The 144,179-nt window shown below is 37.6% G+C and overlaps 3 protein-coding genes across 6 annotated transcripts; 1 reads left to right on the top strand and 2 right to left on the bottom strand.

Annotated features, from left to right (window-relative positions):
- The first annotated feature begins 24,298 nt into the window (after positions 1–24,298).
- On the top strand, positions 24,299–32,768 carry LOC149775284 (uncharacterized). Its single transcript, XM_089943729.1, has 6 exons — positions 24,299–24,375; positions 25,964–26,018; positions 26,566–26,696; positions 27,255–27,419; positions 29,855–29,901; positions 32,670–32,768. Exons 2-6 carry the CDS (start codon positions 25,972–25,974, stop codon positions 32,697–32,699), a joined length of 420 nt encoding a protein of 139 aa, XP_089799855.1. The 5' UTR covers positions 24,299–24,375; positions 25,964–25,971; the 3' UTR covers positions 32,700–32,768.
- Positions 32,769–32,908: 140 nt separating this feature from the next.
- Positions 32,909–61,570, bottom strand: LOC149775283 (uncharacterized). Of its 3 annotated transcripts, none has more exons than XM_089943727.1 (2): positions 61,364–61,570; positions 32,909–34,369 (listed from the first exon to the last, which is right to left on the bottom strand). In XM_089943727.1, the coding sequence occupies exon 2, from the start codon at positions 34,353–34,355 to the stop codon at positions 33,057–33,059; it is 1,299 nt and encodes a 432-aa protein (XP_089799853.1). In that variant the 5' UTR covers positions 34,356–34,369; positions 61,364–61,570; the 3' UTR covers positions 32,909–33,056. The 3 variants fall into 3 exon arrangements, with proteins under 3 accessions (XP_089799853.1, XP_089799852.1, XP_089799851.1); XM_089943726.1 differs by lacking the exon at positions 61,364–61,570 and adding an exon at positions 52,771–53,017; XM_089943725.1 differs by lacking the exon at positions 61,364–61,570 and adding an exon at positions 44,972–45,388.
- Positions 61,571–65,961: 4,391 nt separating this feature from the next.
- LOC149775282 (uncharacterized) lies at positions 65,962–139,265 on the bottom strand. 2 transcript variants are annotated; one of them, XM_089943905.1, is made up of 10 exons: positions 138,980–139,265; positions 95,507–95,651; positions 94,098–94,231; positions 83,422–83,509; positions 80,950–81,074; positions 79,203–79,281; positions 75,436–75,767; positions 70,663–70,768; positions 69,522–69,742; positions 65,962–68,925 (listed from the first exon to the last, which is right to left on the bottom strand). In XM_089943905.1, the coding sequence occupies exons 1-10, from the start codon at positions 139,020–139,022 to the stop codon at positions 68,855–68,857; spliced, it is 1,344 nt and encodes a 447-aa protein (XP_089800031.1). In that variant the 5' UTR covers positions 139,023–139,265; the 3' UTR covers positions 65,962–68,854. The 2 variants fall into 2 exon arrangements, with proteins under 2 accessions (XP_089800031.1, XP_089800032.1); XM_089943906.1 differs by having other exon boundaries at positions 69,543–69,742.
- Positions 139,266–144,179: the final 4,914 nt, after the last annotated feature.

Here is a 144,179-nt window from a genome sequence, read left to right as displayed (position 1 = left end):
CAGGAGAGCTTCGATACGATGGATCTCTTGAGTGGTTAATGGTGGACAAGAATGTTCACGCAAGTCTTTATACCACTGGTGCAACACGTCTTTGTTTGAGATGAGACTCCAAGCTTCGTCCAGATACTCGTCCAATTTTTCTTCTTGACTCAACATCAGGCATTTATCGTGTTGAATTTGACTGGGATGATCGTTTTGACATCCATAGCAATTTTTCTTGATCAATTCTGTTATTTTGTCGACCAAGTGTTTGGCAAAACAGGAGACTAAATGGGCTTCTTGTTCTGGCCATCTCGACTTCATCATGATATCTTCTTCTCCTTCCACGGTCTCCTTACATTCCATCTCCAAAGTTTCTTCACTAGGTAAAGAGGGACAACAGTCTTCCATGGCTTTCTAGTAATCTAGGATGACTTCTCTCAAACTGTTGATTTCTATGGTATTATCGAATTCTGCATACAGGATGACGTTCACCGTTACATCAGGGTCTCGGTTTGCAAACTGAATTTCCACACGAATCTGGCCTGATTTTATAGGGTGGAAATGTCCCTCGTCGCTGCCTTGGTCTGGAGTGAAATCGAAAGCCCACAAAGCATAGCCTCCTACATAATCCTCGTACGTAATACCGTGACTGGTGTTGGTTCCTAACTGACCGGTGGCTTCGTACAGGGACAAGTACGATCTCAAGTAATTCTTCTTCTCAAAGTCAGGCTCAAAGGGTCGGGTACACAAGGTCTTGCCATCGCGACTGACTTCGATCTTGGACACGCCAAAGTGTTGAAAGTAGAAAGGATTTTTAGCCAAAGCTCCGTTGAAGGCTTCATTTTCGACGATACCAACGATCAAACGCTTGGGTAGCTGTCCTTGGAACAGATGATCTTCGATCATGGATCGTTGTCCCTTGGGAATGGTGAAGGTTTTCACTTCCACGCGTCGTATGGGATACTTGGCTGTCGTTCTGCTCAACGTTTGACTGATGTCGTTATCCACTTTAGGTAACACTTCCACACGACGTACGTAGAGCCTGGCTTCCTCGATGACAGTTTTGCAAACAGTATTACCTATCAAATGGAAAGCGGCACTGCTCCGATTCAGTCTCAGGCGGACATTGACCCCGTTTAGTAAATATTTCTCTTGCAACCACATGTCCAGATGTAAACGATCCATCAGTTCTAAACTCTGTCCATCTTTGATTCTCTTTCTTCGTTCTATAAATCCGTCATTGTTTTCTTTCTTTTCATCAGTTTCTAAATTTTCAAACTTTTCAGCTTCGTCAGCTTCCCATACCACACAGGCATTGAGATGAGTGTTCTTGGCGTCTATTCCGTACGTCAAGAGATTTTCCAGGTACGCTCGATAAGGGTAAGTATCCATGCTGCTGCTGACCAGTTTGTTGTTCAAGTACAAGTCCACTCCGCTAAACAAGGAATGCATGAAATTGTTGACGGGAGCTATTACCTCATCGCCATCTAGGGTCGAATTGTCCTCATCGACAAGTTTGACTTTCAAGTACAAGTAACTGCTATTCAGATCGATGTAATCTTCGGGCTGTCCTTTGATTTCGAACTCGATGGGAGCTGAGGCTGTCAATGAGGAGACGGGGTGAAATTCCACCCATTGGGATTCTTGCATGGTCATCATGGTGGGGGGCATGGCAAACAGATCCAGTTCCGTCTTGGAACAGGCGCAAGATTCTCGGTGCATCATTTTTTGTCTCTTTTCTCAATAATCGAAAACGTCTAAGTCTCGTACGGTTCTTCTTTTCTTGGCCTTTCTCGCTTGAAGTCTGGTGAAGGGGTGTTTTCTTCTTCGTCTCTTTCTGCCTTGTCCTTGCTGAATGCTTGACTCGGTATCGTGCAGGGCATTTATAGGTGTGTCTCGTCGGCCCAAAATGTCTTTACCCGTTTGCAGCAAGACATTTTTGCCTGCCCTCATGAAGGCTTCTTTAGGGTTTTGTTTGTCGATGATGACATTTTGGAGAAATTCTTTGCCTTGCGTCAGTGCCGCATCTTTCAAGGCGTGCAATCCGCGTGTCACCATCGGTTTCAACACCGGGGCCACCGAACGAAAGGCCGATTTTAACATGTCTCCTAAACCGTGTCCTCGCTGTCGAGCCACCCCTCGGTACACTGGATACATGACTTACTTACGAATCGTGAGAGAACCGTTTTCGAAAATGGAGTTTCACCGTGACTTTTCCTTTGGTGAATGGAATATTTTGTCCCAAATCTCCTTTTATAGTAATGTTGACCGTGTCCAAATACGACTTGCTGACCGGCAAATAGTGAGGATGGACAAATTCGCGGTGGACGTGGTAATTGTTTCCACCTTCCTCGTCAGCGTTTGCGGCAGAATCCACTTTGAAAGGAATGACACGCAGTAACGGTACGGAGGTGTGTCCCACCACGTTGTATTCCACCACATCGGAGTACACGAACATCAAATTCAGTCCTTGGTTCAGTTCTACCGGGGTACGAAAATACTTGGCAAAAGTATCGTTGTCAGAAATGACTAGTAATTCGCCTTTTTGTTGTTCTACTTTCTTCTTCATCTCCATGTCCCCGCCCAACATGTCAAACAATTCAGGACAAAATAAGAAAGACATGATTTTGGGCCCCTCAGGAAATTTTATCAGGAAGCGACGAGCTGTTTTGTGGTACTCCAGGGTGACACTTTTTTTGACACTTTCCAAAGCTTTCAGAAACACACCATTAAACCTGGTGGCTATGGTGCTGACCAAATGTTGACCACTAAAATAATAGCCTGGGGGAATGAACAAGTGATAGGTGGTCCACTTTGGATTTTGTGTGTTACGGGTTTTCTTGTCATATTTGCCATGGGTATCCAAGTACTGTTGCATTTGTTCGTCATGAACTTCCACATCAAATTTATTTTGATTGGGAAGGACATTGAGGACTTGGGTCGGGTGAATCATTTCTACTAAAGCCACTTCCCAATGGGCTTCGTGATCTAAGGGGATGGCTTGAGGTAATTTGGCCGTGTAACAGCACAACGTGTTGTTGGGAAACACCTCCATGGAACTGTCACTGGGTAAGGTTAAGTAAAATTGGTTTTGGTGACTCATAATTCCAGAGTTCTGTGGCTGTCCGAGGGAATATTAGTGGATGTCAGAGGTGTGTCTCCGCCCAAAATGGGGTTCTGATTGTGGTTGGAGTGGTGACTGGCACTGGCACTGGACACAACGTTCCCGTTCGAGGAGAATTTCAGGGAGGGATTGGGAAGTAGGTAACCGATGCAACTGCTCAATAAAATGGTCCACAATTGTTTGTCTCCTTGTTGCAAACTCAAATTGGCGATGGCTGCCCCGATGACACAATACACCACGAAGATTTGGCAGAAAAAGACGATTTGCGTTTTAGGCACACGTTCTCCACACCACACCCACAAGGGTTGTTTTTGTAAATCTTGCACAGAAGAACTAGGGGAAGAAGGACTGGTCGACGTAGCTGCGTCTGCTGCTGTGTGAAAGGGCATGATGGTCACTTCTTCTTTTTATAGTCGATGACTTGCGAAGCGTCGATCCAAGAATCGAAACTGGGTGGATATCCTTTCCAACGTACTTTGACTTCTTTGACACGTCGTTTGCCCACTTTACGGGTTCTGCGTTCCAGAATGCTTTCGATGTCGTACACGTCGTCTTCTTTTTTGGTGACACGTTGTAACTCGGGCAAATAAAACGTTCCTTTGAGTACTTCTCCGTTCATGTCTTCCAATTTATAGACGGCAGGATGACGGCCATGCACTCGTCCAGTGACGCGAAACAATTCGGTCGTCCAGTTAGGTAAGTAACCTTTGTCGAAAGTGCGTTTGGTTTTGCCAATGCGCACCCAATCTCCTACGGTCAACTCTCCACTTTTCTTGGGGACAGCCCTCGTCGGGGACGTACCAAACAGGCGCTCAAACACCAGCACTTCGTTCTCGGGAGTCACGTCTTGCGGGGCACGTCCGATGCTTCGATGGTAAGATTGGTTGTACGCTTGCACCAGGTGAGGTAAGATGTCGATGTACTTCAGAGTGTGGTGATGCGTAAAATATTTCCACATGCGTTCTTTCAAAGTGCGTTGAAAACGTTCCACGATGCTGGCTTTGGTTTCGGGATTCTCGGTGGTAAAAAAATGAATGTCACGTTTCTTTAATTCTTTTTGGAAAGCCTGGTTCAGAAATTCGGTGCCTTTGTCCGTTTGCCATCGAAGAGGGTGACGGCCGCTTTGTTTCAACACCCGTTGCAGGGCTCGCACTAACTCGCTGCTGGATTTGGAAGTCAAGGGCACGACCCAGGCAAATTTGGAAAAGACGTCGATGACACAAAACAAATATTTGTAGCCACGATTGTAGCTGGCTAAATGAGAGACATCGGCTAAATCGGCTTGCCATTGATGATCGATGCCTTCCACTCGGGTGCGACTTCTGGCAAACTTGCGTCGAATGGGTTTGTGTAAAGTGTAGGTAGCTTGTTCTTGTAACCATCGTTGCACTTGAGGTAAACGGAGACTTTTCAGTCGAGTTTTGGCAGCACGATACAATTTTTGAACTCCTGCGTAACCTGCAGGATGGGAGGGATCGTAGTAAATGCTGGCTAAGACTTTTTCCATTTTTTATTTTGTGTTGGTGTGTTAATAAGGCACCCACTCTTGGAAGAGGCTACTCTTTTTCTCTGGGGGTATTTTCTTGGATTGCAAGGCTTTGCGTGTGCGACCGGCAATAGGTGTCGAAGAGGAGAAGGATGTCTGAGCGGGGGATATAGGTTCTTGTTTCACTTCTGTCTTCACTTCTGTCTTCACTTTCTTTTTCTCTTGTGAGGAAGAAGGGGTGGCCATCATCTTTTTAATCCATCCAATTCTGGAGGTAGGTGGTGTTGTTAACTTGCGTACTTTTTCTGGTGGAGTTTGAAACCCTTCTTCTTCTTCTTCTTTTCCTTTTTCTGTCTTGGTCACGGGTACTGGTGGTACTGGTACTGGTACTGGTGATGGTGCTGGACTTTTCATCAAGGTCTTAAAATCTTTCAGAGTGGGTAAAGCTGTTTCGTCTAAAGCTTTCTGGTGAAAGAGTTGCAGTCGTTGCAAGAGTTGACCATACTTTTGCGATTTTTCTGTTTCGGACAAATCTTGGCGATCCATCAAGGATTGCAATTCGTGTTGTAACTGGGACATCTCGCTCAAATTGGGATTGGGAGGTAAATGCGGGGTGCGTTGTTCTTGCCACCGATGGTATTCCATCCATCGTTTGTAAGGCACTAAAGCTAGTTTTCGTCCTTCCATGGGGTTGTCAGGGGTGAATTCTGAGATCTTGGGACTTCCGATGGCCTTTTTATCTTGCTCCCATCAGTCCTCCCAACATGGTTCCCAAGACTCCTTTCAGTATGGGGCCTAACAAGAGAGGTAAAATACCTCCACGTTGCACTAACATCTTCTTTTTTTGACGAATGGGAATTTTCTTTCGAACCATTTGGCGAAGAACGTGACGATGTTTGCTCAAGCATTGTTTCTGGTGTTTGGACAAAGGGATCGTGCCTTTCAAGACGTTCAAACAACATTCGCACACGGTATCGATGACCTCTTTGGAGGCCGTTTGAATGAGTTTTTTTCGTAGGGGTGGAGAAGCTTTGGACAGGACAGATAACAGGTCCCCATGTTTGGCTAAACGTGGTGGCAGTCCTTTCCTTTTCTTTCCTTGGGGTTTTCTGGAGGGTGACATCTTTGAGTCTTTAGGAGCACCTAAAAAACACTGATACCCTACTCGGTCACAGGCCTTTTTTATACTGGAACGCGTCGCCACTGATTGTCTTTACGTTTTATCAGTTTGAGGACAGGCATGACACGTCGTGCAGGGGTACGTAACGGACTAAATCGAGCCAGTTCTTGCTTGGACAAATCCAGTAAACTTTGTAACATGCCCGATCTTTCTTGAACTTTGATTTTGGGAGAAGGTACTTTGTGAGCAGCAGCCACTGCCACTAAATTGGAAGGTCCTGCCACTGGGGAAGTTCTTTTGGGGGTCATCAACGGAGAAGTTCTTGGTGTGATCAACGTCTCCAAGTACTCTTCAGTTCCTGGTGACATCAACGGAGAAGTGGACAAACGTGAGGCTGCCGGAGACGTTGTGGCAGGTCGTGGCTTGCGAGTGTAAGGTTGCGTCCTGGCCGAAGTGCCTCTCTTGCGACTAGTTTTCTTCTGTGGACTTTTCTTTTTTTGAGGACTTTTTCTCTGTTTCTTTTTCTTGGGGCTTCTTTTCTTTTTCCGGGGTGATGGTGGTGGTGTCTGGTAAGAGGAGGGTCCTGCCACTGGAGAAGTTCTTCTTGGGGACTTGGTCTTTTTCTTTTTCTTCTTCTTGGGGCTTCGTTGGACTTTTGTCTTAGGGATAACTTTGGGGGCATTAGGATCCCATCTTAAGAGTGAGCGAATGATGACCCCTCCTAGAGTACCGCTCCCTCCAGGTTTCAAAATGATTTGTTTTTTGGTTTGAGTGTCGATGCGGGGATCGGCCAGTTGGACCAAAGCGACTTTGTTTCGATCGAAAAAGCGTTGGGTTTGATGAGGAATCTGAATGATTCCTTGGAGTAATTGACGTGCCGTCACCGTGAACCATCGTAAGACTTCTTTGAGACTAGCTTCTAAGACACGAGCTCGTGTTTGTGGATCTTTTTCTCGACTGATGCCATACAAGGCACGAATCAATTTGACGGGAAGATGTGACTGAAGGGACGTCATGTTCACACTGTGTGAGACAGACGAAAAAGGGTCTGAGGTTTTTATAGATTTTTTTATGGGGAGTGAAATGAAGTCGAGGACGGAGACGTGTACAGGACAGGCCCTCCGTCTTGGCACCAGTGGTGAAACAAGTGGGTACGAAATCGCAAATCCTCGGGAGTCGTAGGTTTCAAATCGACGAGTAAATAGGCGTGTGGCGTTTGAGTGGCATCGTCGTACGCCTGAGTCAGCCAAGGCGTTCCTAACTGTTTGGCTAAAACTTGCACTTGCGATTTATCTCGAGGGCTTTTAAACAAGACCACGTAATGCGCATTGAGACTGATGGTGCGATGGGCTTTACTTTGTTGAAACAAATTTTGGGTGATGTAAACGACACTGGCATTACGGTGATGCCCTTTGCGCGTGAACCACAGTTTAATTTCTTCTTCGTCTTCTCCTAACATGTCGTCGAAAATGACCAAATGGGTTAGACGGGAGTCAGAGACGATGCCATCGTCTTCTTTAGGAATGCCTTCCACAAACACGATGGAATCGCCTTGACTTTCTCGCAAGAGGTTGTACGCCGATTGCCACTCTTTGTAACACCACACGATCCGTTGAGGGGGCCGATCGATCAAATGATGTTTATGTTCGATCAAACGTTTGACGAATTCGGTTTTGCCTGAACCGCTAGGTCCAGCAATGAGCATGTTAAAGGGATGGCGAAGATACAAAGCCTCCCAACTGGCACGATCTAAGTGTTCGTCGATGACTTTGACAGTAGAGGAAGAGGGAGCAGAGACAGCAGAGGTAGCCATGGTATGAGAAATGTCACTTGTGACACTAAAAACAAACAAGACAAGAGTTTATATACTTTTTCAGAACACGTTTATTGAATGTTTCAAATATGAACACGAAAGACAAAAATACATACAACCCAAATAGTGATGTACAGGAATATAAAACACAGCAAAGCGATCAAAGTGGAATATAAACAAGTGTCTGTACAACATGTTTTGGTTAACCAAGATGTCCTAGGGACAGTGTGTAATGTTCTTACAGTCTCTACATGAGGTATTGTCACACAAGTGTCCTCCCGGAATGACCTTTCAGGCATGTCCATGACAGTCCTGTCCTGAAGCGAGTGGTTGTTCTCGGTGACGGGTTCTTCTGGCACCGTCACTAACACGGGTTGAAAAGTAACTTTTTTCCTTGAACAACTCTTGTGCATACTGGGCCACTTCTTGGGTCCAAGCCTCAAAACCCCCCTTTTTCCAATCACGAACATCTGTCCAATGAGGGTGTAAGTCACAAGCTACACACACATCGTCATACACGTCTTGGGTCGCTAAAAGTTGACGAATCTTTTTTTCCTGTTGAGGTCGAGAAGTATCCAGATGAAAACGCAAGGCTTTGAGCAAAAGGAGTTTTTCGTGACCATTTAAGGCCATGGAGGTGGTAAGTACTGATCGTAAAGAGTCCACAAAGAATCGGCTGGTAAACGAAATCCCAGAAAACAAGTCACTAAGACACACACCACTTGTCGTCCAAAATTGAATGGATACAGTTCTTGTAATAATTGATGGTAATGATCCACGGTTTGAATATGGTCATTGAGTTCCTTCCACGGAATCTGTTGGATGACATGTGACATAAACCGTGGCATGGCAGCCTCTTTTTATATTCTCTTTTTTTCGGATGCAATAGACGTACTTTCTAGCCAGAGATCTTCGTTCTCCAGTAGGGAATCTAAATCTTGCGTACTGTAACCGAAACGTCAGAGTTCGTTTAGGTGTTTCCTCTTCCTCTAAGTAGATTCCACGTAAAATATGTTGGTAATCCTTTAACTTGTCTTCCTCAATGCATTGCTGTAGGTGAATCTCGAAGTAACCATAATCATGAACATGTCGATCATTAGCGACCTCAAAGTGTTGAACAATGTCTGACCATTGAAAGAATTTCTGACGAATCAGTTCTCTTATACCATTCAGGTACCAGTGGTTAAAGATCTGGTGACGTATCGGATGCAATTGTTCTTTACGTTTCACTTGTATTTTGACCAGCTCTCGGTAAATGCGTTCTCTCAACTCCACAGGCAAAGCACGAATGTTCTCTTGTAAAGTATCCATGAATAGGTCATACTAAATCCTCTTTGGTCTGACACAAGAAATGTACTCTTTGCACAAACATGGTTTCACTTCAGTGTCGAATTTAAATCGTTGAGTCACTAATCTACACATGACAATTCGTTCAGAAGTTTCCTCTTTCACCAAGTTGACATTGTGTGTAAGATGTTGGTAATTTGTTAACTCTTCCTCTGGAATTCGATGCAATACGTTTACAATGTAGTAACTACAATCGTCCATACCAAACCATTCCTTTTTATAACCAGGAGGTCGTTGATCAATGTCTGTCCAATGGAACACTTTCAATTGAATCAGTCCTTGTATAGCCTTCAGGTACCAGTGGTTCAAACACCGGTGACGTATCGGATGCAATTGTTCTTTACGTTTCACTTGTATTTTGACCAGTTCTCGATAAATGCGTTCTCTCAACTCCACAGGCAAAGCACGAATGTTCTCTTGTAAAGTATCCATGAACAGATTATTATGGTAAGAAGTTACTTCAATGTCTCGGTCCCACTAAGGGTAAGTAATGACAATTCGGTGACCATCGAGCATGTTCAACGTAGGCCGAATCTTGCGGTTCCCAGTGGTGAAGTGACACACCGCAACTGAAGCACTTGACTTTATCTCCTTCGCCCAAGTAGAAAAATCCGGCTCTGGCTAATTCTTCGGGGGTCGGTCCTCCCAGATACTTTGGCCATTTTCCTTTGAACGATTGAAGACGATTTTCAAAGTCGCAGTATTCCGACAAACGCACAGGAAACGAATATTCGTCTTTCACAGGTTCGTTTCGATGAGGGTTGAGTGACATAGGTAGGAGTTTGCTCAGGGCTGGATGACATCCGTAAGGGGGTAGACGTGAAGGTGGACATTCCCCTTTAAAACGAAACCCAGTAAAATGTCCAAGAGGACGAGCAGCATCACTTTCGCATCCCACAGGTCTGACACGCACAGCATCACTTTCCATGATAGGGGTAGGGGTACTAAAGTTCCCATGATGCTTTACGGCATCGCTCAGGTCACAAGGTACAGCATCGGTCCCATCGCAAGGCTCACAATCGCACTCGTCTGCAAACTCCGTTACGCAATTACAATGGTAACCACATGGACAATCGCAGTTTCCTTCCGGACATTTTCCGTCGCAATGCATGGGTTTTATCCATCCAGTATTAGTCACACTAGAGGAAGATACAACTTTTTTACAATCCCCAAACTGAAACGATGTCTTTTTCAAAGTATTCATCTTGTTCGCTCGGTCTTGGTAGTCACAATGAACTATCGATCTTGACCATAGCCCCCTTTTTATACTAGTCTCAATGCAGTCTCCAACTTGTACATCTTTCCTTTTTCACGTTTTTTATGTCCTGTTCTGGAAGGTACCGTCTCTAAGGTACCGTCAACATTGTACCGTAGTGTAATGGGTGGAAAGGCCATAGAAAGGTAAGGGCAGTGCGGAGACCATCGAGTATGCTCCAGAATAGCTGAATCTTTATAGATACATAGATCCATTCGTAACTTCAGTCCGCAAGCGAAACACTGTACCTCGTATCCCAATCCTGACTCAGGTCCCAAGTAGACAAATCCTGTTCTAGCTAAAACATGCGAAGAAGGTAATCCTTCCCTATCCGTAGGCCATTTCTGAAACGTGTCCAATCGACGGGCACAATCACAATAGTCAGGTAAGAAGACTGGAAAATGGTAGGGTTTGAACTTGGAGTTCTCATCGGGTTTCTCACTCGATTCTTGCTGTGGCGAAGTCATCTTTCTGGTGGGGTAACTATCCTCTTACAACCAATGTTTTATACCAACGTGTCCATACGGTAAGGTAAAATGATTGGGAAGTCGAACTCGCTTCTGGTACACGATTTGATAGACTTTTTCCAAGGGCCGACTGACGATGTGGTGAGTGGGTAAACGTACAATCTTGTTCGGTTGGTGAGTGGTCACTTTAAAGTTTCCATCCTCTCCCGATTGCAAGGCTTCTTTCAATACCCCAAAGTTGACCACTCGACTGGTACGATAATTCAGAGTCAGTCCTTTCACTTTGCACGTCGTGTGCACTTCTCCTTGTTTGTCCCGGTATTCGTAGCCGTAATTTTTGGGACCACCACTGACGAAACTTAGAATCTTGTCGTCGGGATGCTCGTCTGTCCAGGCTCCTAAACGGTCTCCTTCGATGTTAGGGTGATGTTGAATCGGGTGATGGATGTAAATGCAACTGTCCGTGTCAAAGTACAGGACGCGTTCTTCTAACAGTTCTAAAGCTTCGTACAATTTTAAGCGAGCATGGGCTGTCACGTAAGCCGCAATGATGACATTTCCAAAAGGGTCGTCTTGTACAAAGTCCAGATCTTCTTCGTAATTGACCAAGATCAAATTCTCTCGAACGACGTCCACGTGTTTCATGTATTTGGTTTTGTCGTGAATCATCTGGAAGTAGCGGGAAGGTTCTGTCAAATATTCCGTCTTGGGTAAACACGGTCGTTGTGCCATTTTACCCCACAAGCAATTTAACATCACTTTGGCAAACGATCGCCTGCCTTCGTTTTTCTCGATGTGGTCTAAAGTGATGCCTTCTTGTTCGTAGTATTTCTCTTTGAATTGTATTTGGTCTTCGGGAGTGTGACACCAGGAAGGATAGCCGCTGGCTTCTTGCTTCAGTTTCAAAAAGGCATCCACGTAGTCTGCGAAAATGCCTTTCTGACTGGGATCACCCTTGCAATACTGTTGTGTCTTGGGAAAGTGGCAAATTTCGTACACTTCTAACAGTTGGTATCCCATGTCCAGAGCTTTGAACAATTCTACGCTGACCCAGGTTCCCGTCAAGGCCCGTTCTTCCTGGCTGTGATGGCAAGGTTGATCTTGGTTGCACGTTTCGGCACAAGTACGGCACAAGGGAAACATCAGTTTGCCTTGACAATGGTGAGGTAAGACGGGATGGTATAGGTTCGTGGGAGGTAAAACTTTACACTTAATCAAGCCTTCGTATTGTCGAATGTTTTTCAGGTCGATGTGTTCCGTCAGCAATTGCGGGTGCCCTACAGGAAAGCGACAATATTTGCACACGTAGGGATACAGCGAACACACGTCCAAGTATTTGATTTCTTCTCCTTTCTCTTCGTCGGCTTGGTAGAGCAAACAGGTGGCATTGGTCCTTCCTCCGTACAAACTATCCCTCGGGTTCAGGGGGTCCATGAACTGGTAACTTTCCACGAGACGTTTAAACTCGGGATCGGTTTTCATACGGTGATCGTACTCGTGTTCCCACATTTCCACCACTTGGTATCCTTCCTGTTCTAACTTTAGGCGTCGCTGACAAGTGTCCTGGTACAAGTCTTCCATGGTTCGTTGCAAAAACTGATTTTTAGTACCACGGTCAGGGTAACAGACGGGACATCCGTGAAATAAGCAACCGTTAAACTCGTACACGATCTTGGGGTTTTCTAAGTCCCAGCCATCGACCGAATATGTTCCGATGGTCTTTTCGCCCCCTCCGTTGCGGGCATGCTGAATCCACTTGTCTTCCTTGTCGCACAAGTAATGTAACCAACGTAGGGCTTTGACCGAGTATTGACGTTTGACAAAGTGGGTCGTTTGAGGACTGATGACAGCCACGGTGTTTTCAGGCATGAATCGTTGTCGATACACTAAGGAACACGCTTTGGCAATGGTGCAAGCTTCTTTCAAAGGATCGACCCCTCCGTGTTCCATGAACAGTTCTCGAAATTTTCCACAGCAACGCCGTAAAATGTCCACGTCGGAACGACAATACTTTAGCATTTCTTCCTGAAAGTCGAAAGGGTCCGAGGCGTGAGCCTGGTACCAAGCGTAGAAAGCTTCTCGTTGTTCGGTACGCATGTTGTCCGGGTCGTAATAGTGAGCCTCAGGTAAATGGGGTAGAACGGCGTGTTGATTGGCTTCCGTATTGAAAAAGTGTGGAAAGTACCCTTTAGCCATTTCTGTCATTCCAAACGTTTTAGGCATTCGACTCAAAGGCATGGCCAAATAGCTCATCGAATCTTTAAACTGTACTTGTCCCACTTGCATGAAAATGATTTTGGCTCCGTTCAAAGTCACTTTAGGACGCTCGGTGCCTTGTTCCGTATAGTACCTCAAAAGAAACTGTCCATCGTATCCGGAGAAATTGTGAGCCATCACCGTGGCATGACGATGACAATCTCCTTAACGTTCGATGTCCTCTTGGCTCCACGTCTTGTCGATGGGGTCTAAGACCCATTGTGCAAAATCGGCTAACGTGTTCGGTCCCCGAAAGATTTTTTCACGTCCTCCAGGAATCTTGCTGCAGTGAGGGCAATGACTGAAGATAGGTTCTTGAATGCACTTCTCGCACGCTCGATGAGCCACGCAAAAATTAGGAATGTGAATGCCGGTCTCTTGCATGCATTCGAAATCGAAAAAGATGAAATTGCCTTTCTTCTTGTGACCGTCCTCTTTCTCTGGTGGGGGTTGGTATTTTTGCACGTAGCATTGGTGTTCCAAGTCCACGATGTGGTGACAAATGTGACATTTTTTCTTTCCTCGACATACGTGTGCCTTGGCATTATTGGTAAGTATGCCTTGTCCACACGTAGGGCACAATCTCAGCAGTTGACAAGCGCATTTCTTCTGTGAACCTTGCGTTTTCAGATGTTGTTGGTAACAGGTAGGGCTGACAAACGTGCGCAGACAAGTGGAACAAGGCACTGGTCCTTCGCTCAGACAGGGTGGAGAGGCCAAACATCCTGAGCATTTCCATCCACAATGTTTGTGTTGCTCTCGATTATTATAACCATAGTCACATTTCTCACAATAATAAACATATCCCAGGAATCCAGTGATACTGGTAATGGCATCGAAATGGTCATCGTGATGATAAAGGTGAATGTATTTTCCGTCCTTAAAGTCTTGGCCTCGAAACAACAGAGGTCCGCGCACTTCTTGAGGGTGCACTTTCAAGGTGTATCGTGGAGCTAGGACATCTTGCAATTTTTGCATCTCGGGAATGCCACAGGGTGTGTCTTTGGGCAGTCCGGCTTGTTGTAACAGGAGTTCTGCTTCGTTTCGTTGTTTGGCTCGGTCGGAACGTTGAATAGTGTCCCAGGTTCTTTTCCATTCTACCGTGTCGTTCTTGTTGGCATAGGTTCGTCCCACCACGATGGCACGGGCTAAACACATCTGGTCATGAGGGTTGTTAATTCGGACGAGACTCGTTTTGGTGTTGCGAAGGTCGTCCACCAATAACATCTTTTTGCGTCCAGTCCCTTGAGGAGGAGAGACGTGGGTCATGTCCAGTGTGGCTTTACCATCGGTGATGTCAAACTGATCATTAGATTGTTGTACGTGTTGAATCTTGTCCATGACTTTGGAAACAGTTAATTCTGCAGGGGTGCTAAACTCGATCCAAACAGGGGATTTCAAACCGTCGTGTTGTATGGAAAGTCTCAAGCGATCGTCTTCTTTGGGTTGACATTGTCGCTTGAGTGCAGTGAGCAAAGAATCCCACACCTCAGTGATGAACCCTTCTGCTTTCTCTAACGGCACTTCAGCCTTGAAATCTTTAAACTTCACCGTGTATTTGTAAGCCGTGGTTCTAAATTTTCTAGAGGAGCGCTTTTCCGTCTCTCGAATGGAATAGTACTTTTCAGGGTTAACTAAGGGTGGTGAACTTGGTTTAGAGGTTTCAAATTCTGGTTCACTCATGTCCTCTTCAAAATCACTGGCATGAATTTGTGCCAAGATCTCAGCCCTGGTACGAGGCGATAGATCACGTTTCTGCCTCTTACTTTCTTCTTTCTTCTCGAATGAATGGGATCGTTTCATCTTGAAAGCAAAAAGTCAAATGACTCAAGTTCAAACACCATAAACTACTTTATAGTCATAGCAGACCAGCGTATATAAAAGGGTGTGTGTCTTGTCCTTTCACTATTCATTTCACTCTCGAGCCGAGCACAACGATGGAAGAGACTGACCAGATGGAACGTTTCGTCAGAGCTTTGCGAGGGGTCATTAGAAAATTCTCTTCAGACCAGCCTACGGACTACTCTCCTTCCTTTAGAGATAAAAGTCAAGATACTTGCTATATCTGTCAGAAGAAAGGGCATTGGTCTTCAGAGTGTCCAGACCGTCAAAAAAGAAAAAAAGGGGTTAGAAGAGACAAAAGTCAAGATACCTGTTATCATTGTCAAGAAAAAGGACATTGGTCTCCAGATTGCCCAAAAAAGAAACAAGAGGAGTCAGAAGAAAAGAGGAATTCTTCAGAAGAAGAGAGGGATTCTTCAGAGGAAGAGAGGGATTATTCTGAGGAAGAGAGGGATTCTTCTGAGGAAGAAAGAAGACAGGTGAAGAAAAAGAAACAGGAGAAAAAAAGAAGAAGGGAAGAAAGCGAGGAGGAAGAAGAGGAAAAGAGTGTGACGGTGAAGAAATTCAAAAAACGGAGAGACTAAACAAGGAGAAAAGAAGAAATTAATGAACTTTTAATTAAAGTGTTGTGTTATAAATTGTGAATTGGATTGTAAAAAAATGGAGAAAAGAATAAATGAATGATATAAGGTAAGTGTCTTTGAGTTGTGATTTTAAAATAAGAAGCTACACTCACGCACTCATACACAGACACGTATTAAAAGGGTAACATGGGTGAGTTTTTTTTTTTTGAGTTATTGGCAAATTGAAATTGTATTTCTTTTCGAGAAATGTGGGTGGCCCTGAAAAGGGCCTTTCTTCTTCATGGTGTAGGGGTGAGTTTAAGCAATCAATTTTAACTGCCTTAAGCCTTTGCCACGGCCAAGGCCTACTTCTGGACTGCGTAATGTTGATGATGATGATGATTGGGTTGAAATCACTAAGGGTGGTACGGTAGGCTTAGTCACAGGGTTGACATGTTTGGCTCGGGAAGGTCGTATTCTCTTCGGTCGTGATAAAGAAGTCTGATACATTTGTTTCAGACTTCTTAACTCCGCTAAAATGTCTAACAGTATCGTGACCGTTTGATTTTCACCCTCTTGTTTCTTTGCTGCTACTTCTTCTTGCTGTTGTTGCTGTTGTTTTTTTCTTACCTCTTCTTCTTGTTGCTGTTGCTGTAGGAGAAAAGTCTGTTCCGCTTCCTTTTGTCGTTGTATAAATTTCTCCAATTCTTCTTTCTGTCTCTGTCTAAAATTCTCCACTTGCGGTAATGAAGAAAGTAACGAAGGTTCCGGAACAAATTCTTGCGAGGAGAGAAAATCCACAAAATCCCAATTCACCTCTTCTGAAAGTAAGTCCGGGTTCCCTTGGGCAGTCTCCCCTGCTGGTGCACCCCACTGGATCGTTTTCTGAGTTTCCGTCATGTTGAATCACTGTCGCATAGATTGACTGCACACAAGCGCTAGCGAATCTATATTGACTACGTGACGTCACAGACTGCTCTCTTCGGATTGGATGCGAGCTGACTGAATTCTGTAACGCGTGTTCGGATTGGTAAATGAACTCAATCCGTTTCAATCCTTCCTCCGCCTATAAATAAGCGCCGTTCAATGCATTGATTCACCTGTTCTCGTCGCTTCAAGATGTGGACTACAGTTGAGTCATCCACCCTTGTGTCTTCCATGATGTTTCGGACAGACTTGCTCATGTATGTCCGATCGAAGTGGACCGTTGTCCACAGGACAAACACCAGCCTGTGGATACGTAGGATCTACGTCGAAAGACAAGGATGCCTGAAAAGAGTGCTGATGTACGGACCAACAGTAAGACGCAGCCTAAGGACAAGAAGAAGACCAATGCGGTGCCATTTATGTTAATGAATACATTAACATAAAACCCAAAGGCCCTTTTCAGGGCCAGCCATATTTCTCGAAAAGAGATAGCCTTTCCATTGCCTACCCCTTTTTTAAAAAAATTTTTTTTTTTAAAATTTAAAGAAAAAAAATCCCATGTTAAATTCCCCTTGTCCGTAGAGTGACCCACGATTTATTCCCATGTTAAATTCCCCTTGTCCGTAGATTGACCCACGATTTTTCGCCATGTTAAATTTCCATTGTCCGTAGAGTGACCCAGGGGTCCCTGTAATGCTAATTCCCATTGTCCGTAGGGTGCCCCACTTCACTACTGTGGATATCTGGGGACTCACGCCGCTATGTCTAATGGAACGGGCACAAGTGGCCAAAACGTACATGTACGTATATCTTAATTATATAATAAAGTCAACCAATATAAATAATATAATACTTAATAATATAGATAAAATTATAATTAACTACATATGGGATTTTAAACTACATTATGTAATAAAAGAAACTCTGTACAAAGCAAAAGAATTGGGGGGGGGGTGTATAGGGATACCAAGTCCCATAATTTTAAAAGTTACAAATATTTTAAATAGATTTAAACGACTGAATGACGACCCGAAATTACCTTGGGAAGGGATTTACATATATTGGTTTGGATTCGTTTTACGGAACAGGAAGGGTATATATAAAAACAATAAAGTCATGAAACTATTAGAAACCCCTAGGAAATTTAAAAGCATCAAAGAATTATTAATGAAATATAGGGATAAAAACGAATTTTGGGACATGGACGAAAAACTCTCGTATAAATGGATTCGGAATGACATTACCAAAAACATACAATGTAAAGTGGAAAAAGAAAACTTTATGTTAACTGGAAAAGGGCATGGGGGCATTGGTCGCAATTAGGTTCTTTGAAAATACAAAGCCTCGCCTTCAAATACATGCATGATGCGTGGTTGACAGGAGAGGCTGCAGCGAGACGGCATATGGTCAGAATACCGCCAAAATGTCCGTTGTGCAAAATAGGTATTTTTAATAAAAAAACATGTTATTTTAAATTGTAGTGAAACACAAAACGCTAGGAAAATTATAATAGATGAAATTAACAAAAGTAGTAATTTTAAGCCACAGTGTATTTTATACCTGGATGGTGATTTTAATAAACATACTTTATATAAAATTTCCAGCTTTATAGTTAATACTATTAAAATTTGTGGCCCAATTAAGTTTTAGCCTAGAATAGCTTTCCAGAGGGAAAGTACGGATAAGGATGACATGGGGCTATGTCACATGGAGCTACTCGAAGTGAACAGGCCCATGTAAGAGTCTGGAAAAAGAACCCTCTTGAAATAATATGAATTAAAATTTAAAATGAATATATATACTTTCATCCTTCTATACTAACAAAAAGAAAATTTATTTTTCAAAAATTAAAAAAAAATTTATGCAATCGGAACTTTGGATTACAAACTTAAATTAAATTGAAATTTTTTTTTTTTTTCCTCTATCAGTATCAACCACCACTATTGAGACGAACTTTTTGGAACAATTATAATTAAAAGATAGACCTGCTCCATGGGGGAGAAACATAAAAATTAAAGAAAATGCGAACCCCTCCTGGAGCTCAGTCTCATCTCATAAAGAAAGGTGAATTAAATGCATTCTTAAGAATCAATAAGATTCAAAATATTAAGGGGAAATCACCGATCTTTCAAATTCAAAATTAAACAATCTTCCGATGTATTTTAAACACGGAATATATAAGGAAAACTGATACACTACAAGAATTTGACGTAAAAGCTATCCCAACAATAACACAATATAGCATACATAACCTATAGCACAAACATATAACAAACACGGGATGTAGGAGACCCTAGCAAGGTCACAGAAAAAGCAAATTAGGGGAAGTAACCCGAGAGGATAATTGAAATCACTGTCGGAGATACACCCCTATAGATACACTAGGGACGGAAAAATACCCGAAATCCTAATTCAGGTTACAAAAACGATGAAATAACACAATACAACAAATATGGGGGAAAACAAAAAGACATAAAATAATTTATTAAATTAGGATGGGGGGGCATCTGTCTGGTGCCCCCCCAAAAAAAAATCACTCTCGACAATATATATTATAATATTCGAACTTTGGAGCAGAACGGTGCCTTTACAATTCAAGAGTGTGCAGATCTTATAACGTGTTCATTTGAAATCCTTGGAACACAAAACTATAATTCGTCCTATCATTCTAAGGAAAGATTCCTGTGCGATACATAAATTTATTTTCAATTTATGAAACAACTCAATAACTGATTGCTGAACTATCTGTCAGTAGTAATGTATAAAGTGGCTGCCATACTATCTTATGTGTCACTAACGTTTTGCGTGTACAGGAAATATTTTTAAAAGAATCTATTCGTTCCCCCAAAATATGACCGTAGCAGATTTGCCAAATGGGTGTTCAAAAGCTACGTGAATGCAAGGAATAAGCTTTATCAATCACTCTACACTTCAATAAAAGTCCAGTGTACATGTATAACCTAAGAACTGGTTTCTCACTCAATTGTTGTGCATAAACTGAAACCGTTGCCCACAATCATTCTGGTCTGGCATAGAAACCCATGTAGTGCCTTCAGCAATGATTTATTTGCAAACTAATTTTTTTTCTTCTCAAGACCATAATGGCATTTTAGAAACACTAAACCTTCACTTCACTGTTTGCTTATATGTCATATTTATAACATTTATTTACAGAAATTACGTGCTTGTCTTGAGCGTAAAAACCTCCCAGCTGATTTGCATTCTCGTCTGATCGTGAAAGGAAATATAATATTCGAGCAAAACTGGAAATTCTTTAAATTAGTTTAGTTTAGACTAAGTCCGTGACGATACCGTTGACTCACGATAAGATACCTATCACGACATTTTGCTGTACTACAAAGTAGAATTTTGACTATACGAAATATATTTTGCCCTAAAAATCCACCTGCTATTTATCTGAAATAAATTTATTTCCACGAATTTTACTCATGAAATGGAATTTTGTCTTTTATAAAACATATAGCCATTAAAGTAAAGAATATTGAGACTATGGCTATGCATTAATACAATTCTAAATGTGTTCACATTCGAGTGCATTCTAAGGCAATGGAAAGCTGTGTCCTTTTTCATTAACAGAATATAGCAGCAAACAAACCTGCTAAAATAGTCTCAACAAATATAATGAAAACATAACACTCTTTGAGATGTTTCCAATTTTCTTTAACTAACCAACCCTTTTCCATAATGGCACCTACGACTTATCAACAGTATGCGTCCGTTTTCTTATTAGCCCGATTTTGAGTACTTTAAATGTTATACAAATGAGTTATATTAAGTGGTGGTTTTATAAAAGAGGCCACCGTTTGTGTATGGGCAAGGTTATCACAAATATAAAAAATGTAAATTCTAGTTTAGTACATATAGTGCAAACAGACTTCATATTTATACTTAAGTTTGACGTGCATGCACCTGTTTGCAAGTGCAAGTGACAGAACTATTATTATAAAAATCAGCTGGCCATATCGAGTAGTCTGTATCGTTCAAGGTTTTCATGAGTCAGCCAGAGTAACACTACAGTCTATGCTCACCCTCATATACAAAAACGGATTTGTACTTAACGTCTGATCTCTTAGTCGTACGCATGCGCATTGGAAATCAGACAAGCTTGTTTGCATGATAACAAATCGGGCATATATGTACGTTAATCCACCGAATCCCGCCATAAACACACACACACACACACACACACACACACACACAAAAAAAAAACACACGCCGCTTTTGGCCTGAGTCTTGTGTAATTGTTATAATTAGAGCCCTTCTCGACCAAAATCAGTCTAGCCCTTTAGTAATCCCCTACCCGTCTAGAGTTACGGGGACGGATATATTATTTCTCGCGCCATGACGATATTTTCAGACGAGGTAAAAAGCTCAGCCTAAAGGGTCTTATGAACCAACCAAGCACAGAAACGTTCACATGTAATATTGTATGCCTTTGATTGTATCATTATTGCTGGAAGGAAATGATATTTCATCACTATTCCAAGTGGACCTGATGGGTGTGGTGCATACAGATGTCAAAGGACTCCGCTTCCAAATAATTTACGTCATTTAGTCTTTATGGGTATATGTTCTAAAGCATTAATAGTGTAAGAAGAACACAGGCTGACACACACACACACACACACACACACACACACACACACGCGTAATTGAAAGTCTTAAAGTAAAGGCGGATATGGTCCAACAGCAAGGTCTCGGAGCATGTGTCTATCAATTTTCTTGTGATCACATGCGCATACGGAGTGTTTCCATTGTACATAATATATAACATCACGATAGAACAGTAAATTATAATGATCAGTGAATAAGTTCATTTGTTGTGCACGGACTGAAAAGACCACAATTTGTTTTTTAAAAATTTAACTAGTGCCCCAGCATTGTCACACGTGACCTACATGTCAACAGCAGTACTTACACTAGGAATGATGCTACCCACGCCCAGAGACATTATAAACAAACTGAGTATATTTTTCATACAGTACCTAATTAGAAATGCAGCTTTCTGCATGCAGTCGGCATATTTAGAAATGTTTCAGAGATGTAAGGCACCGGAAAGATACCAGTCACAGAAACATATCAATAACCAACCACAGTTCATTAATGATGACAGAACTACTACTACTACTACTACTAATGATAATACTAATAATACTACTTCTTCTACTACTACTACTAATAATAATAATAATAATTATTATTATTATTATTAGTAGTAGTAGTAGTAGTAGTATTGTTGTTGTTGTTGTTATTATTATTATTATTATTATTATTAGTTGCAGTCGGATCAACAACAACTGTTGCTTTCATCAGTATTAAAAGCATTATATTTATTCTCTACTAATATTACCGTCCATCTACATCTAAAAGATATAATTCAGCTGTCACATTTTTTCCCCTCCGTTTTAACAAGTGTTAAGCTCCTGATGTGATTTGCAGAGTAACCAACTACCAGCTGGCAATACTTTTCATCCATGCAATATTTTTACCTGAAATTAAGAGAATACATTTATTTACACTTCTGTTTTGACTTTTTGCCTTAAATCGTGGTGAGTATTGTCGTAAAAACTGAAAAGAACAGTTGCTATTGATAATATGATTAGTCTTTTAACAAATTTGAGCATGTTGCCAAGTTAATGTTATGGGATTCAGATAGTTTGCAGCCAATCATAGGAGAAATATTTTTAAATATTGAGTTGGATTTTGTTTTGTTTCCATGGAGATTTCGTTTTTCAGGAAATAGCTTTGAAGGAGAACAATAATTTGGTTTAGTTGTTCAGGGAATGGGTTTGTAAGGGAAGAACAATTTGGTTATAAAATTGTCAGCGTTATTTATAATTACAAATTAGCTGAGGTGCTCAAAAATATCTCTAAATTTTGGTATTTCACCCTTTAATCAACGACTAATTTAGTTATTGGAAGCCTTAATGAAAATGATTGTTAAAAGAGGAGATATTTTCTCCAGATGCAGGACAAGCATGATATAACATTATTAATAAGTACTTATTCATCAAGAAATAAAGTTACTGGAGAAGGGAATGGGAGTTTTAAAGCAAAGTTTTCCTCTCACTCAGGCAGTAGCAGGGGAGTGGCCGTATTGTTCAAGAATACATTTAAATATGAAATATTGAAAGAAATAAAAGGTCCAAGGGTAAATTACATTATTTTAGATACTATTATAAATGATCAAAAATTACTGGCAGCAATTTATAGACCATATGAAGGCAATTCAGAATTTTTAAGCAACTCTTTGCACATAAAGAATTAATAATAAGAAGAACGAACACAAAAAGAAATCATAAATAATAATTGGAGGAGATTAGAGTCTACCACATGATAACGCTAGAGATACAATTAACTATGTAAATAATAAGAAGAAGAACGCACACAAAAAAGTTCATTCAATAATGAAATAATTTGACCTTGTAAACATCTGGAAAGAGAAGAACCCAACCCTCAGAAGATATAGCTGAGATGGCCTTTTAAAAACAGGCCAGGTTAGATTACTTGCTAGTATCATCAGACCTTCCAACACATCTGACACGCTGTAATATTGACATCTGCTACAAATCTGATCACTCTCCTGTCTCCATTACCTTTAAATTTAGTGGGGGGAAAAGAGGAGATGTATACAGAGGTTTAATAATAACCTTTTAAGTGACCTTGAATTTATAGATATCCTGAAATATTGTATATCTGCTACTGTTGATCAACATAAAAGAAATAATAGTCATAATAATCATGCATCAAGAAATTCCAACATAAATGATCGACTGTTTGGGAACCGTTGAAACTAATCATACGCGGAAAGCTATCTCTTTTCTTTTCTAAAAACAAGATACAAGAATCAGTGGGAGAGAGAGAGACATTGAGTCTAAATTAAAATGGTTGTATGATAATGACAATTCTGAAGATAATGTTAATGAGATTGGTATATTGGAAGCAAATTTGAAAATTCGCCGGGAAGAAATGTTAAAGACATGATCTTAAAAGCAAAAGTAAGATGGAAATATAAGGTGGAGAGAAGCTGTCTGTATCCTTGAGAAAAGGCAATAAACTGGAAAATTGGTACCGAAGCTTATCCTTAATGATGGAAGTGAATGGCAGTTTTACGAAAAAGAAATTCCTTTGCAAGAACATTCATTCTCCTAGAAATCCCCAAGTCAATAACTCTCATTTGAATACCGATTTTAAATCTACAAATCCCTTTATTATCATTATAACTGGAGATGAAAAATAAGGACTTGAAGGTCCTCTACTACTGTAAAAATGTGTGTATGCACTGAGAAAAAAATATAGAATAGCAAGTGACCTGGCGAAGATGGTTTTACTGCGTAGTTCTATACGTTTTTCTGGATTGACCCGAGGCCTTTTAGATTAGTGTCCTAAATTTTGTGTACGAAAACAATAGTCTATCAGTTATTTAAAAGCTAGGATTTATCACGTGTATTCCTAAAGAAGAAAAATCAACATTTTTCTACAAATGTTGTCTCTCTCTCTCTCCTCAATGTTAATCTAAAAATTCGATCATCGTCTAATGTTTACATAAAAAAGAGGCTTTATCACACATAATAGGCAATACACAAACTAGTTATTTTTAAGTGACTGTACACGCCTCGTATTTTATTTATTTGAGAAACAGAGGAAGATGGTATCCCAGCATTTTTTAGTTCATTTTTATTTCGAGAAAGCTTTTTATTCAGTAGAACGGTCTTTTGTAGTAAATTCTTTAGAATTTTGCTGTTTTGTCGTCTGTCCTGAAATGGTTTCCACCATTTTAGCGTGTTATATCAAGCTGCCTACTAAATAATGGATACCACTTAATTTTTCCCTATACATCATAGGGTCAGACGGGGTGACCCCCTTCTCCCATATATATATATATATATATATATATATATATATATATATATATATATATATATATATATATATATATATATATATATATATATATATTTACTCTCACGAAGATTTGGAATCCGTATTTTCCCTTCCCTTCTCTACTATTGAGGATAATGGACTTATATTTATTTATGCTACTGCCAAATTCGTATCTATTCAGTCACGTTTGATAGGGAACGTCACAGATAACCTTTTCGGGGTTATATATATGGTTGAAAAGTATCAAACCCTCGTAGGTACCTGATTTCTGGTTCTTGTTCAGCTCAGGTAATTATTTTTAACATATGTAACATTCTGACTCTTTCATTTTATTTTCACTCCTTTATAACATAGTCCTATCCTTAGCTCTTATATTAAATAACACGAAATAATTATTTTTTCTCCAATGTGTCGTGCGAGTAAAGCAAAAAAAATAAAAAAAAATAAAAAAAAATATTTACAATAAATCCCAGTTTAAACAGGAGGACACAACGTAAAATAGAATAATTATAAGCATACACCGCATGCTTAACTATTTTGATTTTGTTACACCCAATCATCAAATTTAATTTTTTGGCGGAAATTCTCGATTTAAGTTGTCTTTGAGTCTTTTAATGCACGAATGTATCTCGAAACATGTCTTTTTCACTTAACATCCCATATATATAGGAAATCAAAGTCACAATTCAATAATCTCCATGATATATTTTCCCCCAAACATGCTTATAATTTATAATCAGTAAGTAAAAACTGATATTTTCGCATCGAACTCAGAAGAAGAAAAACTCTGAGAAGTTCACTTTCTTGATGGAAATTTTATTAACCTATATAACATACAGTTTGAAGTTATGGACTATTTAGGAAAAGATGGCTGTGACATCACAAGTTTACATCCGGGTCTCCACCAAAGGTACAATCTGGTCAATCTCGCCAGAGAAGATGCACTTGTCAATTTCACTAAACACAATGGGCCATCAATGTTTTGCCATAGGAACATGTACAGACGAGCGAAGGGTGTTCATTTCTTAACATTAAGACGAAGAGTCAACTGTGCGTGGAAAAGGAAAATCTTATCTACGCGTGCAGATGTCATGTCAATGGACAATTTGCACGATGTCATCTGCAGCATTCATTACTAAAATGGGGATTACATAAATATGCCGACGATTACTAGGAAACTGGCAATGAAGTCGTGTGGCCACATCCTAGTTCCACTCGAAGATTTATCGTCCGATGGCAGCTGTATTGTAGGAATGAAAACGAATATCCTCCTGCCTCAACCCTTAACCCGTGAAGTCAGCCAACACATTTGAATTCGGCAGGTAGCTTAATACAACCCTTTCCAACTCACCAGCCAAATGAAGTTGAAAATAATGACGTATGCATATTGTTTCTATTATATATCCATATATTATTAACTTCCATAAAGGAATTCGTATACACTCAGTTTTGACTAAGTACTAAAAAACAAAATGTCCGGAAACGAAAGTGGTCGGTCCCTGTTATTACTAATATATTGCTTCATCAACATCATTTTCATGATGATAGTTAGGATGATGATAATAATGATGATGATGGCAAAATCAACCTGTAATTATCTTGTGCTGATTACTCGACTTGCCCTTCAATACTTTCGTAATGTTGTGGTCATTTTTACTCTCCACTATATTGATGTTGACTTGTACCACTGGGTTATTCAAGGATGTAACGCTATTACGTCATATATTTTACTAATGCGCCTTTAGTTCCAGAAACCCGACAATTACACCCATTCTGCACGAAGAGGTTTTAAACTTGTTCGACTTCTTCCAATGTTAAACTGGCAGTACCAAACAGAAGATATAATTTTGCAATGATTATGTTTCGTCTATTTCAGACGTCAAGATGATGACATACTTCCTGTTGGCTATTGTAATTGAGGCAGTTCTTGGGTAAAAGCGATTTATTTAAACTTTATAATATATTCTTTAAAACATACATACATACATACATACATACATACATACATACATACATACATACATACATAGTCAAGGCTCTGAGCGATCAGTGGGGAATATAAGGGAAATGTTAACATTTGTCGCTCGACATCCAACCTCCGAATTATTTAAAAATGTTATTGATTCACATAGAAGTTGATACGGCACAAAAGTGCTTAAATTCTTAGAAACATGTCCCAAATAAGCAAAAGATTTTCCAAAGTATAATTCCTTTCTGTTCGCACAAAATTTCAATTATATGAATACGTTTCCAGTGTGATATCCGATCTTTTGTCTTGCCCGCCCAAATTTCATTTTTATGCTCAAAACTGTTCGTAGCAATATGGACCAAACTCACATAATATGGTAGCAGATTTATATTTGAGAACATGAGTTTTAAGAGACGGATATATTTTGTTTTTAAATTTTGTATGGGAGGGTGCTAAGAAAGGGTAATTCGTGTCAGATTAGTTGACTGTACAAATGTAATCATCTTCAGAGCAAACGTTCAAGGGCTGACCGTCGACCAGGTCACGGCGCTAGTAGTGCTCGATATGGACGACAATCATGACGGACATGTCAGCGAGGGTGAACTCATGCTGGAGCTTGTTTTTAGATGGGACAAAAACTGTAAGCCATTAATTTTTCATTCTTGGTATGTTTAAAATATTCTAAATTTTTGACCACGTTTCCGTTGCTTTAACGCTTGCAGTTTTGTGAAGTCAGCCATATTCAAACAGATGAAATTGACGAACTGATTTATTACGTAATTTTGTGTTTTAAAAACATTCTATTTTTTATAAATATTTAAATAATAGTTATTGCTCATATGAGAATTACAGCTGTGAACGGTTGGCTGTTTTCAAACATTTGCCAAACATACTGGGAAAGACTTTGAACCATGGAGCTCAACATTTTCCCTTCTGGAAAACGTTTGCACAGGGCACATTAAAAATGTACAAATTTATTTCACAGAACTCCTGTGAAAGTGATTTACTTTGTATTTTCTCTGAAATTTGAAGAGGACTTAATAATCACAAAATACACTTCTCAGAAATAACTGATGATCATATTTGCATAATTCAGTTATCACAGGTAATCTCACACTAAGCGCAAGGCAAAAAGTGCAATCTCTTGAGCATTCTTTTTTACTGATATTTTCTAAGAGTAGAAATGTTATAATTGCAGTTGATCTGAAGGTGTCTCAAGATGAATTTGTCACCTTCTGGGCACAAACGTACCATGACGATCGCGCAACTACCGCCGCTTTCTTCTATAACTTGGACTTCAACCACGATAATTTCCTGACCACCGATGACATCTCCCACCATCTGGGAGTTCTGGATCCAAACGGTATGTACAACGGTGTCGCTGTAACCACCGAATCTCAGCTCTTGATACCGGGGTGGTTCCATGAATATCATGTAAGGGGAGAAGAAGGTGTAAACCAATGGACAAGGAGTCTGTTTAATGTAACCCCTGATTTCTGCATTTAAAGCGTTACCATGGCATAACTGTAACCATCTAAGTGTAGCAGGATTGCCCCTAGCCCCGATCTGCTCCTGGGATCAGAACGGTTAGTACCGTTGTAATCACCATCTAGTAGCTCAGTCAGAACGGTAAGTAAACATGTGTCGCTGTAATAATCATCTGGTAGCTCAATCAGAACGGTAAGTAAACTTGTGTCGTTGTAATCACCATCTGGTAGCTCAGTCGGAACGGTAAGTAAACTTGTGTCGTTGTAATCACCATCTGGTAGCTCAATCGGAACGGTAAGTAAACTTGTGTCGTTGTAATCGCCATCTGGTAGCTCAGTCAGAACGGTACGTAAACTTGTGTCGTTGTAATCACCATCTGGTAGCTCAGTCAGAACGGTACGTAAACTTGTGTCGTTGTAATCGCCATCTGGTAGCTCAATCGGAACGGTAAGTAAACTTGTTTCGTTGTAATCACCATCTAGTAGCTCAGTCAGAACGGTACGTAAATTTGTGTCGTTGTAATCACCATCTGGTAGCTCAGTCAGAACGGTACGTAAACTTGTGTCGTTGTAATCACCATCTGGTAGCTCAGTCAGAACGGCACGTTAACTTGTGTCGTTGTAATCAACATATGGTAGCTCAGTCAGAACGGTAAGTAAACTTGTATCGTTTTAACCATCATCTGGTAGCTCAGTCAGAACGGTAAGTAAACTTGTGTCGTTGTTATCACCATCTGGTAGCTCAGTCAGAACACTACGTAAACTACTGCTTTTGTGATTTGACCTTCTCTTCAAATAGCAAACATCATAGGACTGTACACCACATTGTGCATCACACAATGTATATCTTGATCCTTGGCGGCACATGTGTGGTTTTAGCTACTTGCATTCGGCTCTTTTGGATTCAGTTTCCTAACCTAGGATCGTTTTGGTAATTTGCCGAATAAATTAATCATAAGTTAAGTAGGAGTTTTGTTAGCATTGTCAATATCGTTATTAAATTCGTGTCTTGTCAATGGAGATATTTATTTCTTTGGGCAACCTTTTAGGGATATTCTAATTCATTTTAGCGGTGTGAAGATAATGATACGGTTTTATCATGTTCAGGTTTTCATCCAATAAAGAACAACTCAGAACAAATAAATTCGTGAATATATCTTTAACTTGTCCTCTTTTTGTCCAAGACTTTTAATTCGGGACTTGAGGCAACCACAAAAATGAACAAAATGTAACACCATGTTTAATATAGAATTAAATATAACATGTTTTCAGCTTTAATTTCAAGTATTGTTTTCTAGAAATATTATAGGAACTAATTCTGATATGGAGCCATATTTATTTGCAGAAAGGGAGTTTACTTCTAAATCAAGGTTTGAGCGACTATTATCGAACGATATCATTTACTAACGACATAAATCATTGTGTCAATTTTCGTTTCAAGTTGGTTGTTTGCACGGATGTATCTTCGAATAATTATTTTATGGCGAAATGTAGATGACAAATAGGCGTCAATTCAGTTATATAACCCTCTGAACCTGAAATGGTTTTGATAACGAATCCTATCCACACCAATGTTTGTTGTATGATGGACCTAGAAGCTGGTTATCCATCCGGGTTTCATCATCGTCGTCTTTAAATCCATAGAACAGTCGAGGTGAGTATACTTAATCGAATTTTTGCTGCACATGATTGAATCACAAACTGTTGCGATGCAAGTAGAGTTCTGGATAGCACTTCGATCTATTTTGTCCTCAAATCTTCTTTTAATACGAGTAGTGGTAAGAGAAAACACGTGGATAAAGCTAACAAACGTTAGTGTTTCTGAAACTTTTGGCTGTAAAGATTGCAGCGTATTATGCAGAAAACAAAATGTTATTAATTCATGACACCAGAAGGGAACTACTTATATATTCATGAGCACTATTTGTGTTCATTAAAAATATTAGGAAACAAATTGGTAAAATTAAGTTCCGTTACTTATTTGTTTTAGATTCGTTATAAGAATCGAATGTCCTATGTTAAATGATCCATAAAGTCACGAGGCTGGACCAAAGATTACACACAATGCATGAATAGCCTTCGATTCGCCATAGCTGTTTGTGATTGTTTAATGATTTGTAACTTTCATGACTAAATGGACCCTATAAAACGTGTAGTTCTTCTCTTGGGAAGCTTTTTTCTTTCTGTGTCACACGAGTTGATTTTATCCACTCAGTATGCTTTTCTTACCAAGGCTTTGTGAAAATTTTAATTATATAGCATCTATCAGTATAAATCCTTTTAACTGTAAACGAATTTCTTTCATACACAGGTGATAAGCTGGTGTCGAAGGCGGAGTTTGAAAATTTCATGCATGTCGTGAGTATAATCAATATAATACACTGAAGACGTTACCTTCTGTGTATAGTCCATATCATATATTTAAGACATTTCCTATGAATATTGGCAATATCGTACATTTGAAATACTACCTTGTGGGTAAAGACACTATCGTACATTTAAAATATTACCTTGTAGGTATAGTCAATATGATACATTTAAGACATTACCTTATGAATATAGTCAATATCGTACATTTAAACACTAACTTGGGGGTATAGTCATTATCGTTCATTTAAAACATTGTCTTGTACGTATGTCAATTTCGTACATTTAAGACATTACTTTATGAATATAGTCAATATCACACATTTAAGACATTACCAAGTGAGTATAGTCAGCATCGTACATAGACGATATTACTAAGCGAGTATAGTCAATATCGTTACATCTAATTCTAAGACATTACCTTGTGAATATAGTCAATATCGTACATTTAAGATATTACAAGGTGAATATAGTCAATATCGTACATTTAAGACATTACCAAGTGAGTATAGTCAATATCTCACATTGACGATATTATCAAGCGAGTATAGTCAATATCGTTACATCTAATTTTAAGACATTTTCAAGCTAGTATAGTCAATATCGTACATTTAAGACATTACCAAGTGAGTATAGTCAATATCGTACATTTAAGACATTACCTTGTGAATATAGTCAACATCGTACATTTAAGACATTACCAAGTGAGTATAGTCAATATCGTACATTTAAGACATTACCTTGTGAATATAGTCAACATCGTACATTTAAGACATTACCAAGTGAGTATAGTCAATATCGTACATTGAAGACAATATACTCTTTATTATGATTTACTCTAGTTTATCTGGCCAACGCTTTTAGCCACAAAATAAAAGTGTTTCATCAGTATGACGAGAATATCCATTAAGAATCAAAACAAAAAAAGCTTTATTGATATGAAAAATAAATTTATTTGCCAACAACCAATTTAACCAACAATTAACCTGTTTTAGGTGAAGATCCCCTAATAATCAATAAATAAATATATTCAGCATAAAATTTTGCATTTGAAAAGAACATATTCTTCCTACAGTAGTTTCCATAATTTGCCCATCTTATAACAGCGGATTTTGTCTTGTCGGAATTAATCAAAATCTGTATTCATTTAGTTGTTCGAAGCCCCATGCTAGTATGGAGTGGGTACGGGGTGGGCGTATACTAGGACCGATGCGGCATCCATGGGCAAAACAGTCGACTAATATATATATATATATATATATATATATATATATATATATATATATATATATATATATATATATATATATATATATATTTCTGAACTAGATTAAGGTGAGAACGCTTGGTATTTTAGAATAACTGCGTAATAGATTTGCCGTATTTTATCTCATGGTGAAGGTCATCTGGATGATTAAAATCGGCTAATATAGTGGTTCATATAAGCATTGGATCTAACACCCCATAAAACTCCCTTACGATCCAGTTTCTAACACTATCAAGTCAAAGACGTACAGGTTCTGCGTGATCACATCTTTCCTGCGTTGGTGTAGGATCAAACAGTGGAACGCAATTCCAAAAGTGCATTTTATGGATAAATGCTATATGACGGACGACATAGATGAATAAACAGCCTTTTATATTTAAACATGTACAGGATTTATTATATGTTTAAGATCATTGAATCCTATTTTATGTAGCGATTACAAACGTCAAGAAATTTCTTTGTTTATATCAGCTAACTTTAATCTCCGTCCAAATTTTAATGCATTATAATATTTTTCCCATTTTATAATTTTGTTTAGATTTAAAAAATAATACTATGACGTATCTTGTACATACAACGCTGAGTAAATTATATGTTTAATATATTTTAATATTTTTTTCATTTTAGATTTAAATTACTAATGTTGTGAAATATCTTGTACATAAACCACTGAGTAAAATCATATATATTCTTGTCTTCACACGGGTCCTGAAAAACGGTGGGACTCTGTTTACCTGCCCGTCTCCTGCATACATATGCATAAGTACTAGTACAAATAAATCTATCAGTATCTATGCGTAAGTGTTTAATATCCAGAAGCTCCTCAAACGTTGAATTAGATAGATGTTTCAAGCTTTAACATTTATACGGGCTTTGTATTTAGACGTACACCAGCGTCTAAACGTTTTGATAAATCTTCGGCAATTTGGACTGAGTGCGGGAAAAGAGGCATGTTTACAAGAGGGAAGTGAATAAAGGAACCATTTCCTTGGGTTGGGTGGGGTAGGTTGGGTTGGGTTGGGTGGGGGGTCTTTCCCTATTTTGGAACGCCACTTTCTTGTCTCCATCGTCATGTCATGACAAACTCAAAAACCATCTTAAACAGAACAACAACGATGGATTTATGACTTTTTGATATTTTCCAAAACTATTCCATGGTGCACGCAACCTATTTAAAACGCGTCAAAATTACGAACAGCGGAGATTTAGATCTGCCGTCGCGTAATACACCTATATATTAGGGTTAACACTCTTCGTCCCTCTTACAAGTTCAAACAAATTACTTTTACCCTGCTCTGTCGAATCATTATGCGCTGGTAGATCAGATGTACGATATTGTATCAAAATGAGCGTTATATCCTGATCCATAAGGTACCGTCCGTTCAGAGCGTCGTTCCTTAGAAACAAATTATAAGTCCTGTAAATGTGTTGCCAGGAAAATGACTCCATTGTATAATGGATAAACTAATAATCATTTATTTTCTTTCTTCAGATGCATCCCCAGGGTAACTTTCAAGGATAGTGAAATTAACAATTTCAAGACTACTTATATGTTACTCACATGCATACATTAAAAACCTACTTGGTGTGATATTTCGCTTTCTTATTTTCTTACAAGACGAGTGATCTATACTGTATAGACCAAAGAATTCGCTACACTACCACGAGGTAAAGAGATGAGACAGAATTCATCCCTTCAACGATTAGATAATCAAAAGAAGTGGACATCTCTGCTAAGCACCCACCTCATCCCACCCCACGCCCGCAAGAAAACAACCCTAAAACAATTTGCAAAGTACCATTCTCTTGGGAGAATAAATAAATATATTTCGACAAGAGATACACACATTGTAAGTAACGATGGATAGGTTTTAGTGAGCTAGAATGACTTGGCCAACACTTGTCTGGCCTTAGCAATTTTGCTATTTCTAGGCGTAACACCTCCTCCGCCACCACCAACCTTTTTTACAGGGGTTCCATCCTTGCTAAAGACGGGATAGTATTTATTTGCAGCATTAGGGCGACCAAGTTTGTACTCCCCTGATATACGTGGCGTGAAAGTTGTTTTGGGTTTATCGTTCATTTCTGGCACAGTTTCAAGTGTTGGGCGTGTCCTTGCAAAGTTATCATATGCTGATAAGTCAACGACTTCTTTGTCACCTGCAATTTTCTCGAACCAAATTCTGTCCGCTTCAATGTAATTAATTTCCTTGTATTTCTTTCTCTTCTTCCCGAAGGGGCCATGGTTCTTCTCTGAGCTGGATTTGTCGTGGTCACTACTGCAACCGTCACTCGCTTTACTTAAGAAGTCCACAACAGAGAGTGGGTCTCCTAGCGTAAACTGACTTGATGACCCTACATTTTCTGCATAAATGTTCGCCGACGCACCAGAGTGAGCGGATGACATGGACACTGGTGTTAGTACTATTTCGGACTCTTTCTGTTCTTGTTCCAAAGACGTTTCCGTACTTTTGTCCATTTTATCTACGAACTTCACAGACTTTCTGGTTTCTATTCCATCAGCGACTTTGTCTTCCATGATAGCATCTGTGATTTTCGATTGTGTGTTAATTATTGGGGTGCTCGTTTTCTTAGTTTTTAGCGTCTTTTTCTTCCTCCGAATCGGCTCGAAGTCAGTCATAGTTCCGCTGTCTACTGTCTTCCTAACGGTTTCTGTGTCAATATCAATGCCTAAATCACGTTCTGTAAGCTTACTCAGTGAATCAAATGAGGTATGGGAAGTGCGTCTCGAGAGCTCGGGTGAGATCAGAGGTCCCGGAGGGCGGATGGATCTCTGAGGACTCGAGATGTCGTTTGACTCAGGGTCATTTATACGCGGAAGAATCAAACATGGCCGCTCGAATTTATGTCGGTCTAAATCATATTCAGATTTATCAGTCTGTACACCTATACTCCGACAGTCTCGAAATGTACGTTTATATCTAAATGGAATGTCAGGAAGTGAGCACACTTGGGAGCGAAATGCCCCACGGTTGATTTTATGGAAGTTCCACAGTGTCTGGCGATGAAGTAAATGTTTGTCCCTTGGATAGTCGATGAGAACCCTCTGCAGACGGTTCCAGCTGCGTTCGGGAGGCTCGCGGGGTACGCTGGCTCCCAAGTAAAACTTGTCGTTTAGCACTGGTAGGTGAGGGGTCGTTGTATTTAAACCTTGCATTATTCTTCTGTGATCTGGAAAGGAACAGAGGTCTACATTAATCTTCTTATATTCTTATAACTAGATTATTGAAGTATTTTGAATGGCGCCATCGACTTTGGTCTTGGGACACAACGTCATATATCTTAAAAAAGAGACGAATTAAGTTTGATTTTTATTGCGCGATCATGCACGATGTAGAAAGAAACTGTAAGTATTAATGATTTTCTAAAATGATTTCCTGTTTAAAACTATGCCCCCATGGTAAAAGTTACTATGTTATAGCCTGAAAAAAGGGTTACAGAAATATATATAATAAAAATGGACGATAAAATAAGCAAATACAAACTCAGTCGCCGTTTAACGATCAAAGTGTAAGTAATACCTACTTCAGTTTGCCTACCTCGCACCTTCTCGTATCATTGAACTCCTTCCAATAAAGAATGGAACAATGTCAAATGAAAGGGCTCAAGGTGGAGCGGTAAGCAACTAGTTAGGCAAGTGGAATTAACGACTCGGTTAAATACACCACCCCACTGAACTTCAGAGTCTTAGAATGTGTTCCCAGCAAGAATTGAACCCATGCCATGTCTCTTTATCCAATAATGTTGTCCGATTTGTTTTCGTGTGTTCATATTGTCTTTGTATGCACCTAGTTTATTCGTGTTGCTCTGCCTGGAGAATAGATACATATATCCGGAAAGAATTTTTTTTAATGAAAACAATATTACAGAAAAGATGACAAGTAAAATCTCTGAGACGTCCTTATGGGAGAAATAAAGATTTTAAAAAGCGTAGATCTAGTTCAGTTTTCAGACACAACTATCCCTTTAAAATTACTTATCTCTTTCGCAAACAGTCGCATGTACAATGTCGTGGATGCGAACATTTCTTCATAACTCATCAAATATTTAATTTGCACTTTCAAATACGAGAATAATTTTCTTCCAGACACTAAGAACCTCAGACAACTTCGTTGTTAAGACACAATATCTCTCTCTCTCTCTCTCTCTCTCTCTCTCTCTCTCTCTCTCTCAGGCATGAACCCAAGCATCCATCTAGTCATACATAAAGACTAAATACACCAGTTGGTTTTTTTTTTTTTTTTTTTTTTGTGTGTCCAAAAACCAGATTTGCTACAGCGCTTCAAAGAAAAAAAATGACAATGCTTTGTGGTATTTGAATCGGCGTAGTGTTTACCGAGCAGGTAAAATCAAATATATGCACGTCCAGGTAGCAGCTCAATATAATTGATTTGGGACCTCAACTTCCGTTAATTCCTTACAAAGAAGTCAAACCAACTAAGTATATGACAGTATGTGTCCCAATCCCCCACCCATCCAGTTTTTACACCAGTACGCACGTACAGATGAGCTGGATCACATTAATTGGCAAGTATTCTTCGAAACACGTGGGAATAACAATGATCTATGAATTGACAGATTCACATAAAGGAGATTTCATCCTTCGAAACTATCGTGGGATACATGCATTAATGTAATTAAAAAAGCCATGAAAGAAAACATCAGTATCAGACTGTGCATTCGTCTGAATTTATAATAATGTTTACAAATTTGAAGCCAAGATACACTACTTATATATCTCAAGAACCTTGACAAACACAGTTGGTACTAAATGAATCTCACTCTATGTAGAAAATGAGAAATGATAAATAGATATTAAAAAGTTTTATGATATAATTTGAGTTAGGCAGTCGACTTTATTCTCTCGCCAGAACGTCATTTTACACGTGAAACAGGAAATTAAATTATAATTACTGTACGTGCATGGTGCGCTATTTGCAGGTGTCATTAAAAAATTCATCTCATTATCAGTAGTCGTGGCTTTTTGATAGACCTGATTAATAAAGTTGATAAAATTAGTAATTACAATTGACCAATAAACCAAGCATGTCCATTTAACAATCGTAACAAATCAAAACAAATTCTTCTTTCCAGGAAAAGGATAGAGAGGAGGGGGTTATGCCCCTCCCCCCCCCCAAAAAAAAAAAACAAGCCAAAACTGTATGCACACACAAACTTAGCCACTTATCATTTAAAATTTGACCATCGTTTTATTCTTGCACCTGTTTATTATGTATTATGCTCACTTTGAGTAAATAGACACATAGACTTTTGCTTTGGTGCCCTTTCTAGGAATGTCAGGGGTCTTTTGAAATTTTGGAAACCCCTCCAACACTTGAACTGATCCTGTCCTGCTTTCCACTAGGTCTAAACTGTTTTGGTAGTACATATCTATGATTTAAAAAAAACCACCAAGAATGCTGCAATAAAAAAAACGTAAAAGATAGCAAATTGTCTGACGTACATCAAAGATCTGAATTTACAAATAGTCAAAAATATTAAAAACTAAATGGATGATCTAAAATTTTCTTAAAACATACCGAATATATATAAATAATTGAGAAACAAGTTTGTTTTGAAAATATTTAGGTGGAACGAGGCATTTTGATAGATACAGCAGTACAGTAACGATAATTATTGACATATACGTAAGGAAGTTGTTAAAACTGCCTCACACTACTTTTCAATGCAAATAAAATAAGATATAACAGAATTTTAAACACGTACGAATATCTTTTAGGGATATATATTTTGACAATGTCATGAGTCTAGTTCGATTTTCTATGCAACCTGAACACATTATTTTAATAAACGTAGCACCTCCATTCTGTGTATTTCCCATATTCAAGCATAAAAACATGTGGACATACAAAAACGTCGTTACTAGAAATAAATGTACACTTTTCTTTCACATTCATAAATAACGGTATTAGCTTGTATACACTCTGGAAGCTAAATAACGTTGTACTAAATTTTTAATACTCCCTCATGGTTACATCTATAATTTTCTCCGCATATGATTTACTTTTATCCTCCTTTATTTCCGTCCACCTACCGTCATGCTTTCCTATATGTTAGTTTAACAATTATTCTGTCCAGTCATCGATCCGACCACAAATTCATTTAACAATCTACACATTCATCACCCAGGCAGGCAGGCAGACAGACAGGCACGCACGCACGCACACACACACACACACACACACACACACACACACACACACACACACACACACACATACATACATACATACATACATACATACATACATACATAACGAAACTCTATTTTGAAAACCAGAACAAACTTTGGGACCAAAAGCTCAATTTTACACTTTAAATAAAGCCTCATTAAACCAAAACTCAATCCAAACCTTTTTATCTTTGTTAGTTGCTACATTCCTTAAAATGTTGATATTTTATGGTCCCAAAATACCTTGTGTTCTTCTGCTCAGGGGTCAAGTAAATTACACACCCGACATACGTTGAGCAGTAGTACAATAGTGGGTTTATTGCCTAGTCGATTACCCAATGGTGTCAGAAGGACACGTGACACTCGACACACATGCCATACAGATTAGGATCCACACCTGGACAATCCGAAGAATTTGTAATTTATAGAATAGCCAGCCATCATGTAAATTGTTAGTAACTATTCGCTTGTGGATAAACCAATTAAGAAAGATTATGTTCGTAGGTTTATTAGTTAGTTATGTTTTATGTTGTTCCTTTGCACAAATGACCAGTAGTACCTTTTAAACAAATTTAATAACAACGCTTGCATAGCCAGTCATTTCGACTCTTTTTTTTTTTAATACTTTCCCGACGGAGACCGACAGAACTGTATTCTGAAGTAAGAGATGTTAATAATCTAAGTTTCCATAAAGTATTTAAAATAAAATAGTTTTGCATTGTTTGCACTCTTAAACACACACACACACACACTCACACACACACACACACCACGCACGCGCGCGTGCGTAGGTACACACACAGAGAATGTGCTATCATAATTACATTTTCTAACTCTAGTCACATAAACGCATTCCCTGTTTCACACTCGCGCATGCAAACAAAATTATCACCCCGTCTCTTAAATCATGTGAAGAACAGTGACGTTATTTTGGTTAAAAATGTTCAGGTTGTTTTTGGCGTAATACTAAAGGCTGGTATTGATGACGATTTGCTTGTAAATGTATAAAACATATAATATAAATCCATATTTTCACGTATGCGATACCCTCCGTAAACCAAACACCTATCAAATCCGAAAATAAATTTCGTCCCAAGGGTTTTAGGCTTTGAGCGATTTTTCTCTGCGTATATACATACATGATCAAGAAATTATTGTTTCGTTACATGCAACGTAGACGAAAACGCTAGATTATGTCCTACTGAAGGAGAAATGACTCGTGATAAAATGTTAGGTGGCTACGACCTATTAAGCATACAAAAGCTATATATTTGCATCGACATAATACGTTGATACAGTCAACTTTTCAAACTAGAAAAAGTTTTCACAGTCAAAAGTAGTTAAACTGTCCGTTTACAAAGTTAATGTAAAATTCCAAAGTAAAAATATGAAAATTCAGAGCAGAATATTTAAACATTGCATAAATATAGCATGAAAAGTAAGAAGAATGTAACGCATGAACACGGTTCCAATCATCCGATGACATTAACAGAGTTTAGAGGAGTATACTCTTGAAAAGAAAGGTCTTTAGATACGGGTTTTTGTAACACAACTTTAACAATAGTTCAGTCGTATCACTACGATGTCTGCAGTGTGACAGTTTATAGTGATATCTAGCACTTGGGCATCATGCCGCGGACATGTCATTTCCCACCCAGTCACATGATCCTGACAAGTCATTACGTTAACCTCCTAATGCTGAGCGCCAAGTGGAGCAGCTACTAGTATAAGTCTTTGGTATGACTCGGTCACGGTTCGAACCCGCGACCTCCCAAATCCGAGGCGGACGCTCTAACCACTTAGGCCACCAGAGCGCTGGAAATGACTTTAAAGCAACATTACAGAAAGATCACCAGCAGATCATTATAAGTCTCGGTTGTAAAGAATTTATTTTTGTGGAGGGCAAGATGGCAGCACTGAAACTGCCATTTTCAGCCAGCTATAGCGGCAGTGTTACTACACAAGTTTATTATATACACACTGACAGAAGAATATTTTTGATACTTATTCTGGTGATATACACGTCGAAAATTGTCATTAGATTTCAATAATATATTTTAATTGTTACACGTAACAAATCTACTAGCTGCCTATCATTATGAACATTGATAACATCGTCCATATTTTCTTTTGTCAAATTCAACGCGTATAGAATTTCTTGACTATGGTTGTCGGAATATAACAATTGCCACAACAGAAATTACGATTTTCCTTACAAGGTCACGGGTGAACATAACACATCTCTAGTGACAAAACAATGCGTCTTGAGGAAGAAAACAATATACTTTCGAAGCAAGTACGTTAGAGACTTAATTAAGTACCCAGCAAGCAATTAAGTCGTCGAAAAACTCATTTAAAATATAAGGTACTTATCAATGGAATGCCGATAATGTTAATTGGATTATTATGCCGTTAGTGGTACTTGGTGGACACTCTTTGTAGACCTTCAACTATATGAATCAATCGCATTCTTTCAAGGAACTGATGTGTGTGTGTGTGTGTGTGTGTGTGTGTGTGATTAGGATTTTTAACGTAGCTTTAACAATTTTTCAGTCATATCGTTACGATGTCTGCAGTGTGGCAGTTTATAGTGATGTCTAGCACTGGGGCATCATGCCACAGACATATCGCATGATGTCCCACCCAGCCATATTACCCTGACACCAGGTCGACTAGTCCTAAGTTTTTGGCATGACTAGGCCGAAGCTTGAGTCCACGACTCGGCCGGAGTTGGAACCCGCGACCTCCCGCATCCGAGGTGGGGGCTCTAACCACTTAGGCCACCGGAGCGGTACGAAATTAATAGAACTTCTATGCTAGTGAGTTAAAGTATTTCTTATCGTACATTTGAAGTGTATAATTCTATCTTACACGCATAGAAGGCTAGGTTTGCCAACCTTCATTCTCCGTCTAAGAAAAGTTTTCATGATAATATGGTATTTCACGTGATGAAGGAAAGGGATACATAGATGTAAATATGTCAATCAGTGCGAAGCAGCATGTTTGCAGGAAACTTCAATTTAGCCCACCTAGTAGGTAAATAAATGTTGTATAGTTAATGTTTATATTGATTATTGTGAAAGAATGCTTAAATGAGTGGTGATGGAAATTAGAGAGTGTTTGCCAGTTTGTGAGTGGTATGATCGCATTAGACGGTCAAAATAGATCGCGAGCCGGGACAAAGATTACGTGTGAGGTAGGATAGCTATTATGTACCGATGTCTACGCTGGAAAACGAAATCGTGCGCGCGCGTGTGTGTATGTGTGTGTGTGTGTGTGTGTGTGAATATAAAGATAATAGAATTCTTAATTTGCATAATATGCATCGATGTAAAATTTCACCCCGGAGTCCAAACTGTGCGAGACTCGAGGCTTTGTCGAGTGTCTGATATAAAATTTTGATCCTGACAGTGGAAATGTCCTTCCCTACACAAAGGTATAATAAAGGATTCTTTTCTCACAAGTCTTAATGGAAAATGAGGCTGGCTTTTGAAAAAATGGCTTATTGCAAATACTGGTGTAACTTTAAAACAGCAAAACACCCACAGTGCCGTAGAGTGTGATCACGGGCCCTGGGGTAAAAATGACACACACACACACACCCTGTCGGCCCTAAACAACCCCATTGCAAATCTCTTTATCGTGAGAAAGAGCACACAAAAATTGGTTTACCGGAGTAATTCAGTGTAAAGTTGAAATGACTTTTAAACATGTTTTAGCGCTGAAAAACGAAACAGCAAGAAACAGTGCTTGAAACGCATATGGGAATGGCTATGCAGAGCGTACGAACTTAGTACTACAGAGAGAGCATGTACAATGATACAAATGTGAACAGGTCAAAAATTTAAGTCCACTTTTATCTCTAAGACTATTCAAGACAAGCAAAAATGTAATGAAATTGTCATCGATTCAACTTTGCTCTTCGATTTTGATTTTCCCTTCCGAAATAATAATGAGAACAGGAATTGAAAAATAAAACAATTGCAACAGCATCTTTTACAACTCGTATTAATGGAGAAAATAAGCCGTATATGTAGCTAGGTAGGTCAGTGCGAAACCACCTATTTGCGGGACACGTGTGAGGCAGAACATAATTATCTTAACACCTGTTTTTCACGCTGAAAAACACAATTATACACATATGGGACTGTGAGAAAAGTAGTAATTACATACCAGTTTAATCTTTCACGCTTGACTGGGTGTACAGCTAACTATTCAGTCGTATTTCCATATGACATACCCAGATAAGAACCAATTAAATGTCTTCTATGACGTACGCGCGCATATAGTACAGAATCAAACGAATCGAACATTTCTATTTTATAGTATAGAATCAAACGAATCGAACATTCCTATTTTATAGTATAGAATCAAACGAATTGAACATTCATATTTTGTTCTGAGTCGGTGGAAAGAATTTCTTGGCTTATGACGGCATCGACGTATTCCTACGCCATTTCAATATAGGTATTTCCGCTGATTGAGCACAAAACTTATGTAGTTCTGCGTGTCATACTAATTATTTACCAGGTTCATTGCAATCTTTTTTTTTTTTTTAAAGTGCGGGACTAATTGCGCTAACAAATTCCGGATGGAAGGACAGGCGGGTGGACAAGATGATTACTTCAAACCACCGAGGCAGATGTATAAAAACTTTGTTCGCAACTAAAGTTACCTTGATTAAATGTGACCAAATGTGGGCGCTGTACATATATTATGAAATTCTGAGAGAGTGTCGGGTGTAAGGTGAAGTTATACCACTGTTACCTTCTTTGGATATTGTACTTGTGGAAAATGTAAGTGATCTAAGCACACAGCTGACTAAAATGACTGATTTTTTTGTGCTCAAAGCATCAGCCTTAATTAGCCTGAAGTAGTCTTTAACAGTTACTGTAACAGGGAAAATGAACTTTGCCGGACTAGATAATACTGCTTTTTGAAAGTGCAATGAATGAGTTACCAAATATATAATATGTAAAATAAAGTTATCATTTTTTTCTCTCTACAATTTATCTCTGAATTCCAGTAAGTGAAAATGACCAAACTGAGCTAGCAGTTATTTTTTAGAGGTGCACATCTGAAGTAAGGTCAATCTCTTTATTCTATAACCCATATTACACCCACCCACCAATCATACACCAAAATAAACGGAATTAAATGTTCTTTCGACAATACTTAAGATATGCAAGGTCTTTTTCTAATAGCTACTAAAACCACGGAGGAAACCTGTGGGAATTGTTTTTCTTTTAAATTCTTGCCATATATAAAATACGAAACTGTCGAGCGCCACCTTATTTTGTGCAAGTCAACTTTATAAACTACCGTAAAATGAATTTATAAATTTCATGCTTTGTAATCGAACTGAACAAATTCCTAAAGCTGCTTATACGACTAATTCATTTTCAAAGTAAAATAACTCATCATGTCATGTTGGCATTGCGAACTTAAAATAATACATTGCGACCTGCGTCCTGGTGCCTCCATTGTGTTCGTTATACTAGAACTTTTCTTTTATGAACATTTTAAACGGAAAGGTTGCTCTAAGTTTAATTCAGGCAGAGTGATCTATTAATTTTCTTTCCTTTCAAGTTTTAAGACCTGATGTCATTGAAAATATGTCTAAAAAATAAAATATATATTTTGTAAATATTTTTTAAAATGAAGATCTGAATGTAGAAACAGATCAATTATCATTTTAAAAAAATGCTATCCTGGGCAAAACTCCAATTAGTCCTCTTAGCTACAAACAAGTTTGGTAAACTCACCTTTCCACCCCCAAACCCATTGCCCTCAATTTTAACGTCTATAGTATGGCCCATTCTTCAATTTATTTAAATATGAAATGTTTTTGGATGTATGTTTGAGTACTGGACTGTCACAAATAAAATGTATTCGACAAAATAAGGGATTAACCTTAAACCAGACTACCTTTCAAAATATTTTATAACCTATACATACATGGAGTATGCTTTTCATGCACACATAAATTAAACGATCTCTTCCAGTTATCAAGAAGAAAATTGAACAAATGTCCTAGAAACATCTTTAATAGTTTGAAATGAACTCATTTATTCAAGTTTTGAGTTTTGACAACATAATAATTTACATTTAGCTACCAAATACTAGTTCTGCGTTGAAACTGCACGAGTCCTTACTGATTTGTTCTGTTTTGGCAAAGGTCTGGCACGATGCCAGAGATTAGGGTCAAATATTAATTGCAAAAAGGTCAATAGGAAATGGTAGTATCTTGTTTTGTAGATCATTTGGGGTCATTTATGATGACGCATACGCCCCAAAATATACAAAGAAAAATGACGGGTTGCCAACATGTGATGTTTCTTATTTGTTAAAAGCACGTTCGGCAACTAATAGGCCCTAATGTAATCATCAAAGAGAGAAAGAGACGTCTTAACAAGCTAGCCGTAGCCGCACAAAACACGTGTATACGGTGACATAGAGACTCAACAGTGTCTGAAAACTGACCTACAAGCAAAATTTAAGATAAATGAAGAAACTAAAAGCATTCCTTATTGTGGACCAAGTTTACTATAGCAATGTATACAAGACTTAAAACTTCAAACCAAAACCAAACTCGAGTATAGTAATGAAAACTTTGTAAACTAAGTCTCTCGAGCGAGCGAGCGAGCGCGCGAGCTTCCATGTGCGATCAATATGTATGCTTCGCATAATTCGTGTCAGAATCCATTTCTTTTTTGGTGAAAATATCACACGTTCAGGTTTGATTGGATAAATATTTAAATAACCTTTTTAATATTTGCCCCTTTTTCGTTTAATGTCTGGCATAATTTCAAGCAATTTGATAAAAAAAAGACAAATATATTGAACATTTGAATACAAATCACAATGTCAATAAACCACATTCCTACTACAAGCAATACTAATAAACACTACTAATTTTATCAACAGTACTGCAGCAAAAGACATTGCATATCCCCACTTTTATTGGTGAGTTAAATCAGCCGCCCCGTGCCACCCCTGATTGATCCCACGGCTTGATTGATCACACGGCTTGATTTATCCCACGGCTCGATACAGATATCATCTCTGTGGTTTCAATATGTCGAAAGATTCCAATCATTTAACCAAGCCGGTGTAACAAACCTTTAGACTGATATAAATCGCATCATGTGACGCAGAAAAACAATAGAAGTTATTAGTTCATAACACCAGAAAGGAACAACTTATGCCTTCACGCGCCCTTCTTGTGTTGTCTAAAAATATTATTAAGTAATAGTAACATTATATTTCTGCATTATTTTCCTTGAGAGTCGTTTCAATTTTTTGTTACTATTCGTAATTATAAGAATTGACTTTAATATTTTACACGATTCGTGAAGTTATGAAACTTAAAAATCGATTACCTACTATGTACGATCGGTCAGTGTGTAGTTGATTTGTAATGTTCGTCTCAAGCCAGAGATATTGACGTAACTTCCAAACTGAGTGTTCAATTCTGATCTAGAATACAGTATTAACGAATGCAACGGTTTACATCTGCCAACTGATGAGAAAATATCAGATGCGTTACTGAGAGAGAGAGAGAGAGAAAGAGAGAATACCTGGTTACTCTGTGCATTGTAGCTTCTCTCAATTAGCGCCCAATTTAAGTGCGCCATATTAGGGGAAACGTAACATAACATGCCTCTGCCATTTGTATGAATGTAGAAATAACAAACTGTCGAAAAGGTTGTGTTTCGAATGATCACAAGGAGAACACATCCATAAGGGTTAACTACTCCACAGAACTTGGGCTGTTCAATACACAGCCAACTGATTGGCCGGTACACGCTTTAAAGAAATGCAAACACATTGGGTATTAGTAATTACCAGTGTTTCTAACTTCTCCGATCCACTATGTCAGAGCACAGTTTAAAGAACAAGTTACATTGTTTTACGATATCGTATTATCTAACCAATTCACGTCTAATAAATTACTGCCATATAAACAAAGCAGATCGGCAATTCTTAATGGTGACCTCAGGCTGGCGACCCTCTAATGCGCAAAATGTACATAGTGCTTTCTTATCTAACTAAAGGATCAGATACATTTGATTGATAAGTAAACAGGAAGATTATTTATTCCAATTAATCATTTTAATGGATGATAAAGGATTGAATTTTTCGTAAAAATCAAAAGAATACCGAATCCATTAGCACAGAGAGAGAGAGAGAGAGTTGCTAAAATACGTCTGCTCGGGAGGATCACCTGGTCCGTGAGAAATGGTTTGGGTTTGTGACATAAACCACCCTAAATGGTTAAGATCAGGGCCGGCCCTAAGATAAGGCGAACGAGGTCACCGCCTTGGGTCCCACGCTACCCCGCAATGCAATTTTATTTGCTTGGGGCCCCGCGCTCATCGCTTGCTGCCGTGGGCTTTGCCTGGTTAAAATGGATTGGATATCGAAATCGTCCATATCATCAATTTTAACTGTAATCGATAATCGAGGATTTATTGGATCGTATAAACTATCGAAATTATTCGTTAACACTCTGTACAGAGAGAGAGAGAGAGAGAGAGAGAGAGAGCTTGAGCTTATAAATTTTAATGATTAAAGCTGTTATGGTTTCGTTACAAGATTTGAATCTATCAGTTAATATTGCATCCTATTGTTGTTCCTAAGAAAACCATTCCTATTTTGTTCCATATGATTTTTCTTGGATAAATCCAAACCAGCGTAAAAAGTTTCTTGCCTTAAACAAAAGCAGCCTTACAGATCAAACAGAAAACAAAATGTTTACTGGGTTCGGCTTTTGGGGTTTTGGGTAGCATTGCAAAGAAAAAAGCAAATCTTTCCTGTTCCAGAACGATAACTTACAAAAAATGTCCATTCATTTAATTCACACGCAAGTTTACCAGGATCTGGCTAACGTAAGTAACGGGGTTAACTTATCCAATCAAGAAGACGATATATTGTTGGAGACACTTCTTGGAAGCAGGGTTGACTGCATGTCGTCTATTGACGATGACGTATCAGATAGGCTCATGTTGGTGACCGCAAACAGCATAGCTTCATTCTACAATAAAATGTGTGCCCTACTATCAACTAACATGCCCTAACATGATATTAAAAGTAAGTAGTAAATTAACATTAAATATAAACAATTAAAGGCCAAAGTCTTCTTGTCAAATCCGCAAATTTTGTTGTATGACAGCTGTTTGTGTGTGTGTTTATGTATTTGTTTATGTATTTGCTTATGTTTATTTCCAAGAGATTTCTATATGGTTTTCTGTATTTATATATCTCATTTTGTAAATGCATTAGTTGACGATGTATATATCATGCTTGCGTTCTCGTCTATACTGTGTCTCATAATCCTATGATATGTATAATATGTATCTTAGCAACCTGATAAACTCTTTGTTGAAGAGGTAACTAAGTCATTTAGACAGTCAGTCTTAGATAAATGCATGCACGCACGCATACGCGCAAACAAGTATATATATATGCATAAATACATGCGTCATATGAAGAAAAAAAAAACTACATATAGAATTACACTGTTATAAGTTTTTCATTTCATTTTCGTTACTATCTCGAACTTAATGTTAAGCACATAACACTATAGACGTATTAACTTTTCGAAATATTATCATCGTCAAGCAACTGTTAAAAGATTAGTGCCTTGCTCCGCCAAATGACTGCAGATCTGCATAATTGCAGGCATTGAGATATTTCGTTTTGTCAATACGGTAGCTGACACAGTATTACTATTGTATTTTTGTCAATTTTCTGTTTTATTTTATGATCTTGTATTATCATGAATTTGTTTATTCTGATGTAATCTCTTTTTAAAGAGGAAATAAAGTCAGTCAGTCAGTCAGTCATACATACATACACACACATACATACATACATACATACATACATACATACATACATACATACACAAGTACGTGCATGCATGCATACATACATACATGCATGCATGCATACATACATACATACACATACATACATACATACACACACACACACATACATACATACACACATACATACATACATACATACATACATACACACATACATACATACATACGTGACGGGTTGGCGATTAATAAGTAGGTAGGTGGACGAATAGGCAAGTAAGCAGGTAGACTGGTAGCTATGTTGTTACTACAATGCAGGTTGGAGAGTACGCAGATAGTTGTACACCTTTTTATTTTCAACCCACACTAGTAGTCTATTTACAGACATCACACGTATAATTCTAAACCACATTTAGTATTTTTTAAAAATAACGAACATCTCAAACGAAAAAATTAGAAGAATTCTCTTAGCATTCCACGTTTCAGACATCTTTATTTTAACATTACAATTTCTTGACCTATTTATCAGTTATGAACTCACAAGATTAAAATTATTTGTCTCCTTGTTTACATACGAATTTTAGATGCAATTTGTCAAAGTGATGCATTTTATTTGCTGACTTATAGGACTAAGCCTATATTGCCTTGTCAAAATTTAACGCAACCTCAGATTGCCATATATAACGAACTCGAAAGTGCAATCACTTAACTTGTTACAGCGCAATAACAGCTCAAAATGAACTTACTATATGATCTATTTACTGGTCGTAAAAGTCCCATTTTCTTCAATAATTGTAATGTTCCGCACAGCAGAATTTAATAAATCATGTAGGTACAGAAAGGGTTCTAACTTGTCCATAATCCTACCGAAACCCCGTCTTTTGATCCCACTTAATATTATATTGATTATTAAGTAAAATGTGGACAGTTATCCCGGGGAAGTACAATTTCAATACCAATATAGTTACATTAGATCCTTTAGATAGCGTGGTATCTTCGAGCGTCTCCAAAATGGCATAAATCTTAATCTAAGACTTGGTGGATGTCTTATAGCCTTGACAGGAACCAGTGAGTAGTGTATTCCCTGTTTTATAATGGGGATGGCAACCCTACATAAAGACTCTAGGGAAAATCTTCGACCTTTTAAATAAATAAATAAACTGAATGAAGAAACGATTCCTTATGAACTCAGTCACAACTTCTAGCTTTTTACTCTGTTAATATCGAAAGCAAAACTAGATATAGGGTGGGTCGATCACAAACAACACTCTAGTCCCTGAAGTTAAATTACGTTATGATACATCTAGACAGCACACGTTGCTAGATGACGGAATCCAGTAATTTTTTTTTAAACTAAAATGTTTGCATCCTTACTGAGAGTAGATAAAAAAGAAAGAACACAAATTCCGAAAAAAAATTTAATTCATAAAACGCGTGTATGATCCCTTGGTGCAAAACACCATCCCTTGATGCATGTTACCGTTCGACTTGCTTGTGTAGGACATGAAAAATATAACACAATTGATACTAAATACATTATCAAACATCTTGTAACGTTCGGTAAAAAAACCTACACATTTTACTTCCAAATTTCTTGTTTGTTTATTTTTTTGTGTGTGTAACATTTGGTTTTTAATTTAGCATTCAAAGAGATGCAGGACACTTCTCCCCCATCCGCCAAATTAGTAATCAAACAAACAACACGGGTTTTAATTGTCAGACCACAGTTTTTGATGGCGTCACTCGTGTGGATAAAGACTGAGTTCGATCACACTCTATTCTGACCAAATACTCTAATGTTGTGTAATCGAACAGACCATATATGATGCGCATTGAAACCATTGTAAGAGAAAGAAGGGGGGGGTGTGTGGATTTTAACGTAGCTCTAACAATTTTTCAGTCACATCGCTACTATATTTACAGTGTGACAGTTTATAGTGATGTCTAGCACTGGGGCATCATGCTGCATACATGTAGTACGATGTCCCACCCAGTCACATTATCCTGACACCTGGCCGACCAGTCCTAACACTAACCTCTTAATGATGAGCGCCAAGCGAGGCAGCTGTTAGTACCATTTTTGTAAGTCTTTGGTATGACCAGGCCGGGTATCGAACCCACGACCTCCTGCATCCGAGGCGGACGCTCTAACCACTAGGCCACCGGAGCCGTCTAAAAAAATAACATTGAAAGAAAAATTATAAAAACTGGGAAAATCGGTTTGTTCTTGATAATAGTTATTTTATTTGTTAAAGAAGCAGAGGAGGTCAGATCGATTCTTACGCGTTCAAGTAAATATGCTTACGAAATGTAATGGTGTAAGGCTTTGAAAAAATAGAAGATACGCATCGAAACATCAATCCACCTCGATATAATAGATATAGCAAAGTTTATAGGAAACCTTTTAACGCCCTCTGTGATTAAACTGGATTTGTTCAGAAGAGGTTTCAGAATTCGGTTTGAACAGTTTGATGTCTGATATCTTGCGTGTTTAGATATAACTCTTTGTAGGAATTGGACATACAGTTTGTACCCAGTAAGAAGAGTAAATTGTGACTTGAGTAAATATTTTCATCAGGTTGATCAATCAAATATTTTTAGATTCTCGTCTTCCTTTCAAGTGAATCTGCAAGCAAAACGCTTTCATAAAACGAAAAGAAGTTACGTTTTGCTCATAATTGTTTAGTCTGCACCGCCTGTCTTAGCGTTTTACCATGCAACAATTAACACTATCTCCACCATTACCACCACCACCATAGCTACTACTTCTACTACATCATCGCTTGCCAATGATCATAGATACACTTCGTTTCACATCGATGCAGAATAAAGTGAATCAACGAGTTGCTGCTACTTCCGTAACCACCACCACTACAACTAAAATTATTTTCATCCATATTTTAAAGGTATATAAACAATTATGAGAGTCAAAGAAACGTGTAGGATATTTCACTAATTCATTTCAAAACAAGTTAGACGAAAACATTCAGAAATCTTTCAAAATTTTGCTGGAGAGTTGCCTGCCTGGATTATTTTGGTTTGTGAATATAATTTCTTAGACAATCATGTGTTACAGATGTAAGAGAGACTGGAAAATTTCGCACAAGAAGAAAAAAGGAAAAGAGAGACGAAAATATATTATTCAATCATATTTTCACGTTTTATTATCTTCCTTGAACATTTGTTGAAATAATAATAGTATCGATTATTTAACGTTTACTAAAATATTGTAGTAATGCAGATAAAACAAGGTTTTTGTATAAAACTTAGGATGAAGCAATTAAATATCTGAAGCACTATCCCTGCGCCTTTGTTAGTAAGGCCTTCTGCTCTCCCCCCAAACCACACATATACGTAAAGTCACCTCCTCTCCCCCCACTTTCAGTTCTCTTAAACGGTGTAGGAGAATAACGAGAAACTTACTCGCGCATGCCCAGGCGAGCAGATGGGAAGAATAACATAACCACGCATTTTCGTCAAAAATCGTAGGGATAACAGAAAATTGGGTGCATTCAAGCCTGTCTGTTTCTTTGTGCCACACAGTTCTTATAATAATCAGTCAGGTTCAACCACCCCTCCTAGAAACTATATTAGGGAGCATGCATATTAAGTAAAAGCGTTTTGTTTTGTTTTCATGGAAAACATTAATAACCCATTCCTCTTTACAGGTTCTTATAATCAAAATATCTTCATTAATATCTTCCTTATTTTATAGACTTACGCACTTTGCAAATTTCTGGGCTCGTTTGCATGCATAATCAAAATGAAAGATACATTAAAGGTTAATCGCACTCAGCGAATTTGCTGCTGTAGTTCATGACTGGTAGGTTGTAATGACAAGACAGCACGCGTTCATGACGGCATAGACGCTGGGACAACATATTAATGTCCAATACTGAAAAAAAAATCGCATATAGTCTATCCCTTAATCTTTGATATTAAAATCAAATTTGATCCAATATAGCCACCAAACATAAAGATACAGAAGCTTTCAATGAAGTGTATGGGAGCCGGCTTGAGACTGTAGGAAGAACTGGGAGCAATTTATGTCAAGCGCGAGTTTTTGTTAAACTTGCACTGATCATAGAAAATGACGGGATTGACACTCGCAAGCACGCGCGCGCACACACACGCACGCACACACACACACACACACACACACACACACACACACACACACACACACACACAGAGTGGTGTTTCATCTGAAATAACTAGAGCGAATTTTAGACTCCATAAATACAATTCAAAAATAACATATCACTTTATAAGCATAACTCTGCGTTAATACGCATTATTTCAGACTCAGCAGCCACGGGGGTGGGGGTGGAGGGGGGGGGCAGGTTACAGAAGAGACCGAACTTCAGTCAGGAGCAACAGGGGTGGCAGGTTACAGGAGAGACCCAAATGCAGTAGTCACAGGGGTGGCAGACTGCTTACAGGAGAGACACAAACTCAGCAGTATGATTTTACGGGGGTGGGGGAAGGGAACATAATATATTGTCTGTGTACTTTCCGTGGACTTAGTGTACCAGAACTAAATTGAATGTCGTTTCTTTGTCATCAAGTGTGAATGATATTTTGCCTTCAATCTCATTAAAATCGAGATCCCCGACATATCTGATAGATACCGACAAAAGTTTATTTTTCTGGTGACCCTTTGAATTCCCGGTGTACTCAGTGCTAGTAGCCTATCATATAAATCATCTTGATTTGTTCCGGTGTTATCTTTCTACATTTTTTTTTCTCGGTATCTTTGCATGTTTCAGACTTAGCTTTTAAATTCTAATATGCACCATATCGCCATCCATACTGAAAAAAATAGTGCTTTTCCTTTATTAAAATGTCGTGTAAATGATAAAAGCTTATTGCCATGTGCATGTATTTTCGGTATGGTTTGTCAAGGGAGCAGGTATATTTGGTTATCACTGCAGAGTTTTGCATAAGTTATAGATTATATTTGTGTAGACACATTCACGCACACAAATACACACAATGTCTGCAGATCCAAAACAACAATAGGAGTTTTGGGTGAACTTATATGTACCAAATTATGACTGTATAGAATGATCGCATGTTTGCTGTTATAAACCAGATTTATCAGATTCCTTATGCCACAAAAGGGACAATTCGACAGAAAAGGTTTTCCCCAGACACATTCTAGAATGGAGGAAAGGAAAGCCACTAATCATTTTATTACAATAAATTAGTTATGTATCTATATACAAACATGCATATATCGGACGTGAATATTTACTTACTTTGCCATTAGAGAATCTAGATATTTCTGTCCTGATTTGCAATTTTAAAGTTAAAATCCACTGCGTTAAATCAATTTTAAAGTCGACTTATTTGTATTTTTTTTCTATGATTGTATTAAACTCCCATATCTTCCATCCTCCATGTATTAAACTCCCATATCTTTATCCATCCATCAGATTCAACGATCCAGACATACGCACGTACCGACAGGCAGAAAAATATATTCAAAAGGACAGACATACGCACGTACAGGCAAGCAGATAAACATATTCATAAAGACTCACTTGTGACAATTGCAGCTGTTCATTTCCAAAGTGCACCACAAAATTCGTCCCAGTAGTTCTTTTCATTTTCAAAACTGAACTTTAAAATTCAAAACTCCCATTTCACACATCTTCATTGATTATTTGGATATAGTCGGATCTATACGTAGCATGACATCGAGCTGCTTGTCCTCCTTTTGATAAACATAAATAAACACAAAGACATGCAAGATTTGGCCTTCCAATTTATTGAACAGTTTGATGTATGGTTTGGGGATAACAATGGCTTGAGCGTAGGTTACACGGTTCTGTTTTTCGAAGTGTTTAAATCGCTTTGTTAATAGACAAAATATCAGCAACAACGAATAATATATACAGTGTAACTATTGTCCCAACAACTCCCTTTGCCAGGTTTCGCAAAAAGAGCCCTTCGTTTATTCAACTTTACGGACAATTGCGAACAATACAGAGTAATTTAACCTTATCAATATAAAAATAAAGAGATATTATGGATGTATTTACGTAAGGGTTAAGAAGTCGGCCCACACCATACGTACATACATACATACACACATACATACATACATGCATGCATACATACATACATACATACATACATACATACATACATACATACATACATACATACATACATACATATAATTATTTCGGAATCTGAATAATCAAATAATGCTTGACATTTCGATTTACTTGATTTCCTATTGCATCGATACGGGAGCCCTTGTGAAAATCTACAATTTTCTGATTTGAAACTTTGCCATGCACTCGCCGCTACAAAATTTTTAAATCGTCACGTTTCTAGTTCATAGTCTTAATCCACTTTAAAGTATATAAAGTTACACGTGTGGAAAGAAAGAGAGCATATTTGAAAATCATCATGCTTCTATTATCAACAGTTAATCTACCTTAAGTCTTGTAGGATGTACGTGGGGTAAAATAAAGAGACAGGAGTGGGTTGCAACTTATAATTGCCTGAAATTACTATATATATATATATATATATATATATATATATATATATATATATATATATATATATATATATATATATATATATATGTGTGTGTGTGTGTGTGTGTGTGTGTGTGTGTGTGTGTGTGTAGAAACATACATACATGCATACGCACGCACGCACGCGCACACATACATACATACATAAATACATACGTACATACATACATACATAAATACAGACATACATACGCACACACATTGATACATACATACATACATACATACATACATACATACATACATACATACATACATACATACATACATACATACATACGAGTGTGGGATGTGGGTGACATGATATTTTACGGTTATTTAGTGCCGAGGAATTGAAGTTAAGTGTCTTGCTCAAGGACGCACCCTGGTAGCCTTTCCAGTTGGTCCATTGGTGTGATCAAACCTAGGCCCCTTTAATCCAAAATAATTTTATTTTTTAATATAGCTTCTAAGTCAAAGCACAAGTAGAGAGATTATCTGATGTTACAATGTAAGTGAAAATATATTTGCTTATTTTATTGAGAATATTTGAGCACGATGAAAAAGAATGCTAACAGAACAAAGTACAGTTCACAATTCAATTACAATGCACAACGTTGGCACTCATTTCTTTGACGTCTTTGGGTTTTGAAGATATAATCAATATTAACTTCGCCTACCCCAATAGGAGGAAAAAATTGAATTGGAAAAACATACATTAAATAATTCGTCCTTGCTTTCACACGAGATCAATTATTACTGCAAGCAAAGAAAAGAAGCTATCTGGCGATCAACAATATTTTAAATACCGTATTAATCCATTTCGTAAGCATGATAGAATGCGGTAACCACCTTAAGAAATATGGCGCAAGTATATTAATCTTCGATAACCACCATGTAAAATATTTCACTTGTGTGTTAAGCTACAGTAACCACTCTGAGACGTATTTCGTTGGAAATGTTATTCTACGATCACCCCTTTGAGACATATTTCATTTGGGTATGTTGGTCTACGATAACCCCTTTGAGACATATTTCATTGGTATGTTAAACTACGATAACCCCTTTGATATATATTTCATTGGTATGTTAATCTACGATAACCACTTTGAGACGTATGCCATTATTTATTACTTGTCACAAAAATCTAATAAATCTTGCCTATTAGTAATTCTTTGAAAGCATATTACTTAGTTCAGAACATGCGACATAATATTCCGTTTATCTCGTGCCCAGTAACAATTTGCTGGTTAAATTCACTCATAGCCTTTTGCTAAATAACATTTGCACTACTTCAGATTTTATCTCACTGACGCGGCTCTCGTTTCGTTTTCACAAGATTAAAATTGTTTTTGGTGCGCTAACGATATTCGGCATGACAATATGACTACAACTTTAATCATGTGTGTGACGTATAATTTATGTGTGTGATTTTTGTGTTATTTTGGTAGACGAATCTAACCAACAACGTTTATTGTCAAAAACAAAAGTTTTGCCAACTGTGTCTAAGAGACGTCATTGGAGGCACGTGATTAGAGGGATTTGACAAGAGATACACACAATCAATAATTATGTTTGATTACTGTTATGACCCAGTACATTTTTGCCCTTTAATGTTAAGTAACATCGACTTATTTGAACACAGATTTAATATCATGGCAATCTGTCTCGAGACATTGCCTAATTGATTTGATTATTTGTCGTCTATATGTTAACTGACAAAAGGAGCTCCCTGTAAATCTGGACGAATGCTATTACTAACATGAACAAATGTATCGTCATACGGTATTTGGAACTGGCCTGCACTAATGACAGACGAACCACGTTATCAACTTTGCATACGGTATTTGGAACTGGCCTGCACTAATAACAGGCCAACCACGTTATCAACTTTGCATACGGTATTTGGAACTGGCCTGCACTAATGACAGGCCAACCACGTTATCAACTTTGCATACGGTATTTGGAACTGGCCTGCACTAATGACAGACCAACCACATTATCAACTTTGCATACTGTATTTGGAACTGGCCTGCACTAATGACAGGCCAACCACGTTATCAACTGTGCCTGCAGTACACGCTATTTATAAATTGCCTAAGAAAAGCAAAGCCAAGGCAAATATTTTTCACTTGCCCAATATGTCTTCTTCTCTTTCGCGATCAATATTTCTTCGATTTGCATTATTTGATTTGTGCATGCAGATCATAAAATGTGTACATTGCTATATTTGTCAGTATGAGTAAGTAAGCTTTTGACACTTCTGTCACACCTTTCTAACCACCAAATAGTAAGGTCAGCTGGGCAGTTGCCCATGTACGGCCAAAAATAAAATAAAAATGACCACTGATAACTTCAAACTTTCAGAATGGCAATTATTATCTACTCAATGTATACACTATCGTACTGCCAGTTTCTACTGCAATAATTGGAGATTAAAATGCTATGTATACCTTCTACTCTAAAACCATTCATTCGTAATGCCAGTTCCAAAATTAACCATAGCCATTAGAGTCACTGGAAATAACAAAATGTTATCAATACCCTCTCCTCTTCGTCCCTGTTAACTTATTGCCAGTTACTTACTACTACAGAACACGGAGATGACAAAATTCTACCAATAGTGTCGTCACTCCCTCCCTCCTGTTTAGCTGCCGTTTACGGAACACCCTCTCTACCGAAGTAAATGGAGATGGTAAAATGCTACGAGCACCCATTATTGTGGTATCATTCTATTTCCTTTGTGAAATACTCTCACTATTACAGTTAATGGAAATGATAAAATAATAGAAATGCTTTCTAATATAAGTCCATATTATTGCACTGTCATTTCAGAAAAACCCTTACCGCTGCAGTAACTAGAGATGACAAAGTGTTACCAGTAACTGGAGATGACAAGATGGTCTCAATACCCTCTGCCCTAGGTCCCATCTATCGTTCTTCCGGTTCCAAAAAAATCCTTATTACTACAGTAACTAGAGATGACAAAGTAGTGGCAATATCTTCTTCTGTAGGTCCCTCCAATCTTACTACCAATTCAGAGACACCATTAATATTAGAGAAGCTGAAAATGACACGCTCACTGTAGATGACAAAATGCTAAGATAACCCGCCTGTCTAGGCCTCTACTATCGTACTCCCAGTTCAGATACACCCGTATTTGTACAATAAATTGTGATGACAAAAATGTTACCATTGTTGTGTTGAAAAATCGCCAAGCAAAATAGAAACACGGCATACAAAACCAAATACCAACGTTGTAGAGATTACCACCTTAGAAAACGGCTACCTAAGAGAAGATCTAACGTGTTTTTATATGTAACAGAATGATTTGACTATTACATATTTCTGTGATATAACCATGTCGTATAGATATTTAAAAGTGCATCTTGAAGCAAACACTGTCTCAAAATATGAATAGGAAAATGCAGGATACAGTTAAAATTGAATTGTAAGAATAAAAAAATAAAAAATAAAAACAAAAAAAGAAAAACAACAAACAGAGTAAATGTATACAAACGCCAACTAACCGAAAAGAACAAAAGAACTATATTCATAGGGAAAATGTGGTATAGTCCATGATCTGCTTGATGTAGGTACATAATGCCGCAGTCCATGCGAAGCACAATCATGGACTCAGATTATAAATCTATTGACTGTGAATTTAAAGGGAGGTGCCAATATTAAATGAAATTATTTAAGCAACATATATAATGGCATAAAGTTATGTATTGATCAACTAAATCACTGGTAAAAATTGATTTTTCATAAAAGCAACACTCTCGGTGTGAACTGACAGACTAAATTGTACGAGATCGATGCAGAATAGTCTAACAAAAACAGAGATATAATGTATGCAAAACAAGGCTCGAGTTAAGACCGCATACAGAGACTGTGTACAAAGTAGATTTCTTTGAATCAACTATAGGATATAGCTAAAAATATTACCTTAATATGAAATCAGTCATGGAAGCTGACATACATGCTTTGCGATAAATCTGAATTTCGAAATAAAATCGTTTATAAAGGGATACAAACATGAGTGAAAGTGGTATCAACAGTTATCAGGAGATAATGAATCTGTACAAAATTTCAATTTCATGTGTATGTATTGGTGTCATACAAAGTAGTTTTGGTGAAATGGACAAAAGGATGAAACAAAAGAGAGCAGATTGAGGAACAAATGTTTACGTAATATACAGATGCATTCATGACTGTAATGGGTGAAAAGATTTTCACATTAAGCGCGAGCCCTGATACAAGTAAAACCGAAAGAAAGGAAACCATAGATACAACATAAACTGAGATAAGAACGGAAATGAAATTAAAGAATACGGTCCTGGGCATACAAATGGATGAATTAAAAAGTTCAATCGATAAAAATCAAAAAGGAGCTTGATAAAAAGGGAATCTAAAGAGTCCTAACAATGCAGTGGTGAACAATATTGATAGAACGATTGTGAAAAGCATTACTATATCCTACATATGCCGTGAGCTTTTCATGTTAAATGAGTACAATATATTTACGACATACAAAACGTTTTGTGGTTACATGTTTTAAATAATTATTGAACTAGGTAATTTGAGTAAAAATTGGAAAGAGCTCAAACCTAACAACAAAAGGTGTGTTTAATCGCTGGGTTTGCAAATTGTTCGACAGCTTCCTTTAATAAACAATAAAGCACCGAAATTAGCAGCCTAAGCGCCTTTAGACTGACATGCATTGTATCTAGCGTGATTTGATAAGGTCACACAAAAACATACTGTATGGCAGTGGTTTTTATTTTTGCAAAATGTATTTCTTATTAAATCAACAGAAGAGAAAATATAGGTGCTCATAAGAAACATATTTATCTTTTGTCTGATAATCAGATAGGCGTTCAAGTCAAATCAACTGTTTCTAATACATGAGACACGTCCATATACTTCAGAGCAAAGCCTCTGCAGTTGTGGAGCGAAGATTTGGCGAGGAGAAACAGTAAAGAAGATACATATTTGAAGGAAAGGTGAAGCTTTTACTTACGTGCACTCAATAATATGATAATATGTGGTGTGACTAATGGTGGAAATGCTATATTTGCATAGAAACCGAATAAAATTAATTTTAGATTACTTTGTTATCATCTGTCGAGATTTTGCGTGGCACAAGAAGTACGATAGAAACGAGATCATTCAAAGATTGGTTCTGATAGATCCAGAAGATAAGCTATCAAGTTTTCTTCTCACTTACTTTGAAAGCAGGAGAAACAAAGCATCGAAACTGTCATCATTGATGTATCTAACAAACAATATTTCACCGATATTAATGTTTTGTATTCTTATTAAATGCACAATCAAGAGTTTAGAATTTGATTCTGTGATCTGTTGAATGAAGAGCGTCGTCACTCACTCAGTCAAATCGCAGACTATAACACATTGACTCTGTGTGTGTGTGTGTGTGTGTGTGTGTGTGTGTGTGTGTGTGTGTGTGTATATATATATATATATATATATATATATATATATATATATATCTGTGTGTGTGTGTGTTTAAGATGTCCTTGGAACTATTTATATGTAATGGTGCAAGCACATAAATGGGGTAATTATCTAATTCTTCCTGCTGTTATGTATATTTGATTCAATTATCCCTGGTTTAATATATATTTATTTCAATTTAATTTTTTGTCAGTTTTAATTTTTATTTTAATTTTCATTACATGATATTGTAATGTAAATTCATTCACTAGAGATGATACTATTTTAGAAAATAGGTTGACCTTGACTGTTAGTTTATAAACACCAGGTGTTGATCTAAATTCTGACCTTGTTTCAAAATTGTAGTATCCACGTAAACAAGTTCTATTTTATTTTAAAATTATTGGTTATTGTCGAGGTCATGAATTACTTCAGTTTAAGATGTAAACCAATTTTTTTTTGTTATTTCTTAGAGTAAAATGATTGGTTTTCGTCAGGGTCATACTGGGTAGACGTGATCTTTAACAATTATTTACCTTCTATAAACGTCCAGAAGATTATCACGTGACCCCTTGTTTACGTTTTACAAGACCATATAATCTCTGTTTTGGATAATTATTCTCAGCAGAAGTTGGGATGTTACCCTGGAAGTTACATGATGTGCTGTTTGGAGTTATTTCAAATTACTTGGATTGGAATTAGTTCAAATTACTTGAATTCAGAATGATTAATTCTGTTATTTTTCTGGAAAATACGTGTGCTCATATGAAATTGATGAACAAGGACAGAATTTTATAAAAATGTATTCAGCTATCAAAACCGGAGTGACAATTCTTATTTCTACAAGGAACTGTATAATCCAACACTTCAGATTAAAGGATACATCATCGTCTTCCATCTTAGATTCTTCTTCGGGATTCGAACTTGAAATCAGAAGAACATTTTGTTATTATTACTTTAAAAATTTTATACTTATATTATTTTTGGATTTGATTCTGTAAAGCCGTAAGATCATATTTTCTTTATTTTTACAGAATTTTTTCCAGGGAAATACATTATTGTATTTTTTCAAAGCTTGTTGTTTTCATTCTTTCTTGTGTTACTGCTTATTCGAGCCCAAACACGTGGCATAAGACTGCATCCGATTTTAGACCATGTAGCTGCTTCCTAAATCAGCGATCTCTACTACATTAGTACTTGGTATTCTTTCTTTTCATTTCTTTTGTTATTGCGCTGTACAACAATTGTAGGATGGTGTAATCTCCGTACAACAATTGTAGCATGCTGTAATCTGTTTATTCTAGTAGTAAGGATGTTTGGGAACCCGAAGAACAACAGTAGTGACATAGAGTTTACACAGGGTCTACAAATCAGTGGCAATTTCTTGTAAGCTATTTTTATATAAATATAATGTGTGCCAGTAGCGTCTATGAGTCTTTAATGTTAACCTGCTTTCGTTACCGCGTGTGTAACTGTACGTTTAAATTATGAAGTGACACCATATACAAGTATAGAAAAGCATATGCAACCTTGTATTCAGCTACCCTATTGACTGTGGCACACAGTTATGCACCTGCTCGCATGATGTCAGAAAAGAAGTGGACCTGGCCTGCTTATAGAGAGTGGACAAACTGCTATGCAAAATAAAATAAACACCTTTTTTGTTAGTGATGGAAGAATTGAAATTTTTTTGGTTAGTTACGTATGCCAGTAACAATTACTATAAGATTCGCGAAAACCAATTAATTTTGATAAAACTTGAAGACACTAGATACTTATAGGAGGCAGATGGAATAGGTTTATCTGAAACTGCGCATATAAACTGAGACAGGGTTCTTTATCAATCTTTTAACTCTCAATTGTTATTTATTTCATCATCATTATCCCCATCCACCTCTCTCTCTCTCTCTCTCTCTCTCTCTCTCTCTCTCTCTCTCTCCAGAATTCCGAGAAGTCGACTTTCCGCGGAATACTAATTTTGGACAACACTAACTGACTAGAGTGAAAAAGTCGACTTCACGCGTCTTTTTTCCTAACTGACCATATCTTGGTGCATAACTTGTTAACTTGATATTGTTTCGGCTTATGATAATGTCTTTGTCAATGCTCTCTACAAAACTAAGAAAAATAAAGATATTTTACTCACCTATAGTCTGCTGAAACTAGATCGTTGATCAAATGATTTTTCATGGGTACTGCACAAAGTCTGCAAATGATGTTCCGTCAGTATTTCACGAAGTCTAACATGCACCATTGACAGCTATCTCCTCGTCATAATTTAAGTTTTCACCAAGATTTTGATATTATTCCAGGAGAAGATGGAAGCTAGAAACGCTCTGTTCTATCCCCTTGAAGTGACGATTATCTCCTCTGTGCCTTTACATTAAATTTTACACCCAATTTAAGACCAAAATGTAGTAAATTTCCGCGCCAACCATTTAGTTCCAAAGAGCAAATTTGTATCGTTTTAAAATAAGTATTCACTGGAAACATTTCCTATCTACTTTCAAAACGAATCTAGATAAAATATATCAGAGTGCTATGAAGATGTTTTCGGTCCTGATCTTTGCGAAATCAGTTTAAATACAATGGTCCGGTGGCCTTTAGCAGTAGAAACGATTGCACAAATCGAAAGTGACTACAAACGGCATCCAAAAGGGTAATGGCGTAATACAATGTGATTGAAGTAACAAATTTAGTACTCAGTGTTTGTTCTTACCCTCAGAGTAAAACACAGAAATTAAATATTACGGCAATAAAATCATATCCGTTCCTAGTTACACGTAATTGATTGTCTCATCTTGTCGGTCAATATTTTTTCATTTTATTCCTGTCAAGTGAAAATATTTACAACGATATCGAGTAAATCAATTTCTTACCTGTAATTACTTTACAGGTGAAAGAGATCGACTGTATAATGTGATGCATAGCAAACACCTGTTCCAAGACATGTTCATATACTTATACATGTGTTGTTGTAAATCGTTAACAAAGAAAAAAGTGAATAATAATCTGTTTAATTCATATTTAGAAAGAAGAAGACCCCCTAATATCTTGAGAAAAATTACAAAATTTGGTAAAGTAATTGCTTAATGTTGCTGTTGTAATGGAGATTAGAGATCAGTTATCACTTCTAATTTAAATGTACGTACTCCGTTTCAGTAAATTCGACTCTCGGAAACTTAGAAACAATAATTATATCGTAATACATATTAAATTCTAGATTTAAAAAATGCGACCTCAAGAAAGCTGTACGTGTAACATGTTAAAGCCTCGGCTCACATCTTTGAGGTCAAATGATGCAGAAAGTTAATATCCACCCTGAGACAGAGGCTATCAAATCGATTGATCGTAGCGTTTGTATTTACCGCGCCGTCTCAAAATTCTGCGTTTCTGCATGTGCGACAGTGCTCATTATACAATTTGCTTCATAAAACAAGCTGAGAGTAATAATTTCAGTATGTTACGTCACGAGCATACTATCTATTTTGGTATTTTGCAAATGGCTATACGCATCAGCCCCTAGCAACAGCTGGTCGAGAACTGAGGACAAACAGTGCCAAACTAACTTTAACTGCCCTTATCGCTTTTGTCCGAGTCAATTACACAACAAAAGCAAACAAGATAGACAATAAATAATAAAAGAGAAAGCGCTGAATTTACAAAACTTTAAATGACTAAGTCTAATGAAAGCAATGAATTCATTCGACGTAGTCAGGTAAACGTATGTAAATTCAGCGTTTACTTGTGTGCTTTTTGTTTGTCGTGTTTGTCTGTTTTGTAATTGCCTTCGACAAAGCCAGTGAGAACAGAAAATGCTTGGCTAGTTAAAGAATAGTCTTGCACTGTTTGTTGTTAGGCGTTTTTGTGTTGTAATTCTGCTCAGTCAACCCTGTTACACGCAATCTCTTGCTGGAGTCCTTGCACTCAAAGGATGTTTCGGCGCATGAGAGCTAGTGGATATGTGACGTTTCTCACACCTAGTTTCCATTTCTCCTTGGAAAGACTTATAACTCACCTGTCTGATTAGAGCGATACTTTCCGATATAGATTTCAGGTACATGGTCGCATTTACAGACATATAATGTGTGATTCGTGGATAAATGCTTTTCTCTGTTTGTTTGTTTTGTTGTTGTTTTTTTTGGTTGATTTATTGTTTTTTAAATTTATTTAAGCATTAAACGTAGGTAATTTTTTATATTGTTCTCAGCTTTTTATCAGTAGATGTATATGATACTCATTTTCTAATGTTTAAATATGGACTCCTCAAACAATATATATTTAACTTTTCAATATTAATCATTAAATTGTAGAAGAAAGTAACGCGTGAAGTACGAAGTGCAGGGGAAATAAATCTTAAATTTCAAAAATGTTACAATGCAGTTACCTTTCTTCTTAGTGCTATTTGTTTAATGTACACTTGACATTGATGTATAGCTTTACTCAAATATTCTTCATTATATATGTTTGAAGTTAAATTCTTAATTATTTTAAGTTAATGAAATAAGTTATAAAACTTTAAGAAAAAACTATGCAGCTAAGTTCAGCTACGGAAATGTTAATCTAAAACAGAAAAAAATTAATTTTAAAATAATAATAAAATAATTGTAAATATAATAATAATATAATAAATCCAGTATATGTGTCATTTGTATTTACATATCCATATATAGCTTTGTTAGAATTTAGTAATTAGTTGTTTAATTATGGGATGTCGTTCTTTGGGGAAATATTTTTCTACCGGAGTAATTAGTTATTTTCAAGGAACAGACACCATAGTGTACATAATTCAGGAGATTTTATGATGGCATGGATTAGTTTCCTCGTTTATGATCGGATCAGACTAAGATAAATGGGCATAGCCAGGAAGTTGCTATCTTAATTTAGAAGTGTTGATTGATTGTGCCTTTCAGTGTGAAATATTCTTGACAGAGAACCATATTTCTTCCATGGAATGTTAGGAATGTTAGGAGGGAGTCAGTCTGTATATTGAGATGCCTTTCATTCAGGATGTGAAAGCAGGTGGCGGAAGGGCACATGTAGGCTTTTGTGTAAAGCGGTTCGAGACCGTGTTTTTGATTGACTTTCGTCCTTTCCCTTAATGGAGAAGACATGCAAATGGAAAACAGGGAGAAGCCATGCCAATGTGAAACGAGGAAAAACCACGCACTTGTGAAGTTATAGTTGTTATTTTTGGTCATTGATTGATTAGAGGAAATTTTTTGTAGTCTGCGCATTATGGGAATTTCAGCTGACAACGACTGTTATCTTGAAGTCCTTGGAACAAGGAAAAAAACAAGGGACTTCCCGCCAAACTCATGCAAGTGTTTGATTAACTCGGTAGAGACACCCCTTGCATATAACACTGATACATAAGTATAACAATTCCGAATTAAGGTATTTTAAACAAGCACCCTCTTGACGAAACATTTACTGCCCATAGTACACGGAATCAACTGAGCAGTAAGATATCTCGTTAAGTGACCTGTTAAGTATTCAACATGGCGATTTGTAAGGATGTTCTCTTGCCTCAAATTGACCAACAACAATAAAAACAGAATAAAAAACTAACCAGAAGAAGAGAAAAAAAGCAACAACCCCCTACCCTGTCGTTTTTGAAAGGTTTAAATGAAGAAACCTATATGCTACATGTGTCTTTGTCTACGGACTATATTCGTAAACGTTACAGTTTGATTCCTTTAGATTCTTTCAACTGCATCATAGGTTGTGTGGCGGTGATTGCCTTTCCAGCTAAAAACATATGATTATAATATTCGCATACATTCCCTTGTGTTTGTACTCCTCAACATACGTAAAACACAAACGGCATCAAGGATATACAAAATGCACAAGACTTAGTAACTTCATTCATCAATTTATAATTAATTTCTTACTGATTGTCGCGAGAGCGTCTCAAATCTCTTACGTTGTGAATTATATATATATATATATATATATATATATATATATATATATATATATATATATATATATATATATATATATATATATATATATATATATATATCAGAGGCAGAGACAAGGGTGAGACTGACAGAGAGACACATCGACAGGGAACGAAATAGAATGACAGATGCAGATGTAAGACACTAACGCGGTTTTTATTTCTTGTGCTGTTTGCATTTTTTGGTCAGTATGGCAATAATTGACCACTTCATGCAAGTACAGGCGGAACTTATAAACCTGGCATCCATACTGTTTATTTCTCGACTAACAAATATTGGCTTAATGTTTTCCAAAAAATGGAACGAATTAGGTAGGGAACGAAACTGTAAATCTGCACACAAAAAATATTACTAGAGCTGGCATATAATCTTCAGTATGTTTAACTGTATAACAACAATGGAAAAAAACCTAGGAAGTACAAAGACTGAGTTTTTTGGGGGCAACTGTGTGTACTTTCATGTACGTATTACATTTCTAGATACCTAATTTTGTGATGATATTTTTGTTATATTTATTTTGTATTTTTTGGCTGTTTTACAAACTTCGTTATTCAATGCAATTTGGTAATTAAACTTAGAAAACGTGTTTTTTTTCCAATTGGTTGACATTAATAGCTTAAATAATAGTATGGATTCCCTAAATATCTCTGCACTATCCTCCATAAATAGAACATATATCACTATTACAGGGCCCAAAATCCTGTATAATTTCATCATTGTCAGAACATCTAACTCAGTTCATAAAAAAAATGGACAAGAAATAAGAAATCAAGAAACAAACCATAAAAACGTATTTATTTGTGCAGAGCATTTCATACATGTATAAATAAAGTTAGATGGTTGTAAAAAGAAATAGATATGCTTTTACATATTCAAATAGTGAAATTTTGTTTAGAAGAAACTGCTCCGGTAGCCTAAGTGGTTAGTTAGAACGTCAGCCTCGGTATTAGCAGCGGTCTCGCTTGGCGCTCAGCATTAAGAGGTTTGTGTCAGAAAAGGCTGGCCTGGTGTCAGGATAATGTGACTATGTGGGAGATGATGTGTCATGTCTGCAGAATGATGCCCCAGTGCTAGACATCACTATAAACTGCCACACTGCAGGCATCGTAACGATATGACTAGAAAAGTGTTAAAGCTACGTTGAAAATCCAAATAACACACCGGTTTAAAAGAAAAGCAACAAAACACAGCACTCTGCATCGTTCAGAAGGGACTCGAAATTTCATTAGTTTGGTTTCATGTAATTGTATGGATGAATGCATACATTTATTCTTTGCAGCAAACTTTTGGTCATTGAAGCAGAATGGTGCTGGACTCTATTTATTTCATCTTGATGCAAATGGCATACTCTCATTTATCTGTAGTGTCTGTGCCACATCATGTTTTACAACTGTAAACTGTATTGGAACCAATATGTCAGACTAATTTATGTCTCAGTCAACAATGAATATCAAACAAATAAACCTAAAACATGAGGCTCAAGTGGGTCTGCAAATGCTCACCTGTCAGACCCTCGTCAAAACTTAATTCAACGATGCTTCCTAACCAAAATAGTTGAAATTCTTTTTTGAGAGGAATTATATGAATTCTTTTTTGTTTAAGTTATGATATAGCCATATTGATTTGCAGACAGGGCCGTAGAGAGAGAGCACGGGCCCTGGGGTAAGAAATGCCCGGGTCACTCATAGTTCTTGTTCAAAAAAAATTTTTTTTATATACATAAATATTTAAAGGTTTAGTTGCCACCCCCACCTTGTCAGCCCTGTAAAACTGCAGATTTACCATTACTACCAAATCCAAAATTCAAATGTGGCTGAAAGTCATCCCGTAGATCATACAAATTACTGACAATTTTCAATGTCAGCCATACCTGATGACTTAAATCAGGATGATGTCGTAAAGATTATTCAAAATTGATCAAATTCTTGTGGAAGAGTTGTTGAATACGCATTTATGCCGGATTATCTTAGATGCCAAACACATGCTATGGAGGCAACAAAGGACATTCACGTAAAGAATGTTCTAACGAGCATTCTCGCCGTGTTTTACCAACACTGGTTCAGAATTTTCTGGAGAAGTAGTCAAATTAAGCTCGCACATGGTTGCTATGGAGAAAACTCACTTTACTTTGGAGGCTAAGCCGAAGACAGTTTTAACGGAACGTGTTATTAGAAACAGTGTGGAACCTGTCTTGAATGACCACCACTTCTGCCAAACAAAATGGTCTCTCATGACATTTGGTTTCTCTTGACAAGTCATAACACTATATAATCAATAAACCTGCACATGGAGAACATGGCCTCTCAAAACAAATGGTCTCTCACAGCAGTGGTCTCTCAAGACAGGTTTTACTGTTGTTCGTATTAACTCTGATCATTAATGGGGCAGAGATTCTGAATAAAAATTCGTTTATAGGTTGGTGTATTATTTTTTTTTTGGTTGGTATTAGAAGTATGCCGGGGGGTGGAGGCTTATCCAAAACATAATTCTTGGTACAACCTGCCTTTTAGAATATTCTTATAAAGTGTAATCTAAGTGACTTAGCTATTCTGGAAAACAGACTTTCCACCTGTGGCCTTTGGAGCTTTATCGTTGCTGGGGAACCCAACTAGGATAACATAGAATCACACTACCCGGTATGACAGAAATCGGATCAGCCATGCGGGTGAAGAATTAAAACAAAAGAAACCCAAACAAACAAACAAACAACAAAACAAACCAATGAAAAACAGGTTCATAACTTTGTTGCAAATAAAGCCAAATCAGAGCTGGGGATTCGTTCGTGGACTCATCTTGATTAAGCATGTTTTATAAAGATTATTGCAAAATGTTGTCATAAAAAATGAGCCCTCAGATGGGATTAGAAAAAGCGGCTTTCTAATGCTTTCTACAAAAGACATGTTGATGCTAGAAAGCCCCCACCCACCAACACAATTTAAAAAAAAAACGTATCTCGTAAGAAATATTCATCACCATATTTTTATCAAACCTGACACAGCGTTATAAAGAAATGGAAAACAACATGTTTGCTTGGCTAGTATGGAAGCCACACCGATGCAAAGAAAGCCACCTCGGACAACAATATTACAGAGTATGCCATAAGAAGCATTTGTACAAAGTGTCTGATCAAATCTGGTCAAACGGTTGCAGAGAAAATATAAATGTTGGTAGAAAAACGATGGGAAAAGGATGGCAGACCCTTACCATCAGCTCATACGGCCAGAGGCCGGATGGGCTAAAACCTGATAAATGCTTGAAGAAAACATACAGGTTCGCATTCATGTGAATGAATCTGACACTTTTCTGGAATTAGTTTTCCTCAGAATAAGTTTATTTAAAGAGAAAAAGTTATAAAATTGAGATGCTTTTGCAAATCTTTGAATGGCCATCTTTACCAGCAGAATATGAAAGAACACGGTTACTAATCAATTTGAGTCAAAATATACAAAGCTTTTACCACCTTGTGTCCACCAAATGAAATCATTGGATATTTTGTTTGATAATGGAAAAAAATATTCTAAAGGATAGATTCTGTTACTATCCATACACTAAACCGTTTTGAACATCATACACAATTTCATCTCTCTCGCTCGCTCTCTCTCTCTCTCTCTCTCTCTCTCTCTCTCTCTCTCTCTCACACACACACACACACACATACGCACACACACACACTACTGAAAATAGCGCTCTACCAGTATCAAAGTGGAAACAAATAAAAGGATCCTTGTACAGCTAGGAGCATCTGGAAATAAGAAAGAAAACACTATAATATATAGCGATCACTGAAATTCAGGAATAGCTATTATAAAGAGGCACAATTTAATTTGTATGACTTATGGTAAAAGTTTTATAACAAATCCATCAAATGCAAAAATCTGTAAATAACATAAAACGTAGTTACAAATATTTGGAACTCCTCTAATTAGGGCTTTTAATCTCTACAGTTGTAATTTTTACGTATATTGTTGCATCATTGCATTGTAGAAATATCAAGAAGATATGACACCGATAATGCCTTCCACCTAAAATTTTAACATGGAACCTTTTAAGTGTAAGGAAAATTGAAGCATTTTTCATGGGCAACGTTTAAAAGCTATACAATTAAGAAACGTTGTTTTGTTCTAGAAGGTATCATTCAATACACTTATTCATTCTGCCTGTATTTAGTTCCGTGATTGTGAATGAATGATAATAAAGACTTTATTTAGAGAAGGTAACTTAATTTATTTAGAGAAGAAATTAAGATTGTTTATGTAACAGGTGCTTGCTCGATATTGCAATAGTGTGGAAGGAGTCAGTGTATATTTATGGTATCATGAAAAGAAGCGGTCTACTAACTTCCTGAACATGCAAGAATACCATAGTTATGTCCTTCGCAGTTCACATCTTTGGGCTTGGGTTTTACACATTCTGGGAGTGTCCTTAGTACGTCATATCCGTCTTTCTGTACCCTGATGAACATTTCTTGGACGTAAGTTGGTAAATTAGCTACAGCTTTCGTAACAACAGTTAGGTCATTATCCAGTCGATACAAGCAGGATTCAATTTTCAGCACTTTCCTACAAAATAGATGAAAAGAAAGTATATTACTAGAGAACGGGTCTGCAGATATTCCTCAAAATATTTCATTCCCTGTCTCAAGTCAGTGACACTTTTTTAATGAAAATTATTTTTGCGATTTTTAGAAGGACACACTATTTTTAATATATTTTGGAAATTAATTTAACTTGCAATTTTTTAATTTCAGTTCTAATTTTAGGGATGTCTTTCCAGAGTTTTCTGTGAAAAAAAAAAAAAAACAACAACCCACAACAAAAGAAGCAAACAAAGAAATGGTCGTACTAATGTGATAGCTCAGATATGGATTCTTGCCATAGAGTGAGAACATTCCCGTAACTCCTTAATCATAAAAACATAAAAATCATCGTTTAAAACAGGCAGTCACTCAAATATTTAAACATTTTCCGATCAGTCAATTACAGCAATCATTAATAAATTTATTTACAACAAAGTACTTTTGTTGTATGCATGTTTGTTTTTCTTCATATACAGGTACATATGTATAGAGGCAAGTGGATAAGACAGTATGCAAATACGTGTAAATTAATCAATATGTCATTCAGTAAGAAGCAAAAAACTGTTTTCCACTAACACAAAGCTTATTTGAAAATGAAATAAGTCATATCTGTTTATTTTACAAAATCTCTCCATACATCAAAATTACCGAAAGACAACAACGAATGTGCAGCCCTTATTCCCTCTTTACCAAGTCGTCTTCCTGTAGCGCATTATCTTTGAGCACACACTCCGACATTTTTTGAGTACATACTCCGACTTTTATAATCCATTATATGGGACTTTCAGTTGCAATGGTGGCTAAAAGTCCGCGTTACGTAAGTACTCCAAGAAAAGTTGTGTAAAAGTGTGTCTTTGAAATTAAACCTAAAATTATATGGTACGAATTACAGTAAAGACTTACATTATCACTTCTTTTGTTAAATTGGGGGATTTCGAAAACAACTGACGGTCAGCCTCTGTGACACAAGCTGAAATATTCAGCATCCTCGCCGGAGTCGTCGTGCTTTCTGCAAGGAAATAGATGCAATTTGTTTTTATTTACCAAATTTGAAAAATGATAAAGATCATGAAATGCAATAATTAGTTAAGAAAGAAGTAAAAGGAAAGCCTAAAATTCATTATGTAAGGAGACATGGTTCTAGACTAGGGGTGGGCAAACTACGGCCCGCGGGCTGCATGCGACCCGCCAAGGGCTTTCATGCGGCCCACCAAGGGTTTTCCTGCGGCCTAGGAACAAGTCATCATTCTCACTGACTCTGTTTATGTTACGCTGTTTATCATATAAATGTGCTTCTTTTGAAGTTTAAGTTTAAATTTTCAAATATTAACAACATATTAACAACTGAAAATTAATTAGATGCTATTTAGAAGAACCTTTTGCTTTTTTCTATTTCAAATACTAATTATTTTACTTAATGAACTATGCGGCCCGCGAGAAGGTGTAAATTTGTGTATGCGACAAAGTTTGCCCACCTCTGTTCTAGACCATCACACAGATGCCATTGTAGGGTAACTCCTTTAAATCTGCTCTTAAGTCACCTTTATAAGACAGACGTATTGGTCAAGACCCAATTTAATGTATTCTTTATTTTACAAAATCAACCTCTATATAACCACCGCGATACATTACAGGCCGTTTTAGTCTGTGTCAAAAGAGGTTGTCTTATACAGGTTTCACTGATAGTCGGGAAACTTTCAGGTGCAAAACATGACAACCATTTCATTAGGGAACACATACTATTTTGATCCAATTATCAAGCCAGAAGTCGTCTCTTCCATCCAACCTTCAAAATAATTGAAAGTAGTAATATTCGGGGCCGACCAAATCCCAGATGTAACCACCTCGTACATCCTTCTTCTATTACTCTAGCCCCAAAATGTATAGCAAAACAAAATATAGATAGTTATACGTATCGATGCAAGTATTCATGCCCTGGTTACCAAATCACATTCTGAATTTTTCACTTTAGAGGGTCTTCATATGTTTAGGTTTTCTGCTAACTTTGGCTTCGCATAGCACAATTCGAAAATAAAAGTCAGAAGACTGATGACATCACATTGTCGAACGATATGAAGGAAGCAGGATTGGTCTGGATTACAGTACATAAAGCATGGATCTTACATTATAGGTAATTACAGAAATGACAAGGAATGGAAGCAATTAAATGAAAACATAAATTTTATCTAGTACATACTGCTGGAGTCGTGAACTCGGGCTGGCTTTAACTTCTCAAAGTTTTAAATAGTTTTTCTCGAAAAAAAAAGATTTTGCATAAACTCTAACGATGGTATCTAGACCAATCATTTAATAAGAAATATAAACTGAATTTGTAAACTTGAAGCTTTTGGTGCACCTCAGTTCTTGATTAATCCTTCTACATCAGGAATTCCATCAGAATTATTGTTCCATGAACTGATCATTCACTGACCTTGACAGATATATATATATATATATATATATATATATATATATATATATATATATATATATATATATATATATATATATATATATATATATATATATATATATATATATATATATATATATATATATGTATGTATGTATGTATGTATGTATGTATGTATGTATGTATGTATGTGTATATTTGGTAAGGCATAACATGCATATGAAAATTGACTTACAATAAGTTAAAATGAAAGTGATATTTGTCTGTATGACCAGCATCTAAGTTAGGCCTGGTATCGGGTGTGAATTAAAATGCCTCAAGGAGCTAATTTGTGGAATATATGGTACTGACTGGCACGATAGCGCTTCAATGGGACACATTTTATAATGCAGGTTAAAAAGAGGCATATTCTATTCAAACCATAGAGAAGACGCCTCAAATATCTTTCTTGGAAATCCTTTTGTCACAAGCCAGGGGTCTTTACTTGAACGAGCGATGTCAAACACTGGAGCGATTCCTGCTAGAAGTCATAAGTTTACCCCAAATTTCCAAAGTCTTCCATGCAAATTCAGTTGTAAATTAGAAAGCTCGACATGCCCGTTCTATACATAAATTTTACTCTAATTAATGCATGACCACAGCTCTCACAACCTGCCAAATATCTATCAACCGCACATCTGCGTGGTTTCTCTTCATCATGTTTCCGTACCGCCAGCAGTTCACACCGAAGAAACTATACAACTATCCCTAAAACGGGAACTATTTTAACTACGCCACCTTAAGACAGTCAGGTTTCCAGGCACATTTCGCCAGTACAACTGCATCACATTTGCATCATAGCGACATAAACGGTGTCTGCCGAGACCCTTCTTATTTAATCCTTTGTTTAATTTACCGGTTTCCTACCGTAAATACTGCCAGTGCAGTTACACCACCAATGTACACCACTATATCTTAATAGGGACTATGGTATTCCAGGGTCACTCATTCGGTTTTGACCTGAATTCACTATTAGTGAACCATGGCATCATGGAAACTCACTAACACTTCACTCCGTAACGTTTGCTTCTAATAACTGGCTAATTATTTCGGGCTTAGGAATATTTCCATTGCACCGAATTCCAATAATCAGACAAATAATCACAAAAATCTATGAATTCCTTAAAACGGGGCGCTATAACCAAATGTGCATATTCCAAATTGATTACATTATCTTTATTTCACAAAACAAAACATAAAGCATAAGTCTGAACTTCAGACATTTAACTGATATAAGGTATGCTGACGTCAAGGCCTCAGTTAGAACGTCCTCGTTTTTTCCGTGAGAAAACCCCCAATGTATCGTAACGGCAGCAATTTCACTCATGAAATAAACTTATTACGTCATTGTGTATAAGCACTGAGTAATTTCTTTAATAAATCAAAGATATATTCGTTCGGATTTGTTTCATAGACCAGTAGTTTTATTGTTTCAGATAACAGCTTGTAGGCGAGGTTGCTGTGATTGTTCGAGACAATAATATGTTTTGTGAAATCCAGGCCTGCCCCCCCCCCCCCCGCCCCCAACCCCACCAAGAATTAAAAAATCAATAATGGCAATAAAATATCTGATGTGTTGCTTTGAATATTCAAAGATAATAATTTACTATTAATATTAGACGTGTTTTCCCCTTGCGGTTTTGTATAGGAAGCCCTTCGCCAAATTAATGTCATGGATGTAACTATTAATTATTTCATTTGTTCAACAATCATGGTCACAATTTCACGACTTTTAAATGTTGAAAATGCCCGCCTGATCAGATCTGAGTTCGTCATCAGCTTCTACATGCAAGAACAATAGTTTCTGCCCAAAGACCCGTTACGGTAAACAGGTAGGACTCTCGTTAGAACCGTACGCTCATCCTCTGGTTTCCTGGATCGATCGAAGACTTTGAAAAGATAAATGTGCATATAAGCACCCCTTTTTCAATTAACCGATTGGCTGAAACACTTTGTGATGGAATTTTGAATTGATTTAAAATATTAACCAATTGGATGAAACGCTTTATGATGGAATTTTGAATTGATTTAAATTATTAACAGATTAGCTGAAACGCTGTATGATGGAATTTTGAACTGATTTAAAATATTAACCAATTAGCTGAAACACTTTATGATGGAATTTTGAATTGATTTAAAATATTAACCAATTGGCTGAAACGCTATATGACGGAATTTTGAATTGATTTAAAATATTAACCGATGGGATGAAACGCTTTATGATGGAATTTTGAATTGATTTAAATTATTAACAGATTAGCTGAAACGCTGTATGATGGAATTTTGAATTGATTTAAAATATTAACCGATTAGCTGAAACGCTGTATCCTGGAATTATGAATTGATTTTAAAATATTAACGAATGGAATTGTATCCATCCGTGTGTGTGTATATATATATATATATATATATATATATATATATATATATATATATATATATATATATATATATATATATATATATATATATATATGTATGTATGTATGTATGTATATATACACACTGTCATACAACACTTGATGCTGGAGGTATAGGAAAAAATACATAGTTGTACACTTGCTGCGCTGGAGGTATAGGAAAAAATACATTGATACACAATACTTGCTGCTGTATGCATAGGAAACAATACATAGTTTTACAACACTTGCTACGATGTAGGTATAGGAAAAAATACATTGTTATACAACACTTGCTGTTGTATGCATAGTCGAAAAATACTATGCTATGGAACATTTGCTGTTGTATATATAGGAAAAAAATACTATGCTATGGAACACTTGCTGTTGTATGTATAGGAAAAAATACTATCCTATGGAACACTTGCTGTTGTATGTATAGGAAAAAAATACTATGCTATGGAACACTTGCTGTTGTATGCATAGGAAAAAAAATACTATGCTATAGAACACTTGCTGTTGTATGCATAGGAAAAAAATACTATGCTATGGAACACTTGCTGTTGTATGTATAGGAAAAAATACATTGTTATGCAACACTTTGCTACGTTGTTATATTGTGTTTTTCATTGCTTTCATTTAAAATCATTGAGTAATTTTTACAGCTGGAAATAAAGGCATGCAGTGAGAACTGGGAAATCCAATGCTTTTGTTGTGCCTATGAAAATATGACTATAATCCATTACGGAAAGAAATGATATATTTTTTTCGGAATTCATCACTATATTTCTTCCAAATGTCATCCTATATGAACAAGTGCCTTACCCGACGATGATGTCCTTGGTGAGGCAAATGGAGTTACAGAAGAAACGGGAACTTGGGAAGTTTCCTTTTCTCTGGCAGTTACTGTACTCGGTAATTGCAAAGTTGTGGTGTCTGTAATTATTGCAGTGGTGATCGTAGTGGCCCTGGTGGTCGTGGTGGTGGAAACAATGGTAGTGGTGGAGGTGGTGGTAGGAGTGGTTGTCGTGCTTGTGGTGGAAGTTGTTGTAATGCACAATTTTTCATTTTGGTAAAAGTCCACATAATATTTGACTAAAGCCCCCATACAAACATCCCCTCGTTTGTAAATACATTGCTTGAAGTCCCAATGTTCTCTGGAAAAAATATAGCAGCGATTCAGGCAACAAAATGATGACTTCAAGGATATAAACATAAACAGCACTACAGTTCTTCTTCCATTACTCTTTTGTTCCGTGACGTAATGAACGAATTACACATTTAGCTATATTAGGTCATTGATAGAAACACCGTACACTATAACAATAAAAAATAGAAAGAAAAAGTGCAGGCAATAAAAGGACACCGAGAATGGAAAATACATATTCATATATGTATTTTTATTCAAACAATTCTACTATTCTCATAAATAACAATGAGCTTTTCAGTTTACCATTTTTATATCATATACCTTTGATTGCCATGTATTCACTCACTTAACGATACATGATGCCATTTCTGTCCCACAGTGTAAGAAAAACCTTCGACCACCGTCACACCCAATAACGTGTCCAAAAGAGATATTTTTCAAAGTTCTACCTAGACTGCATGTGACAAATTTCAAGTGATTACATCAGATCTGAATATGATATATTCTGGGAAATTCTGTGGGATTTTCCTGTGATGTATTTGAAGCGACTGTACTGAATGGTAAAAACATACGTTGATAAACAAATATCCTTTTCTAGATATCGTTACAGTATGTATGTTTGTATGTATGTATGTATGCACGCACGCACGCACGCACGCACACACGCACATACATACATACATACATACATACATACATACATACAAACATACATGGTAATTAAGACGCCAGCAATTTTACTAACATTTAAAAGATATGTAATTTAGACACTCTCATGATTATTATTATTATGTTAAGGCATACATCATTATTGTAAAATAAATAAATTAGAATTTCAAACACAATAAGTGATCTAATCTCAAATTTACTTTGTTCTTTTCTGGGTTTTTTTTCTTCTTCGACTTGTCAAAGTCGCAGGTGAGAAAGCTCTATGTTGGGTCTGAGCAGATCATATGGATAATTTAATAATTCTGTGCATTGATCGAAGACTCAATCTGGTAAAGTCATATAAAACTTGTAAATTCAGATTCATTCAGTTTTTAATCGAACTATCAAGATATCATAAATTATTAGCGTAGGTAATACACATTTTTATCTGCTAATAAAATTCGACTCAAGTTTTGGTTGTGTATATATTTCCAACTTACCCAGCCATGTGAACAAGTTTCTAAAATTAGGACGATGAAGATAATTTTCATTTCCGTGTCTTTTTTTATTCCTTGTTTACAATAGTAAATTAATCTGTGGAGAATAACGTTTCAAGTGGTATATCTGACAGAATATAGAGCAGGAACAAAGTGAGAATTCTCATACACCGTATATACTCGCTTATGCATCAAGTCTAAATTGAAACCGCATATACGCAGACCTCCGTCGCATATTGTGCCAGCAGATCTGGATTTGTGTAGTTTGTTAGGGGTAGTCAATAGAACAAACAACAGAAGCCCTGAATTGCAAGCGCATGATGTAATGGCAGATCAAGGTCTATCTTGTTTGCAGTTGGACCCAGCTCGTAAGCTAGTAAAAATGGCAAATTCACTATAAATGCTACCAATTCTGCATTATGCAGAGACCACTCCACCGGAGACAGCTCCGGTGGTCTAAATGGTTAGAACATCCGCCTCGGATGCGGAAGATCGCAAGTTTGAACAGCGGCCGAGTCCTACTAAAGATATAAAAATGATACAGGCTTCAGCCTCGTTTGGAGCTCAGCTTTAAGAGACTAGTGTTATGACTGGTCAGCCTAGTGTCAGTATAATGTGACAGAGTGGGACATGATGTTACGTGTCTGTGGTATGATGCTAGTGTAAGACATCACTATAAACTGCCACACTGCAGACATCGTAGCGATATAACTGATAATTTTTAAAGCTACTTTAAAAATCCATATCACATATACAGATTATGGCTGTGTGTACAGTCTACACCTACTCCACAGGATATCCATATTTGTTTATCCAATATTCTTTTCCCAATCCTCTCAAATCACAAGGGCAACGCGTTTTTCCAAGGCATACACTGGTCTTAATCTGATAAGGTATAAACATACTGAATTACGATGGTGTGACACGTGCGATTTTAAAACGCCAGCCATATTGAAATATCGGAATTGAACTCAGTACCTCAGTACAGGTCTTTCGAGAGGCTAACGAGAACATTTCATTAGCTACCTGTAAATTTACAAAACCTGGTTGGGTCTAGGTTTATTGTATAACACTAAGCTGGATGCTCGACAGTTCTACTAGAACAGTAGTTCCCACCCTGTGGGCATCGATCCCCCCTCCCCGGTCCGGGGGGGGGGGGGGGAGGGGGCTTCGGATTTTCAAAGCGGTCTGCAATTGACTTTCGAAATAATGTCTCGCACAACGGTTACTGAGATCATAATTGATTTTTGTCATTATGTATTTTCTCAATTAACCGAGCCTAAAAGTACAACTATTGGCATGTGGAGATCCGCAAGATTTATGTTAAGAAGGGGTTCTCATATCCGAAAAAGTTGGGAACCACTGCGCTAGAACGTAGTACTAGTGTCTCTGCTAGCTTGTTAATTCCAGTCCAACAGCAAACAACACAGACCCTGAATATGCCATCGCATAATGAGCCATCGTGTTTGCTCTCCTGATCATTCATAACAAGCTGCATAGACCTCCATCTGCTGATGCAATATGCAACAGCAGATTGAGTTCTGTGCAGTTTGCAATTGGGCTCGACTAATAAGTGAATATAGATGGTATAAAAGTTGTACGCAGGGTTTTGAGAACATAATGGATGCATCATAAAAGAGCTGAGCGAAATCTTGCTAAGATTAGGAAAGACCAACTACTTCTGCAAAAACTAAGTACTCCTGCGATTTACCGATTACCGCAAGACAACCCACTATCAAATGCTGATTTGATATTGACTTCTTTGGCACACAGCTGTCTAAAATGAAGATTTAGAGGAACCACAAGAAGCAGTTATCTCCCTTGAAAGATCTCCCTTTCTATATGTATATTTTGTTCTGTGAGAATAACACACTATGACCACTGATAACTATTTATTGGATATATAATAGCACAACTCCATAATCATAAATAATTATCAACACCTCGAAAAATTTCTTATGGAGAAATAGTGTTAAATGTTATTGTTTACGGTAGCTGCAACTTCCTGCTTACGTCCATCAACTTAGAAGCATCTTTGATGAATAATATTCCTTTTCTATTTTGTTCTTCCTTGTTTAATTTTTTTCTTTGTTTGTATATCTGTGACTATGATACCTTGCTATATTTTCGAGAAAAAAAAGATTTGGAGGGTCTGTGTTTTTGTGACAATAGTGACGAGGGGGAGGGGGTAAAATCCGCCAAAAATTGCGTGACGTCATCTATGGATGTCCCCAAAACCTATATAGTTCACTTCCGCTGCCCGCTGCTCTTGTTAACAGTGAGTATTAAGCACTTACTCGCACGTTGGTGTTCGACCGGTAATGTCGCTGTAACATCTATTGATCGAAGGGATACTGTTGTCGAGATTTGAACATCCTGAAATCGCAAACAATGACAAAAATGAAATTGTGATACATGTAATCTTTTATGTAACGTACTTTTTAGACGTCATTTAAATTTACCTAAATGCCATACCCATTACGAGGAAAAGTTAGCTTTGATACCTATCGGTAGATATTCCTGTCTAATGTGACATAATCCAATAACTATCGGTATGTATAAATGTTTAAATTTACGCTGATTTCATCTCTGTTGGTTGTTATTGATGCTTAAATTTACCTCGATTTCATACCTATTGGAAGGCAATTTTGACTTGATATCACATCTATCGACAGTCATTGATACTTAAATTTACCTCGATTTCATACCTATTGGAAGGCAATTTTGACTTGATATCACATCTATCGACAGTCATTGATACTTAAATTTACCTCGATTTCATACCTATTGGAAGGCAATTTTGACTTGATATCACATCTATCGACAGTCTTGATGCTTAAATTTACCTCGATTTCATACCTATTGGAAGGCAATTTTGACTTGATATCACATCTATCGACAGTCTTGATGCTTAAATTTACCTCGATTTCATACCTATTAGAAGGCAATTTTGACTTGATATCACATCTATCGACAGTCTTGATGCTTAAATTTACCTCGATTTCATACCTATTGGAAGGCAATTTTGACTTGATATCACATCTATCGACAGTCTTGATGCTTAAATTTACCTCGATTTCATACCTATTGGAAGGCAATTTTGACTTGATATCACATCTATCGACAGTCATTGATGCTTAAATTTCTTTTAATTTCACACCCTTCGGAAAATACTGATGTTTAAATTTACCTTGATTCCATACATATTGGTAGGTAAATATACCTTAATTTTATACCAAGCGGTAGGTATTGACGTTTAAATTTACCTTGGCTTCGTACCGATTGATATGCGAATTAGCTTTGATTTCATACCTAGCCGTAGATACTGGTGCTTAAATTCGCTTTGAATTCATACCTATTGGTAGATAAAATGACCTCGATTGTATGCCTAGTGATAGGTATTAACGTTCAAATTTACTTTGATTTCATACCTGTTGGTCGATATTGATGTTTAAATTTACTTTGATTTCATACCTGTTGGTCGATACTGATGTTTAAATTTACTTTAATCTCATACCTATTGATAGAAAAATTTACCTTGATTACGTTAAAATCGGTAGGTAAATTCATCTTAACTTCATGCCTATCGGTGGGTAAATTTACCTTAATTTTGTACATAGCGGTAGGTTATGGTGTTTAAATACAGATTGACTATATTCCTATCGGTTGATAAATTTACTTCAGTTTGATACGTATCGGTCGATACTGACATTTAAATTTACCATGATTTCATATATATCACTGATATTCATGAGCACAGACTTCACTTCGGACGAGTTTCAATCAAACTGAAATATGGCGAGGAATCAAACCTGCCCATATCTATTGAATTATTGATACTACAAGCTTATGGAAATCCCGTATGTATGTATGTATGTATGTATGTATGTATGTAGGTAGGTAGGTAGGTAGGTAGGTAGGAAGGTAGGTAGGTAGGTAGGTAGGTAGGCATGTAGGTATGTGTGTGTGTGTGTGTGTGTGTGTGTGTGTGTGTGTGTGTGTGTGTGTGTATGTATGTATGTATGTATGTATGTATGTTCATACCCAGTTGACAAACATCTTCCCAAAACTTCCTTGCTCCATCAGGGAGAAATGAGTAATACATGGACATTCCAAATTTACAGTTTGTTGCATTTCCTTTGGCGTAGGCCATGCTCATATTCATTGATCTGCAAAAGAAAACACTGCTTGTTCTTCGACGATTCATAAAATATAGTATCATATAATCAAAGTTTAATTTAATACCACAAAACCTTTAAGACTGATAACTTATCGGCCACAGTACCAACTGAAATACTGGATATGTATTGTTTCTAGAACCTATCTCTGATAATAAAAAAGAAAAATGGCATATTTTTAAATCGTCAATTTAATGAATCGTACGTTCCAATAATTTTAAAAAATATAAGGCGTAGTCAAACGTACGAGTGATTTATCAAAACATGTTGGTTTCCTTTTCTCGACTTGGGTCGCATTGAATGGCCTGGTGAGCTTTATAAACAATACTTGGTCATTTTGCGGTCAGTTCCTGATCTGAAATGGCTACATAGTTACGACACGGCTCATTGCCACTGTGCTGTTTCACGTTTTCTTCAAGTAGCCCTTGGCCGTTTTGTAATCCAGAAGTTTTGTTTTACCAAACCTGAAGCAGTATCGTGCTATTTTGGGATATTATCTGCTCTTGAAACGCCGGGCCGCCACATTTCTGCTCTTGAAACGCCCGTCCGTCCCATATGGGGTCATCCAGTTAGTACGTACGCAAAGATCTGGCAACGTTTGACCCCTCCCCCTCCCTGTACACATGCGTACTTTTTTTACACCCACCCACCTACCTGTGTACGTACGCTTGACGCACCCACCTCCCCCAGAATTCTATAGAACCGTTAGAACGGCATATATTTAATCCACGCAGAAACGATCGAGGATTAATAATATTAACGTGTTTAATAAAACAGATAGTCCACCGACGTTGAATGTCTGGCTGCATCAAAGAAATAAGTTGCGTAACTTTAAAAGGTTTGTCTAGTGTCCGCTAAAATTCAAACGCCGACTGAACCCAGTCGAAGAGGTTACGTATTAGACAAATTATTATCGAGGTTTCACCCCTCCATCATTTCCTATGCATACGTACATTATAAGTCCACACACACACACACACACACACCCATACGCAAGCGTATGCATTTGGGTTAACCCCCTCCCCCCTCCATGCGTGCGTATTGAATGGACGGCCCCTATCTGCTCATGCGAAGCCTGGCCACTTCATAAATGTTCTTGAAACGCCTGGCCACTATACAAGTGCTCATGAAACGTCTAGTCGCTACATACACGCACTTTAAATGCCTGGCCACTACAGAAATGCTCTTGAAACGCCTGGCTACTGCATACCTGCTCTTCAAACACCTGGCCGCTATTTGCATACTCGTCAAAGGCATTTTCCATTATATCCGTGCTCTTCAAACGACTATCCGCTACAAAAAGACCCTTCAAATGCATGGCCACTACATAGCTACTCTAGAAACACATGGCCACTACATACATGCTCTTCAAACACCTGTCCACAACGTACACCCTCTTCAAGCGTCTGGAAACTACTTAAAATCCTTGAAACGCATGGCTGATACATAGTTTTAATATTAATTTACCTGGTTCTGATCAAGCACGCAGTTTTTCAATCATCGCCTAATCAAAAGAATATTTGTAGCAGTATGTAATTGCTAGAACTGAACAGAAGTAAATATTGAGTTCTTTACTTATTAAAAAGTATGTATGCATTTGCTCATTAAGTTTAATATGTTTAATGTAGGAGAATTACGGCAAATAACATTATCGCACGGTATCGAATAATAATAATAATAATAAAAATAATAATAATAATCATCATCATCATCATCTAAGAAAAATCTAAAGACATTAACGGTTACATATGAAATGATGTAAAAAATAATAATTTCGACCGGCACAGGTTTTAACGCGGTAAGCAACAAAGAAAATAGTATCGGCGGCGAAACCACCTTGTATCCATTTCTGGTTAAAGTGAGAGAGACAAAAGAAATGCTGTTACGATGCGGCATCATTCCATTTAAGGACCATGTTGACTGCTTGGTTTCGAAATTACCAGGTGCCTTTTCAAAACCAAGTGAGATCTCAAATGGCACTGGTCGCTTCGCTCGGTTGAGAATAGACGCATAGCAAATCCATCCATCCATCCATACATACATACATCCATACATACATACATACATACATACATACATACATGATTCCCTGGGAAAGGTACTTTGTGCCCATTTTCTCGGCTTTATATACCCAAAACTATGTTTAATGGCAGTTGAAAACGAAAAAACAAAACACCGAATAACAAACAAACAAAGCAAAACTAAACAAAATGAATACAAATAAAAATCATACAGATGTATAATTGTGAACAACTCTACGCAAATCATGCAGATACACACGTTCTGAAACACACGTAGTAAGAATTAAATTGGTACAATACATCTAACATCCCATTACCTGCAGAAGTCTGTGTACCTCTCCTCAGTAAGAGCTGCCATATCAACAATATGTGCACTGGGAGGGAAAAACGCATACCGAGGACAAGCTGAATTTAAAAGAAACAAAAATATAAATTCCTATCAGTTCTGTGCACATAACTATGCTTACAGCAAATAAAAATTTGTATCATTCGATAATGATACTATTGATAAGACTAATCTTAACATTCTTCCCAACAAAATTAAATTTTACCTCTCATAACGTGCGTGCGTGCGTGTGTGTGTATGTGTGTGTGTGTGTGTGTGTGTAGTGGATTTAAATGCCGAAGTTCCACTGCATCAAACTTTATTGAGATTTAGTGTACAATTAACTTCTTTCTAGATCAGTTATCCTTGGTCGGAATCAAATTTATTGCTTGGTCCAAGGGCAAAAGATCCGCTGCAGTAATTGACAGGCGAAATTTGATACCTGACTGTCTGACTGATCATCTATCAGCGATCAATATCAACTTGCTTCAGAAGATACAAACGATCCTAGCACCACGAGATCAAATGATTCTTGCCGGTTTTCCATGCATTGTTGGCTACAGTAAACAATAAATGTTCCACTTGGTTGATCAATCACAGCTCATTTGTTACATGACATTTACCTATTGCAATCCATCCGGCAGATTTACTAGCATTAGATTTTTTAAAAAATGTCATTATCAGCCACAAATGAACAAATATTCTAATTAATTATTCAGATTATAATGTTCAAGAAGACATCATATTAACTTTGGTTTTACTCCCTTTTTCCTAAGCTCAAAGTTCGCAAGCATAAGATTTTGAGCAAACCCATCCAAAGTCGGTGTTCTTTTTTCAGTTTCTGTTTTTTCCAATCATTTCACTAATTAGTCTAACGAATGTACATAGATAAAATTATCTGATTAATAGTGATGGTGTAAACTCAGCTTAATAAAGTTAAATTATATCAATTTTGAAAACACATGTGATGAAATTACAAGTAACTTACCTAAAATCAAACGAAATCACATTAATTTAAAGTTAAGGTGAAGTACTGGTATAAAATAAGCTCTCACGTCGTCCGAAAGTGCTTTGAGCGTTCATTTTGCAAGCAAATATATTCGTGTAGAACTAAACCAATTCGATTCGAATAAAAATCAATTTATCTGAACTAAAATAAACTGATAAACTAAAACACCCTGGGACAATAATCCCCACGGGAAAATAACAACCCAGGTCATTAACATTCTAGGACAATACCCCCCACCAGGACAAAAACATACTATATGTAAATGTATTGTAGTACGTCTCTGTTGGCATAAATCAACATAGAGCTTTCTCGGAAGATCAGGTTGGTGCCAAGCGAGCATCTGCGTATAGCGACTTGTTATAATAACTGTTCCTTCTGTACGAGTTAGAAAAAACATCAAAGTATTGGGATGGCAGCAACCCATGTTAGTTGGGAACCACCTTTCCAAGCCCTAAATCGAATGAGTGGAAGAGCCAAGGTAGAACGATCAAACTTTGTTGCACATTATAATAACAAAAATCCGTGTTCGTTGTACACGCCTATGTGATCTACCGAAGTGGTGGTGAATGGAAGTATGTGATTTTTGTACTGACCAGGGATCGACCCTTCCAATACCCCTGACTTTACCCATTTTGCATGAGTCCATAAATATCCGATGAATCCAGACGGGGAAACGAACGTAGATCTGGGACCGTGATGCAAGTGTTTTCTTACAAGTTCGCGTCTGAACCGCGGTTTTGTTTATCAGTTAAAGCTACGAGTGCCTCACCTACATCCATCCCCAATCCCGACCCCGCGAGCGCAAACCATTCCTAATTGGTTAACGTGCTAGATAAATATATTGCAGGTTCGAATTACTGACGCGGAAATTTGTCTTTCTTAGTCGAGGAAACGTTCGAGATTTGGTTGAATTGAATTTTCAGTGTTGATTACCTAAGAAAACACATAATTCTTTGAGAGGTAGTGTTGTCAAAATTGACTACAAAAGATGTGTTAACTGTAACAAAATGTGTAAGAATATTATTTTAAATAATCACACCAAGCACCCCGATTGAATCTGAAGTTCTGAGTTTTTGAAATTGGTGCGCGCGCTAAACATTGACCGGGCCTTATCCAGGAAAACCCAATTATTGCTGAATCCAACAAGCGATGACTAATGTGGGATCGGTTGTACGTGTGCAGGCGATCAGTGGCGTTCACGTACTCAGAGATTTAACAAAAGTAGTTGCGTCATCAAAGACGTCTTAATTGTACACCATTCAGTTGTTTTCCACGATCGATGAAACCACTACCATCAACGACCTTAGCCCGGAAAAGTAACCTCGTGGTGAACGACGATGTAAAGCTCGAGAGGCAAGACACTCAGCCAGGACTGACACAAAAACGCAGACATGATCTATATGAAACAACAATACGCGCACGTGCCCAAATTGATCCGGGACAACTGCAACACGTTAATGATATTTCGTGAGGTTAACGCGCATAGTCTTGTAAACATTCATTGGACCTGATGTACCATCGACCACACATGGAAGGAGTTTCGGAATATGTTTGCCGTGGTCATAGTGGAGACTCATATTTTTCGCGATTAACTTGAGTGGTTTTGGAGAAAGCTACTCAAGATTACCTGAAACTTCTCTGCGATGTTATAGATGGACGCGAACGTGTCAAAAATAGTCTTCAGTCGTTCCAATCCGTATAAGCAGACATTACAGCGGATTTCGAGCAAATGTTTCCACCACTGATACAAACCACGTACTGGCAAAGATGATGGTAACAGAAACAGAACCTGGTCGACTATGAAGAGAGCCAAATGTATCAAAGAAATGAAGAAAACTACGAGACAAATCACGCTTGCCAGACGCGATTGAGAGATGTATACGACCAAAAGCAACCGGGAAATGAACAAAGACCTTTATGAAATGCATAAAGACACAGGGGAAATCTGCGACGAAGTTGGTTTGATTGCAAAATTCAGATTCGTACTCGCTGGAAATGTAAGAGAGGCAATTGCAAAAATATGCCATAGCCACAACCACCCATGCACAAGTCAGTTATGGAATATACTGAAGAAGGTCGTCGACGGATCTTCGAAAATCCCATAAGTGCCGCTTTTTCTCAGACCATCCAACTGGAGAGAGCTCATGTTGAATGTGCCAGCGACTTTGAACGATGCCGAGAGAAACATAAATTGTTACAGGTGGGTATTTAGGGAGATTGATGATGAATATTCAATCTGCAATCTGCGGTGAAAAGTGTACACACTATTGATTAATGTACTTGCAAACTGGAAACTGAAGAATTTGTAATAAAACTACAGAGGAAATTACAAAGAAAACGAAGAAACTGTCTGACTAATCCACCAAAGCCGAAACCTTAGTAACATTTTCAGTCGGTCACTTATACCACAACAGTCTGAAACCCGATCCCGAACCCAAATCCCATAAACGTTTTCTCATCCAAGGAGAAATTAGCAAGCACAAATCGAATGAAAAATACCGACCAAAAATAACTCAGGCGCAAACTTAAAAACATTTGCGTGATCCAAGTACAACTAAACTAGAGCGCGAACATGGGAGCAGACGTCAACTGCCGCGTGAAAGTCCACCAAAACCAACATCCACCTACGAACATCCAGCTGGACACGAATTTCCGTACGCACTTTCACCTGAATCCGACAAAACCACGTGGCGAGAAAAAAATCTTGTCAAACAAGTGAGAGAAAAAAAAACACATTTAGGAAAAGGTCTTGGTGAACCAGTTTCCGGCGTATCTGACGACCAACAGGTCCACGAACTTGTGGATCGAATGGAGACGCTCGTGAGGTGTGTTCGCGCCTGCAACATCGTGCACGAAGTCAGTGGGGTGTTACGACTCAGTGGTCTCAAACTAAGTAACAGACAAGAGCAAAAACCAATATGTTTTGTAAAAGTCAACAGATAATTTATTTCCCTAGAATACAAAGTGAAAATTTAAGAATAGACTTAACAGCATTGTGAATTAAGTCCCAAACAGTCCTAAAAGTTTTATCACAAGTCCAAATATGTGAAGTTCCAATTGAATTCTTGTGGTATTCCAATTAAATTATGATATCGAATGTGTAGATTTACCTGTATTTTCGAGTGTACTAATGTGCCGATGGTCTGGAATGTTGTGAGGTATTAACAGTCGTTTGATGTATCACACTAACAAAATCCAAAATGATCTTGTCTGAAATTACTAGCATTCCGAATTAATGTTTCAGTCAATGATTATTATTGAGCACTTCGTAATTCCAGTGACCAATAATTTGAATGAGTAATTCCACCCAAATTATAAACTGAACACAACATTAAGACTGTTTCTGCTTCGGGTTTCAGGAGAAATATTAGCTATGTATTATGTTGTTTACAGATATAATGTCACTGGTCAGGTAAACCATTAGCATTATTTTGGACATAGGTCAAGAACAAAATACCGATTTTCATAACATATAATCATTGAGACCCCCCTCCCCAGAAAACAATACAAATTAAATATACGTAACAGAGACCACGTCGATTTGTCAGCAGTTACTCAACGACCACATCATCAACGAGGAAACGTTACGCAAACTGCTGAACGGACTCATTAAAGATCTAAATGATGTATAGAACTCCGATGATGAGTTCAGATGAAACACTCTTCATTGAAACCTTCTTAAGCTCCGGGGGCCCCGAGTGGCCGAGTGGTCTAAAGCGCTCTTCGTTACGGATCACTGCCATCTCACCTCTGTCTGCGGCGGTTCGAGTCTAGGATTCAGCCAATGTGGGTATGTGAGAAAGCTTGCCAGTAGCTTCTCGTGGGTTGGTGTTTTTTTTCCGGTGTTTTCCCGGGTTCTTCCTCCACCATTAATACTGGCCGCCATGTATAGCCTATCGTGTGCTGAAAAATGGCGTTAAACCCCACAACATCAACGTCAACATCTTAAGCTCCGCGAAATCAGTGCTACGATGTAGATACTACTCCGATCGTCACCTCAATGCTTAAAATCTCGTCAACGAAATCAGAATTCCACGTGGTTTTCTCCACGCCAATTACCGCAGGGGAATCCCGCAATATCGAGAACACACTAGCGTCCTTATCTCTTTACGACCGTCATGGGCCTTGCCACGAACAAATCGACTGTGTTCTCCTGGAAGTATTTTAGATTTCCACGGGCGATTACGACATTGAATCGATCACTGATGAGATCTGTTGCCGTATTTCGTTGGTAAGCCGAAAATATAAAGGTTCATAGGGGGCCCCGAGTGGCCGAGTGGTCTAAAGCGCTCTCCGTTACGGATCACTGCCATCTCACCTCTGTCTGCGTAGGTTCGAGTGTCGGATTCAGCCAAGGTGGGTATGTGAGAAAGCTTGCCAGTAGCTTCTCGTGGATCGGTGGTTCTTTCCGGGGTTTTCCTGGGTTCTTCCTATATCATTAATACTGGCCGCCATGTATAGCCTATCGTGTGCTGAAAATGGCATTAAACCCTACAAAAACAACAACAACAACAAAAATGGTTCATAAGCGTACACTTGCTAGGATCAGCCCTGTCGTCTCGATTGAATCTCCACAATATGAGGTTGGCATCGAACAGTCGTCCTTGATAATAGTTCTCGAGTAGCCCGGAGATATTTCCGAAATTCCCGAACACAAGCGAATTCTGCAAACAGTATCCGGCGGTATCATATAAAATATTGCTTCAGACACTGTCAGAATCGCCTCAACCATTCAGGTTAATATACGATTTGGCGCCATAAGTTGTAGTTACCAATCAGGTGCGTAAAGATGAGCTTTCATGAGCGTAGCCGCTAAGGGTTGTACATTGTTCAGTTCTCCTCTAGTGTACGCCTCGGTGATTTGCTGTTGATTACTCCCAGGCTCATATATTTTATATGCAAAAATCTCCGATCGACCAAGGTATCTTTTTTCCTCGTCGACCAGTACGAGTAAGTATTTGATCTCCGCGTAGAAACCCTAACGATACAGCTATGCATTAGAGATTGACCTGTCATTTAATAAAATGGCGGTCGTACGCGTAGGTGGGACACCCATTCGTGTTACCAACGTGAGGAAACCCGTTTACGAATCATTTTAAGGAAATGGCCTTCATCAGGCGGTTGAAGCCCTGGTCTTGCGAGCTGCACTGATCGCTAAGCAAGTTGCAGTTCAAGTTGGTGATAAAGTCAAAAGTGCCGCTCTGAATCGGTTAAAAGTGTCTGGGAGACCGATTCGATGATTGCAAATCTGGTAATGGGAAGCGGATTACGGTTATACAAATGGTATTAGACGAAACGATACTTGTATATACTATGGCAAAATTCAAAGATGTATCCAATATCGCGTTCTACGTGGACGCGCGTGTGTTGCGAAATCGTACGGTCAGAGATTGTCAGTTTTATTGATACCGACATGGGTCTCCAAAGAACGTAGATGAATCGAATTTCAAGTGGAAGACACGTCTAAATATTTTTTCCATGTGATGCCTTCTTTGAAATGGAAAGAAATATTATGTGGTAGCAAGGGTAACAATTACAACGCCAATACCCGGGTTGCATTTGTAACAAAGTCATCAAATTACTGGTCAACAGCGTAGGATATCTCATCAATAGAAAATAAATCGAAACATGTTTTGTGTACAACGTCGACGGTGCCACTATGATTACAGTGATAAAATTATGTGATATCCGCTAGTGCCACTATGATTCCCATTACAGTGATAAAATTGTGATATCCGCTAGTGCCACTATGATTCCCATTACAGTGATAACATTATGTGATATCTGCTAGTGCCACTATGATTCCCATTACAGTGATACAATTATGTGATATCCCTAGTACAACTATGATGTTTAGCATAGGAGACTCAAATGATCATTCCGATATCCCATATAAGTTCGATTCACGCAGCCTCGGGGATAACTTTGTGATGACAATTATTATTTTCGTGTGAAATTCCCTTGAGTCACATGCACTTTTGCAGAGATTGCTGCAAAGTTATTTTCGAAGCGAAACACCCAGTCCTGTAAACCCGAAAAGACAATGAAAACTGTGGTGCCGGTTCCACTGTTGGTCTAGATGGGCTGTCAAAACTGACACTCTGAATGCCTGTGATAACTCCATCATCGACCACTAAAGTGTGTTTGTTGTCATTTATGGAATCTGAAAGCATGTCAACGTTATCTTTTTTTGTGCTCACCACAGTCTCGATAAAAAAGTGACGTTCAGGGATAGGTTTCATGGCAAATAAGTGCCTAACAAAGTATCAGCGTTTCAAGATATAAATGACTGGCTAACCGGTAAACGCGTAGTCTAACGATATTTCACCATTGAGGAGTGTCTGAAGTTTCCTTATTTAAATTCTGATTGACTGGGAAACCAATCAAGTCGCAGGTGCATATTACAAGGTATGGCCGTACATGGGCAGGAATCAAACATTGACTCAGGTCTGCAGGTTTTCAAAAATAATTCACTAAGTTGTTCCCGATTTATTACGTTTCATTGTAACACCAAGATCTCTTTAATCAGTCCGTGGTCGACATTTACATTAATGCATGTTTTAATGCGTCTTGTGTAAGTGTATGATGCATTTCTGTGATTCTCTTAGACAAGACTTTCTTGCTGGAGGTCTCGGATGGTCGAATGAAGTTCATTAACGTTCCTGTGCAAAACTCGTAGTGGCTTTTTACAAACTTAAATATTAACCCGTCGCATTTTCAAACAATGCCGAACCAGCACAATCTTGTCACGCTGAGTCTAGGTCAACACAGGAAGATCTCAGCAGAAAGTTAAAAACAAACAGGAATTCAGCTGAAACTTTCCCGGGACAAGATAATACAGGACAACCCACTGATGTTGATACCAACGTAGGTGCAATAGCACGAAACAGTCTAACGTCAACGTCGCGAAATAGTTCTCTAGTTCTTAGTAGCTCTGATTGGTGTGATGACACAATGGCGGAATGTTTACATTTCTATCATAGATTCCACGCTCTTTTGCGGTTGCAACTCAAGCTGCTGAAAAGAGGATGAGTTAGTGGCCGTCGGAAACGCATCCGGGCTGCCTGTGAAGAAAACGTGATTGGCGGATTCGCTTTTAACCATTTTTTATTTACTTCAGATGACAAAATCAATAAAACATTTCCAAGGGTCCTGATGCAGGACGGACTTGTACTGATGATTCTCCGCACTTGGAAAACCGGAATCGTCAACTTGGATTCGCCAACAGGACCTGCAACACACTGGGCCGCATACACGTTATGGCCTCAAAGTCTGTTTATTTGGACCAGTACAGATTTGCACCGCCAAGTAAAATGGTTGATTATGTAAATAATGGATTTTCTGGGGATGCTAACGTTCCACGAAGACAAAGTTTTATTCGTTTTAGTCAACAGCTATCATTGCAAACTCAAACAGACGGCCCAATATATGGCTATCTTATCGCTTGAGCTCTAAGTACATCCACGGGAATCGTAGCACCTAAAGGGGTGTTGTCTTTGCGTTATCACTTAGAAACCACACTTAAAACATATGCGATGCCAACTGACATTTGCGCGAGAGCTCAACATGCCGACCGGACGAAGCCGATGTGGATCAGACCAGTTTGCCACCAAACCAATTTGACTGAGTTAAGCATCTGGGTTGTTGTTAGCGTTTACCTGTACGAATTTCTCGTTTCCCAAGATCAAACTGCAAAACTGGAAACGTCCAACGTCGACACCAACATTGCTGTTAGCCGTAGGACAGAAATCATCGAGAACGAGTGAATCAGAGACTCTAAAGTATTTGTTACTTTTATAATTAAAAAAATACGTCGATAAGTATGCTAAATCTAATATTAAAAAGCCGGTAATAAAATGAGCGTAGACCTTATCATGAATGAAAATTGAATTCAGCGGATCCAGGTACCCATCAACGATGCCGATGCTGACACAAACGAGTATGTGCAAGCGAATAGCAGCGATCGATTAAATTATACCAAGATCGTGGCTGTTAACACGGAACTGACAGAAAAAAATATCACAATTGACGACACAAGATTGGAGCATATAAATGAGATGAGGAAATGAGTCCTTTTGAGTATTTTGCGGAATGTAAATATGTAAATATTTATGGTTTTCATCCTAAGGGCAGCTTTAGACATTTTGTTGAAAGTTCCGGGAATAATTTCTGTATCGGCTATACGTGGCGGACGCGACATTTGCATCAGTTGGGAAGGCATGCCATCATCGACGACAGTATTGTTCCACTCGTTGACGAATATCTGCGTGAGAACAGGGTTAACAAATTCTCGTATACAATCAAATATAATGTAATGGTTAAAAGGAAATTGATAGTTGGAATCACCCCCTATGTATCAATACCAACTCGAGGCCAGCTTGGAACCATCACAATAGAACACAAAACGCTGAAAATTATTCAAACATAGAAAGATTGTTTCTACAACGATGAAGTAATATTCAGCAACAAATCAATCACGATAACATCAACCGTTATTTATATCGAACCTGCGTTGCCTCGACAAAAGCAAGCTCCAGACTGATATTCAGCAATGACGCACTTGTCCGTGTAACAGATCTTGGGCAAAAACGAGAACGACAGTAGACGACGCCAAACAGAGGCGTAATCAATGCGGTTGTAGGAAAACCTGGAAACTTATAAACAATCGTCGGAGAAGTATATGTTTCCCCAGGGTTGTATAATTCCCAGAATAATTTATGACTGCACGCCAGTTGTACTATCAAAGACAGATAATTGGTTGGAGGCGCGTGTGCATGTTGCATCCGAGCGTAATGTTTCCAAATAAGGACTGTGTGGCGAGACATTATACATCGCGCTGACACTATTAATAGAAGAACTGTACTGGACTCTCAAAGCTACCAACGCGAGAAAGTATTTGAAGCGGAACAAGAGCTGGGAGGTAAAATCATCAAGAACACTATCTTACTCGCGAAATACAAACGCCGTCCGGACCCGAGTCGGTGGAGCGAAAAGTCTAGAGGGTTATATAAGCGTTTCGCTGCGATCGTGTGCAAGCGTCGCGCCCTTGGTGTGATCGCTGAGCTGAATATCGCTGTCAACTGCCTAGCACTGCACGGCAAAACCCGACGTAAGCCTAACCGCATGCAAAAATGGGTAAAGTCCTAGGCTTTACACAAGCCATCAGTGAAACCAATAGTATTATATATATATATATATATATATATATATATATATATATATATATATATATAATATATATATATATATATATATATATATATATATATATATATATATATATATATATATATATATATATATATATATATATGAGTATACATGTGTGTGCGCGTGTGTATGTGCGTACGTGCCATGTGTGTATGTATGTATGTATGTATGTATGTATGTATGTATGTGTGCATGCATGTATGTATATTTTGAAATAAAATGCGCTGAATCCGGCAATTTAAATGTAATAAGACTGGAATAGATTAAAGTAATACATTAAATCTTCAAACATTTCACACCAAAAGTTTTAATAAATTTTTGTCGGTCTAAAAATGAATATTGTTTTATTCATTTGAGATTCAGCAAGAGTGACACAGTCGTTGTACTTTCCACTTACTTATCTTAAATAACTTCTTTTGATACGCTTTGACAAGACAAGGCATTCTTACCGTCTATACATAATTCGTTTACATCTTTCTCCGTTTCATTCCACTGCTGTATGACATAATCGACTTCTTCCGGCAAACAAGAGTTTGTGGAGTTCCAAAAATCAGCGGACGTTTCACTTCCGTTCAGCTTCTCTCTGATTTAAGTAACAGAATAACAATATATCCAATTTGCTTCCATAACTTCATAGCTTATTTGATCAATGGAATAAATAGCAAGATCTTCTGTTCCCATCATCTTCGCTAGCCAATGTTCAGATATGTTAACACTATCTTTACCTTGACGGATCGAGCAGCTATTAAGTTGTTCAAATTTAAACAATGTTCCTACATGATCGAGATAAAGGAAGTACATACCTTGAATGGACTCGTAAATAAGTAAATACATCTGCAATGTTTTTTCTCTGGTACATTGTCATACTTTCCTTTTGAAGTTAATTGCCTCCGCCATTTTCTACCTATATACAGTTCACCGCTGTTACACACTACTGGTTAGTTGGCAATAAATACTAAGGGAGGCAACTCATGAAATCCAACATATGTGGCTAGGACAAAGCACTAAAATATATGTTCGATCGGCCAAGGGGTTTGGTGATAGGGTTAACATATCAGAACCTTGGCTAGCGAAGATGCTGTTCCCAAAGGGTTTGTGTTTTCTTCGGAATAATAGTAGTTGAATTATCTCCAAGACAGCATAGAACGATGCATGATAGAAGCATGCAAATATTAATTGCATAATAATTCAATAATTCCATGTTAAAGACAAAAAGTCAGAGGAAGACGAGAAAAGCATCATTTATAAAAAGACACAAAAAACCGCTAAACCTTAACATACAAAGAGAAAGCCTAAACCTTACCGTACAATATGTAGACTGAATGTTGCTGTTCTTTCGGGTAAGTTAAATTTTAAAGTATAATGCGGGGGAGGGGGGGGGTTATGACGTGCGTTTTAGAGATACAATGTTGCATTAAAAAGGTATCAATTGAAATATCAGCCATATGACATTAAATTTAGATTGAGCGAGAGAGAGAGAGAGAGAGAGAGAGAGAGAGAGAGAGAGAGAGAGAGAGAGAGATATTTGGATTTGTAGTGTAGCTTTAACAATTTTTCAGTCATATCGCTACGATCTCTGCAATGTGGCAGTTTACAGTGATGTCTAGCACTGGGGCATCATGCCGCAGATATGTAGTATGATGTCCCACACATTCACATTGTTCTCAAACCAGGCCAACCAGTCGTAACACTAACCTCTTAATGCTGAATGCCAAGCGAGGCAGTTGTTAGTACCATTTTTATAAGTCTTTAGTATGACTCGGCAGGGGGTTCGAACCCGGACGCTCTAACCACTTGGCCACCGGAACGGTCAGAGAGAGAACTATGGATAAAATATAGGAGAAGGGTATGTACTTACATACAAAGTATCATGAGTGAATCTGAACCCTTGGAAGTCTTCCTGAAGTCGGCAGCCTCGGAATCAAACTGCTTTCCGTACTCTGCCGCTCTAAGTTCTGCCTCCTCAAGGCTGCACTCTGCACTAGTCCCGATGACATAAAAGGCTGGGAAAAGATTGTACATAAACTACGTTATTGCAAACAACTAATGACAGGAATTTTCTTTGTATTTAGTACATACTGTAACACGCAAGAGGCTCGAACAGCATGTCACTACCAAGCGAATCAAACAATGCCGAACACTTGCGTGAGCCTGGCTTGGGGTCCATGTTTTCCCTATTATGGAATATTGAGGTGCATGGAGGACCTTAATACAACTGAAGGGTTCTTATACGCGCTAATACCACAAATAAGTTTCCTCTAATTAACTAACGATCAGACATTCATGAGAATTTCACAATTGCACGATGTTTCTTACTTCACATTCATATGATTTATCAGTCCACTTTTCCTAGCCGTAGAGTGGTAATTTATACCTCGTACTACAACACACGACCAAAGCACCTAATACACAAAATTATTCCACGAGTGAAAGTGCCACGAGAATTTCTGATGTAAAGAAATGAGGGCAGGGTCCATTTTATGAAACTCATATATGATGCCATAAAGTCTTGTAAATACTTTACATTATGACGTCCACTCCTAGTAACGGGCTAGTTATTCGGTTTGAGAAATATCTTCACAATACGGACTCCCCATAGTCAAACAAAAATAATCACTAAAATCTAATAAATGTATAAACGGAATGCAAATAGCATATGCCCTGTGTTACGTAATGCAAATAGAATAGGCCTGTGTTACGTAATGCAAATAGCATATACCTTTTGTTACGTAATGCAAATAGCATATACCCTTTGTTACGGAATGCAAATAACATACGCCCTATGTTACGGAATGCTAATAGAATATGCCCTGTGTTACGGAATGCAAATAGCATATGCCCTATGTTACGGAATGCAAATAACATGCCCTGTGTTACGGAATACAAATAGCATATACCCTTTGTTACGGAATGCAAATAACATACGCCCTATGTTACGTAATGCAAATAGCATATACCCTTTGTTACGGAATGCAAATAACATACGCCCTATGTTACGGAATGCTAATAGAATATGCCCTATGTTACGGAATGCAAATAACATGCCCTGTGTTACGGAATACAAATAGCATATACCCTGTGTTACGGAATGCAAATAGCATATGCCCTATGTTACGGAATGCAAACAGCATATACCCTATGTTACGGAATGCAAATAGCATATGCCCCATGTGTGTTACAATACTTATTAGATCATTCATGGATTATCTGCGGATATTTTCATACTGCACGCTCATGTTAGAACTATTTAAACGTTTTTACTGGCGTCAGATCGTCGACATTCTTTGATGCATCGAAATAGAACTTGTACAAATATCAGATAGTTTTACATTCCATTCACACTAGATCTGTACAAATATTCTGAAATCATCAAAGAGAGTATATGTAATAAATACAAAACCATATTAATGCTTTGTTCTGGGTCAGGTAAACAACTTGTTTGCTATAGCATACGAATATGTCTCGGCCTGGCTTCTCAAACTATGCATATGAAGCTTGTGAAATAAATGTTCTTCTCTTATTGATTACATACCTATTTAATCTTACATGGCTAATCTTGTGGTCGGTACGTACGTTCATGCCATATATCAATATCGCACACACAGACTACACGTTTACACCGGCGTCCAAAAGTATATGCTTTCAGTGTACTAAATCGAACTTTCATAAATTACAATTTGATTTAAATTCCATTCATACTGTTTTTCCTAAAGATATTTGGAAAGCAGTAAAAACGGGATTATGTAATGAATACAGAATTGCATTAGTTCCTAGTCTTAGGAAAGAACGAGTTTGATATGCGTATCATTCCGTCTCAGCCATACCACCTCGACGTATTCGTTTTTTTATGTCGACTTAGAAAAAACATACACAATCGTGTTTATGTATCACTGTCTCTCTGGTCCTAATAAATTTTACGTAACAACAACAATACTACTACTACTATTAATAATAACAACATTAATAATAATGATAATAATAATAATAATAATAATAATAATAATAATAATAATAATATTAATAATAATAATAATATGATTACCTGTGTTGGTAAATCTTGTATTGAGCGGTATTCACATTGGTATAGAGCCAATCTCCAGTTAATAACAGTAGCGGAAAATGTTGGGTGTGGTTTTTTCGGGAGTGGAGGGGGCGAAGGAGCAGGCTGTCTGTCTGTTTTAGCAGCACTTTTATAACATTAATAGCAATAGGATATGGAAGAAAAGTGCCTTTCCCAAAGTAATGACTCTGACTGCTCTGGGTGGGTATCGAACCCTCGATCCTTTGATTACGAGTCAGGTGCTCTACCAGCTGAGCTACCAAGGTCTTTTTTTTATATAGTTTTGTTTTTGTTTTTAGGGGGACTGGGTGCGGGAGCGTAAACAAGTAAGGAAGGGGTCTGTGAGATGAAACCCATGGTGGGGACTCATGGGCCTCCTGCGTTTTAAATCTATTCAGGGCATAATTTTAACCATCTAACTGTTTTTTTAAAAAAAAGTTATTTCGCGCTCTTGATTTGAAAACCTTGAATATAAGAACTAGCATTATGCTTAAAAGTCTTTATCTTACTAGTGGTTTTATTGTCACCAAAACATAATATGGACTGTACTTTATTATACTGATTGTAATTAGCCGTATGAGCTGTGCCATTAATTCGGAACAACCTTTACAATCTACTCTCGCGATAACGGGATCAACAACGCGTTTCCTGATCTATAAAGGATATTAATCAATATGAATTGTATTCCATCTTTCGACAATAATAAACAAATAATAAAATGTTATTTCCAAGACAGGCGAAACTGGGTCTGCACGCTAATCCGTTCGCACGAAATTATTTAAAATACAGTAGGTAGTGGTAACATGGGGATGGGGGTAATTACTCCTCCCCAAAACAGGCCAAGCTAGCGCATTGCACTCTCCACTATCAGAATAATTTTCGGGAAGTCACCATCTTCTATGCAAGCAGGCAAAGTTTTGCAAGTCGTTGTACTTTTATTGTAAGTTGAGGTTGCCAAACTAAATGTTACAAATGGCAATTGGATTGAATTATCACTCGAGTTGCACACTTGTATAATAGAACTCAAAATACATACCGTGTACCAATATTCTAGATAAAAGAATAACCATCCAATTTTAGAATGATGGGCTGTTTAACGACTCATAGGCTGATTTATTGTTTGTTTGTTTTATTTTATAGAATGTTCATTTTGTTCATTTGTTAGTGTTTCACACTGGCAGAGCACAACCTGCAATGTCATTTTTTAGACGCGTTGAAAAACCTAAGTCTTCGTTTATACCGAAATAGACAGACGGAGAAGAAATGGAAACCATTTTATCAGTCAAATAGTCAAATTAATAACCGTATTTTGCGTTTGTCTCAATATGCTTAGATGTTTTATTCGATAAATAGCATAGATGTATGAGATAATTGGAAATTTGCGTGAACTCTGTATTGGTACCAATCAAGCGATCCGAACGTTCGTCCGTGATACTGAAGCGTTTGGATATATATCGATAAAATAGTTTGGATGATATCCAATGGTCTACTCGCAACAATTTCTGGTTTGTATGCGTTTCCTGGGCATTCTTTTGATTTTGTCTAGGAAACGTGTTCTGATTGTTTCGAGCTGTTTTTTTTTTCTTTCGGTGGGTCGGGGTGGGTGTAGTGGCCGCGGTGTCCATTAACTGAATGGATTCCAAATGAAATGAACACGACAAAGTTATTAAACTGTCGTATATGATTTATTTCCTTGGGGAATCGCGACTTCGTATTATTTGTTTGTCTTATTCCCTAAAAGTATTAATCTTTGCGCTTTTTTTCCCCACTGCAAACAAATAGCAAATTTTCTACTAAATGCGCACTTCCTTACTTTTTATCCCCTGAAATAATTATTTAAGATTCCCATTTTGTCTGAAATTTGTTCATCAAGCTCTTCAAGAAAGATTCAGAAATATTGGGATGTTACACAAGTCCACATGTCCATGTCTTGTCAGTTCATGTCGCAAGTCATTTGACTAGTGTCAATCCTTTTTCGTAAGAATCAAGTCGCAAGTATTGTGAACGGAAGGTTTTGTGGGGGTTTAACGCCAATTTTCAGCAGATGATAGTATATGCATGTGACCAGTTTATTTGGTGGAGGAAGAAGCCGAGAAGAACCATCAAATCAAGAAAAGCTACCGGCAAGCTTTCTGAAATATCTATGTTAGTCGAGCCGATACTCGAACCCACGCACACAAAGATGTAAACTAGAAAGGGGAGCATTAGTCCACATGGCCTCTCAGGGACCCCATGAACGAACGGACCAAAGGGGCTCGTAATATCGAAGTAATTGCTTAGTTTAAAAACTGAACAGCTGTAAAACCTGAAATTGTTGTAACAGACCCTTGGATATCAGCCAATACAAACAATATCAAACGTGATAGCAAAATTGTCTAAATTAGGTTATTCTAGAGGTAAGTATACATGAATATCATAATATCATAAGTTGGGGACGTAAACAAGTAGTCAGGGGTCTATGGTATGGAACCCCTACTGTACTTGAAGCGTGTCATGGGCATACTTTTGACCCTGTCTAGGAAACGTGTTCCGGTTGTTTAGGGCTCATTCTTTTTTTAGGGGGACGGGGACGGGATAGTAAGTTTTCAGCAATGATGTTCCAGAGTCTTATAGCACACGCTAAAACATACAGTTTCGGCTATATCTTATATAAAGAACAACGCGCCCCCCCCCCCCAAAAAAAAAAAAACATGGCTGTCATAACTATACATTTTTTTTTAAAACGTAGCAATACAATGAAAGAAATAAAGAAAACACAGCTTCTGCCAGAGTGTAGTTTTTGATGTGTGTGCTGGTGTTGCATCGGTAAATGATAATCTTTGGCAGACATAAAGAGGACGAATTTCCTGTTTGTATATCTTATACGTCAATTAGGCTGAGTAGCGTCTGCTTTTGACCTCGGTGGGAAGAGCATGTAATGCTAAACATCAACGGTGCTGTAGTCAGCGAGTCACTAAACATAGATCTGAGACCAGACTAAGAAGACCACGATTAATAATAATAATTCCTTTTTAAGCACTTACCACTTGAAAATGCAAATTTTAGAATAGCTATTTCTCTATTTTAGCATTATGTTTGCAAGTGGATATTTTGCAGAATTCTCAAGACGATTTTGATCAAAGGGGACGAACTTTATGTTATACATCTATTTTAGCTTGTGTCCACTGATATTTAGGAGCTGGGATACATCCGCGTGAGAAACAGTACGAAAACTAGACAGATGATGATTTTTATTTTTTTGCATAAACATTGACAAGGACTGACGAGACTTACAGGACCAATTATTGCATTTAATGCTTTTATAACGAAATATATATTTTGGGAAATTACAGAGGTCTCTCATTATAAAGCCACATCAGTATACCGCTATCAGTCTTATGTGGGTACGGTAGATACCCAATTAAACTGGTTAAATTGGGCTTTGTTAAGGGGGGGGGGGGTGTAAATTTAGTTCGTGTTAGTTCTTGGAAGTTGAGAACTATATACTGACTTGTAACATGAGCCATCTTTATGGCTCCCTAATTTCATTTATAACGCGGGTCACCTTTAGGGACCCCTGGATTCATTGGTAACACGGGTTACCTTTATGACTCTCTGGAATCATTTATAACACGGGTCACATTTAAGACTCCCTGGATTCATGTATAAGACGGGACATCTTTAGGGCTCCCTGGTTTCATTTACAAAATGGGTCACCTTTATGACTCCCGATATCATCATCATTGGCGACTCAGTCTCGAAAGACCATGCGAATAGCGCCCTTGGGGTGTTGCGTGTCTCTGCTGTGGCTGTGCAGGCCTATACGTGAGTGACAGTCCCTATTGCAGTTGGTGCAGGTATACTGGGAAGTCTGCGTTACTGTGGTTGCTGCCGCGTTCTTCTTTCTCTTACGTTTCTCTGCCGCCAACTGGCCTCTCCTCGCATCAGCGACTGATATGCCATTGTTTACTGTCAGTCTTCAGGTGTCTCGGTCCTCAGCCAGCTCTTCCCAGCCATCGCGTGAAAAGTTGCATGCCTTCATGTCCCTCTTGCATACATCCTTAAAACGGAGTGAGGGGCGTCCGATTCTTCTTGTGCCAGTGGCCAGCTGTCCATATAGGATGTCCTTTGGCAGCCTTCCATCCTCCATGCGTCGGACGTGTCCCAGCCATCGAAGGCGGCGTTTGCTCAGCAGGGAGTACATGCTGGGGGCACTTGCATACTGCAGGATCTCGCTGTGTGGGACACGGTCTTGTCAGCTGATTTTCAGGATGCGTTTTAGGCACCGTATATGGAAGGAGTTGAGCCGGCGTTCTTGTCTCATGTAGGTACTCCAGGTCTCACTTCCATATAGAAGGGTGCTTAGAACGCAGGCCTGGTAGACTCGGACCTTGGTGTGCTCTGTCAGCGCGTTGTTTTCCCACACCCTCTTTGTTAATCGAGCCATGATGGTGTTTGCCTTTCCAATCCTTCTGTCCAGCTCCATATCAATCGAGAGAGTGTTGATGATGGTTGACCCTAGGTAGGTAAAGTTGTTGACTGCTTCCAGGGTGACACCATTGATTTTGATGGAAGGGGCAATGATGGTATCTTGCACGCTGACATTTGTTTTTTCCAAGCTGATGGTGAGACCAAACTGCATGCAGGCATCAGCAAAACGGTCTCCCAGCCTCTGAAGGGCTTCCTCGGTGTTGGTCAAAAGAGCTGCGTCATCTGCAAAAAGCATCTCCCTGATGAGCACAGCTCTCACTTTGGTCTTTGAGCGCAGTCGTGCCAGGTTGAACAGCCTCCCATCGGACCTGGTGTGTAGATATATGCCATCCGTGGACGTGTCGAAGGCGTAGGACAGGAGTAGGGAGAAGAAGATCCCAAAAAGTGTTGGTGGCAGCACGCAGCCCTGCTTCACGCCGCTGTTAATTGGGAAGGAGGTTGAGGAGGTTCCATCATACAGGACTGTTCCCTTCATATCTGCATGGAAAGAGATTATCATGCTGAGGAGTTTTGGGGGGCAGCCAATCTTACTCAGAAGTTCAAAAAGGCCCTTCCTGCTGACCAAGTCAAAGGCCTTGGTGAGGTCGATGAACATCATGTAGAGTGGTTGACCTTGCTCTCTGCTCTTCTCTTGGAGTTGTCGTAGGGAGAAGATCATGTCTATCGTCGACCTGCCTGCTCTGAAGCCGCACTGTGATTCCGGGTACACACGGTCCGCCAGCAACTGCAGCCTGTTGAGTGTGATGCGGGCGTACACTTTACCAACGATACTCAAGAGCGAGATCCCTCTGTAATTATTACAGTCACTGCGGTCGCCCTTGTTTTTGTACAGGGTCACAATTGTGGCATCGCGCATGTCTTGGGGGACTACTCCTTCCTCCCAGCAGAGGCAAAGTAGCTCATGCAGTGGTTTAATCAATGTTGGTTTTCCACGTTTGAAAGCTTCAGGCGGGATGCTGTCACTACCTGGTGCTTTGTCATTTGGAAGGGAGTCGATTGCTTTGCTGAGCTCCTCTAAGGTTGGCACTTTGTCGAGTTCTTCCATGGTGGGCAGACTTTTTATGCTGCTGAGGGCTGCATCGGTGACTGATGTTTCTCGGGAGTATAGCTCTGAGTAGTGCTCCACCCATCTGGCCATCTGTTTCCCACGGTCTGTGATCTTTTCTCCCATCAGAGATTTCAGGGGAGCGATCCCTTTCACTGTAGGGCCTAGAGCCTTCTTGATGCCACTGTACATACCTTGGATGTGTCCGGACTCGGCACTGCGCTGGATCCCTTCACACAGTTGTTGCCAGTACTCGTTCGCGCACTGTCTAGCGATGCATTTGGTGTTACTTCGGGCACTTCTGAGAGCAGCAAGCGTCCGTTCATTGGGGCATTTTTTGTAAGCTATGAAGGCTTTTCGTTTCTCCTCGATTTGTGGTTCCATCCTTGATAGGTGTGCATTGAACCAGTCCTGGCTGGGTCGTTCCTTCTTGCCAAACGTTGACATAGCTGTACTGTAGATGGCACCCTTCATGGCGTTCCACTTGGCTGTAGCGTCGTGCTCAGGCAGGTCCTGGAGAGCCTTGTCCAGGGCGGACACATACTCCTCCACCTTGGCAGGAACTGACATCTGCGCAGTGTTTATGCGAGGACGTCCTTTTGGTTTTGAGCGGTGTAGTGTGTGTGGCTGTAATCGCACTCTGCTGCCCACGAGGGCATGGTCGGAGTCGCAGTCTGCACTGTGGTAGGTTCTGGTGGAGAGGACGCAGTTAAGGGCAGAGCGCCTGGTGATGACCAAGTCGAGTTGGTGCTAGTGATGAGATCTGGGGTGTTTCCATGACACTTTGTGTTGTGGCTTACACTTGAAGAAGGTGTTTGTGACGCACAGGCCATGGTAGGTGCATAGCTCCAGCAGTCTCTGACCGTTTTCGTTGGTCTTTCCAGTGCCATGATATCCGAGGCAGGTAGGCCATGACTCGTGGTCCGCACCTACTCTGGCATTAAAGTCGCCGAGGAGGAATAGTGGCTCGTTTTTGGGGCATCTGTTCATCCAGCTGCCCATAGAACTGATCCTTCGTATCTTCTGACGACGTGAGGGTTGGGGCGTAGACACATTTACGACTCCCTGGATTCATGTATAAGACGGGACATCTTTAGGGCTCCCTGGTTTCATTTATAAAACGGGTCACCTTTATGACTCCCGATAGCAGCGTTATAAAAGAGGAGACACTTTAATTTGTGATCATCGTTCGACTGTGTCGACTTTGTGCAAAATCAGATGTCTTAATGATGCATTAATGATGGAATGTTTGAATTCCATGTTTCATATAGTCCTTGAAAAGCTCATAATATATCCAATATGAAAGGTGTATGTATGCACAACCAATGACAGTTTCGTGTGAATTTATTCAATAACTGTACGTAACTCATCCAACTGAAAGATGATTTGTTTCTTATCTATCTTTTTGTATTTTTCGTAAATTCTTATCGACGAATTAAATTCAGCCATTTTTAACGCCAATGATAATTCATCATTTGTTTTAAACCAAACGTGATCCACGAGTATTTATAGAGAGTTATCGTGTACTTGTTAGGGTGACTCTTATCATAACCTTGACATAAAATTGTATTAAAGGATATGTTTATATGTAATATGGTATTTACAAGCCCTCGAGTCAAGAGACCGATGAGACCGATGCACTTTTACAAATGGTTTTTTGTACGGATGAAACTTATTTAGTTTTGAGTTTGTAAATAAACACTTCGTGTAACACGTTTTAGAAAATTTAATTTGGTGATGTTCTCAAAAGGAAGACGTTGTATTATGTTCGATCATACTAGAGTCCTCAATATATACTGAGCGGTGGAGCGGGGTGGGGGGTTGGAGAGGGGGTGTTGGGGTTGGAAGTAGGGTGTTATTTTGCAAGCACAATTTCTTCTGCTGAATGAAAATCAAGGTGTGCAGGGCCGTAGAGAGCGATCACGAGCCCTAGGTTATGAAACACCCGGGCCTCTCCTAGTTTTTGTTCAAATAAAATTTTTCTTTTATAAACTTAAAAAGTGTTGCTCGGCCCGGGCCTCTTACGGATACATCCCCGGTTGCCCCCTCCCCTTATCGGCCCTGGAGGTATGGAACAATCTCATGATGTGTAATATATTCGGAGTATCGTAGTTACATCACAGGGTAGTGTAATATATTCTGTGTAACGTTGTTACATCACATGATAGTGTAATATATTCTGTGCAACGTTTTTACATCACATGATAGTGTAATATATTCGGTGTAACGTTGTTACATCTCATGATGTGTAATATATTCTGTGTAACATTACATCTCGTGATGTGTAATATATTATTGTAACGTTATTACATCACATGCTAGTGTAATATATTCTGTGTAACGTTGTTACACCTCATGATAGCGTAACATATTCTGTGCAACGTTGTTACATCTCATGATGTGTAATATATTCTGTGTAACGTTATTACATCACATGATAGTGTAATATATTATTGTAACGTTGTTACACCTCATGATAGTGTAACATATTCTGTGCAACGTTGTTTAATCTCATGATGTGTAATATATTCTGTGCAACGTTATTACATCACATGATAGTGTAATATATTATTGTAACGTTGTTACACCTCATGATAGTGTAACATATTGTGTGCAACGTTGTTTAATCTCATGATGTGTAATATATTCTGTGCAACGTTATTACATCACATGATAGTGTAATATATTCTGTGTAATGTTGTTACATCACATGATAGTGTAATGTATTCTGTGTAACGTTGTTACATGTCATGATGCGTAATATATTCTGTGCAACGTTGTTACATCACATGATAGTGTAATATATTATGTGTAATATTGTTACATCTTATGATAGTGTAATGTATTCTGTGTAACGTTATTACATGTCATGATGTGTAATATATTCTGTGCAACGTTGTTACATCACATGATAGTGTAATATATTCTGTGCAACGTTATTACATCACATGATAGTGTAATATATTCTGTGTAATGTTGTTACATCACATGATAGTGTAATATACTCTGTGCAACGTTATTACATCACATGATAGTGTAATATATTCTGTGTAATGTTGTTACATCACATGATAGTGTAATGTATTCTGTGTAACGTTGTTACATGTAATGATGTGTAATATATTCTGTGCAACGTTGTTACATCTCATGATAGTGTAATATATTGTGTGCAACGTTATTACATCACATGATAGTGTAATATATTCTGTGTAATGTTGTTACATCACATGATAGTGTAATGTATTATGTGTAACGTTGTTACATGTCATGATGTGTAATATATTCTGTGCAACGTTATTACATCACATGATAGTGTAATATATTCTGTGCAACGTTATTACATCACATGATAGTGTAACATATTCTGTGTAACGTTATTACATCACACGATAGTGTAATATATTCTGTGCAACGTTATTACATCACATGATAGTGTAATATATTCTGTGCAACGTTATTACATCACATGATAGTGTAATATATTCTGTGCGACGTTGTTACATCACATGATAGTGTAATATATTCTGTGTAACGTTGTTACATGTCAAGATGTGTAATATATTCTGTGCAACGTTATTACATCACATGATAGTGTAATATATTCTGTGTAATGTTGTTACATCTTATGATAGTGTAATGTATTCTGTGTAACGTTGTTACATCTCATGATGTGTAATATATTCTGTGTAACGTTATTACATCACATGATAGTGTAATATATTCTGTGTAACGTTGTTACATGTCATGATATGTACTATATTATGTGTAACGTTGTTACATCACATGATAGTGTAATATATTCTGTGTAATGTTGTTACATCTTATGATAGTGTAATGTATTCTGTGTAACGTTGTTTCATCTCACGATGTGTAATATATTCTGTGTAACGTTGTTGCATCACATGATAGTGTAATATATTCTGTGTAACGTTATTACATAACATGATAGTGCAATATATTCTGCGTAACGTTGTTACATCACGCGATAGAGTAATATATTCTGTGTAATGTTGTTACATCTCATGATAGTGTAATATATTCTGTGTAACGTTGCTGGCAAACATGGAAATTATATGCAATATTATTTGCACTGATACCTCCACGCATCTATATAGTGACATGTGATGGCATGATTAAGCAGTGTGACATGTAATGGTATGATTAAATAGTGTGGCATTTGATGGTATGATTATACAGTGTGACATGTGATGGTATGATTAAATAGTGTGACATGTAATGGTGTAATTTTATAGTGTGACATGTGATGGTATGATTAAGTAGTGTGACATGTGATGGTATGATTAAATAGTGTGACATGTGACTGTATGATTTTATAGTGTGACATGTGATGGTATGATTTTAAAGTGTGATATATGATGGTATGAATACATAGCGTGGCATGTGATGGTATGATTAAGAAGTGTGACATGTGATGGTATGATTAGGCAGTGTAACATGTGATGGTAGTGTCATATTTAAAAGGTTTGTCGTTTATTACTTGTATTGTGCATAGTATTAATACCTTGCAAATTGTAATTATTGAAAAGTTTATTAAATCTATTTTTTTTGGTGTTTTATCTATAACCTGATATGCTTAACTTAGACACCCTTGACCGTAACGAATACAGATAAATTCGATAGCGAATCCAAATTGATTAGTGGCACTCGATCCCGCAACCTTCTGGGCACAGTACCAGCACATTAACCACTGGGTCATCAAAGTCCCCTTTGGTGGGAATCCCATTGGTTTCCAAGTTATGACTGTATTTCTGTAGCTGACCTTGTCAAAATCAGTGAGAGTATTGTTTACCTTTTACTGAATGGAGGATAAATATTAAAACTATTACTTTGGTCTGAGTTAAAGACATTAGGTTTAACGAGTTCTTTATTATAATTATAATTAGAGACCATCTAGTCATAGCTAAGATTTTATCTTCTAATCATTTTGGAACCTTCTATAATGAAATTTTACATTAGGCAATAGTTGTTTTTTTTAAATAGAAAATGCTAATTGTGACCTTAGGTAGAGTAGTACATAATCTTGTTTATTAGATACATTATATATTCCTGCAATAACATCTGATGCAGAAATCAGTTTTATTGTTGTGTCCAGTATTTAATTTGGGTTAGAATTTAATTATTCATGTTATTATCTCACTGGAAATACAAAATGCTCATCTAAAATAATATTCTTGCGAATAGAGACTTGGATGTTTAGTAAATTTCAAACAAAGGATATATTTTTGGATATTATTATTGCGATTGAACAAAAGACTGTTGACACATCATTACTATTCAGTCCACCACAGGCGCATCAACACTTACAGAGTTGGGGTACTGTAATTATGAAATCTAATTCTGTATTTATATTGTGGCACTGTAATTATGACACATTATTCTATATTTATATTCTGGGACAGTAAGTATGACATCTAATTCTGTATTTATATTGAGGCACTGTAATTATGACACATTATTCTATATTTATATTCTGGGACAGTAAGTATGACATCTAATTCTGTATTTAGATTGAGGCACTATAACAATGACACCTAATTCTGTGTTTATACTGAGGCACTATGTTCATGCCACCTAAGTTTTGTATAGATATTGTGGCGCTGTAAGTATGACACCTAATTCTGTATTTATATTGAAGCATTGCATGACACCTAAGCTTGTATTTATACTGAGGCACCGTAAGTATGACACCTAAGCTTGTATTTATACTGAGGCAACGTAAGTATGACACCTACGTTTGTATTTATATTGAGGCACTGTAAGTATGACACATACGTTTGCATTTATATTGGGATAATGTAAGTATGACGCATACGTTTGTATTTATATTGGGGTACTGTAAGTATGACACCTGAGTTTATATTTATATTAGGACACTGTGAATATGATTCCTAAGTTTGTATGTATATTGAGCCACTGTACGAATGACACCTAAGTTTGCATTTATTCTGAGGCATTGTAAGTATGTGACCTTCTATACGTTAAGATGTCATGAGTTTAAAATAAGCAAACATTCATTAGTATCTGTTTTTAGTATTACTATATACATGCCAGAAAATTTCAGCGATATCGAGGCACTGTACGTACGGCATCTAACTGTATATTAATGTTGAGGCACTGTAAGTATGACACCTAATTCTGTATTTATATTCACGCGCTGTAAGTATGACATTTAAATCTATGTTTATATTCAGGCACTGTAAGTATGACATATAAATCTATATTTATATTCAGGAACTATAAGTATGACACCTAATTCTGTATTTATATTCAGGCACTGTAAGTATGATACCTAATTCTGTATTTATATTCACGCACTGTAAGTATGACATGTAAATCTATATTTATATTCAGGCACTGTACGTATGACATTTAATTCTGTATTAATATTCAGGCACTGTAAGTATGACATTTAATTCTGTGTTTATATTCAGTCACTGTAAGTATGACATCTAAATCTATATTTATATTCAGGCACTATAAGTATGACACCTGATTCTGTATTTATATTCAGGCACTGTAAGTATGACATCTAAATCTATATTTATATTCAGGCACTGTAAGTATGACACCTAATTCTGTATTTACTTCAGACACGATAAGTATTACACCTATGTTTGTATTCACACTGAGGCGTTGTAATTATGATAGCTGATTCTGATTTGTTGTTGTGTTGTTGTTGTTGTTTTATATCCCCACTCCACGTACTAGGAGCCGATGTTTCTTATTTGCTAAGCGACTGCTGTCTCGCGTCCTTGACCACAGTACTTGCTCCAAATGCATAAGCACTAAATAAATTTCATGTGCTGCTTTAACATAAAACACCAAACCAAAACGTGATCTTATGTGCCTGAGCTGGAGTGACACTGACTCAGTGGTTAGCGGGCCTGTTAGGATGCGAGTACGAACCCTATCAGCAGAACTTCCATAGTCTGCTACCGTGGTGGTGTCCCTAACCGAGGAAACGGCCATTGCATCGGCATTTAATAGCCTACTGGTGTCCGTGTGCTGTAAAACACCAAATCAATAAGAACAAACTATGACATAGCTGCTGAGAAGGCAAGGATCAGGAGGAAAATCCCAGGATTATTAATGGTAGTCTCTCGAGTCGAGGAAGACAAGTTGTGCGATCTCATTCAACGGTGGACGCGCATGTGGCTCCTGAGTCCAAATTCCGATGCATACAGGCGGTTGCAGGTGGGGCATGGGACACAGGTGGTTGGTGGTATTTGTGATACAGTTATGTGACGACTCTCCCGAGTTTCAGCAAGACGCTGGCGGCGGTCATCCTCAAAGGTGGAACAGACTTTTCTGGTCAGCGCTCGCCAATGGCTTCTGTCTAAGGCAGTGAGCTCGAGCTGGCGGGGATTGGAGGTCTGTCCATTTGATGTTCATCTTGAGGTTGTCTTTGTTCCTCTTATGAGGGCGGCCTTGGTTTCGGTTTCCCTGGGCTAGCTCGCCATAGAACAACTGCTTTGGGATTCTGCTTTGATCCATGCGGATGACATGGCCAGTCCAACGAAGCTGGGCCTGGATTAGTTTGGCTTCGATGCTTGTTGTGTTGGCTCTGTTAAGGACTTCCTGGTTGGTGATTCGGTCCTGCCACTTGATCCGCATAATGGATCTCAGGGAGCGCTGGTGGAATTGTTCCAGCTGACTGATATGTCTTCGGTAGAGTGTCCACGTTTCACAGCCATACAAGAGAGACGTGAGGACAACTGCATTGTACACTTTCATCTTTGTTGACAGGCGTATGTCCTTGTGCTGCAAAACCTTGATTCGAAGTCGTCCGAGTGCTTGACTGGCTTTTTGGATCCTCGCAGTGATTTCTTTGTCCAGGGAGCCGTCACTAGATATTGTGCTGCCAAGGTATTTGAAACTGTCCACATTCTTCAGCTGCGTGTCGCCAATGGTGATACAGGGTTGTGAGGGGACAGTGGTTGGGGCGGGCTGGAAGAGGACTTCTGTCTTTCCTAGGCTAATTGTGAGTCCAAATAAGTTCGAGGCTTCAGAGAATCTGTCCATGATTGCCTGTAGGTGAGTCTCTTCATGGGCCATGAGGGCACAGTCATCTGCAAAGAGTGCTTCAATGTTGAGTCTTTCTAGCGTCTTTGTTTTTGCAGTTAGGCGACGGAGATCAAACACTGATCCATCCAGGCGATACCTAATGTAGATGCCAATGTCAAGGTCACGGATGGCATGGAACAGTACCTGTGCGAAGAAGAGGTTGAAGAGTATCGGAGCAAGTACACAGCCCTGTTTGACACCATTAGATATTGGGCATTTCTCAGAGGGTTCACCGTCTGAGAGAATCTCTCCAGTCATGCCAACGTGGAGATGCCGAATGAGGTTGGTAAACTTCTGAGGACAACCAAGTTTCTTGAGCACTACCCACAGTGCGTCTCTGTTGACTGTATCAAAAGCCTTTGTCAGGTCCACGAAGACAGCATACAGATTCATGTTCTGCTCAAGGCATTTCTCTTGGACTTGTCTCACTGCTAAGATCATGTCAAAGGTGCTGCGATCTGGGCGAAAACCACACTGAGACTCGGGGAGGTTATCTTCTGACACTGCCGCAATAAGCCTGTTGAGGATGATGCGAGCAAGTATTTTGCCAGCTATGGACAGCAGGGAGATGCCTCTGTAGTTACTGCAGTCCACACGTGTGCCTTTATTTTTATAGACGGTCATGATTGATGCATCCCGGAGGTCGTTTGGCATCTCTTATTCCGTCCAGATGCCGATTAGCACATCGTGGAATGCCTCCAGAGTCTGTTCACTGAGAGCCTTGCACACCTCCGCTGGGATATCATCCTTTCCAGGTGCCCTGCCACAGTTAATTTGTTTAATGGCCCTCCTCAACTCCTCCATCGTTGGTGTGTTGGTCGTGCGTTGGCTGCTGAGATAATTGGTCAAGAACAGATTGGCTGACCGATGAGGGCATGTTTAGGAGCTGACTAAAGTGTTCTTTCCATCTTTCCTTTATGCCATTCTTGTCCTTTATTAGTGTAATGCCATCTGCAGCGAGCAAGGGCGCAGAGCTGGATTTTGAGTGGCTGAAGATTGACCTGATAGCGTTATAGAACTCTTTGGAGTTGTTAGTGTCAGCATAGCTTTGCACTTCATCAGCTTTCTTTTCCCACCAATGGTCATGCATCTTGCGGATTTCCCTCTGAGCCCCAGCTTGATAGAATTTGAAGCGGTCTTTTTTGTTGATGGAGTTTGTGTCATTCTGCCAGTCCATGAATGCTTTGTTCTTTCTGGCAAGCAGATCTTCAATGGCATCGTTGTTCTCGTCGAACCAGTCTTGATGGATTCGCTTCTTTGGGCCCAGGGTCGCCAATAGTTGTTTCTCTTATCGTGTCCCTGAGCTTGTTCCATTTTTCGGAGGCATTTCCACATATCGGTCCGTTTGTTGACAGCTTGTCATCTAGTCTCTTTTGGAAATTGAGCTTGGTGGAAGGCTGCTGGAGTTTGACAATGTTGAAGGCTGTGCGCACAAGTTTAGGACGTCTTAGGTGATGAGGGGCAATGTGCAGCTGTAGGGTAGTTCTGACAAGTCTGTGGTCTGTCCAGCATTTTGCTCCTCACATGGCCTTGGTGATGAGGACATCCTTGGCATCACGCTGGCGGACTATTACATAGTCGATTAAGTGCCACTGGCGAGATCTGGGGTGCATCCAGGTGTTCTTGTGTTTGTTCGCCATTCTGAACATTGAGTTTGTGATTAGGAGGTTAAATTCTACGCATTTGCTGAGTAGAAGCAGGCCGTTGTTGTTCATTCTGCCGACACCGTGTTTGCCAAGCACACCTTTCCATCGACCATAATCACAGCCAACACGGGCGTTGAAGTCCCCCAGTAGTATGATCTTGTCGTCAGCTGGAACTGAGCTAAGTACAGAGCTGAGGTCGATATAGAACTGCTCGATGGCTTCTGCTGGACTCGATAGGGTAGGGGCGTAGGCACTGATGATTGTTGCATGGCGTTTGTGGCTGATAGGTATTCGCAATTTCATTAGCCTCTCATTGATACCAACAGGCATTTCCGGAAGCTGCTTCAGAAGACATGATTTGATAGCCAGCCGACTCCATGGATCCTGTCCTCATTTTGGGCTTTTCCTTTCCAGAAGAATGTGTAGCCGCTTGCTAGCTCAGTAAGAGAACCCTCCTCTGCAAACCTGGTTTCACTCAAGGCTGCAATGTCAATATTGTAGCGTGAAAACTCCTTAGCAACTAGAGCTGTTCTCCTGTGTGGTCTTGCTACATTCTCTTTGTCCATGAGAGCACGGATGTTCCATGCTCCAATAATAAGTTTTTTTCTTTGATTATTTCGAACGCGGATATGGATGATCTTGCCAGCCGCGGCATGCTGGCCAGATATTTTAGGGCAAGCTTTTTTTAGGCCACCTTTTCTAGGCCTCTCCCTATTTAGGGTGAGCAGCGCCGTCCTGAAAAGGTCTGCTCAGTCGCTCCTGGATGCTGCCGAACTGTTCTGCTGCCCTGGGTGCAGAGCAAAACGACCACTTGTCCAAGGGCCGCCTACGTGCAGTCTCTGACTACAACTCCCAGTGGTCATCTCCACCTGTTGCGTCGCCAGTCGCCCATCGCCGTAGGACTTTGGTAGGTGCAGGTAAGGAACAATGAGTGTGATGATGAGGATGAATGATAGGTGCACAACATAACCTGTGCGTGAAGGAGATTAAAGTGAAACAGCCTTTGCACAGAGACAGCATCACTCTCTCGGCCTTGGTAGTTAGAACTCAGTGGTACGAAGATTCGTCACGGCTGGGGACTACTTCGGCTGCATTGGATGGCTATGACGTCTTCCGTGCCTTGTCATACCCTGCGCTCTCCACAAAACGTTTGCAGATTCGCCTTCGTGGCCGTTGGATCACTCAGTTGATCTCTTCCGCCCAGTCTGCCGAAACTGGCTTTGCATGCAAGGATAGGCAAGCTCCTAAGTCACCGAGGGTTTTTTGAGGCCCGTCGGCTACCCTCTACCTGGTTTAGCCGGCCAGTCGAAGCCGTTGCCCGTGGTGTGGCCGCTGCGCATGCTACAGCTACTTGGAGCCCCAGGTGAGGGCTGAGCGCCTGGTGAGGACCAAAGATGGACAAGCTACTCCCGAAGGAGCACGATGTGCCCATCCACCATAGATACTACCCCTCCCAGATCACCCCGAACACTACCCCAGGATTATAACATATTCCTATAACATCATACGTGACAAATTTCAACGATATTGACAAACTGTTTCACTATATGGAGAGGGATTTTTGTCATAATTGTATGCATGTATTTTCTAATATTCCTTGATACATTATTGTAAATGGCTGCTTGCAAGTGCGACTTTCATAATTCTATCTATGTATAGTGTTTTCTTCATTGATGCAAATTGTACATGGCAGTTTGCAAGTGTTACTTTCCTTCTGCATTATTGTCAATGGCTGCTTGCAAGTGCTACATTCATAATTCTAGGCATTGTTAATGCATCTTGCATTTTGCCAAACGCTGAATTCCTTCCGTAGTTTGTCGTATGGCAAATGCTATGTCAGCTATTACAAGTTTTAATATTCTATTCATAAACTTGCTATATCACAGCTTACAGATTGCACCTTCTAAAATCGTGATTATAATATAGCATCAAGCACGTTGCAAGTTAGCATCACGGAAGTTAGGATAACATAATGCCTCATTATGACGACAGATGGCGCTGTGACACGTTCATTATTACAATACGACTACTCCCCTGACCCTAGCAACAAGAGGTTATACCACTTTACGGCATGTTTGGGCGTCTTATTTTAAATATCATCACAGTCAGATGATTTCTCAGACTATTAACATTCGGAAGAGAGGTGGCTTGCAAGAAGCACAAAACAAATTAAATGTATCAAATTGTATACAATTAGATGTATTTATACAATGTTATATTTCCGCTGACCCTTCGCACCCCATTTTTATTTGGACATTTTGTGGGTGTAATTTACCGCTATCGCACGATGGCAGAATAGGGTAGCCGCTTACAAACAAGGTTTATGGTCCTAATTTGTTTATATATTCTCATTTACAATTTTATCAATTTAGAACATATTTATTATTTTAGAGTGCAGAACAAATTTTGCTTTTTGTATCAGTAAAGACCTAATAAGGTTTGAGCAAATTGCAGATATCTGCACCTCAAGGCCATACTTTATCTTTCTTGTGTATTCACGAGAGAGAGAGAGAGAGAGAGAGAGAGAGAGAGATTACATCACAGAGATGAAAATTCTGTTTATTCTCTCATCCCTATGAGATTAAATTTTACTGTTAATCTGTAGTTTACAGTGGCAGTTTAATTATATATATATAAGGTAAATATTGGTAACCAGCTCAATTTGTTTTTATTATTACTGCTACAATACAGTACCAAACTTGCTTGATACATTTGGATACGAAATTAATGTAGTAGTTAAAAAGATTAATACAATTTTTTACATGTATCTTCTACAGATGTCATTTTTTTTCTGTTAGAAGAGTAACACACACATACACACACACTGTTTTAAACACTTTAACAGCTTTTAAGGCTACTCAGCTGAGGCTGTTGTAGCATCCATTGGTCCCCCCCCCCCCCGCATAAACATCTTCATTTGTCTGTCATTTTATCATTATTTTATCCTGTTTAAAATATAAGTTATAACTGTCGTGACACAAAAAATATCAGCACAAAACAACTATGCAATAAAGCAAAATAAATAAATAAAAACTATATACAGTGTTTAACTTTTCATAGGAAATATTAGAGAAAATAAATATTTAGTGTAAACCAACATTCATAAAAACAATATTGTTAGATGAATTGGTCTAAAACAAAAATTACCATTCAGGTAGGAACAAATATCTTGAGTGTCTTGTCTTGAAGCGAAACAAGTACCAGTTTGTTACTTTTTGGAGACCACCTGATGTACCTGCTGTTGATGAGTGGCCAGTGAGCAATAAAATTTTGTTCCTAAGTCGTATAGACAGGAAATTCGGAATCTAGTTTTGGTGCGCTCTCTCCCTCTCTGTTTTATCACAGATAATTTACTAAACTACTTTTATATTGCAAAAAGTACCACACTTAATAAGTCGGAATCATGCGTCACTACATTCTTATTTAAAAAATTCTTTAAATTTTTTATAATTTAATGTGACGAAGAGCAGCTAATTAATTAGAACCTTAGGGTGCCATATTTATATTTTTAAAATTCTTGAACCAATTTATTATTTTTAATTGGTTTGATAATGGTAAGAATTACAATAAATAAAAGTAAAATCTCCTGTAACATAATGCATTTTGTCTCTAATTATTTCCAGTTTTAGAGACACAAGTTTTAAAGGATGCAAACCGGTTTTAAGGCTGTTTTTTATATAAATACATTCAAAGATTTAAGGTTGAGGTTCTGTAAATTAACAATGTAAATTAAGTATTGAAAAATAATCGTACACTAAATCTGATACTTCTAATCGCAAGTAAACAGTGTTATCACGATACCAACATGATTTTCCACAATTTGATTATTTTGGTTTTGCGACAAAATATTTTCTAAAATGAAGATTATGACAAGAATAAGAAAATCATTCGGAATTCTTAATTTCTTTTTAATGTCATTTTACCTATGAACTTTTTTTAAATGTGCTATTGATGTTGCTATGAAGTATATTATTTTGGCCTGAGCTTATGTACGATAGTATCACTGGAAAGGATGGATGTGAGGTACGTCAAAATGGGTGACGTACAATACGGTCCGTACAACTCGGGGTCGTCTGATGAAAGCTCGTTAAGAAGAGTTACGAGGGAATATATCATTGTCGTTTCTGATGCTTACTTTGCTAAAATAACTAATGTTTCCAAATGTAATGAGATATATCAATAAGAAGTAGATTTCTTAAACGGTGAAAGTAAATACTTAATTGCGTCTAAACTGGGGTTGAAGAAGGTGGACCACACTGCTGTAATATTATGTGTTTTTGATTTCGTAAGGTGCTATAAATCACTTAGATCTTCGAGAATGCACATGGTTTTAGAGAACTATTAAAACTTCGTTGCTAACGGACACCTCAAAAAAAGCAACTGCAAGAAGTACAATGTTCATCGACACCAAATGAATGCCGTAAAGATCCGTGGGGAGCATTAATTATTTCTGTGAAGGAAAGACTTTAGAAATACAGAGCGCCGTCTGTTGTCATAATGCCATGCTAATTTCTAGTATGCCATTATGACAACAGATGGCAACACGAGTTGGACAACAACGACGATACTGATAAATCTTTGCATTTATATTGTTTTAAGGCCAAATCTGTATGGAAACCTCAGTTGGAATGATGTAATTGTAATATGGCAAGTTGATCAACAGAATATAACAAAAACTTGTGATAACTGACATAGCGTTTGCCATACGATAAACTACCTAATCAATTCATTAACTGGCAAACTGCAAGATACAATGACGCAGAAGGAAGGTAGATCTAAGCACTTGCAAGCAGCCATTTACAGTTTGCATCAATGAAGAATATACAAATCTTGACTAGAATTATGAAAGTAGCACTTGCAAGCAGCCATTTACAATAATGCATCAAGGAAGATTAGAAAATCCACGCATTAATTATGGCGGTAATCCCACCTCCATATTTTACGATACCTAATCTAAAATTTTGGATTTGTATTCGGTTTCTTTGCTTAGACAGTTTCGACACTGCCAGTTCTCAAGTGCGTATTTTATGATATGCGTTGACTTGGTGATTAATGTGCCGGACTTGAGTCTTAGTCCCTCCTTCGTATGCTCCCTGCGTTGCACTCCTCTATTCATATAGCGCAGTGCTGTCCAACCTTTTTGACACCATGGGCCACTGAAATTGTTTTCTTGAAGCCGAGGGCCGCAGCAGAAAACTTAAAAGCAACGACTATAAAAAAAATATTCACAATGGTTTATCTTTATTAAAATTTATTAAGTAATAATGTATGTATGCTTTGTAATAGTTCCGCGCACAAACGTATATCAATACAAGTTCAAGCACGTTTGTAGTGAGACATTTAGCTTAGAATTGTACAAGCAATTTTATTTATTTGCGGTTGATATTCAGTAACTGCTGCCCTCATTAGATTTTCTAAATGTTCGTCAGTCAAAGAGATTGGGTTTTGTGTGCTTTTTTTTACTTGATACTGGTTATTGCAGAAATCCAGCTTCACAGACGTAGGTACTTCCAAGCATTGTAAATATCTTTTTTCAACATTTCGATATGCGTGGAAATTCATCAGACGAAACACATGTCATCCTGAACTCAGTTGGCGGCGTATCCTAGTGTTTGTCATGAAGAGCCATATTCTGTTGCATTTCAATTATTTCAAGCTGCACTGTACATTCATCTCCTCCCAATAACTGCTTCTTTGTTGCTACAATAGAAATATCACATGTGAATGGATTTTCAACAAAACGTAGCAGGGGAGTCTGACTGCGAATGTCTTTGAAACGAGCAGAGAAATCCAATTGTAACTTTTCTAATGATGTTTTGAACTGCTCACTTTTGACTAGGTCTGGAAATTCTTGTGTTGTCTTGGAAAGTGCAGGAAAGTGTGTAAAAAATTTGATTGATTCAATTGACTGATGAATAACCCAGCTTTGTTTCAAGAACTAATTTCCTTCATCAGAGTTAGCAATATTTGATACTGCCCTTACCATTTCAAATTTAATTTATTCAGGTGGTCTATGATGTCATTAAGAAATAGTAGCATAACAATGAACACTGGTGTCTCCAGATAATTTAACAATTCTTCCTTGGATTTCCCCGTGAAGAAGAGTTTGATTTCTTCATTTAGATCCCAGAATCTTGCCAGTACCCTTCCTTTGCTCAGCCAACGAACATCAGTATGAAGAACAAAATCACCATAACTGCTTTAATACTCTTCTAACAATGTTTTAAACTGCCGGTGATTTAAAGGAGCTGATCGTATAAAGTTTACAACTGTAACAATAATATCCATTACATTTTGGAGCGCATCATCTTTCAGTTTTGAACAAAGGGCTTGCTGGTGAATGATACAATGATAAGCTTGGAAACCTGGGAAATCGTAATCTGCCATCAGCAATCCGATAAGGCATACTCTCCGTCCCACCATCGCCTGGGTAACCGATACGAGCTTTTTCATATCAATGCCATTTCTTAATAAACACTCCTTCAATGCCTTGTATATATCCTCGCCTCTTGTTGTATTTTGCAATGGAACCAGTGCTAGCAATTCTTCTTTAAATGTATGTTCCATGTCAAATCTAACCCAAAGTATAAGTTGTTCTGTATCAGTGACATCACATGACACACCTAATGCTAGACTGAAACCAGTTGCATCCCTCAGATAAAAAAAACAACTGCTGCTCAAATATATCACGTGATATAATATCAACACGTCGTGCTACCGTCTGGTGAGACAGCTGAAGATTTGATATCTGTTTCTTGATCTCATTTTTGTTCGTAAACTCAGCAAATAAAGAATCTGCACTTTCTTGGAAACATAGTTTTACAGTTTCGCCATCTGAATACGGTCTCTGTTTTTTTAGCTAACACCCAGCTTATCTCTATAGATGCCTCAGTAGCACAGTCATTTTGAGCTCAACAGTCGACGAAAAACACTTTGCTGGCCATTAAGATTCTTCTTTAGGGAAGCAACTTTGTCTTCTCTTACAATCGTACCAATTGGATAATGATTATCAAAATCTTTATGCATGAACTTGTAGTGCCTCTGTAGATTGTTTTTTTTTCTTTTTCTTCTTCTTCTTCAAAACAGAGATAGAATTCTGACATATCAGACACACCGGCTTATCATTTGACAATATGAATACAAATTCCACTTCCCATAACTTATTAAATGTACGGTTCTCTTCCGTAACGCTTCAAATTTTTGCTGCGCTCGAACTAAGATGTTTAGAAATAAATATATTTAAGAATGGTTGTAGCTATTACTATTTACAAAAAATGACACGCTAGCGTGTTCTAGATATCCGTTTCCGGTTTGATTAATTTTGGCAGGATGTGTTTATTTTAATTACTCACGACTCGCGTCTTCTGCATGACAGGATGTATTAATATACTAACTGACTGGTTATTTGTCATTATCATTTGATAGATGGCGTTAGCTGTAATACGCTGTTTGATTTTGTTGATCACAGCTCACGTGATTACCTGGTTAAGAAGATATACTATGAAAGTAGGCCATTTACTTTTTTTTTTTCATAAATGCATAAACAAATGCTCGAGCTCTGGCGGGCCATTTAAAATCAGCCCGCGGGCCGCAGGTTGGACAGCACTGATATAGCGAAATGTAACGCAAGGAGCATACGAAGCAGTAGGCCAATAAATCAGCCCTTCACCCGTGATGATATTGAATTTCAGGTGTGCAGCTCCAGTCGGCTGAAGGATTCTTTTGGTGACATGTAGATTATATTTCCTGAGCAAATTATATGTTTGGTGACTTGTAACAGAATAGCACAACCATCTGTCCTGTGGCCATTTTGAATTTCGCGCTTGATATGGCTGTTACCAGTTAGCGGTATGTGAATAAAGTGTACGCGGGTTTGTTCCGGAATGATTTGCATGTGTTTTAATGAACAAGTGACATCTTACCCACAACATCGTCCATCAGTATCAACACAGCTTTGTGAGGTTGATTTATCAAACTAACGAGGCATGGAACCAGACTAGCCGGACTTCCGATCGATAAGGATGAATGTTCGATATCAGATCAGCCCATATCGCAGATAGTGATGTATTCCGCGTTAAGGAAATTTACTCCAATTGCCTCAGAGTAAAACATCAAACTAAAACCAATCTCATATTAGCTCGCCAAGGAGAAGGGGATTTATTTGCAATTTGGGTCGCTATGACATCTGAAATGGTGCTGTATTCCTGCGCAGAATGGTCAGAAAGGGTATGAGCCAGCAGAATTAATGTAATTGATTACTTTTAAGTCTTTAATTTTATTTAATGGAATTTTTAGTTAATGGAATTCACCCATTACTCCCACCTGTCTGTAGGTGGTGTCACTGTATTAAGTGATTTCTAGACTGGTTCTCTAGTTCAAAATGGTATTGCTCATGTGCGAAAAATGTGAAAAACGTGATTCAAAAGGTACATAGAACACACACACACACAACATATAAAGAATAAATATAATACTGAATTCAACTGAAGTTTTAAAGCTCTCTCTCAACTGATAATTTATCTTACGTCATTAACAAGCTTCACCATCTGCTTAGCTCGCTCATATTTGTTGCTGAAATTGTATTTAGTATATTTAAGTATCTATATTTATCATCATATGGGTCCAACAGCCGCCAAAAGTTGGTGGGATATTTGATGATGAAAATTCCTACGGAAAGGGATATGTTTTATAGGAATAGCAAAAAAATAGAAGTCCCTCCTCATGTTTGGGTGCGGACATTATAATATATATATATATATATATATATATATATATATATATATATATATATATATATATATAACCGGATTTATATGGTTTTTAAAAGGACCCAGACTAATTACGAGTTTTAAATTCAAAAGTTTTAATTATTTTGTCCTTGAATGTGTCACTTTTATCAAAGTTAAACACAAGCATGCGCTGGTACAAAACATCTGGGCTACATACAGTGAAAGGGCAGAGCCTAATTGGCGTAAACAACCTAGATCCAGCGCCGAACCGGAAAAGTCAGATACGTGCAGGTCGCAGAATATTTGCAGACCTCTCTCTGTAATGCAAATATACATTATAAACGACAGGGTGTGGCACATTATTCGTGATGAATTGCTGTAAACTCAAGAAACATGATAATCTCTATGGGTGCTATAGTAGAAACTACATGATATCATGTAGAAGTAGAGGAAACATGGACCGACCCTGACAATTGTTACATGAAAGTAAATTCAAACAAAACCCTTCAGACAAAACCCTGTGAAACAATATAAATTGTTGTGTGTGTGTGTGTGTGTGTGTGCAATCATATACACAATGTCGCAGTAAAAGATCGTGTACTTGAAATTCGACCCAACCGTTAATGCTTTCTCCATAGAAAAATCTGAATTGGTTCCCCCGTTCTTTTCCAAAGTAAAACTGAGAATCGACAAATTCAAAACCACATTATCTTTCCCGGCTGTAGATGAGTCTGTTATATTAAACTCCATCATTCGAAATGCAGACTAAAAACTCTTGAGTCAGGATAGTACGAAATCATGCAGATGCGTAACCAGACCCCAAGCCACATTCAAGCTTCCAGAACAAGACTGTTTGACAGAATCATTTATTTTATGGCTTTACTTCAAAGAACATGGCGTAGAAAATGGTCCGGTACTCTGTCCTTAATTGCACTCAGGTCAAGTATGGGTCCAGAATAAACACCGAAGATTTTGCTTTCAGTCTGCCGCTTAACAACTTCGTTGCAGTTGGATAGATGGATGGATACGAATACCTCATCAATCGAGTTTATATACTGCGTTTTTTATTAAGACTTTAAGGCTAGACATGTTTGCTAGAGTTCTTTTCTTCTTTTTCTTTGTTTCGATGTCAGTTCGTTTACATATATTGATCCCTGAACAAAGGAGATGTTAACAATACTTTGAAGGATCTATAAGGCATCGTACTCAGTTTCCCCGGCAATTATATGTAAAGATTGGTAGTTGTCTCTCGAGTGATTTTCCACCTGATTTCTTTCATCTTGATGAAAAATCTACGCCTAATTCGGTCTTTCGAATTATGTTCAACGGATCAGTCAAATTTGTTTGTTAGAAAACTATTAATAGGAAATGATTAACCAGACACAAGAAATTAGCACTGTGGTCCTACATCCGGTTGATTCCCCCATCCCGCCTTTCCAACACTAACTTTAACCGTATTTGAAATTTGTACATGTTATTTCAGACTTTGTGAATTAAAATCAATTCCAAACAACCTGATATTCAGCATGTGCTTTCTTCAATTATTTTTAAGGTCAAACAAATAAAAAATTTAGATCTGTGTTTAAGTTTGGTCAATATTTTTATCTTTCATTTTATAGGAAAAGCAGCGACGGTGTCTCATATATTATAATGTTGGCATAAATTAAAATGAGGAAAGTATATGGAACCTGTACCTAATCTTTTATACAAATGTACGCTATGTCAAGCACATCCGGAACATTACCGGTTTTTCTGAATGCACCCAAGTATTCCGGATGTATCATAATATCTTTTGTGTCTCTATTCAGGTCCACGAATGAGCAGCCTCTACAAGCCGTAATGTATTGAAAATTACTTGCTGTGAAATTTCAGTTTTAAAAGTTTATTTTTAAGTTAATTCTTTTAGTTCGTCATTTTATCTTTGGTATTTTTTTTCAAATTAAGATCAGCAACATTAAATGCAATATATTACGCATTGCTTCGTTAGCAAAAAAATAAACCACACAAACATATAGCGTTTAATTGTTTAAAATATATATTTTACTTTTTATTTAATATGACTACTAGAACTTGCAGATTTACGGTAGTTGAACAACCCCCATCAGGAAAGTTTGTCAAGATAAGTGCCTTACAAATGTAGGCTGCTTATCCTTTCAGTTTACGGAATCCTGTTAGGGACAATTTCTCCTTCACTCCATCGACACGCCCAAAACTGCAATGGAGTGACTGAGATGGCGCTGTGATAAGATGATGTGATAAACTAAATATAGCTTTTGTCGTTTCATTACCTACATTCAGTCGTTTAATGGCGTTTTATTTATTTGATTATCGTTTGGTGGTGGGAGTGGCATGAGCGCCCGCAGCATAGGAATAGGCATATAAATTACAAGTTTAATCATGCAAATGAAGCTGAAAATACGTCACAAGATTCTGTTCAGAACGCTTAGTAAATATTAGCTTTCGTTTCAGACTGCTTACGCACGGAACTACGCAACTAACTCTCCCGGCCGTGAATGACTGACACCCCATCCCCTCCACAGGGCAAAATATCTTGCGGGCGCTCATGGGGAGGGGTGTCTCAGCGAAGTTATTAAACTATTGGCCCGAACATGAGTCCGTATTTATTCACAGGGCCAAGGCTGATGAAGAGATTGGGTGCATATCAGATAGAGAAGCCGAAGTACATTAAACGAATCAACAATCCAAACGTGAAACTGACAGCTTTATGGAATTTTTCCCACTTACATTTAAACTCAGGTTTTGCTGACTTTTCTGTTCTAAAAACGAATCACTCTCGGTGGAGCCATTTTTCAAGTGATAAAAGTGACACGCCCAGTAACAACAACAAAACTGTAATCGACGCTATTTCTGGAGCCAGTGCAATTTGAATGCAAATCATGTGAAACATGTTATATCAAAGGAAACATTTGCTGCCCTTTCTAGGGAATAGTCGCGATCTATTTCCATCCAAACCTACACCCATAGATCGTCCCTCGTGCCTATGGAGAAAAAAATAACAACAGGGTACGCGTATATACATTTGCAGTGCACAGAACAAAACGATGAAATCAAAGATGATAAATCAATGGCACTTGGATTATTAACAAATAATTTTTTAAGAGGACAAATAAAGAATTAATTGATCAAATATCATTTTGACTTCTATCTCAAGTGAGAACAACATTATTTTTAGTGTCTTTTAAGATGTTTTTACTAAAGAACATGTTGATAACTCGCACAGTGTAAAATGCACTGAGAAACTATACTTCAAAGTATAGCGAAAGTCTAAAAACATTTACGGACGCTTAACCGTTCTAGGTGTGGATCTGACCAAGGTTGCAACCAAAACGGATATAACTGAGTTTACCAACCTGGTTGTTGTCCATGTCGAGATTGTGGTTTTCCAAGATCAAAATGGAAAACTGCAAACATACTTTTTTATCATAACCGAAAGAAAAGGCGAGTGCGATCAAAAAGCAATGTTAATAAACGATCAGCAGTATCCTGGTTTCTACCATAATCACCTATCGACAAACCCAGCATTGGTGCTCTAATCTAAGCTAAGGTAAGATAGAAATAGACAGTTGGAATCACTCTTGATGTACTACTATCAACTCGAAGCCAGTTTGTAGACATAGAATTAGCAAGTGAAAATTCTCGGTCGCAAAACACACAGTCATGCGGAAAAATCATACAGGGACTGTTTCTACAACGATGAAGTAATTCACCGAAAATTCCACCCCCGGTTATATTTCCCGTATATTACGTGTTACGACTCTATGGTCATAAGCTAAGTAACAGAAAAGAGTGTAAAATGACAAGCTTTCTAAAATACAACAAATAATGTATTTCCTAGAATACAAAAGTGAAAACTTAAAAATAACTTACAACATGGTGAATGAAATTCTAAATAGTCTTACAAGTTCTATCACAAGTCTAAAAGTATGGAGTGTTCGAAATGAATTCCGGTGGTATTCCGAATGAATTCTAATCTATTGTGATGATATGCCAATAGTCTTCATGTATCACAATGATATAATCATAAATGCTCAGTATTTCCAAAGTAGTTACTAAATCCTAAAGTCTGAGCATCTTGTAATTCCAATCAATAATTAAAATATAGTAATTAAAATCCTCCAACTGAATTGAACACAACTATTCGTCTCCTTTAAGACTGATGTTTATGCTAGGAATAATTGATTTTCAGTAAATCATCTCTTGTAAGAAAAACTAAGAAGAAATGTCAGAAGCAAAATGGTGGTCAATAATCATTTCAAAACCACTCTTACTTTTTCAACAAGGTCAAATACTTTAGCAGCTAACCAGTCAGTAATTAGTTAAGGAATGTTTTTCAAGAAAACCCATGACATGAACTCATCTCATCAACAAGTTTACTTCTATCCTAAAACTATGTCGTGTTTTAACTAAACCGACATTTATTAAACCAACATTGACTCAGACAAGATGAAAAGACCTAGTCAAGTAATATTCAAGACGGACACACTTGTCCTTGTAACAGTTATTGGGCGAAGACGAGTACAATCATTTCAGACACAAACAATGGCACAATCAAAATCATTCTAAGTGAAATTGGTGTCCCAGGACGCACACTTACCTGAGATTTAAATATTATCTGAGTACATATTTTCTATGATGCATTACACTTTTACAAGTAAAAAGGGCAACTGGCTAGAAACACGTGGGTGTTATCGTAACCAAGGAAAGCATGTCGAGCAATTATACTTAACGATCACATTAGTAATATAACAATTATCATTGTCCCTCAGTGTTACCGACATGAAAAAAACATGATCGAACATAAATGGCAACATGAAATCGCCAAGAGAACCGAGCTGCATGTGAAATACAAACGTCTGTGTGTGGTCGTAGATGCCATTGCATGGCGTGATGGGAATCTACTAATTAAATATTACGGGCACACAAATTGGAATTGTTATCAAAAGTAACCAGTGTAGCTGGGGGCGCTAGCAAAAAAAAACAATCCTCCTTGAGGTTACATTAGCGAATACGTGCCAATTCAGAACTACTCGCGGCGGCCCAAATCAATCTCGATACAATTACCAAATTATGTAGTAGATGACTCCTGAGGATTAAACGATTAACAAGATTAAATTGATCAGCTGGGCAAGAGAGACACACGATGTGTAGGTTTACGCATTAATTGTCATTGTTCAAGTAGGGGGAGGCTTTTCTTCGAATCGCAAACAATGTGTGAAAGAAACAATAAAAACAAGCAACCGATCGACATTAATCAGTGATCAATCAAATAAAAATCTTCACCTGAAATTCGCTGTGCTAGATGGCACACAGGCTAGCCAGCCAATCAGATCTTTATTATAAACAACTTTCCTTGACGAGATATAACTGCAGCCTCATTCGGGCTAAAATGTGTCCCTCTTTATAGCTGAGCCTAGGCGATGAACAAGATCATACTTGGTTCTTAACAAGTTCATTCTTGGCCTTAAATAATTTGAAAGTTTGGGATTATAAGTGATGAACTTACCGTAAGGACCTATAAAACTGTGTTATGTGGACAACAACTGCAGCTTAACATAAAATGAATTATGGTTTTTCAAGTTGGTAATTTCAATTATGTGGAAAAGAATTGTATATTTTTTTACTTCTATCTGATGAACGTATTTTCGTAAATAAAGGCATTTGCATGGATAACGTCCACATTGTCTGTTTCTATACTCACAGAACGGTTATATCAAGCTACAGTAATACATGCGTTTGCCCTAACGTATTGACTTGAATGATAAATTACTTGGCCTCTGTGGGAGACACTTTGTAAATGATGCAAGTGAAACACGTGCGTGATATCTGAGTGATAACAAATATAAAAAATGTAATGAAATGCACTATTCAGAGATACAATATCGCCAGAACTGTATCTTCCGGTGAGTGTACCTGGAAATTATGAATTAAACGCTGTGGTCGAATGGTATTCTTTCCTAAAATAATTTACTGTATGAAATTGAAAAAAAATAAAAATCAATTAGTCCTGCAATGGAAGCCATCACAAATATCCGAACAGTTTTACAATGTTTTTTTTTTACATACCAATTCTAGCCACCCCATCCCCCAAACCCTAGTGACGTTCACGATTCGAAAACTTTCATTGTTATATTTACACGTGCACTTAAAACATATAAATTATGATCGATCTCCTTCAGTCGCTTTAAATGAAGTTTAGGTTAAAAGGACGGGTCTACATTTCGCATGAAAATGTGACTCTAGAAGACCACCATCACCTTTCCTGGGGGTGTATCTTCATATCCTCCAAACACATACCAAAATATGACTCACCTCAGTCAGTTTAGATGGATTAAAGCTTATATGAAACAGTGAGGGACCGATGGACGTACGTAAGATTGGTTATGAACTATCGCACTGTATCTGGAAAAATGTGGATCTAGTTCTCTCAGCCTTTTAAATTGCTCTAAATGAAGTAACTACTGATGTCACTAGGTCTTTAAAGAGAAAAAGGAAATCTTAGAAAACCTACCATCACGTATGGGTTACCAAAAACTACTGCAAGACATATGGGCGCGCACACGCGCGTGTGTGTGTGTGTGTGTGTGTGTGTGAGTGTGTTTCAATATGATTTTAAACATTTCCTAATTCATCCTACATTATCACGTGTACATTAGACCCTGTGTGGCCTGGTTATGAAATGGGTCAGAATTATTGTCCACCCCAGGAAAACTGACTCAACAGTCATTATCAAACTCTCTCCTGGAACAATGTTTGGCGCCTAGAACCGTTTTCCTCATGGACGGAAACTAGCGAGACATTCTCAACTTATTTGTTAAAATAAATATATGGCTTTACTCTCCGTTTAACGGAAGTTGAAGAAAAAAACGTGTGTGAATTTTTGTAATTGTTTTAGTAACCCTTGCAAGGTCTATGAGACTGCGTGTCTTCCAGGTGTTTAGATTGTTAACCCAGCTGCTAGAGTTGAGATAAACAAAGCAAATATATCATGTCTTCCAGGTTAGATCGTTAATCCAACAAAAATATTTGAGATCAATAGAGCACATATCCTAGATTCATTGTGAGTAGTTTGTTTGAGATAGAATTGGATATAGTACACTTGATATTTGATGTGACGTGAACCTACATAAAGGCTTCAAGAACTCAAACTTTATATATAATGAAATATTGAAATGTATCAGTGGAAGGAACTGATATCACAAAGTAGTGACGCCACTTTTATTGCCACAATCGAGATATCATTTTTGGAACTACTTTATTTTCCCTTGACTGGAAATAAAAATGCTCTTATGTATGGTATTCAAACGTATATTTCCTTATTTACTTTTATTTCAATTTTCCTCATCTCTCTCTCTCTCTCCCTCTCTCTGAGGACGAATATATCTTAAAAGTATGTATAGATTGTACATTTATGTAAACAATCAGGTACCATAAAGAAATTAGCGAAAAACTAAAAACGAACTCTTAACAATAAAAAGAAGGTATCTGATAGTAACGCTTTAAAAATAAATGTGCCCCCCTCCAAAAAAAAAATCAGTGATCGAGCTTAACAGGACCTACATCGATTTCATATTCAGTGTCTCTCGTGCAGTAATTGTTACATTCTATGACAATCGGTAGAAGGTTTTAAGGAAACAAATCTTGATTAAATGTAATACTAATATTTATCGATTTTACCTCTCAGCTCCTTTGTCCATGGATTACCATGTCCAAAAAAATAGTTATGAAAAGAACCTCGAATCCAAACACACACACAAATGAAGAAAAAAAAATTCGAGAAAAATGTCTTGACCAATTATTTCATCGGTTGTCTGAGTTGTTCCTATACATCCACCTATCCCATTGCATCGCCGTGGTTAGGATAAATAACGGAAGACAATCCTTCCCTAAGGAAGACAAACCTTCCCTAAGGAAGACAATCCTTCCCTAAGGAAGACAGACCTTCCTTTGCTTAGTCTGGTTCCAATCCTGACCCTAGTGGAATTAAGGTTAGACTACCGGACTATACGGCTTTCTACGACGGAGCATTATGACCAGGTGGATTCATTTATCCTGTGGAAAGTTATCCGAAATTTCGACTTAGACTGTCAAAGTTTCGATTTATCATATTTAAATGTCGAGTTATTATCTCAAAATTATTTATCTCTAAATTTAGAGATACTATGTGACATATTTAAATTGGATGTTGATGCCGTGGTGAAAGAAGCCATTTTTATGATATAAATATTTTTAGTTTTTCTGTTTAAAATGTTTGTCATTCCCTCTCAAACATTGTTGTCAGATGATATGACATTTCCTCTGTTTGTTTCTTCCTTCATTCCTATGTATTTGTTCTTATACTCCATTGTCATACGTTTGTCATAATCTCGGTGTTTTGGACTCTTATTTTGCATCTCAAAGTCATTAATACAGTATACAAGAAGTAAGTGACAATGTCCCGATTTACATGGTTGATTCAATTTTTTGACGTTATTCCTTGTTGTCCCTCTATATCTTCGACCGTATTATACTTAGACGACGCAAACTACGTACTGATGCATCAGTAAGTTTCTCTGACATACTTCTTGTCTACGAGTGATGCTTGTATTTTGTATATGTAATAGTGCAAATGTAGCCATCCTGTCCAGTTTGTATATTGTCAAATGCACAAATGCGCTCATGTTGGCGAGAGAAATGGTGTTTATGTGTAAATATATTCTTTATGAAAAATCGTTATTCTTTCAGGACGAGAAGTTATGCAATCTTATTATGTTCCTTTCTTCCACTGGAAAAAGATAATTCGATACTTAAAGTGAGTATCTGTCCACTTAGTTTTCACTAGATGGTGAGCTTCATCAGCTGACTAAACTTGTGCACGAAAAATGTTCTACTTGTCGTTATGAAGAAGAATTGCGCAGTAAATTAACCCACGATACGGAGCTTATTATTATTGAATGGATTATCACTGAAACAGAACCTGATAACGTTTATTGCGGCTAACGTCAGGATTTTTGTATTTTTAACACAAAAAAACTGCTTCATTTTCTTGCTCATGTAATTATTAGTGAGATCGTTTTGTATTCTGAAGCAAAAATAACTGAAAAAAGCTACCATCTTTGCATTGACAACTACTCCAACCACGACATCTTTTTATACGCACGCAATGGGGTGGGGGGGGAGGTATTATGTTATGATATCCGTCAGTCCGCCTGTCTCTGACCAGTTTAGTTCTCGCACCATAACTCCAACATGTATAGTTACCAAACTTTGCGAATTGCTTATACCTAGGGTAAAGAAAAAGCCTATCAACTTTGGGGTCAAATGTCAAAGGCCAGAGTCGCTATGACTGGGAGAAGACAAATAGCTTCTGCACAATAGCATTGGTTTTCACATCATAAACCTAGAACAATGTTTGTGGATTCATTACACTTGGGGATAAGGTAAAAGCCTATTGATTTTAGGTTCAGTCAAAGATCTAGGTCACTGTAATTGGGAGAAACAAATAAAGGTTGTTTCATAAAAGTTTAGTTATCGACACAGAGGAATATTTAACAAGGGGCAACTGTATAAAAAGCCATCTCCTGTAACCTTATTAAATGTAAGTTGCAAATACCTTGTGGAGAGGTAATATTGCTGGACTTCTGGTGTTCATCTTTAGTGAAATCATTTTGATTTTAACCGTTATACTGCATTATGACTTAAGAGGCCAGCAATGGTATATGTTCCTATTTTGTTGTGGTTAAATTCTTTTGTTATATGTTATGATTATTCTCAGACTTAGTACCAAGGGTGATTTTCATAGCTGTTTTTCAAAGATTTTAGTTCATGCAGACCTTTGTATATTAGATAACGAATTTGTGTAATAAGACAACATATATTTTGTGATGTAAGGCCATTTTTTGATAAGCAATACTTAATTAGCATTGGGTATAATTTGTAATTCTGTTAGCATTGTCTCGATCCATGGTCGATAATCCTCTACGCTCCTTTATCAACCGTGGCCGTATGTGCAGATATTTCCCCATTTATAATGAACATGTACAAGTCTGTTTAAACAGTCACTGCAAACGTGACAGTTTTTCTCGCAGTTGTTACCAATTTGACCGTTCATACTGTTTGAATGAGCCAATCCAAGCATCTCAAGCGAGTCTTCATTATTGTAACCAGTGCCAATAATTCAAAATTTCGAGATATTATGTCGAAATTTCGAGACAATAACTCGAAATTTCGAGATAGTAACTCTAAATTTCAAGACATTGACTGGACATTTCGAGATAATAATGCGAAATTTCGAGACAGTAACAGAAAATTTCGAGACAGTAAGTCTAAATTGCGAGATACTAAGTCGAAATTTAGACTTACTTGGCACAGGATAAATAAATCCACTTGGCCTAATTCCCCTTCGTAACTTTCCCAGCGATGTTCTTTTGAAGCAAAATTATAAAAGAAACCAATATTCTTGTGCTAGAAGATTGCATGTGGCTTGGTGCCTGGTTATGCACAAATTCCGTGAGACTAGGTTTTGTGTCTCTTTTCATTGCAATCTTGTGAAGAACAGTGGACATTTAGTATACGATATTACAGTTTATGTTGTCTGATAGTACGGTTTTGTTTGATTTTACGTTCAAGTAACACTTGTCAGGCTCTGACCATTGTTTCCTCCAACTCTTCACGATTTCATCTAATTGTTATTGCAGCACATATCGAATTGTTTTCGAACTTACAACCATTACGACTTTTTGGTCTTAAACTACGTAACAGAAAAGAGCGAAAATAACAAGGTTAGTAACATTAAACAAATAATTCAATTTCCTTGAATATACTTTTTTTCAAAAATTACAGTATTGTGAATCAAAACCCCAAATGGTCGTAAAAATTCTAACACAAGTCCACCAATACAGTGTTCCAAATGAATTCCAATATTGAATGTGGTAATGTGCCAATATTCTGTAATAGTTTTTGTGCTAGGAGTCTTGACGTATTACAATGATATAATCCAAAATGTTGTTGAATGAATTCACAATAATTACAAAATTGTGATTTAGTGCGAAAAGGATCAATGATCACTTTGTTATTCAAATCAATAATTTAAATAAATAAATCTTCTCAAATAACTGAACACACATAAATTAATGATTCCACTACAGATGCTAAAACAGAAATGAATAGTTCTAATGGAAATAACTGTATATACCTCCCCACTTAACCTATGTAGCAATTACCAATTTCTGCCAACACTTTGTGATTTTAATGAAAATTTCCATCAATCTGTAAATAAATTTCGTTTCTAGAATCTTCTAAGGTCAGAATCGAGGCTGTATCTATAACTCATAACCATGTGTACATGTTTACTAAAAGGAATACTTTATACATGTAGGTCAAACTCCTCCCTTAATTACTGACAAAACTCGATCACACAATACAAATGAAATATACACAACAAAACAAATCGTAGATAACTGGCGCTTTTACTTTAATGATATATATCGCAATATCCCGATTTGTTGACCCCAGGGATGGAATCAATCAATACCTTCAGGGCACCCCGGGTAAAAAGAAAATATAATTCCTGCACGTAATTCATATATTGATAATATATGAAAACATATTCATCACATTATGCAAACTTTAATGAAATCTCTTCCTATTTTTTACTGATTTGATGAAAAATAATTTTAAAGAAAACCTTTTCACGGACAAAAGCTTTACCTGTAGTGTTATAAGGAATTTTAGAATAGCACTAACTAAATTTCAAACATCGTCTCATCGACTCCGTTCTGAAACAGGTAGATGGGCTAAGCTACATTCGTTATCATATGAAACAAGAATATGTCCATCCTTTATAGTGATAGAAGACAAATTCAATTTTATCTTAGAATGTCAGTGTTACATGGAATATAGACAAAAGTGCATAACGAAATATTTGAGGTATCGAATTAAGGTCAAATTTATTCACATGTTTTCAAGATAAAATCAGAAGATTATCCAAAATTTAAACAACTTCATACTTCGAATATTTAAACTGAAGAATGATCTATCTTTCCATGAATTTATTAAACATTTTAATATAATTAACTATCTTTCAATGAATTTATAAAACATTCAAACTTAAAATTGACATATCTTTCAACGAATATATTAAACATTTAAGCTTAAGAATTATATTAATTTCAATGAATTTATTAAACGTTTAGTCAAACATACACTTTCACAAACAGCTTTAATTGACTGCTAATGCTATCTAACTGGTTTATTTTTTTTTATAATGTACTCACTTTCTCGTTTTCCTTTTAATTTGATTCTTGGCAGTTTTCTTTTTGTTTTATCAGAATTATTTGTTAACCTGTTTGTAGTAATTGAAACAGATGCAAAAGTCATAATAATTCATATTTTGACGCATACGTGTACAATTCTGGTTATGGTTCATACTACTGCATTGTCAATAACACTGAGTGATTTAAGACACTGATTTATGTTACATATTCTTTAATTGTTTTCCATAACATAATTTTGGTATTAATTAATTTTGTATACTTAAACGTTTTTCAAACCGTCGAAAAGCTAATGCATTCGATATTCTTCCTGCGTAAATAATTACTGCTAGTTCAAATGAAATCTTGTCAGTATGACCTTTACGCTGTTTGAATGAGTCGATGTAAGTTTCTCTTTCAAACACGATCGCTAAAACAGGTACTTTCATTTATGTATTGGAAATTGTTACATTGTTTTTGTTGTTGTTGTTGGTTTTGCTTTGTTTTGTTTGGGAGATTTTTTGTGACGTATTTTTATTTATTCGAACGTATGAAAAACAAGGGCATCAGCTATGGAAAAATACATGGGCTCTGTAGCATGTGGCATACTTAAACAAAAACAGATCTAACGCAGCTGATTAATAATTGCAATATTTTATATCCTTCTTTTGCGGACAATCTTGATACGCTACACGGAAGGAAAGAAGCATTTTGTGTGCTTTATAAATTTTGAATAGACACGTTGATACAAAGACAACATTTAAGATGTGTGTGTGTGTGTGTGTGTGTGTGTGTGTGTGTGATAATAATACTAATTTACTAATTTCTATCTCATCCTATATTATATTATCGCGTGTACAGTGGAACCTGTGTGCCCCGGCTATAATGGTTAGAGTTACAAAAACCTAAATTCCAATGGGAAAAGTTAGTCGCCTGGAGTAGGTCTCCCAGGCGAATTCTTGTCGTTTTATAAATGTCTTACACAGTAAAACTAGTCAACGTTTTTGCGTTAGGCGTAAAAGGTCTTAGCTCCGGGGGTAAGAAGAATTATTCCCTCGTAACGATTGTCCAAGGGGCGTGTAATTGGAAGTATATGAGAGACACGTAGCCAGGGGTGTAAAGATACGATTCTGCTCAAGTGGGAAGAAAGCGAATATTGGAAGCAAGTAAAATAGCTTCCACGGCTATATGTTGGATGTTAAAGAAGCCTGAACGTAGAGTGAAGCTCAGAGGGAACTGAGTGTTACTGTACCAATCGATTCCAACAGAAAAGCTACGTTGAATCTGGGAATGGGTCAGCAGCCAGATCAGATTATGCCGACATTCTGGATAATTGAATTTCAAACGCTCATTCGATTTCGTGATGAAATTTAACGTATCTATGTAAACGGAACTGTAAATTGCATTTTTAAAACTTTATGGTAATTTATTTTCCAAGTAGAAATGCATCCTACAATTGGTCTTGTACAGTTTTATTTTGTTTATCTAATTAATTAAATTATTATAGTTCGTGTACGCGGGCTTGTGTTGTTCTATTTTACGTCTCTGCCCAGATCCCCGTTTATTATTTGCATTAATTTCATATTTTAATGTTGGCTCTATCCGGGCTATAAAACCGATGTTGATAACTACGCTTCAGAAAGATAGTACACCACCACAGAGATAAAATAAAAAAGTTTGTTATTTTAAATGAGCCCCCACCCCCCCCACCCCCCACCCCCCACCCCCGGCCAAACCAGGAAGACTGACTCTAGAATCACTTTGAGAAAACTTCTCTTGGAACAACTTTTGCCCATTTGCTAGTCATTTCTTCCTGGTCGGTGAGTGATGGAAAACCACCTTAGAACCATTTAGTTTCTCATGGAGCAAAAACTTCCGAGGAGACATTTTCCACTGATATGTCGAAATACAGACGTGTATAACAGGAATGTTTATTTTCTAGCTAGTCGTTTCCATTATATTTTTCACTTGTTCATAATTGTACAAACGAATGACTATCCCGATACTCTTTTTCTCAGTTGAAAAAAAAACACAAAAAAATTGTATGATTGTGTGGGTCATTGTTTGTAGTAACCCTTGCAAATTATACGATGCTGCATTTCTTCCAGGTGTTTAGATCATTAACCCAGCTGCTATAGTTGAGATAAACAGAGCACAATTACCATATCCTCAAAGTGCATAGATCGTTAACCCAACAACCAGATTTGGGACCAATAGAGCAAATATCCCTGATTCATTGTGAGATTTTTGTTTGAGATAGAATTGGATATAGTAAATTTGATATTTGATGTGAGCATATAGTGAAATTTTAAAATTTATCAGTAGTAAATAACTAGATATAGCCACAGTGGCGATAACAAGTGTGGAACTACTTTCGTTTCTCATTTAGGGGATATATCTTCCCTTAGGTTACTCAGACTTAATGTTTCCTAACTAGAGCTCGAGCTCTCTCTCTCTCTCTCTCTCTCTCTCTCTCTCTCTCAGCAGTCCTCCATCAGAACGAAGAGATTATACAAGCATGAATAGACTATACATTGGCGTAAGCATTGAGGTACCATAATAAATGATTATAAGCGAATTCCAAACAACAAAAGGTAGGTCTCAAGTAATAACTTATTTAAAAATAGATGTGCACAAAATTCATGTAAATTGGCAGTGGCCGAACTTAACATGGCCCATTTATATTTGATATTTAGCGTTACATTAGATTACACTCGACGACAAACGATTCAAGTTTAGGGAAATAATCTTGATTAAGTATAATACTAAAACTGTTTATATATCTTTTGCATCTAATTATACTCTTATTCATCTTTAAAACAAAATATGGAGAAGCTGGGGATACATGAGTGTTTACTGCAAACCAAAATTAGGTGACAATCGAACTTGGGTGCATCGTCTATTGCCGAACTGGTCCACAAACTTGCTAAGGCCACATATTTTACGTTTGGATAAAGAAACAAAAACAAAAAATAATAAAAGACCAAAATGATGACAGGTAAAGTTACAAACATTAAACATACTTTGCTTAAAGATGCTGGGCTATGAAGTCTGTCAGATACGATCACACCATGATGAGTATTCAGTTCTTCCACCCCACCAATATTCACTATACCAAACCGCGCAAGAAATGTAACAACGAAAAAAAACAACCTCTTCATTTTCATATGAAACAAGTCATTAATTTTACAAAATTTTTTAATCTAAAGCATGTATATGTAGAATCTATTTTTAAAAGTCACTCTCGTAATCTCCTAAATTATTTAAATAGTTCGGAACTTCTTTTTATCGACGCAGTAATGTCTTTGTTATTCGCATTTGGACAAAATAAGAAGGAAATTATCCATGCATATCGACCGCTTTTGCCTATACAAACATAATAAAATCATATATAAGTTCTTGTTAGCAGATATAAGGAAATAATTCACTCTTGAAGTGGAAACCTTTTTAGTATTGTTACAACAATGTTTCACTTGACGAGTGAAATATTTTATTATATCTACCTAAAAAAAAGTAGTTGTTTTCTACATACTCTTCAACATAACATAATGTTACGAAGTAAAGTTAATTAATATTTTGTCGAGATATAATTATGTAAAAGTAGCAAAACATGAACTGTGCAGATTCTGATGTATAAGGGTCAACTCTATAATTTCCGATACATGCATATGGGTGTTAGCCCGCAGAGATGCGCATGTATTACCTTTCGTCGCCATTCTTGCTACGACAACTGGCTTCTAAATTTCACTGGGAACGTTGAGGCAGTTAAGATGTATGGGTGGGGTTATTGACGCTACGTTGAGAAGAGTTTTATGGGGTGGGGTGGCAAATTATGCTCTAGAGTAATAGTAAATAGTAACTGCGGAGAAATGACTCTTGTGTAGATTTTCTTTGCCTGGGAGGGCGTCTGCTCATTATGGTCATTTTCCGTCTAGGGTGTTGGGGGTCTGCACTTAGGAAAATCTAACCTGCGAGACCTAATTTCACAGTTAGCGGTCTGCAGTGTTGGGTATCTGCCCTTTAAAAAATCTGTCCTACGAGACCTAACTCTGCAGTAAGCCGTCTCGGGTGTTGGCAGTCTACTATGTTACCTTTTATATATGCTCAGTGTCAAATACATTTTTTAAGAAGGATAAGGCAGAAAAAAAATTGCGGTCTAATCGTTGTATGTTTTAGACGGGTTCCACTGAATTTCATTTCAGCCGAACGATATTGAAACGATTTCTGGTCAAACGATTCTTATCCCACAATTCTCTCCTGTCTTTTGTTCCCTTGACTCACGTGTTTAAAATACCAGTCTGTATTTCGGATAATGCGTGAGAAATTTATTTCTGTATGCGTGCGATAGCCCCAGATAAATTATCATACTCAAGAGAAGCTGGCAGGAATTTCACAGCAGTTTACTGCTCAGAAAACCAATAAGCAACGCATTTTAGAAGATACCAACATAATATGAGGGCCTGGTGTCAGATTTATGAAGTAACACGTGTAGGATAATAATGATATCAAAATATCAGAAGAAGAAGAAAAAAAACATTTCACAGGCGTTTGCGGGTGAGTTGGTGTGCTATTTAAAAATTCTCACAAAAAAGTGGCGTACAACCCTGGTATACCAGCTCCAGCTTTTGTTCACTAGACACGAATGAACCATGCTGGATTGTGCTCAGGCCCGGCCCATGGATGTGCGGGCCCAAGGCAGCATGCGGGGCCTAAGGCAGCAAGCGATGAGCGCGGGGCCCCAAGCTAAAAAAATGCATTACCTGAAAGCGCGTGACCCAATCGGTTGTCTCGTTCGCCTTGCCCTGGGGCCGGGCCAGATTGTGCTACAGCTATATGTGTGATAATAAAATCTAAAATTGACCAAACAGGTCGGTCGACATGCTAGGAGAGAGAGAGAGAGAGAGAGAGAGAGAGAGATATTTCTCTTATGGTTCAGACTTTTGTCAGTTTAGCATTCTGCTCAGTTCAATCGTGAATAATATTTATGCATGTCTGTAGTTCACTCGTTATTTTCAAATTAAGCAAAAAAGACTGTAATTAATACTCACCAATAGCAGCCGGTAAACTCAAAACAATATAACAGAGGCGCATTCCTGACTAAATTCGCCGAATCCAGTTAAATTCCTTGAGCGACTGAACACAAAAATCTTATTTGCAATAAAAAATAAAGGCACGTGCTGTTATTATCTACGTGAGTGAGACCTGTTTTCCTCTGAATCTTGCATAAGCAAGCCATAGGCACCTTACTCTAGAGAAAAGATCCCTTTTGTATAAGATGTTTACGGGTCGTCTTTCAGTTCCTTTTGACCTCGGCAAGTTTACGCTGCTGTCACTAAGTGTGGGATGGTGGTGCAAAAGGGGGGAAATTACGCAAATGCTCCGATGATTCAGTTACTCTTGTTCTGATTTTAAACATTCTGGTTTAATTAGTACTAGAGTTTATTTTAATTCACAATTGTTGCTGTTTCTCAACAAAAGAATACAGCACATCAGTCGACTTTGTAAATAGCTTAAATTTGATAAAATATTTAAAAATTACTTTTATTCATGAAATAACATAGTAGTAAATTTGGAAACATCCCCTTTTGAAGTCACTAAGACAGTTATCAATTTAGTATAGATTGGAGATATAATAAGTTCGCCTGGAAAAAATGATATACAGAATTTTCATTTTATTGGACAACAACACCCCAGAGTTCATGATTATTACGTTCATCCAAAATATGATTTGATCAAAAATAGAACTAATGTAATATAATGTGTACTTTTTATATGTTTGACAACAGCCTACTGTCTGTTTTGGCTACATTACTTTTGTTATCTTTAATGTTTGAATGAAGACTTCCGTTATGGTCTGTAGGTATTAAAGTATATGGACGTTCATAATTCATTAAAAAACTTCAGCATTGTTACTCTTTACATAAAAAATCCCCTTAGACGTCTTCGCAGTCTTAATACGATATCGATCCATAACTTATTAAGTCAAAACAAACAACAACAAAAATATATATCTCTGACGTGTTGTGTATCATTATTTTCCGCACATGAAGAGCATAAAATAATTCAGTTTTGAATTACTTGTATTAATCTGTTCTTATTTACGTATACAGCATATAATAGCGTTCATGTATTTTTCCGGACGTTGTAGGGTCCGGAAACGACACGAATCTGGTGGATGTGAGATAGAAAGCATTGTCGCATGTGACGAGAGACAATCCTCTAGGATTCGTTGGTGGCGCCCTGCAGATATGTACTTCTGACAGTGACAGCTGCAAGATGAAGTTGTTTACACTTGCAACAACAACAATGGAGAGAATGTTGACGTATTTCTATGTTACTTTCATGTACTGTGGCTGAAATTTCTTTAGACATTGTACTTGTGGAAACAAAATGGCGTCCTGGTATGAATCCATTCGGAACTACTTCGGTTATTTCTGCGAGACAAAATTATGCTTCATATATATGTCGGCACAGTAATTTACAGAAAAATCATGCACTGTCTTCGCCGGAAATTTCTCCACAAAAAAATTAATCCAATCTATTCGGATCACCTCGGCTATTTCTACCAATGTATTAACCGTTAGTAACGCGTGGGGCTGTTATTTAACATTCTTGTGTAGTAGCTTGAGTGTAAAAATCAACGTAAATATCACGTCTTCTAAAGAGCGTAAATGAATATTATTTTTTTAATTAGAAAAGGGATTATCTTGTAGATATCTCTTATTTTCATCCTGTAATTTGTTTGTCGATTGTGAAATGAAAAGATTCTTTAAATCTTAACATTGTATCTATTTCGAAGTTTCTCATGCTTGCCATATCTTATCGTGAGCTTTAGTTTTTTTGATAATATGAAGACCTTCACCTAATATAATACAATCGCTGTAGGCAAGAATCCGATCTGATAGGTTTAGTACTGTTTCTTGTCCTCTTTGTATCTTTGTTTTTCGCTTCTTCATATACTAAATAGTTTGCTACATGTGGGAAAGCATCAACATTACTTAAACCTCGTTGCAACTTTACGTATCCGAAAGCAAGTGTTCCAGGGTTCTTTTATTCTTATTATACATGAAATTGTATTTGCATTGACTATAAATTCTGATAATATAATATCGTACACACTTTTTGGCATATTTCCCGCTGCTTCTCACAATTTGTGATCAATATTTAATAACTCTAAAGTATTCTAAGAGGAACGCTTCCCAGTATACAATAGTTGTGTTGACTGTTGAACACATCAATTATTTGTACAAAATCGCAAATTAAAAACGTTCCCTATATATATAAATTATCTAACAATTTTCTTTTCATGTCCATTCCAATACAATCTTCCTTATTCGCAAAAGGTTCATGGTTCAAATGACGAATATTTTTCATCTTTCTAATGTTACCTTTTGTTGGGCATCAAATAGCACTATTTGCTGAGATACCGTAAAACGTTACAACACATGGACCTAATCATGCCGAATGTCGCTCGCTACACTGGCAGCTGGTAATGAATATTGTTTCGTTAGTACCGATAGCTCAATTACAACAGCCAATCGCAGGTGCTCTTACAGGTCTGTTCATAACAAATTGCATCTTTTATGGTTTATTAAATGAAAAACTTCCTGACAATCTTTAAAAAAATACTATAACAATCAGGGGATGTAACCAGAATTGTTTCACGAACGGCGATAATGAAGGTAATGTTGATATGGACTCAGATCACAATTATTATTCCTATATAGTCTCCAATTTTTGTTTCTTTGTAATGAACTTTCCACTGTGTCCAACTCCTAATAAATCATATGTTAATCTAAAATACCTTCAAAGATGAACTCACAGTGAAGTTTACGGCGGCTGGATTGCAAACAAAGCACGTTGCAATGGGTCACAAAAGTCACTTCCGGATCAGCATCAATGTCTCATTGCTCACTGCGCACTCTCGCCGAAATACACGCAGACAACCATAACAGAATGCGCATATTCTAAAGATTAAACAGTTAACTTTAAATCAATACCAATAATGCCTAACTATAACTATTATCGCCAATAAAATGAGAGAGGAAGGCCATGCTTTAAAACCGGAACCGGAAGTAACAATTGTGACCTAAATCCGTATGCCTCGTGTATGTGTACTAAAGACAATAATGGCTGGTTATCATAGCTCAACAGTATATTTAGCTCTTTTATTATACATCAAACGTACTAAAACACGAGAAATAAAAAGTAATCATAAAATAGTGATAAATAGATTATAATAGCTAGATATTATTCTCTTGATCCTATTCCCGCGGTCGAAGCCACAAGCTAGTGTGAGATTCATCCATAACTGTCTAAATGTCGATTTAAGTATTTGTTATTATTATGTGGTGTATTCAACTGATAAATAGCTCTATTTAATTGCTATGAATTTATCCAAAACAAAATTTTGAATAACTCAATCATTCATACAGCAAAATAATTTTTTCGTCAAATAGCAGTTTCTTCCGAAATCAATTGAATAATCAAATGAGTAATTTTAACTATGTAAACTCACATGTATCTATCTAAATGTTTGATCACGGACTAACCAATTAATCAATTAATGAATAGATAACTGTTAAACCAAATGGCTAAATAAATACTATTCAGTAAATGTTCGACGTTAAACGTGTAATAGATATAACAGGGATATAAACAACACAGTACCGGTACGACAACACATCGTTATATTATGCCGATTTGAAGATAAAAGATAATAAGAAAAATAGTTCTATACATTACATTGCTTATTTGCCACGTCTTGGCACGGATTTTGGCAAGCTTTTTGATGTTTTATTGGTTTATCTACGGAAATTAGTAGCCTGAAATATTTTGGTCAATGTGCGTGAGTCTGTTTCTTAGAGGCCATTGCTGCATTTTATCATCATCATGGTTTATTTGTTTGGAGCTGAGTGGAGAAATTCATGCTGTTGAACATGAAACATATTCTAGAATGCATACGAAGTAGGAAATAACAATATCTGTATCAATGTCTAATCACATGACTAAAGCGTGGCCTATGATGATTTAGCTCTGTCCATCAGTCCATGCGGCAACTGTTACTTTTAGTGTAACTACTTACTCTGTTTAAGTAACCTCTAAATAATCTTCCGGGTAAGGTGGACTTAAGACAACGAAGAAGCTTGCTAAATTAATATATGTCTAATCAAGCTTCGACTGATGTCCTATAGCTTTATAAAGGTTAATGTATGCCTCAATCAAGCTTCCAGTGATGTCATATAGCTTTAAAAAGGTTGATGTATGCCTCAATCAAACTTCGACTGATGTCCTATATCTTTACAAAGGTTAATGTATGCCTCAATCAAGCTTCGACTGATGTCCTATAGCTTTAAAAAGGTTAATGAATGCATCAATCAAGCGTCGACTGATGTCCTATAGCTTTATAAAGGTTAATGTATGCCTCAATCAAGCTTCGAGTGATGTCATAGAACTTTAAAAAGGTTGATGTATGCCTCAGTCAAACTTCGACTGATGTCCTCTATCTTTACAAATGTTAATGTATGCCTCAAGCAAGCTTCGATTGATGTCCTATAGCTTTAAAAAGGTTAATGAATGCATCAATCAAGCTTCGATTGATGTCCTATCCTTTAAAAAGGTTGATGTATGCCTCAATCAAACTTTGAGTGATGTCCTATATCTTTACAAATGTTAATATATGCCTCAATCAAGCTTCGATTGATGTCCTATAGCTTTAAAAAGGTTGATGTATGCCTAATCAAGCTTCGACTGATGTCCTATATCTTTACAAATGTTAATGTATGCCTCAATCAAGCTTCGACTTTAAAAAGGTTGATGTAAACCTCAGTCAAGCTTCAACTGATGTTCTATTTCTTTAGAAAGGTTATATATGTCTTAATCGAGTTTGGACTTGTGTCCTATCTCTTTCGAAAGGTTATATGTCTTGATCAAGTGTGGACTGATGTCCTATCTCTTTAGAAATGTTGTCCTAATCAAGTTTGGAATGATGTCCTATCTCTTTAGAAAGGTTATACGTGTCATAATCAAGTTTGGACTGATGTATTATGTGTAAAGCAGCACGTTTATTTAACAATTTACAGTAAGGTAGAAAGTGAATTTTCTTCGGTCACATTTATGAATTAAACCTAATATAAAAGTAGGAGACTATTGATATTAAAAATCGATTTTGACTGAATAATTTCGTACATGAACACGAAATCTAAATCACATTAAATAATGTTTCAAACAGGTTTAAGATTTAAACAT

The sequence above is a fragment of the Sinohyriopsis cumingii genome, chromosome 19, assembly GCF_028554795.1.
Source record: "Sinohyriopsis cumingii isolate HCF-2022 chromosome 19, ASM2855479v2, whole genome shotgun sequence".
NCBI lineage: Eukaryota > Metazoa > Mollusca > Bivalvia > Unionida > Unionidae > Sinohyriopsis > Sinohyriopsis cumingii.
This window is presented reverse-complemented; position numbering and strand designations above follow the sequence as displayed.

Coding starts and splice junctions, on each gene's coding strand:
- LOC149775284 (XM_089943729.1), top strand. CDS start 25,972: ATGATGACATACTTCCTGTTGGCTATTGTAATTGAGGCAGTTCTTGG. Junction 26,019..26,565: donor GTAATTGAGGCAGTTCTTGG/GTAAAAGCGATT, acceptor AATCATCTTCAG/AGCAAACGTTCAAGGGCTGA. Junction 27,420..29,854: donor GGGAGTTCTGGATCCAAACG/GTATGTACAACG, acceptor TTTCATACACAG/GTGATAAGCTGGTGTCGAAG.
- LOC149775283 (XM_089943727.1), bottom strand. CDS start 34,355: ATGCAAGGTTTAAATACAACGACCCCTCACCTACCAGTGCTAAACGAC.
- LOC149775282 (XM_089943905.1), bottom strand. CDS start 139,022: ATGCGCCTCTGTTATATTGTTTTGAGTTTACCGGCTGCTATTG. Junction 95,652..138,979: donor GAGTTTACCGGCTGCTATTG/GTGAGTATTAAT, acceptor ATCTTTTCCCAG/CCTTTTATGTCATCGGGACT. Junction 68,926..69,521: donor TATTCTTGCATGTTCAGGAA/GTTAGTAGACCG, acceptor TCTTATTTCCAG/ATGCTCCTAGCTGTACAAGG.